Source organism: Danaus plexippus, chromosome 14, assembly GCF_018135715.1.
Source record: "Danaus plexippus chromosome 14, MEX_DaPlex, whole genome shotgun sequence".
In the NCBI taxonomy this organism is placed as follows: domain Eukaryota; kingdom Metazoa; phylum Arthropoda; class Insecta; order Lepidoptera; family Nymphalidae; genus Danaus; species Danaus plexippus.
In genome coordinates this window covers 6948837-7069831 of record NC_083546.1, presented here as the reverse complement: position 1 = coordinate 7069831, position 120995 = coordinate 6948837, and the positions used below count along the sequence as shown (strand labels likewise).

Here is a 120995-nt window from a genome sequence, read left to right as displayed (position 1 = left end):
TACATTAGTACAAGTTTCGTTAAAATCCCTTTAGCATTTTTCACTTGATAGACCAAAAAACATCCATATATGCATATACATACGTATCTATACATCCTGACAATGTTTCGCACTTACAATTTCAGAAGGATCGACATTAATTTGTATTCTGTAGAGCTCTTGAGTCACTCTTTGTATAAATATATTGAAATATGTTTACAGCGATTACTTCTAGAAGAATATAGAGATGTTTCTTGTAATATAATAATATAGTTTTCACATAAAAGTTGTTCTGTAACTATCATGATTCCATTTCATATTTTTTCATACCAGGAACAAGTTGCCCGCGTTTACGAGTATTGGTTACGACGAAACTTCGTCACTCAAGAACAATGTGTTCGTTACTTGTGGCGTTTTGTATTTCTATGTATGTAACTGTATGTTCATGTTCCCTTTGTCTTCACAACAAAAGGAATACTCAGATTTAATATACGTGGCAAGCTTTTTGAAGTTAATTTGAAGTTGTTACTAAGTGGTAAAATGCCATTAGTAAGCCTCTCTACCAGCTCGGATTTATTTTCGAACCGATTTTTATTTTCACAGTGAAATCTTTTGTAATTATTAAAAATAAAATATATTTTTTACATTTTATATATTTGCAATTAAGCACATACTTTTTATATTTAAATGATTATTCAGATAAGATAAATATATAGTACATACATATATATTCTTGGATATAGTTAGAATCCTATAAATGCAAGAAAAAATACTTTTTTTGGTCTCTTTTATTGTTTTTTCTTTGAAAATTATACGTTACATAATTTCACTTATATTATAACATTAAAATTAAATTGAACAGGGAAATTGTTTATATAAAACTGAAAGACTACAGACCAAGTCATTATTCCTCAACCCCTTTATCCTCTCTATCTTCAGAGACATTACCCTTATCTATGTCTCATAAAAAGCCCATTAACAGATTGTCAGAGATTACCGGTAGCCACATAATACCTGGCTCACTAACAAACGTAATATCCAAAGAAAGCAATAATAATAATTAAAGAGTAACTCAAGATTTTTATTTGTTTATTTGTTCCAAAAAAAAGACACGAAAAACGTTCGTATTTTGTTGCTATCTGCTTTTCGTTGTCTCTCTCATATATTTTGACGAACCCACAGATTGAATAGTAGCATATTTTTTAGTAGAAATCTATATTTTCAGTAGCAAAGTTTTATGAAAATTATGCGAAAAGAATATGACTGAATGGTATGACACCTGTGCCTATTTGTAAATTTTCTCATATTGATAATGTCATGTTTAATGTGTGCTATTGCTAATATTTATAATACAAACTCCACAAAATTCAATAACACATATTACGAAGGCTCTTTGAAAAAAATAGTCAACCATAAATATTCTATACTAGACGTTATTTATAGAAAAGAAAGTCGTGTTAGCTACACTATTTATAACTCAAGAAGGGCTGCACAAATTTAGCTGAAAATTTGTGTGGAGGAAACTTAAAACCAAGAAATGGATATAGGATACTTTTTATCCCGTTCCGTTATTCCCGAAAAAGAAAAAAATATATTTTAATAAAATCCAAAATAGCATATTTACTGAATCTAAGACGGAACAGAGTTAACCTGGACAGCTGTACATTTTTAATTCTGAAATTGAAGGGAACGAAGTCGCAGGCAAAAACTAATTTTGTTTATAGAAGAGACAAAACGAAAAATTATCAGCCCTTTATAGGTAATAAAAAATATCTACATCACTAAACCGTAAAATCAGAAATGAGAGAAAGGCATTTGAAACCGATTTTCGACATTTTCCTCTCTCAAGCGACAATTTACTTCATCACAAAGCTTAACGTGTATCATACTGGATGTGAAAATGCTCGCGTTAAAATTTAAAATAATTTTATTATGCCTTTGATACAGACACAAAGAAAACAGCTCTTATTTGAGTATTCAATTTAAAATTCACTTTGTCTTCAAGATAAGACATCTGCAACCTTCTCATATATACACAGCGCCACATAACGGCTTGTTACTTGTTGAAAAATTGTTTAATATTTACATTATAAATTGTGTTTGTGTGCGTTTCATTTGTCTTATGTGGATGCGAGTTTTTGTATCTTCATCACGCAAGAAATATGCTAATGATTGTGATACTTTATATGTATATCTAAGGGGTTGTATAGTATATAAAATACTTTTATCTTGTAAGTATGAAAAGTGAGAGGTCCAAATTAAACAGCAAATTAGAAGGGAAGCCGTAAGTGAACCCTTGTTGCAAATGGAGGACAATTTTCACTAAATTCATAAGGGCAATAATTAGGTAATATATTTCGTCAACCAATTTCCACAGAGCCATAAAGTTGATACTTTGATGTCCCCGGGATTCCTATCTCGAGAACGTTAATCTCAATTGTATGCAGTTAGATATATCATAAAAGTGAGACACATTGGCATAAACACATTAACTTATAATGGAATCGTGCAAAGGAAATTATATAAGAAATACAATGTCAAACGAACCGAGACTAACTAAACATTTTAATCTTATGTTGTTCGAATTGTAACTATCAACCCGTTTATAATCATTTTCAACTACATACTCCCGAGGTTTCTGTTACTTTGCAGCAACCGTGATCACTGGCAGACGAGATGAGAATGTCTCGAAACGGGACGTCGGGAGCATGTTGTTAAAGTAATCATAAAGGCGTATTAATTCCGAAAAATATTAATTTTATTTCAATGAATACTAGATAAAGTCTTAGATCTTACTATCAACCCTATATTGAGTAAGTATAATATACATACATAAGTTAAATCTTGTTCAGATTTCAAATAAATTTTCAATAATCAATGTATTGTGCAAATTTTAACCTGATCTAGTTCCGCTTGCCAGAATAAGAAACCTAATTAATATTAAATTTATAACAGCAAGAAGTAAAGCGAATATAACAGAATACGGCCGACAAATTTTACGTTTCTTCAACACAAAACTACGTCACGAGCAAGAGCTAATTACTGCTTAAAATATTAAGCCTACATTACTCATTTACGTCTACATTTCCTTTGCTGGATTTAATTAAAAGTCATTTGCAAGAAATTTGAATCTAGAAGCCTAATTCAAAAGTAAAGGTCACGCGTTTGCTGAACGTTTAAAAGGGAAAACTGCAGCCAATATTTAACATATTTTTTATATAATTTCGTACTTATATTTAGTGATAAGTAGATGACGATATGTTGTGACGATATGTCATGAGACAGTTTATGTACATTCGTTAAAAAATATATATATAAAAATATTTTTCTAATACATATATTAACAAAAGTAAACAAAGAAATAGGAAAGTTTAAGCGATTCATAATGATGTATAACAACAGCCGCTTTTGAGCATTGTCGGAGTGATGAATTAAATATGACGTTAGGTTTCTAATTATTTGAATATGTAATTTTTTACCAAGTATATAAATGATGTATAAATTTAACGAAATATAAAACGGGGTTTAAAAAATATGTTTCGAAATCGAAATATTCTCTGTCACTGAAAACACATTTTTTTTTATATAAAATTTGTATTTTGAGCTGTGTAGGTAATTAAACTGAAATTTTTGTTAACTTTCAAAACAGAGTTATTATACAAATCTATACCTAATCGCGCTGTCGGGTAGTATCGAGATAACGAGATCTAAGACTTTCGCGAGTATTTTTCTAGCCTGCTCACGATCACGGCTGCTGCAAAGTAACTGAAACGTTGGAAGTGAGTAGATTTTAAAAATAATAAAATACGCAAAGTAATCCGAAAATATTAGATTAATTTAGTATCGAGACGATAATAAAATGCTCAAAGGAGCCTAACACCTCTTACAAAAGTCGACAGAGCCCTCTGTTTTCTTAGCTGTCCTTTTCTTTAATGGCATAAGGTTAATCATTTATCCTTTCACTAACAATGCAAATGATCCTACTTCCAATGTATTTGCTTCTTTCAGTTGTGAAATCGCTTAACTGAAGAGACATCTAGTGTTTTATTAAAGCAGTACGTATTGGTTTTGTATCATAAGGATTCAGAGTATACAATTGAGAAGTCTTTCCAGACAAGCCATAGATGTCGCTTTCAGAAGTTATCTATAATAATAAGTGTTTAACCTTTTGCAAGGAAAAGTATATTTAACGAAAATAATAATGCTTTATAGTCAATTATTAAAACGCAATTTAATGGTAAAGTAATATAGAATCTAAATGAAACTAATATTTTTCGAATTACTACCGTGATCACGGTTACTGCTGGTAACCGAAACGTCGGGAGTATGTTGTTTTTTAAAATAATAAAATTACCAAAGTAATCAAGATAAACATAAACATAGGATCTATTCTATAAAAGTGTTAGAGTTGTATATAAAACAATATCATATAATTCAAAGTAAGCTGCGCCTACAATTTGGGTCGGGGGCACATCAGTGGTTTAGCTATTTCTAGCCAATGCTATGGAACGTCAACCAGCCGCATATGCGACACAATTAGTATGCGTTATAAAATATAACAAATTATTGAATCCAACAGAAGATGCTCACAAGTTCCACTTCATCTGTATAAAAATATAACAGCGTTTTATAAGACTTAATGTGAAGGTTATTAAGGTTTAGGTCGTTTATCAATGAGAGAATGATTGTGAAATTGAAATTTATATTCGTTATACTGGAATGTTTGATTTATGTTAACGGAGAGAGAATTATAGGTAAGTTTTGTGTGATTGAACATAGAAATAAATATTTATTTAGCATAATATTTTTTGTTTTTAATGTTTGGGGACTCAATTTATTGTTAATTTAGGAGCCATTTGTGATGACGGGAATTTTTTAAACCATGCAACATTCGATGTCGCTGTTGAAGCGGCATCGAGAAATGAAAAGAATGCATTCGTTTCTTCCGTAGTGAAAACTTCACCTGGTGATATAAATGAAGCTGAATTAGCTATGTGCTCGCTCTTGGAGGTTGACATCAAAACACTTTTATTATTTATTTCTTGTCGTATACATGGTCATTTATAATGGCGTAATTTTTCGTATTCTAGCAAAATATTCTGGGTGTTTTTGGACCACAGACACGAAATACTTTAGAGCATGTGCAATCGCTGGCCGATTATTTTGAAATTCCACAAATAATTACTGAGCCGATAGAAATTCTAAACAGAAATTGGTCCGCTGTGAGCTTGTACCCTCATCATAACACTTATTCCCAGGTAGAGCGTAGACTGTTATAATGAATGTATGTGAAATGAAAGACATTTTTACTAACATAACCTTACATAATTAAAAGGTTTTTGCTGACATTATCACGATGAAGGGTTGGACGGAGTTTACAATCATTTACGAAGGCGCTGAACTTTTACCTTTTTTGAATAACATTGTTTCTATAGAAGATTTAGGATCAGGTGAAGAAGTTAGCATAAAATTTATACAACTTCCAGGCGACGCTGATTATAGGTATATTTATTATTTATAATAATCATAAATATATATATTTTAATTCGATTGTAACCAAAATATTTGATTTCAGATCTCAACTTAAAAACATTAAAGTATCTGGATCATTAAACTACGTGGTTATCTGTCAACTAAAGAATCTATTAAATCTTTTAGAGCAAGCGCAACAAGTTGGCATAATGTCCGATGAACATAGCTATCTCATAATGAATCCAGACTTTCAAACTATTAACATCAGTCCATTTAAGCATGGCGGTTCAAATGTAACAGGTGATTAATTTCAATCAAATTATGAAAAGGTTAAAAAATATTTTTTTAATTGACTTATTCTCGAACTTTATTTTCAGGTATTAGGTTTTTCGATCCCGAACTAAAGGAAATTCAGGAGTTAATAATATCAATAAACGGTAAGGTGAAGGAACTATCGGATAATCAATTGACAGATGCAATTAAAGAAAATGGGCTTACATTAAATTTAGCCCTCATGTACGATTCGGTGATGCTCTACACGTCGGCTATCAAAGCAATGAGCTTAGAGTACGGCGGCAATGTTACCTGTGATTCCGATGAAACGTGGAATTTGGGTTCCACTGTCATTAATTACGTGAGAACAGTAAGTTATTCAAATAATCATATATGGTCGCGGAAAGTCGTAAGTCCCATCAGCTTAACAGGAAAACTTGCTTGTGCGTAATATCTCGGAATTTTGGGTTTAAACCTATTCGTGTTATTGGATTTTTAATTTATATTATTGATTTTAATTTTTATTTTGGTTATTTTTTGGCAGTAATAAAGACGTTTACTTTATTCGATGTTATTTCAAAAGCTATTTATTTTAGAATGAAATCGACGGTTTGACGGGGCTCATAAAATTCAATGAAGAAGGCTTCCGCACCGATATAGAAGTGGAAGTCTTTGAAGTTATGGCTCATGGCCTTGAAAAGGTGTGGATATATCTACTTTTACAAGAACTGAGTATTTATAGTGAATATTTAGAAATATGTTGCTTTCAGGTAGGGACTTGGAATTCAGAAGACGGATACACGTTGTCAAGAAAAGTCATACCAGTCGCGGAAGAGGAAGGAACTGATTCAATGAAAGGAAAGCATTTTATTGTTATCACCGCTTTGGTATGCAAGAAACCTATAATGTAAAGATTATATTGAGGAAGATTTCATATGTATCACACTATCTTTCTTGCAGAGTGCTCCTTATGGGATGCTAAAGGAGTCATCTAAAAAGCTGGAGGGAAATGACCGTTATGAAGGTTTTGGAATAGAAATCATCGAAGAACTAGCGAAAATGAATGAATTCAACTATACATTTGATATCCAAACCGACGGGGTGTACGGATCGTATGATGCTAAAATAGGCAAATGGACTGGAATGATGGAAAAGATAATGGATGGCGTAAATAACATTTCTACACATTACTCTCACAAACTATTTACAGAACGTAACATTGTAATAAAGCAATTGATTTCTGAAGAATATTTTCACCAAAATATAATTTCGTAACGAATTTAGAAGTCATTTTTTATCTTGTACAATGCCTGTTTACATTACAGAGAGCTGATTTTGCCATCACCGATTTAACGATAACAGCTGCGAGACAAAAGGTGGTGGATTTTACAAGTCCATTCATGAATTTGGGCATTACCATATTATTCAAAAAGCCTTCAAAGCAACCGCCTGATTTGTTTTCATTTATTTCACCATTTTCATATGCTGTAAGAAATAATTTATTTTGTCGTCAGTTAGCACGTACGTAAATATTTAAAGACAGTTTAATGTTATGTTTGTCTAATCTATTTCTTTAGGTATGGGGATATTTGACTGGCGCGTACGTAGGCGTTTCGGCCCTGCTTTTCCTACTAGGTAGATTTGCACCAGAAGAATGGCAAAACCCGTACCCTTGTATAGAAGAGCCGGAGACTTTGGACAATCAGTGGACATTGGCTAACTCGTTCTGGTTCACGTTGGGTAGTGTACTTACCCAGGGATCTGAAATAGCACCCATGTAATTCCTTTCACTATATCTTCACGCACCACTGAACTGATAGAATATAAACGTATTATTCTTTTTAAACCTATCGTCTATTTTTCATGTCTGGTATTTATTTACCATAAAAACATCGATCAACGTCTATCTGGCGGGATTAAATTGAAAATTCACTTTAATAAATCTGTATATCGTCTGGTGTAAGAAATAGCGTCTAAGTTTCGTGTCTCACAAAACATGTCTGATATTCATTGTTTCAATATATTAGTCTACGTTTAAACATCTTTGGTCATTGAAAAAGATTGTTTCGAAAACAATTATTTTATAGTTAGAAGTATGACCGAACAGTAAAATTTACAATATTATAGCAATATTTGGGAGTGTTTCCATTGTTGTGAAAGCAATTTTTTTTTGTACCTACAAAATGAAATAAAATAATAAAATTTATAAGTAATATATATCAAAGGAATATTTGGCCGTATTTTAAATTATTACAATTCATGAAATTCAAAATGTCGGCCATTTGCTGATCAATCTCTCTTAACTAAGAATTTATTTGGAAACACCACATTAATAATATTGCTAAACCTCGTAAAGTAAGTTAATTATATATAAAGTATTTAAGATTGACATTTAAAGGAAAAGATCGGTCGTTACTTACCAGTACTTAAGCAGGTTAAAAGTTAATATCTTTGTTTATTTTTAGAGCTTTATCGACGAGAATGGCTGGGAGCTTGTGGTGGTTCTTCACGCTGATCATGGTATCATCTTATACAGCCAACTTGGCTGCGTTCCTGACGGTTGAATCGAAATTTTACGCCATTAAAAGTGTAGCCGATTTGTCCAACAACCCCTACGACATTAAGTACGGTGCGAAAAAAGGAGGAGCTACATACGGTTTTTTTAAGGTGACAATTATTTCACTGTATTTATACTCAAACAAAATGTATAATACGTACGTTTTCATCATAGTATTTTATAAATTGCTACGTCGTTTAAAATATTTATATAAATTTATTTCACTACTACAGGAATCCGACAACATACTGTATCATAAGATGTATCAATACATGGATGAACATCCAGATCTGATGACCCAGACTAACGAAATTGGACTCGAAAGGTGATTGTTGACAATTAAGAGAAGAGAATTAAAAACTAATGAATTAAAAAGGCTTCATGTGTTTAGTATGAATACTCTTAAGAGTTATTTTGTTAGTACGCCATATTTAGGCTTTCGCAGCATGGCGTTTAAAATTATAAAGCATTTACAAGTTCAGTTAATGAGATCTAAGACTGTACCCAGTATTATTCATTTACATGAAACTAATATATTTTCGGATATACTACGCGGATTATGTACTTTTAAAATAATGAAATCCACGTAGTATATCCGAAAATATATTAGTTTCATTTAAGTTCAGTTAAACTTAATGAGGTTTATCCGGATTAATAAAATTAAATAAACTTAAAGTTTTATTGTGCTTGACAACAAAATTTTATGTGTAATAGTTATTACCTGTAATTATTTGGTCTGGACAAAGATAACCTATATGATGTATACAATATAAAAATGCTCATAAATATCTAAATATGATATTATTAAATGACATATATACAATGAATTCAATTCCAGGGTGAAAAACGAGAATTACGCCTTTTTAATGGAGTCCACGTCTATAGAGTACATGGTCGAGAGGAATTGCGATGTCGCTCGAGTAGGCGGCATGTTAGACAGCAAAGGATACGGAATAGCTATGAAGAAAAGTAAGTAAAAGATAACATTCCCGTATAATTAACTCAATATTTATATATATGTGTATATTTTACTGTACATATATGTCACTGAACACTTTTTTGTATATGCTTTGGGTGGTTATGCAAAGTGGAAAACTGAATGTAGATTTCAACACATTTATTTGCATTGTTTTAACACACTTTATGCATTTCTCACTGAGTGCAACTTTGATGTTCACGCGGACGGAGCCACAGGCAAAAACTAGTGTCATATAAATTATGTTAATGTTTGAAAATTAAATTCGCAGATTCTCCGTACAGACAGCCAATGAGCGAATCGATATTGCAATTACAGGAACAAGGTAAAATAACTAGAATGAAAGACAAATGGTGGAAGGAAAAGAGAGGCGGCGGAGCTTGTGCGGTAATTGGTTCATAATTCATCGTAATGAATAAGATTGTACAACTTGATCTTTGATATTAAACATGAAAACCAAAGGCATGTTACTTTTATATTGAATGTTTGAGTGACGCGGGCGGAACGCTGTACTGGCGACACAGGTCAGCATCCACGGAGATGATCTCGGCAACCGAATGTCAGATCGATTGGAATTTTGTTTTCGACAATTCAGTTATCTGGTGTGTTTTTTATCAAAAGAAAAATTAGATCGGACCAATAATTTTAACTTTAGGTGCGGGAAATGGAACCCATATCCAAAAATACTCTGAGGTCGTCTCACTCAACTTGTATCGTGAACTTTCTTATCGAGCTAAGATAGTATAAAAAAGGAGTTGTAGCTTACTTAAATAGTATTATTAAATGATTGTTTATCAAACTTCTAAACTCAATCGACATATGTACATAATAAAAATTAATAATATAGTATATAGAATGTAACTTTTGAACTGTTCATAAAAAATACCGCATATGTTAACATTTTAAAGACAACTTCATTGAAATTATATCCAAAATAACGATACTCTTTTATGAGTTAGAAAAATTAGTTTGATTTTGAGAGGCATTGAGTGAAACTTAAAATGAGAGTGCTTAATGAAACCATGAAAGAAAAAAAATAAACAATAAAAGTTACATGCCATGAGATCTACTTATACTTTCTTACTTACTTACTCTACTGATACTTACTTACTTAATCTATTGATATTTACTTCCTTACTCTATTGATACTTTGGAGAGTGTTCATTTAAATGAAAGCAATCTTTTTCGGATCTGCCCACCTGCCCGTGATCACGGTTGCTGAAAAGTAACCGAAACGTCGGGAGTATGTAGTTTTTAAAATAATAAAATACGCGTAGTTTATCCGAAAAACATTAGTTTAATTTAAAGTTACATGTCTATTATTTAGCAAAGAAGAATACGTAATAAGCGTATTCAGGAAAACTTCATGTTTTTTTAGTCTTCATAACGTGTATATATTTTTCAGTGAAATACTGATGGGATTGTACCTTTTCTTATCTTTGTTAAGTTAGTCTGTATGTAGTAAAATATATTTAGTTAACAAATTAATACATAATATATTTTTGGTGATGTATTTTTCTGCGTTGCAATTCCAAAAACATATAACTTTTATTTCATTTAAAGAGTTTCGTGCGCTGCGATTCTTTCTCAAATATTTGAAATTCTATTTAAAAGCAGCTTTTGTTATTTGCATATATACCATAACGTAATAATTTTGAATAATTTAATTAAATAATAGAGTTTTTTTTAGAATCTTATTAATACTCGTAAATAAACAAACAAATTAATGCATACAACCAAGTGAAATACAGTGTACCTCTATCCAAAACAAGTTTATTTTAAAGCCTTTATATAAACATTTGAGTTGCTTATATAATAATGGAAAAATATTATATTCCAGTATCATTAAGATGTAACATTGTGTAGGATGACGATGCAAGCAGTGGCGACGCGCAACCTTTGGTTCTGGCGAACGTGGGCGGAGTGTTCATAGTCCTCGCTGTGGGATCCGGCTTAGCGATCGTCTGCGCTTTCTTTGAAATGATTGTAAATGTGTGGTTTATATCAAGAAAGGCGAAGGTACGAGAATATTATGTTCCGATAATATAAAAGATTTTATTTCACACAAAATTCCCGTATTTTCATCCTATATTTATAACTTAAAGTGACTTGCATGTTGTCTCATTCCTAATCCGAATCTTTGATACCAGCAATGTTTATCTGGTTGGTAAATCTACTGAGATTTTTATACTGATAGAAAGCTATAAATAAATAATCACCTGATATATAATCATAAACCCCATCATATTAAAAAATCTCTTTTTTACTTGTCCACAGTCACTATTTTTACTAATTAATCTTTTTACTATAATAAAATTAACAATTAAATATTTATTTTTCAATCATTATTTCAAAGTAAACTAATTTAATTTATAAAACTCATCTTTACAATATTTTCGGACATGATTGTTCCAGATCACTGCAAGTATAGATGTTACAAAAAATTTACAAAAAGATAATTGATAAATAAAAATCATATACGTATTTTATAATCGTTAAATTTTTCAGGTGCCATTCTTGGAAGAGTTGAAGGCCGAATTGATGTTCGTGTTCAGCTTTAGCGGAGACGTCAAGCCGGTGCGACACCGTGAATCTTCTGATACGTCAACAGATTCAAAAAAAGAAAATAAAGAAGACGACGAAGAATCTCAAGAAGAAGAAAACGATGTGACGAACCGAATACCGACGCCTTCGCAAAGATCAAGTCATTCGCGACACGTGTCGCACAGTAGACGTCAGAGCAACGCCTCGTATATGGCCAAAGTACGAAAATCTAGCAAGCCGTAATAATCACAACATCATTTTTATATTTTAATGTAGATAGTTAATAATAAATATATGTTGTGACGTAAATTATAATGGCAAAAAAGTATACTCGTACATTAAGGATGTCAACGCTAACAAGTGTCATGGGTCACAAGAATAAGTTACTACTTATTATTTTACACGGCAATTTATTCAGCTAATGGAAAGCTATGAAAGATGCTTGTAACAAAGGTCGGTGTCCGTTTTGTAAAGGACGTTGAAATAATGGACACATATTTCATTCGAGGCGATGCAGATTTATATTTATAAAAGTCTCGGGTTGTCCAATTAAAATTATTATTTTTTTTTTTCCTGCAAAGCCCTTTAAACTACAAAAACCTTCTTACAGTTTTTGTTTTCAATACTTAACACTATTAAATAAGACAAAAAGTAAAAGGTTCAGTCATGAGTCTGTTAATTATGACTGAGTGAGATTTTACTTAACGAAAACTATTTTTTTTTTATTCAGTTTGAAATTTTCGATTTAAGGTTAAGTTTAAAAACTTTCACAAATTGAAGAAATGAGATTGACATTTATTTCAGTTTAGTTTTTCAGTTTTACTTCTTCATCTTATTTTTCTTTATAACGGTGATAATTGTTATAAAATACAGTTTTAATTCTTAGGATTACTGTTTTTAAATCAGACCCGGAAGAAAAATTTTTTTAGCAATATAAAAAGTTTCGCTTTATTTATTTTCAGTTATAGTACATAAATATGAATAATTTACAATACTTCTCTTAACAAACCATGAAGTTATTTTCTCACCTAAATCATAATATATCAAATCTGTTTCTAAAAATATCTCTCTTCTCCAACGTATAAAAGCTATTAGTGATAGTAGGGCAAGTAGTTTCTTCCTGAGTGTAGGAATTTTTCATTATTTTGAGGACCTAAGGTATATTTTTCCATTACAGTTATTATCTTTGTAAAAATTTATTATAGTTTTACTACAGCAATAAATATATTTGATAACATTAGAAGAATTATAGTCACTAGACGTATGGTGTGGAATATTTTTTTGGGTAAATAAAATTTCATTTTCATTTCATAGATTTGCACTTACTAACAATAACAGATATTTAAATAATTTAAAGGTATAGTAAAAAATACAATATTTGTTTTGTATAAAATGTTTCAACTAAGTTTCAAGTATATTCCCGTCGTCTAGCAAAAGCCACACTCAAACCACCGGATGAGTGCCTTGATCCGTGCGAGTGATGGGTATGATGAGTGTCAGTGGACCTTCCAGATTTGATAGAGTGAAGGGATTTGATCTCATCTTTCGCTTCCAATTCCGCGAGTGCTTCGAAGCTGCCATCGCTTTCTTTTGTCGGACGTTTCACTGGTTTTATATCCCCGTTAAAAGTAAGAGCAAATTTAAGCTCCTCTATTAATTCATATTTAAATGTTGTCTGCAACAAATATAGAACATCTTTAAAACTAGACTAGATTTAGGCTGTTGTAGAATAAGCGCCGCAAAAAAAGAAAGAAAAACTTTCTATTGATTTTATTTTATTTTGTTTCTGATAACGTAACTAAACTTATATTTTTATGAAAATATAATCTTAGAATGTGCTAACTTACATTATATTTAACTGAGCGCTTGAAAACTCCCCACATCATGTCCAGGGTTGATACAAAAACGCCAATCAATGAGCCCACGCCGAGTACTACGAACGCTCCCAACATATTTTTCATACCCAATTGCTTAGGATCTTCGTCCGTCTTTGTCTGTAAAATTTTCATTAGTTCGTATAAATTTCTTCTATGGGCCTGCTGACTTTGTTTAAAAATATTATTTTTAAAAAATTACGTATCTATTTCCTTTTTCATCATAAAATAGATCCAATTATTCGGTCGTAAAAACTTTGAAGTATGAGGAATTGAAACTATTTTCATTGGAATACAAGTTTTTGAAACGTAGACAAATGTTAAAAATATTACTTGTCATACAGCAGTGGTATATAAACTATAAATGAGAAAAATATCTTTTACGTTAGCAGGTTTTAAAAATGTGTAGATACGTAGCTATTTTTTAGACCAATAAACTTTGAGATTACAATAAAATAATTGATATTTAGGATAGGAATGTTCCTTTAAAGGCACTAAACATTAAAGTAAATACATTATTACCCAAAAGCGTAATATAAATAACGGTTACCCCACACTTTCCCCCGTCGTGTTTTTGTTTCCACCAAATGTCTTTTAGCTTTTGTATTTCACCTCTCTCCTTAAGCTGAAGTAATGCATCGTCAATGTGCTTTTTGTATTTCGAACCTACATAAAATACGCTTCATTTTATTTTTGAAATACAATTTGTTGTGAAAATACAAAGTTTTTTTTTATATTAAAGATAAGAAATTTATTTTGTTTCGTTTATATAATTATTTGGACAATTTCAGTTGATGATATTTTATTACCTTTTTTCATTCCAATGCCATAACTTTTTGAATCAAGAAGTCCTCCGACTTGGAGTAAATCACAATGCCTCTCTTTGTAATACTCTATGGATGTAGATTCCATAAAAAATGCATACGTCGAGTTTTCAGCCCTGCATACAAACGATGTGATGGAAAATAAGCTTGGGAAAACAAAGTAATATGTTTCTAAAGATATTTTTTGTTGTGAAAAATGTCACGAATTAGTTAAAAAGTGAATTTATATGTTATAAAAAACATTTAATTCAATAAATAAAAAAATGTATACTTTACTTTTCAATGCATTTTTAATTATTCGTCACACAAAGATAGATCTTAAATGAAATTAATCGAGATACTAACAGTTCCACTCCAATATTATTATCTGTGACGAGCCAATTTTTAGCTTGCATTTTTGCATACATATCTTGATACATCGGATTTGATGAGGTCTAAAAAAAATTTTAAATGTAAATTTAAATGCTTTAATTATTCTAAAAAGTATGTGTAAGTAATAGTAAGTTCACCTGAAAGAATGAAACTAATATATTTCGGATATACTACGCGTATTTTATTATTTTAAAACTACATAATCCCGATGTTTCGGTTACTTTTCAGCAACCGTAATCACGGGTAGACGACATGTGAAATAATAAAATCCGCGTAGTATATCCGAAATATATTAGTTTCATTTAAATTAATAAAACTCGCGAAAGTCTTAGATGTCATTCACCTGAAAGAATTGTTTTGTAGATCCTTTGCTTTTACATCCGTATGATATTGATTTGTGGGCATGTAATTCCTCAACTGTAGTGAAAGGAAGAACATTCTTCTCCACAGTGAGGAAGGCTACCAAGGTTCCCACGTAAGAAGCTACCATTACCATCGTAAAAAACCACCACACACTTGTTATTATTCGAGGTGCTAGAGCACTAAAATAAAAAGAAAAAACATTTAATTACTCAAAACATTTACGTATCGAAAAATTTTTCTTTCTAAAAACACAAGTATAGTTCATAACGATACTATCTTCCCGACTTTACTTGCTTGTAGCTAGATTTTAATGGACAGTCGTATATTTTTCTGTCGGTTTTTTTTATAATTTTCGAAAATCTATAATATGTTAAAAAGTTTTGCTGTAATAACTTACATGGGTGCGATTTCTGTGCCTTGTTGCATAACCGATCCAATGATAAGCCACACCGAGTTAGAAAAACTGAACTGGTTGCTCAATTCCTCTGGTTGTTCTATACACGGTACCGGGTTCTGCCACTCCTTGTGAGAAATGCGGCCCACGAATATCATGATAACTCCAAGCCCAGCCTGAACCAGCATCATATAGTACCAGACCTATAGATTTAACCAAAGATCATTGAATTATTCAACAAATATTTTATACACCTGGTTACCGAATAATGTGATTTATGAAAGAAACAATTTCATTACTAGTTCAGTAATATGCTAGTTACATCTGGGTCATATACCTCTTTAGAAAATACAGCCATAAAGGAAAACATTTCGGGCGGTTGTTTACTTGGTTCTTTATAAAGTATACCAATGCCGAGAGTCATAAAAGGGGTTGAGAAGTCAATTTCGTTTTGTCTCTCCGCTGTGATTGTAAAATCACAAATCGCGAAATCGGCTTTCTGAAAGATGTTTAATGTTAAAAGGAAAATTTAAAACGCTGAAAAAATGATTTGATATCGCTTCGCAAATTGAAATCGAGATTCAATAAAGAAATTTAATAAACTCACCTCTTCTCTAAGTTTCGGTACCATCCCTGTCCACTTATGTGTAACAGAATCTATGGTCCCGTAGTCAGATTCAATTTCAAATTCATAGTTGAAACCCAACATTTCAGAGAGTTTTTCTATTAAATCTATTGTGAAACCTTCGTATCTGTCATTACCCTCCAATCGTTTATCTGAGTTCTTAATGTAACCGTAAGGAGCTGTCTAAAATTGTAAAATAAGAAAATTTAATCTAAACAAATTAACTCCTGATCTGTACAGTAATTTGTATGGTTATTTTATTGCGGTTATTTTTTAGCTCTCACCGTAGATATAAGAACTTTGAATGTTTTATTTCTCATTATCGTTTCCTCGACTATTTCAGCTGCCGGCACAAACGGTCTGTCGAGAATAAGCCCCTCACTACTCCAATTACCAATCTATTGAATAAACAAAATTATTTTTTTATTGTGGAGCTAACCTAATATACATTTATTTCTCAAAAAGGGAGTATTAAAACAACAAATAGATCCTTATTTTATGAACACTTGGTTGTTATATAAAAGCTTTTTTCAGTACGATTAATTATTAGGAACAGTATATTGGAGATTCGCTGTTACTTACTGTTTGATTTCCAGCCGGCGTTAGCTCTAATATGTCCATAATAACATCGTTCCTTTGTCCGAATCCATCAAATATTAAAGTTCTCGTGACACCTTCTATTTTATTCTAAAACAATTTTAAACAATGTTACCTAAGATTTTCGTGTATATATATATATATATATATATATATATATATATATATATATGAGACTAAGTTTTTCGGTTATTACTACTCATTTCTTATTATTTTACAATTAAACAATCCCGACGTTAGTGTTTTTAAATATTAATAAACGTAAATAAAAACACACAGTAGTATCCGAAAAACTTAGTTTCATTTTAATTAAATACACATAAAATAACTTATTCTTTTAGAAGCATACATAGTTAGCTGATGATGTGTAATTACAAGTTTATAGAATTATTCATTGATTAGAAAAAAATAAGAATAAACGTACCGTCTTCATAAAGTTGATCAAGGTGGACCCAAACTGCCAAGACTCGTAGTTTTCGCAGCTGAGACTTTGCGATTCAAGTCTCGGAAATAAGTTGTTCTGGTTGAGTTTCGACAAGGCGTCAGAGATCACAAGGATCGCATCACGGATGAGAATAGATTTAGCCTTAAGTTCATATGGTTCGACATTAAAACCTGACTCCGTGTTGTAATTCGTCACGTAATCCCATAGAAACTCATTTTTTGACAAAGCAATGAGTCTAAAACCTGCGTGATAAAAATATTTAAAGGTCTATAAATAATATTAATATAAAAGTAAAATTATTATTAAAATTTATTGTAAAAGCAAGTACAGATTATCAAATTGAGTGTGAATGTAATTCATTAAAAAGCTACCGACAGGCCAGAATACAAACTCAAGAGCTAATCTTCTCCAAGCGTTTTACAATGCTTAGAAAAAATATAGAAGCCGTCCCCTTTATATGTCAAAAAAGTGTCATATGTTTTTCACTATCAGAAAATCTTGGATTATTAAAAATAACACAATGGATGGATGGCCCTTATTATCATAATTACTATCTTTTTGATATATTTATACTTATTTTATGTGTACTTATTTGTATGATAAATTTTTATTTCTTTATGATTCTACCACGACTACCACTAATCTTGTTGACATTTTAAATTTCTGACAATGAGATTGTTCGAAGATATCGCCTACAGTCTATATGAACATTATCATATTAAAAGTGAACTAAATCACAAAATATAAATATTCTCACCAGTCATATTGACTCCGCCATATCGGTAACGGTCTAAATTGATAGTGAATAAATCCGGGGACACAAATATGTATGAATGTTCGTCTGCCATTAGACCAACTTGTTGGGCTTGCTGCAGAATTTGTTCCAAGTTTGCTGATGGACAGTCCACAACAAAGTTAACTTGACCGCTTTTTCTACAACTTATTAAAGTGTCTCTGAAAGGCAGAAACAATGTTAACGCTCCCAACTTTAAAACTAATTATACATACTACGTTCACGTACCTATAATCTGTGCCATTTAGTTCTCTGATAGTAACAGTAAATTTGTCAGTAGGATAACCCATTTTCATTAAACTATGCACTTTAGTCAGACTGTGGCCTTTGACGTAAAGAATAGTAAAGTTTCGCCAATTCTTCATTAAAATCAAATTTTCCAGAGCCTAAAATTATAAACAATGATGACGAAAAAATTATTTTACTCATTCAAGTGTCAATGTAACTTACGAGTAAATGCTCTTTACAGCAAAAACAATGAGTATGAATGAGCTTCTTAAGATTTAAATTAAAATGATGTATCCTCATTATATGAGACAAACATCTTGACTCTGCATAACACTGTATTTATTTACATACCATGTTGAAAGCAACGGGGCTCGGAAACAAATTCACTAGGGACCAGGTTCTCGCGAAATAGTCATTATCTTCCAAAACAATGAGAGGTATCTCCAGAATATCGCAAAGAGATTGAACTAGTTCTGTCGCTTTTCCTCCAAGACCTTCAATAATGGCAAATATGCCTTCCTGTAAATACAGTGTTATTTAGGCTTAAAAACTAATTCTATTTGTAATATACAAATATTTGTCAACTGATCCATTACTCAGCATCGTGAAGCTTCAAGTCTATCAATCAAGAGTTGAGCAATAATTTGAATTGGCGATGGTATAATTAATGTTGTGTCATCTGTGTCATGACCCGTAAAAATACTGACGGAGTTAGCTGTAAGATAGATCAGATCTTCTCACAAGGACACAAGTGCCATTTTGGTCTTGTAATGCTATTTAGGGCAGGAGTTATCAAATATTTTTGATTGATTGTTATCTGAATACCTATATTTTTGTGATCATTTAAAATTCATCTTTGAAACTTTTCTTAATTAATATGTTTGAGTATTGTAGCAGTAATCATTATTGAATATGTCTCTAACAATTTTATTTGTCATAATTTTTTGATCGTATATCAAAAGAAAAATTATTGTTAGAATAAAATAAAATTCATTATACAACACTCACTTCGACAAGGGAACAGATATGATTAGATATTTCAATCATCTCTCCCCTTTTAGACACAGTGCGTATTGATGTGGTAAAGTTGGACATTTTAGCGCTCACAGTGAGCGCCATTTGTAGATCCTCGTCATCGCTGTAAAATAAACCCCCTGAAATTTTGTAAAATTTATAACTCTTCATCTCTATTGTTTCTTAGAAGGTAAAAATAAAAATATAATATTTTTGGCCACGTAGGTGAATTCTGTTATATGATTTCCCGCTATTTACATTTTTCTTATTAATTACTTTGTTGTACTTCAATGCTATTATAGACTATTGTTAAAAAAAATAATTTTATTGATTAACACCCATTTGATTACGATTATTGTAAGCAGATTTAATTAAGCATATAAACGTAATAATACACTAAATATTGCTGACATTATGTCTATTTATTAAAGTTCCGATTCCCAACAAAACAACATAACCTACCAATAACCGGCTGTTGTGTTGCGACACATTTTATCACCACCGTCACTAAGACGAAAACTCTCAAAAACATTTCACTCTTTAAAAATAAGAATTATAAACACTATATAAAATTGAAGCACATGTTGGTTCAGTTAATTGCGTTCGAGCGCAATAAACGTTCAATGCTTAACCTGACTATGGGTAATGTGTTTAGATTTCAGAGAGCGACAGACGGCGTCTGAAATAATCTCCCGACTATATTTAGGTACAGTTTTCATGCAAACGACATACTTTACTAAAATACCGTCGGCGCGATGTGGACATATTTGATTTTGAATAAAAATTTTTTTGTCATAATCTATAGGGATAGTGTGAAAATTGAGGATTCTGTTTTACAGATAATTTTTTGATAAATAATGTATTGAATACGTTGTTGCAGTTTTTTTAATAGATTTTAATCGACTCCCAATAATAGTCAGAGACATTTTTATACAAACGACGGATACGTTAATGATAACAAAATTATGGAATAGTATTTTTTTCAAACAAGAAAATATAATTTTATTGTAATTTTATAAATCAATTTAAAAATAACTTTTAAAGTGTATATTATTTTGCTTTTCAACAAATATTTGTGTAAAAAGTATTGTTATATTTGGTCATTGACACACAATAATGTATTTTACTCTATACGTTAAAAAAAAGTATGATCCGCACTATTGCGCTTAAAAAAGGACTTTTGAATTAAAATTTTCAATTATTTTTATAACCATTAAAAAGCGAATCAAATATAAATTCTTTAAAAATAGCTCTTGTATAAGGATCGCTTTCTGTAAAGTTAGTTCAATAGAAAGTAACAATATCGAAATTAGATGAAGTACAGTCCAGCCAGATAATAAGGAAAACAGATATTTAAAACCGTGACAATACTTATAATACTAGGTTATTACGTCATAATATGTAGATGGTATTCTGGTTTTGGCTAACTATTTGTATGCATAGGAGTTCCCAAACATTCACTTTTGTTACGTGCTTACAATAAAGGCAAGTACACACTACGGAGTTCACAAAATATTATTTGATAGACATCCCTTAAAGAAAGGATGTATTCTTATTCTCAGTTTATAAATTTGAATCAAGAATATTTTTAATATATTGAATTACAATGCAACCTAAAATCAAAACTAAGTAATGGCAATAGAACATATATAAAAGTAATAAGTTAACCGATACCAACAATTCACAGATTGTCTTGGCTCTGTAAGGCCATACAGTAAAGTGAGTTGTGACTTTATAGACGCCCTAAATAGCACAATAGCCAGATCGACTCAAGTCTATAAAATGTTTACGACCAAGATTTCGAAAGTTTGTGAACAGCAAGTGTAATGGTGTGGTCATTGGCATGTTTTTTATACATATTAAAAACTCATTTTGCAATAACATTTCTACTGGTTATATCTCACTCGATGCGGCCAAATGTTTTAAATGTAATTGTTAGTAAATACACATTCATTATTCATAACATTTTCAGAACATCAATTATGAGAAAATAAATGCAGTCTTAATTTACATGCGAAGAACATTTAAGCTCTATCAAGTAATCGGCGAAATAGAAGCTTCTTGAGAGCACTGAAAAGTGTAATTGTCTATTAGCACGACTGACTAACAGACATTACAGTTAGCATTAAGGTCAAGACACTGGTTACACTGGAATCGTATAATTTTATTTCACAATCTTCCTTAGTACGACACTGTTAAGAGAAAATAGCAATCCCAATGCAACTTACCCAATAACATCATAAAAGATCATATAATTCGTCCGTAATAACATTCTTTGTATATGTGTACACGTGTACCTACACACGTGTGTAGGTGTTTATGTGTATTTGTACACATATGTGTGTGTGTGTGTACTTATGAAATTACTTTTATAATTAAAAGAATCAAACCCCTCTGTTAACAAATAAACATGAGTAATGGAATCCAAGAAATAAAATTAAGGAATAAGAAAATATTGAGGGTAGCTTAGAAAGACGGATATAGAAACAGTCGTGTCTAGCTTGACCGTGATTCATTAAATTGAACTTGTAAAACTCGATGTAAAGCACTAATAAAATACATATACCTAACATTTAAGGTATAAATATCAAGTAATTATATAACTTAGACATTAAAATATAAACTAAACATATCAACAGTACACTTTAGGATATCGGATTAACCTTCAATATAACATTATATTTCTTAATAGTTCCGCATTACATATTCCACATTAATTTATTTATGTGTAAATAAGCAAATAATAAGTACAAACAATTAATAACCTTTAATACTGTATTTACTTATTTAATTCATTTATTGAAGCTAACTGAACTTCTTTTAAAAATATGTAACATTTAAAAAGAATTTACATGTTTTTGTTAATTTACATTGATCATTGTTTAAGTCGTTGTGTTGACATAAATTAAATTTAACTATATCATACACCATGTTGTACAACCATCGTATATTTTCCAAGATACTAATGTTAATGTGAGCGTTTTCTTGTAGAAGTGTAGAACAAAAGATGTGACGTCATTGTACACTAGATGTAACTCGCTGTCACTAAGCTTGGACTAATTCACTTTATAGTCAAATAGAATATTTTCCTTGAAATATTCAATAGCATAAGAAATGAATCGATAGAATTATAAATTATGTTATATGTCAAAAAAGGAATTTTTTTTTTTAAAGATTTCACACCTTAAAATAACGTAACGATTTCTCTTAAAACGTTTTAAGTAAAATAACAAAATACTTAAAATCAATCTTATCTCTTGTATTTAGAGTATATTTTATTTTACGTTACAAAACACTTCTGATATATTAATCTTATTATAAGCTGATTCAAAACTATTTCGAAATATCAACATTCTGCTAATAATAAAATGAATATAATATCCTTATTTCCTGAAATCCCGATGTCTTATAAATTATACTGAATTTAAAATATCCTCAATTAAATTCCTTGGGAAATAAAGGAACTGTGTGGGAGGTTGTTGCAATACCGTCTTTATAAAAGATCTTAAGAAACTTATCTCATTAGGGATATTATAGGAACTGCCCACGCGAAAAATGTAAGGAGTATCGGGATGAAAAATAAGTGAACAGGTACAATATATTTTAAAGAAAATACTTAGTGCCGAGTAAATGTATTACGTAAATAAATTATTGAAAAAAAAAACCTATATTTTTGTTAACTGAGATTTTAAATATTACTTCCAGTCGAATAAAAAATTGAGACAATTTTAAGGTACAAACTATTCTGATATGCAAGTTTATTCACGTTTAACACGCTAGATTTAAACAATCAGCCGTATAACTATTCAATCGTATCATTTATTATAGAAAATAATCGAATTCGTATGAATTGGTTGACATCAAATTTATTAAATAGAAATATGAGCGCAGATAAACTCAACTCTCCTACATTTGACTGTAAAATAGATATAGGTCCAAATACGTCAAGCGCTGTTTATTTACTGATGTATAAAATCGTCGATTTCGTATGTGATGTTATCGAACATCTGCTTCAGTTATGGAAAGAAATAAAAGAGCTTAATATACGTAAAGTAATATCAAATATTGAGCAATAAAAGTATATTTTAGTTCATACAAATTCTATTTATGCGAGTAGGTAATAAATTAAATCACACAATATTTTAAATGACACAAATAGTTACAAAAAGTATTTACCTTTGTGATTAGCTGAGGACTGTATTAATGGGTTATTGGTTTAAGTCTGTCAGCATCAACATGGATATTTTAGAACAATCCTGTTTACCTATAATATTATAAACATAGTCTTTTGAACATAAATGAATAGCTTTAATGTTTTTTCAAAGAATTTTTAATATAACTCTGCTTTATACTGGAATGGAGTTATTAAGCCAATATTTGATTGCCAACCTCTGGACGAAGCTACAAGAAATTTTATATTATTTTTAATATATTAGTTCATAGATTTTCCCTGCTTTCATTTTGTTTTATTTGATTTTAACTCTTATCTGAGGGTTATTATTTATAAATACAAACATAATTCGGTTCATCAAGTAACTCAACATATTAAAGTGTTAACTAGATGGTAATGTAAAAAAAAATCTTTACACTACCATGACATTCGTGTATTTAGGTCAAAAAATTAGTAACTAATAAACTCAGATGTTAAAACGACTATAATTTTTAAAAACAAAATATTTTACTTTAAATAAAAATGGGTATAGTTCGAATTGAGAATGTCATTCCCGATTGACAATTCTGAATTCTCATTTAAGAAATGACCCATAAACACGGTTCAAGGACATCGAATGTAAAGTTCTGCCAAATAATTGTAAGCACTCAGATGTATGCAGACGTTTGTTCTCGTGGAATAGATGCTGGCAGACTGAGGCAAAATTTGCCATCTATCTTAAACAAACAATGTCTCGTCTAAATGTGACGCACCATTTTTTATATCTTCGAGGTAAACACCTTTACTTGAATGGATTAAGATGCTTCAGAATACAAAGTGTTTCATTACAAAAATTTTGTCTTATTACTTTTATAAATTTTATTGTTTGAATCTAATTGAAGTGGATTTCTTCAAACGTCTTGTACTCCGGCTGTGGGTAGGTTAAAAGTAATATAATATTTTATTATAATTAAAATAATTATGTAATTTTTTTTTCACTTCTATGGTTATTTAGCTAGAAAAATAAGCTCATTGACATTGTATGTCACTTATTTTGCACGCTAATCTGAAGATTTTTAACATATTAGATCAAGGAAAGCCATTGATAATTATTCAGAAATGTCGATTCCAAATAACACATCATTTTAGAGTTATTGATAAGTTTTTTTTTTTAATTTTAATTATGGTTAGGCGGTCAATGCATTTCTACGATTACGGAAAATGCTTCTTTTAAATTTCTCGGTAGTGAGATAGATAATATAGGTCGTACTCCATATTTAGAAGGAATAATAGATAGCTTTTTGAACGATCTTAACAAGGTCGAGAACCAACCGATTAGTAACGTTAAAAAAGCTTGGATCTACGATAGTTATCTAATATCATGTTTGAACTGGCCTTTCCTCGTCTATGATTTTAGTAAGACCCTTCTGTCAAAACTAGATGCAAGCGTCGTAAAGGCTTTGAAGTTTTGGCTCGGGCTCGCGCTATCGGCTGATTAGTCAGCGTTATTTAGGGATCGAAATAATTTTGGGATGAATCTAGAAAGGCCATCGGAGCTCTATAAACACCTAAGAGTTTCCAAGAGACATATCCTGTGGAAATCTCAGGATGACGTTATGACATCACTCCCAAAAGACAATGATGCCCTAGAAATAAAATCGAGACTTCAATTCCACAAACAGTTTATGATAGGGCACAAAGTAATAGAGTAGGCTTAGGATCAAGTAGAAAGACCAAAGATACGGATATATTAATGACCTTTATTCGGCAAGACGAGAATTCTAAATATAAGAACCATGCAATGAGCTTAGAAATGCAGAATGAGTGGCTACACATAGGAGTTTTTTGCATCCCATTAGCACTAAAATGGCACACTTTAATTCATGATTGGTTGCCAGCACTGCTAAAATTTTACCTCAATGCGTTCCAGATGACTCTCCCAGATCAGAGTAATTTAGTAAGTAGCAAAGGTACCGAAAAAAACTTCCTACATCTGCGGGGAGGCAGTTGGAACTGCTAAGCAATTGCTGTTGGGATGCAGTTTTGTAAGAGAAGGCACTAGGGCTACAAAATCAAACGTCAAGCCTTACTCTATTGTTAAAGCGGCTTTGGATTGGACTTTAATGATTGATACGTATGAGAAGTAATATAAGATCCTAGAGGATATCTGTGCGTCGGACTCCAGACCTGACATATTTTTATATTTGCGAATTTTAAAGCGCGTTGTACTAATAGAGCTCACGGTTCCTTGGGAAACCAATAACCCCAAAGACCATGCCATCAAAGTCAACAAGTATTACGAACTCACTAAGAATATGTTCGTTGTAAATTTTTACGCGGTAGAAGTAGGAGCGAGAGGTATAAAAGCCAAATCTCTCTACAACCTGCTAAAAGACTTAGGCCTGCCAAGAACTAACATCAGTTCATTCTTGGAACGTGCGTCGAAGGCAGCCCTAGCAGGCTCGTTTCATATTCGGTTAGGTCGAGAGAGGAGCTTGGACAGTGGAGGTGAGATTTTAACGCGCGTTAGATAGGGGCCCCTTAAACCTACACCTGGGTCACAAGTCTCAGGCACTGTTGAAGCTCCTCTCCCTGCAACGCGATGGACCCGGCGCCCGCACGGTGAATCCATGGAATGCTGAGAGGTTTCGTCTCGTCTCTAAATCTTATGATCGGTCAATTTATTTAAAAAACAGGTTTTATTTTAATAAGAGTCTCCAATATAATAGAGAAATTAAAAAAAAAACTGTCATTTTGATTGTGTCTGCATAAGTTTTAAGATATGTAGCTGTCATCTAATTACACTTAAATTATTTTTAACAAATATTTTCGGATTATTACGGGTTTTTTAAATGAATTTTAACTACATACTCCCCATGTTTCAGTTATTTTGCAGCAACCACCAACCAGATATATTTTTGACCAAAATATTACAGTTCACCTTTAAGTTTCACTAAAAGCCTTTTTTATGGTTTTATCTGCGCTAGTTACTGTAATATAAATTCAAAACTTATTTGTCCTTAATAAGGAATCTATGTTGAAATTACACACTGTAGTATAAAATTATTAAAAAAATTATCATACTGTATTCACTAAATCAGTTAAATTATCATATAAGCATATATATTGTAGTAACTCAATAAACATTTAAAATCTATCGCGGGGTCCATGATTTAGTTTGCTAGACGCGTCAAGTACTTTAAATAGCTATTAAATTTACGAGTTTTGTGGATACCAAATAATATATTTTACGACAATATCTATTGAAATGTAATAAAATTATTGATATGCGAGCAAAATTCGTAATAATATGTAAATTCTTTACTAAATAAAGTTATTATTATCTATTACAGTCAGATATGAATTGCATATAAATATTATTTTGGTATCGAATTTTTAACTTGAATTTGCTATACAAATCCAGACATACAAAATGACAGACAGATTCAGAAACATGTTCATTTTTCATCATAACCTATTAGCTGGGATAATATTCGCTCTTTTCATATCAACCGTCACGTTCGTTACTAACAAGACGTGCGATTTCCACAATGAAATCGAAAAGTCTCCCGATGTTGAATTATTCAAGAAAATTGAAAGTGAAGTGATAGTGAAACAGTTTGCGGACGATGCCGATGTGTCGAGACTCGAGACAGCCCGCGTATTATAATAAAATATTGAATTTCAGCTTAAACTCAAGATATAAAGAATAATCCGAAAGAAATCTCTTAAAACACACAAAAAAGCGTATGGATTTAAGTGATCTTGCTCTGGTTTGATTAAAGATAATTTTTTTTCATATAAATTGCTCTATTCGTGACGTTGCTGACTCGCTGCCATTTCTAATCTGACTAATATACCAATATGAAGTCTCTGTTTTTTAAATTAAGAAAAGTATTCTTAAAAATGCATTTATTATTTTAAAAAAATTCAGTGTTACAATCTAATATTTTTATTTTTGATACTGAAGTACATTTTATATAAAATTACAAAAATCATGCACACCGTATGCCGAAGATCACACAAATATCATTTCTTGATTTAGGGGCAATACAATTCTGGCACCATCATTAACCAAAATTAACCTGCCAGCGAAGGGAGAGTGAATGCCCTTTGGTCCTTTTATTCACACAATGACAGGTAATTGGCGTATCAGAGGCATCGCTGCTGTATCAATAGACGCAATTGCCTTTTGAAATCCACCCGGAAAATTAACCAGGGACAGGTTATTAAACGAAAATTGAACACGCAACCTCTCTGTGTATTCAAATTCTCAATTTTTTACTTTGAAATAACCTTTTAGATTATTATTAAGCGTTAACGTATACCTTAATCGAAGTGGACATTAATGAATTTCAAATGTAATATGAATGTGACGCGTGTAAATTTATGCCGTTCATCTTGCCTACAAACTGTCAGAACGTAAAACATTTAGCTCGCCAATTTGATGATTCAGTTAAAAGCTGAAATACCGTATAAATTTTTCATAATATTCATATAAAAACAATAATATGACTGACTACTAGATAATTTCATCTTACCTGGTCACTGTAACTGGGAAATCTCCTGGGAAAACTGCGTAAATTTAACTAAAAGTTAAATTACATAAAATTATCCCACAAAATGGTTAATATTTGTGATAATCTTAGTCACAAAGATTAGTTTCGTCTAACTTCACATAGTTGAGCCTAATTTACTACATTTGAAAAGACAAAGGAAAGTAAAACAAAATGTATAGGGGGGTAATTTTAAATAAATTATTTTAAAAATACAAAAAAATTGAATTAAATTATTATAAATCATTATGTTTATTCTTATAAATCAATCATTTTAAGTAAAACGTAGTATAAAAGCTGTTTTTTTCGTAACTTTTGTAATATTAGTGTGTATATGTGCGTCTGCATACACGCTTATATAAGTAATAGCATACTAATTATAAGAATATAGGCCGCCGAGGCAAATAGGAGTGTTTTAGGTGTATGTGTGTTTGTGTAGTATCGTAGCTCTTAAACGAATCGAACGATTCCGTTGTTGTTTTTTTTCATTTCAAAGCCAATTACCTTGCGGCGGTTGTTAGCTATCCTTAGTTATTACAGGACAACCAGTGGAATAGTATCAGGTCTTTCCCAAAACGATGTAAGGCATTCTAGGCTTCGTGCCAATAGAATAATTAATTGCCAATAATTGCGTTAATTTTTTTTTATAATCGAATAAAATTTTGTTTATAACGTATCATTTAAATTTTAATCAATAAAAATTCCAACATGTACCAGACATACAATCCGTTGAGAGAGAAAAACGAATAACTCGCTATTATAGACCGATGTGAATCCACGTGATAAATCATTTGCTCCGTTATGCATGACAATGTTGGTTGCATGAGAAGTTTCTATTATTTTTTGATATATCTTGTATATATATTAAAGCAGATAGATTAAAAACATACGTACGTGGCAACATTAATAAGCCACACATGAGATGTGGCTTGAGAATTTCATTATGTAAATTTCGGGCAAAACTTCATTTATTAAAAGTTTTATTTGTGTGTAAATTTTTTTTGGACGTGTCAGCATTCGTCTTTGTGAAATATTATTTGAAAATTATTTTGAACGAGAAAAATTTTTACAAATAAAATTGTGGTATTTTTTTTTTTACTTAATTTTTGATATAGAAGTGATTTGATTAGAAAAAAATTACATTTAAACATAATTTTAATTGAATTTAGCACTTGAATGAAAACAAGTAATTTATTGAACTTATATAGGTATAAATAAATAAAAAATAATTACGTTCAACATTATTCTATTAGATAAAAAAAAACACGATGTGCCTTACATCGTGGATTATTGACTTGATTCTTCTTTTTTAAGTTACTTTACATATTCACCAAGGCTCTTTTATATCTTATATTCATCAAATTATTAAAGGTTCTTTTTATTTTAATTTCTCTACATGTACTAAGTTCCAATAACTCAACACCAACCGTCTTTACGCAAAGATTATAAACTGGACGACATGGAATTTCCCGAGAATTTATCAATAAAAAGTATACTCAAGTTGACCGGTTTTTTTTATAGCATTCAATCTCGCACCGAGATATTGTTCAAGGAGACAGATATATTATCGATTACAAATCAATATAACATCAAAATGAAAATTATATTTATTGACAATATCGAGTTGTCAAAAAATATATATTCTTAACGCCAAAAGCGCATTTTCGATGTAAATTCTTTTGCAATGCTATGTTAAATCTATTATTTACATATAAAAAATCTTTAGTCACATCTATGAATGAACTCTCTATTAGGATAGTACTCAATATAGTAATTTAAATAATGTTATGATTGTGAATGCTTTTACGTTTATTATCCTTTTATATAGGGATAATTATGTTATGATAAAAAAACAATATTAAGGTCATACTTCAATTAGAATACATATAAAAAGAATTAAAACAATACAATGGAAGACTTGAGTGGGAATACGATAGACTAACTCATTAAGGTACAGATTCAAGGGCTGCTTGGGTTGACGAATTTTTAAAACTATAGTTTACGTAATGAGATCTAAGATTTTCGCGAGTATTCATTTAAATGAAACTAGTATTATTCGGATTTACTACGCGGATTTTATTATTTAAAAACTACATAATCCCGACGTTTCGGTTACTTTGCAGCAACCGTGATCACGGGCAGACGAGGTGTGCGTGATCACGGTTGCTGCAAAGTAACCGAAACGTCGGGATTATGTAGTTTTTAAATAATAAAATCCGCGTAGTAAATCCGAATAATACTAGTTCCATCTATAGTTTTCGTTTTGATTGTAATTCTGTCGTTTTATTTCTTGCAACCTTAGATTCATATTAGTAAGTAAAACTATGTACTTATAATATGTTAATGTATTTCTCACACAGCAGCTAAACAGATAACAGTGCGAGGAGCACATTATATACTCGGTATATGCTCGCGGTATGAGTCAGGAAGCTATTTATATTTAGATTAGAACAACGCATTGTTTAGTTAACAATGTTCAAAGAGGCTCACTGTTGTTATACTGAAACATGTAAGCCCAACTTTATTTGTATTGTAAAAGGAAAAAATATAAATAATAATAAGAAGGAAAATGAAACAAAGGGAATTTTCAAAATTACTTTTGAAGTGATTTAATTTATTAGGCACATAAATATATTGTGCAATTATTTATGTATGATATTTTAAAGATTATGCAATCAAGGAAATCTGTTTTCTGTGTAGAATTCAATAAGGAAGAAATCATGGTACAAAAGTATTCAAATATCCTGAGGTAATTTAAAAAATATTAACTTATTATATACCAGAAACACCAATAATCTATTTTATCAATTTATAGCTTTATTAGTTAGGGATTAGGGTTCAGAGTTGAAAAAATACATTTAAATATTCCTATTTTATAACAGTAACTGCAAATAATATTGATTCAAAATATAGAGTAAGTTTTTTGAGTTCACAACTCGCTCATCAAATCTCCCTCACGGGTTCGCTTTCTGGTGAGCTGAATAAAAATCACTTGTGACATTTATTATAAAATTTATGATATCAAATAATAGACTTTCCCTTCTTGATTTCGTATTAAATCGCTTAGAGGGTTTATTTTTCCCCCTCTAAGGTACACCGAGGAAAATTTACTTGCAAAAGTGTTATGATTTCAATGAACCTATAAATGACTTCCAAATATTTACACTTACATTTTAAATATATGTTTGACCTGTTTTCATTAAATAGTTCATTGTTATAGAAACATATATATATATATATATATATATATATATATATATATATATATATATGATGATATTATATTTTAACTTTATAACCTGAAACCACAGTAATAAGTTGTTCTTGTACAAGGTTTTGTTGACCAAATATAAAATAATTTAAATTCTTAATAAAGAGAATAACTTAAAAACCTTTGGCCTATATATATATACTTATTCTTCATGGCTTCTAACAATGAAAATCACAGCACGTTCTACAATAAGCAATACTGAGATCAGGAGCTATTTTATATTTACACAGCAAATTTAAAAATAAAGAAAGTACTAACAATACGCCTTACATTCTTCACAAACCATAAATAGTCTAAACAAGGCTTCAAACGGGAAAAATATTTGACGCAAAGTATTAATTAACGCTATTAAGTGCTATCAATATTTACGTCAACATAATTAAAATTCATATGCACGTCGCTGCAATTAAGATAATGAAATGCGATACCGCTTCAGGTTGCTCTCGAAATATTCGGTTATAAACAATTTGGGGAAAATATTTTTGAATCAGAACGATGTAGAACAGTTTATATTTTATATACATTAAACCTTCTATTCGTTGTTATAAAAATGTTTAAATTCTATGCCCTCAAAGCAAACGGCAACTCACTTTCTAAATAGAATAAAAGAAATAAAAAAAGTATATTATCAGTTTACGACAAAGATTAAAAATTTACGTATGAAAATCGTATAAAGATCTCCTTAAACCAATTACACACTACGATTTATTGGATAACCCCAGCAATTTTAGACTGCACTTTTCACAATACCATAAAACAGCAGTGTTTAATCCGTAGGTGAAAATGGAGGCGTAAAATCGGATTATTGAGAACGAAAATGGGACCTAGTTGTTTTATTTCCTAGTATTGTATTGATTTGTAATTCTTGTTAGCATATCGCCTACTGTCTCCATGTCTGGTGTAATCAATAAGCTCTCCACGCTGAGGAACATATTATGCAAGCTCGCGAGTAATTTAATATTTATCTCGGCTTCTATTAGTCTGGATGTATTTGATTTTAAAATCACATTTTATATACGCTGCTACAAATGTGATAAGAGCCATTTACGAATGAAATGTTTCGAGATTATTAAGTTTTCGTTAACATATATGAATGCGAGATGTACTCAGATGATATTCTTAATTAAAACTTCAAATTAAAATTTAATTAAAAAAATATGCTTTATTTGCAATAAATTAAATCTATTATGAATTTAACATGTTAGTATTACATGTTATTCTTATTAATTACGAAACTTATACTATTAAAAAAAAAAGAAAAATAAACCCCTTCCAAAACTAGGCTAACAACGTCATAAAAATTATTTCAAACATGTTTAAAAGACGACAAACCATATATGTATAACTAATCTATCACTTACACTCCGTTCATCTGTCACACGCTGTACCTCATGAATAGTGATAATGAGACAATTAAAATTTATACAGTGGAAGTATTTTTATTTCCATTATTAAAAACAACGTAGAATTAGAATAAAGAATACATTCACGAACTCTCAGATAAAAATTAAAAAGAAGTTTTATTCTTATATACTGTTTTCAGTCAGTTTATTCAAAATAATTGTTATTGTACTTAAAAATATGTAAACTATATAGTTTCATAACAGCAGTAGCTTTTATAGTAACAGGCATTCTATATGCTGGAAGAACCATTAGTATTTGATAGTTAGACTAGGCTAGGATTACCCCGGCCTCTAGGTACGATGTTCCTATGCCTGCTAATCTCCAAAACGGTTAGGATAAGCCAAAGTTTATATTTTACAAGTTATATCTTTCAGCTCACAGAAGTTATTTATAATATATCATTCACAAGTCTTAATTCAAAATATATACAAATAATTTTGTACACAATTTTTAACAGCTATTCAGACTTCGTTGGACGTTTGATTGTGAACATTTTTCTGTATATATTTCGTTTCATTAAAGTATTTTTGAAAACCTGATTTTAGTTCATATTTAGATAGACATAGTGTATATATTATTTAGTTAATATTATAGTATAAGTCAGAATAATGTGAAAGTTTGAAAGAATAATACTTTGTATTTGGTTTTGAATCTATAAAATCTAGTTAAAATAAAGTCATAGAGGTTAGTGTACATCTTTGTCTATATATAAAGCTTGTACGTTATATTTAATTGACGGATTTCAAACACGTTTTCTTTCTATATAATTTGTTTAGACGCTTGTCAGTTAAATCATAACTGCAGTGAAAACACATTTCTGTATTTTTCAACATGCCAATCAAGTATGTTTGATTATTTCATATAGTATCTAATGGTATTATTAAGTCTTATGTATATTTTTAAACATCACCTGAACAAAACACTATAAATAATTTAATTGAGAAGTAAAATCTACATATTTTTTTTCATTTATTTTATTCGCAATTTTTTATTACTATGTTTATAAATGTGACCGTTATTCACTTTTACGAGTAGCATCATATTAGTGATTTTTTTACCTTACTAAAATAATAAATAGCCAAATTTAAGAGGCAAACAGTCTTCATTAAATATTTCAGAATTATTTCTGTTTTTCGATAGCTTTACATAAATTTAAATATAATTTTAAGACTCAATTATTATGTGTAACAGCGCTCAGGGTGTGGGTCAAGGATTTAGAGAATTTGTGGCCACCGTTGACAGATACATATATCCTTCAAATGAAGCCTCTCCAGGTTTGAAGAAATGACAAATTATATTCCTTCAAGATTTAAGGATTTGAAATCTAGTAAAAAAAAAATTCTATCATTTTTTTTAATGACTCAGACGCGAATTAATGGCAAGTGGCAGTCAGGGGATGTCTGAAAGTGTTCACCGAATTTCCAGCCTTACAAACTGTATCCTATATTTATGGGGTTATGGGAACGGATTAAAATGTTTAGGGGATAAGTGCTTCCGTCAGCCTGTCTTGTTACACGAAATATAGCTGCAATGCTTTCCGCTGACGCAAGAGGAAAACACGGCAGAGGTCATATAAAAGCTGGCAATATTAAGCCTCCACCTGAAAATTTGTTTTGACTGAATCTAGAATAGAATGCAAATTCATCACAGTGTAGTTAACGGAATCCAGACACCATGAAATTGCAACCCACTGGCTTACATAAAACATTTTCCCGTTTACAAACTCGAATAGTAAAAAGTACAGCGATCGTCCAATTAAAATTCAACTTCAAAGTTTATCTAACTTTTGCTTACAGCTTTCTTATTTTCATAACAAAATAGTTCAATGAAATAAGAACAAATTATTATGCACCAACAAACTTTTTAACGTGAAAACGTAACGTTGAAGATGTTATAGTGATGGATCTTCAATGAAAAAGATGCAGATATTTTATGTTGTAATAAAAATTGTATTCGTTATATAAATTTACTAGTACTTATGTGGATGGGTTTCTTTGTATGACCAATGTGGGCGAATACCAAGAACTCACTTTGGATGGTCATCCAGGGTCAGTTGCTGTAATAAATTTACCTTTTGTGATGGAAAGAGCACCCTTATTCCAACTTTTCTGCACTAGTCCTTCTTTGTTCCATTAAGATTTCTCTCCCTGAGGGTAACTCAGGAGATTTCATATCAATACGAGTATATAAGGGTGAGTTTGTATTTTTCTCCACTAATTTGATAAACACGTTATATTGGTGATATTTTATACTTAAAAAGTGATGCTAATCAAGTATACTGTCTTATTAAAGTACTAATATAATTATAATTTAAAAAATCCACTTACAAAAATTTATGCTTAGTTATAAACAACTCTTAACTACGTATGTCGCAGACTTTTTAACATATTTAAAAGAAAAAACAGACAAGTTTACGCATCCCTTTTAAAATGTTAAGTATATTCTCATGTAGTTTATTTTTATTTTAAACATAGTGACATAACACGGAACAAAAACAAACGTTCTCGGTTCTACGACTTTGAAGTGAAACTCGTTGGCAGAAACGTTGGCATAAAGTCTTTTGAGCTTCTGGATATCGTTAAAAAATAACTTTAACGAAACAAATACCAGACTGCGACCATCGCCGGTTGATATTAATGATTATACCGGCCTTTTTAAATTCGTTGATATCAAATCGTTTATTTATAATCTTCTATCTATACAATCTTGAACCCTAAACTTCAAATGGCGAACAAAAAATACGAATCACGATTTTCAAATTCAAATTATACATTCCGTGATTAAAAAGCAAGATTTTTTTGGCTGTAAAAAATTCTATTTCCCAAAAGCATTCATTAAAAAATAATAATCGCAAAATAACCAACAGATTGTAAGGGTTGTAAGTATAAAATGATTGGCGCGGCTAAAGCAGATGTACGCTATCAGTTATCAGACTGAGGCAGTATCTGCCCGCCACCGGCATGGTTCGAACGTGCCGCATCGCGCTAGCAAACGAAAGGATCACCTAACTTATCGGTAAGTTTAACTCACTTCATTCAATTTTATAATAATTTTGGTAGAACCTTTTATTTGTTCTCATATTCGATAAACAAAATTTATAACCACAACAATAAAATTATACGAAATTATTTATAAATTCAAGTAGTTTTTTTTTCTCTTTTCTAGTATAGACAGTGTTAATTCAAAAGTGCGTTATATCTGTCAGCACATTTAATTTAAGCTAAGGTTCTGCAAATAAATGTTGTTTATAATAGATTGGATACAAATATGTTTAGATAAGGATGGAAGTGATGAAAGTTCTGAAACATAGGAACATTGACTAGCCTATCACCATTATTCAAATAACACTTCCTTGTTTTTTTTTTTAACAAATAAATCTTCAGAAGTTTTATATTATTCGGATTATTTGAATAAAGTTTGTGTTTCAAAAGTTAAGGAATTAACTCGATTAGCGCACTTAATCATAATTAAGGGCTTAGACTTTTAACGGCCGGAACTTTTATGGTTAAACTTTTACATAACGCGAAATTATATGAAAATAATTAACAGACTGAACCGGATGATTCTTTTTAATTCCTGGACTAGTTAAAGCCTGTATTAACTTCAGTACTGGCCCTATTAGTGTTTTATTTCATATACTTTAACGTACAACTGAATCATTCTATGTTTTTTTTTATCCAAAACAATTATATGTAGATCCTTAGTATTAATTTTCAAATGAGAAAAAATTCCAAGTACGTGTTATACATTTATACTTTGCCAAATTACTATTCCAATCTGGGCGATTGTATTGACATCTGTATGATTAGCACATGAGATCCATGGTCACTATAAACGAAGCCTCTCCCTTTTCACATTTCTTAACCTACGTCAATACTTTAATAAAAAGAGATTTTTAAACGAAAAGCTGTCAACGATCTTGGGATAAGTGTAATGTATTAATATTGTCGCTTTGTTTGGGATGACCTTAAACTGAACAAAATTATACTGACATTTATAGATTCTGACCAAAGAGAAGGAACAACTAATTAATTTTTATTTACGAAATCGCTACATCGCCTTTGTCACTGTTGCACTTAAGCCAATTGGAGGTGTGTGATATCCGATACAGCTTTAAATGCTTGTATAACATTTTATCCTTACAAAATGAGTATCCTTAAAACGGCGATTACTTATGCCATATTACGTTTTTATGTCAATAAGTAACTTGATTACATAAAATTACTCGTAAGTTTTAATTTACGCGACCCAAATGAAGGGATCGCCAACATTTTTGACCATATACAGTCGGAGATATAATGGCTATGCTAAGCAGAAATCAAATTTATTCATTACATGACATTTGCATTTTTAAAGTTCTTGAGTTATCTTATGATAACTGATGTATGTTTGTTTGTAAATTTAATCTTATTGTTGAAGAGTTTTTTTAGTAAATAAACATATATTAAAATGAAAATAAAATACGATTTATATATACATACTTTCAGCTCAAACTGTTATGTTACATTTTTGTGCTTTTGTAATACAAATACTCGATCCTTTTCTTCGGGTATGTTAAAAAAATATTCCAATATTCAGACAAATAAATAAAAAAAATGGTTTTAAGTCATAACGCGTTTAAATTAAAATAAAATCAGTCGAAGATTTCCAACAATAATTTCGTCTTCTTTTTGGTTAGTGACGTTTCCTTATAGATTTAAAAATGTCATGTGCCGATATTATATTGAACTATGTAAAGAGAGATTTGCGAATGAACAAGGTTGCGACTAGAGACTAAGAACTTTGATACTGCTGAGATCGTTCACCGAGAGGTGAAATAATTTACTTAATATTTTCGATTGCAAGTGACACTTTTTATTACATCAGATTTGTATACTAAATTTACAAAAAATATAAATATCATCCAATATGAAATATTTCTTTCCGAGAGCATCCGGGAGTTTTATATGTACATGAAATGCAAACATACACACCAGGAGACGAAGCATAAATTAGCTTTAATTTCTTTAAAAATTTTATACACAAAGGAAGCAATAGCTATAACTCAGTTTAGTTACATGGAAGTTTTTAAATACTGTAGCTGTTACAACCATGAAATCCAACAAGGTTTCAATCAACATTATGGACACATAACTTTGGTGTCCGTTAGGAGTGATATCAAATAATAAGTTTTAAAATATTAGATTATTAAATGAAGCGAAACCAAAAATACTGTCTAAGTATGTCAGAACACATCTGTGAAAAATTATCCATGTAAAATTTTTCCTTGTTTAGTATATACATAGATAGAATTAAAATATGGAAGACCTTGAAAGTTCTTGTTTAAAAATTAAAAATTATCATCGAATTATATACAGTATTTGTACCTTAAATCTAGTATTTATTGTCGTTACTAAAATGGTAATTTTGTATAAAGGTATCAATTTATCTTCTAAAAATAAAATGCTCCATACTGGATATGAAGTCACAAGTCTTCATTCATAACACAAATATGTGTAATTTTTGATTTTTTTTTTAAATTAAAAATGCTGAAATTTACTTTAATTTGAATCTAGACTGCGTTGCGGTTATTGTATTTCGATATGTGCAGCAGAAAAATAAGATTTTTAAAAACCTTTTAAAATATAATTGGAGCCTTTAAAAGATCGTTTTTTCAATTAATGCCGTGGAACCTTAAACAGAGATAAAGATTGTCCATTATACACAAACTATAATCAGATTCCAAAAAAAAAGGAAAAGACAAAGATATACATTTTGAGCCAATTTCTTCGCTTTAATTTATAATTAAATAGTCGAAGTGTTGTTAAACAAAAAATTTAAAGCATGAACCTTTTTATCTTATAGTATATATATATGGCAGAGGCACTGTCAGACATATAAATAAAAAAATATATATATCTTCAGTTTAAGTATACGATGGAATTGAAATTAAGATAAAAAAAAACATAAGTTTTGATAGCGGCAGAACCAATCCTATAAACGGCATATTACAGACCGTTTCTCTAAGCATTCTATGCATAATTTATAATCTGAAAATAGAACCACAGATTAAAAATAACATCTTTCACAGATAACACAAAGCGCTTATTCTAAAATAACATCGATTTTAAAATAAATTCTTTTTTTTGTGTATTTACTATTTATATGAGTTTTTTACTATTATCCACATATTTATATAAGAATAATTGATTTAAAATATATATGTATATATTTTTTTATGCAACACTGAATTTAATATATATCAATTACACTTAAGATTGCCTTAGAGCGATTGCGTATAGCGTAGAGCACCTTTGTTTAATAATGAGCAAACAAATATTTCTATGTTTTTTATTTGCTGTAAAGTGAAAGTGAGTTATCGCTTAGAACCAAATATCGTTTCAGGTATCAAAATATAACATATTATTTGAATCATTGGGCACGTAGAACCAATTTAATTTAAGCGTCACTTGACGCGAGTAGCCGACGCGACGCATACCGAAACCCACTTGGCCAACGTCGACAGTTTGATTTAAATTTTAATCAAACGACTAAAAAGTCGTAACGACATTCTGATGTTCAATGAAAAACTATCTTTCATTATTTATTTTAAAATTAATATGTATAACAGATATAAAATATTTAGATGATCTCAGCTGAAAAAACGCTTACGAATGAATATTGATTACACTATACGTATTTTTTTATTGTATTTATCTACTCTTTTTTTACAAACGTAAATAAAACACGAAACACAAAACCCGTATAAAACAAATGTACTCCACTTTAGCGGTTCTAACACCTAGACATAATGAATAAATTAAAATGATTAATATTGTTTAAAATATCGCAGTGGTATATTGTAAGGAGATGTTAAATTGTACACTTATTTATATTCTGTCACTCGACTCTCGGCCGCAACGCTATGTACTGGATATCACTTGCGAATATTAAAATTGTACGGCCTGATACATATAACAACTTTCTCAATTAACTTTTAAGGGGCGAGTCTAACGAGAAGTTATGCTTTACCCGCGACTCCGTCTGAGTTAACTTTGGAGTTATTTATAGAGAAGAATAATAAAAAAATATAAGGTAATGAAATAACAATATATCGTCTGTGTCACTTGATTTTATACAAAATGCAATTTTTATACCGTATTCGCACAGAACTTCTAGTAAAGCAACCAGATTAATTATATCTTATGTATTATTCTGGTGGTCTAAACTTTATTATAGTAGAAGTTAATTAAAATAAATTTGGTAGTTTATGTTGGAAAGCGTAACAAACCAACAAACAGCCATCCTTCCACACAAAGTATGAACACATACATAACATTGAGTCGTAAGTTTTAATGAGTTAGGTTGATACAATTACTTTTATTACGAGAAAAGTTAAATCAATATTTTGTACACTCATTCGCTTAGAATATAATGAATGGTATATTTGTGTAATATTCGATTGTAAAAACAATAGACGCTCGAGATTTTTATAAGACACATGAAGAAGAAAAGAAAATGTTTTATTCCTTAAACCATAAATATCAATAATTCGTCCATTCCTCAAACGATACCTCAAACTTTTAAAAACAAAACATTATCGACAAATAAACTTAGTACAGTAATTTCGCTGATTAATTAAACAGCCGTAAAATGCTAATAATAAACAAGTATCGAACTTTTACATATATTATTTAATTAAAAAAGTACACCTGTGTTACGATAAAAATCTTTCGTATTATTTTATCTTGATTTTAATTAACTCTCACGTAGATATTTAACAGCGAAACGGGTCATTAAGTGTAAATACTGTAATTGAAAATCAGACAGTCCGCTGTCATTATATTCATTACATAAACATATCATATAATTAAACGATCGTGACATTAAAGCTTTATAAAAAAAAATAGTTTATTTTTTAATAATAGCAAAGCATTTATCACATAAAGGCAAACATATATATAAATTTAATGGATACTAAATTTAAAATTCTATTGACATGCCGACAAAGTTACCATTCATAAACTAAACTTGGATAAGGTCGCACACATGGTGCAAAGCGTAAAACTGATCACTCCGTACAAAACAAATTGAAGTTAATATTTATCTTTATGAGATCATATTCATTCCGAAGTATTTCTTCATTAAAGCTAAGCACTTTGTTTGTTCCTGGTCGACTGAATGGAAAACATTCCATGGTAAGTATAATGTGGTGGTATACGGCAGAAATTTCTAGCTACGACTTCAAACACTAATATCAGTTTAAAAATATATATAAAGTGTGAAATAGAGTACAATAATATTAATAATACTCATCAATATAAAAATGAGTTTAGGATTGAATCGATATATATATATAGCCTTTTTTTAATTTAGAGAAACATTTTTTTTTTAAATACATTAACAGTCCATCTCTCAAAACCATTTTGCAAAGCTTAATTCTATCGTTTTAAAGATGGAACTTAGAATTTCAATTGAAAATTGCTTCAAACGATATTACTTTATAATTAAATCTCGCTTAAATCTACACAAATTTTGTTTATCTTCGACGTACTTTAAGAATAAGAAAAACCATTATTTTTTAATAAAAAAAAATTTTTTGATACATATTTTTGTGATGATGTACAAAAATATGTAATTATTTTTTTTTTGTTTTCTCGAACCACCGACATACATAACCAAAGATTGTTACCAAATTATGTACAATAACTCAACCAGAGTTTTATCTCTACAGAACATTACTAACAATAAATATATGTATATAAAAATAATTCAAGAACAATTTTTTTCAAATTTGTATCAAAAAAACCGTCAGTCTGTCAATTCACTTTATTGAAATTCCATTAAACGAAATAACTTTTAGCTTTTGTATGCATTTTTCGGCACGACTTTTTACGTTAATAACATGTCTATAACATTTTTTGTTTGAACATGAATAGTTTGGATTTGAACGCGATGACATAACGGTCAGTGACTATAAAGACCTGCCTGCATATCGTAAATTAATGCTGACTACAACACAATGCATACAGCCTAAGGGATTACACTCGAAGCCTACATGTTGATTTTATTGTCCAACCTACATCAATTTATAAAAGCAATAACGTTTTATCGTACAACAACACCGGTTCACACTGAAGTCAGTTTTAATATATGTGTTGATGATTAATTTCAAATCAAATCATTTCTTTTCTTTCAGCATTTTTGACATGTTACTTCATTTGTTACTTATGGACAAGTATATTTTTTAATTGAGTATACACATCTGAAATAAGATTTAATTTGAGTTCTTGTTTAATATTGAAAAATATATATTAATTTTGTGGTGTCCAAATTAAATATATTGAAATCATAAAATCTAAGATGTAGAGTCCTACAAACATTTAAAGACAATAAATATTTTTTGGTAAGAACAATACATTCTTATATTTAATATCTAAAACAACTTATGTTAAACACATTAAAATACTAGTAATAAAATCGGACCATAAATTCAATACAGTGTTAAGATCGAAGTTACTAAATTACCCCAAGTGAGAGCTCACATACTCGTAGTTTACTTGAACTCTTTATGTTTCGTGGTTATATTTATAAACTGACGGTTTTTCGGTTTGAAATTCATGAAATTAAAACATTAATAGAATCTATTATCGATAAATTGATATATTTTTCAGAATTTATTATTCTTTATTTCTCTCGTTTTGAAATTTAAACTTTTATTTCATTGTATTATTTTTTTAGCTATTTATCGCATGTCGCATTACAGCCGATCGCAGAGAAAAGCAGGCAAGGAAAACTTTTAGGTGTTTCATAAAATATTCGGTGTATTTTTTCTATTTAAAACTTTGTCGGTTGCATGCCAAGTGTATGCTAAGTATGAAAATTATTTACCATATAAACATAGCTCTAGTACATCTTAAAGTTTGCCAATTTTATCCTATAACAACTAAAGTTCCGAACTTTTTTTACTTATTAGCATTATAAATAAAGAAATATTAGGTTGTATGTAAGTTTTTAGGACCGAAAAATTGGATACGAAAGAATCTATTAATTAGGGTACGTGAAAAATCTCTAACATTCCTTGGACAAGGACAAGTGGAACCGAATTATGTCGCGTGGCTCTGACAGACATTGCTGTCCACAATGATAAATCAGGCAGCTGTAACGAAACTAGGAATTTCGGGACTTTGTATGCCGTTGTACATTTTATTCGCTTCGTACTTAACGTTTAATTTTATTGAGTATTCTATTAGATTTTTGAACGGTTAGTGATATTAAATACATGTTGGTTTAGACACGAATAAACTAATATTTGCCCATGAAGTTAAAGATATATATATAAATTTATATGTATGTGTGCATAAAAAAATACATTATTTCTAAACTGAATTTTTAAATTATTAATTCGGACCTCGTTTTAACCACAATGCACTCGGGTATAATTTGATTCCTAACAAGACATTATTTAGATATTTCTTATAAAAAAATATATTTTTTTATATACATATTGTATACGTGTGTTTGAATGTATGCGTTTGTAAGTAAATGTGTCTGTGAGTCCATTACTTTAAGGCGTATGAGTTTTTTTTTTCCTTTTCATAATATCATCCCTAATAGGCTGGGTTGGTTACGTAGAAATGTGATATAGAATTAAAAAAAAAACTTAGAAGTATCGCAGTCCTAGAAAATTGGTTTAATTACATTCTCAACAGATTTCATTTTATACAAATACGAACTAAACGAATTCTTCAGTGTTTGAATATCTAAAACCTTTTAACATAAAATCGTTTTTCTTGTAAAGGCTGTTTAAACTTATCAAGAACATGGGAGATAAATAGCTGTTACACAATCTGGTAACAAAATAATACGATGGTGCTCTAATAAGAAATTATGACACAAAATCCTTATTTAACATTCATATATTTTATAATGCATTTATAACAGACTCACGCCAAATAAAACTGCCTGTTCAGGCTTTTACACAATAATTGTAACTTTACAAATACCTAAAAAAATTACATTATATCGTATTTACGTACAAAGAAATAGTTTAAAAAATATTCCACCATAAAACCTTTTTTATGTAAACTTCAAAGCTTCCTTTCAGGTTTTGCGGGCACTATTTACTTAGAAATCATTAAAATTGAATGGCTAAGGCAAAGGCTCGCTTGTATTTTGAAATTTCATAAGCTAATTTATCTGTTTATTATATATATATATATTACAAATTCCAATGAAGAAGAACTTAAACTACGTACGAAACGTCGAGAACACGACTGCTCCTTACATTTATATATTCAAAGTGAAGTTTTATTGTTTTATAAATAAATTCATTACTCTCCAAGTCTACAGATAAGGCTTCATAAATTTTTACATCGCCAAATTTTTTCGTCTAAGCTTTTTATTATATTATTTGATAATAAAATCCCTGCTCACTTTAAATAAAACAAATTCTGACTGTTCTTATTATAGAAAATATATATATTCATCCAAAATAAATTTATGTAAATGAAACTAATATTTTTCGGATTATCAACGCGTCTTCTATTATTTTTTAAACTACATACTCCCGATGTTTGTGATCACTGGCAGACGAGATGTGAATATCTGTCAGTTGGTCTTGTCAGTCTTATTTATCACCTACCGCCTTCGATTTCTTAATTTTCTGACGTACCGCTCTGGATGCCGGCAGAATGCGCTTACGGTGTCACGAGGTCCTGCGGTGTGGTCACGGACATGGGATTTTCTATTTTTAACGAGGGGGTCCCAGGTGTTGGATAGATTCCAGCCATCTTCTCTATTGAAATTGAGATATTTTAGAATATCAATAGCTAGCGGATTAACCTCGGTATGTACCTGCCTTCACGAGCGAGGATTTGTGGTTTATCAAACCGAATGTAGTGGCCTGGTTTGTCCAATGTGTGTTCATACACTGCCGACTTCGACGCGCGCCTATTTAATTTTAATGTCTGGGATATGTTCCTTCACTCTTATCCTTTGTCTGTCCAATGAATGACAAGCCACAATCAGTATCTCATAAATTTTATGTCTACGGATGCTATTTAAGAAAATCGATGAAAAGAAAAATCTGAATAGTATCAAGTTTCTTTGTTGGTATAAAATAAACGTATTGTCATGAAATATGCAGACAGAAGGACTTACAAGTCAAAAATGTTCGTTTCCCAACTACTTTATTTATGTTTGGCATTAAATAAACGGGCCTCCATACAAATTATTTGGAACAACACATTGTGTACATATCAAATCGTTTTCAGAATGCAGAAGCACACAAATCACAAGCAATCACTGGTTCAAAGCATTGTCATGAAATTCGTTTGTGGTTTTCCGTAATTCAGTTGGTACAATTTGTGAAAGGCCTACATTCAGGACTGGATCGCAATACAGTGATTTGATTAATTCAATCGCTCCCGTTATACATAAAATTTTCAGATTCAGCCGTTTAACGCTTTTAAATTTTTAACGAAATAATTTCGTAGGTATATATATTTTTTTATTCTAACACATATTTATTAGGTAACTAGCATTTTTGTTGGTTCCTAATTATATTTTTTGTTTCATGTATTATACGGATACTTTTTTAAATAAAGAGCAAATTGAACAATTTCACCCTCGAACATGAACGAAATATAATTTTCTCATAACATTTTCGTACCGTTCAAGAAAATCATCTTCAAATTACATTATTTCTAAACACTGAAAAAATATATTACCTCGCCTAACAAAAACTGTACCTCACCGGAATATATCTTCTAAAATAAACAATTAATTTTACTTTTTCCGGCCTTTAATGATTAAATTTATAAAAAAAAAATATTAATTTACTGTTTCTTACGTTTAGTAAAACAGCTTTAATTACAGGCCATGGATGGTAAGGACCAAAAAGTATTAGGTTTTGAACTGAAATATTGCGAATGCAAAGAAAAAGGATAACAAATTAATTTATTATGATAATACAAACTTTAAAAGTACCCTCTAGGTGCAAAAACAAGTCAAAAACCTCCTTTTTTTTAATAGAAAAAAATGAAATTACAATTAAGTTTTATTTTGATTACAAAACAGCGGACTTCCTGATGACAATAACAATCAAACAATCGGTTTGTTTAACCCGCACTGTATTAAACAACTTCATATAATGCTTTCCAATTTATTTCAATTGCAATCGTTATTAGAAATACATAATTGCAAATAAACTGCCAACAATATATATCATTCTTAACGTACGAAAAAGTACTTTAAAGTCAATACGTTATAGCTGTAATTGGTTTGTAGTTTCCAATAAAACACATAAATTGTCTGACCCTCTACAACTTTGACTCGGTATATAAAAAACAGATAAATGATACAACCTTTTAAGTAACGATATATGTATCTTGATAGTGTAAAAATTAATAATAGTATTTTAATTGTACCTATATAAGTCCAGTTTGTATCAAATAAAATATCCGAATAAGGTTATTATGTAAAAAAATATATTTTAATTTCATATTAGTGTTACTATTTATAATCTGAAGCCGTCAGTAATATTTATTGACATTCAGATGTGGCTTTATTGAACTCGTGCGACGTTAAAATAATCGAAATCCTATCTTCTGTTTCAGGATTTAAGGTTCATTTTTGGTACAAAACTTATAAAAAACTATTATTCTAACGTCTGTGCTTTTTTTAACCCAACTGGAAAACTCATTACGACTCATTTTACTGATTTATAATAATTTGAATATTTGTTTTTCATTCGATAAGTATTCAGTTTATTAGATTTTTTTATCCGATCCAAATGAAAGTTTAAGGTCTCTTATTGTGTAATTTTAACTTTTCCTAAACATTTTCTCTTTTTTTATCACCAAGTAAAGAGATACACACGATTAGGTATGAGTATTTTTTTAAAAGCTTTTTAATCTTGAATTCTCATACAACAGACAATAAATTATATATTAATGAACACCAAAAAGGTTTTAGATTTTTTTTCTGTTGCCAGGCTAAATATTACGATGTTAATATTAAATTCCTTAATGTGGGAAACAGTGGTAATTTGAAAAGTAACCTTCTAATGTTCTGTTTTAAAATAATAAGTTCAGTGATATTATATAGAATAGTGTAGGTACATACATATACATATATCTATGTATGTCAGTGTTAATCTCAAACACGTAAACAAAAATTAAATTCAAATAATTTTTGTTTATTAGTAACCTATACATGATTTCATCTACGTTTCCTGAACCTTATAGAAACAGAGACTATTTCCTGCGCTCTATACCGATCAATACGTTTTCGCTGAGTAAAAATCTGTAACTCATTAAACCTTCTGACTGATAAAATATACTGTTGATACCATAATCTTATATACTCGATTTATATCCCGGCTTTCCTCATGATTTAAGAGTTTAATATTTAGCACCTTAAATTTAAAAATTATCGATTGTGAAACATATTACCAAGAAATACGTTACATACATTTTATATAAACAACTAACACACATACAAACAGATACAAACTTATATATTTATAATTTTTTACTATCACTCGTATTTATAAAAGTACCTAGTCGGATAAAAAGCAGAAATTGTCCAATTTCCTAAGCTGAATTACAGCTACTTCCTGGTAACTACTTTATTAACATAATACAATATTGGAATTGTAATAATAGTACATTTTTTCTTATCTACATCACATAATTTGAATATGGAAATAAATCGCAAATGTCACTGCATGGAACGGCTCGGTCTGTCCGAATAACAAATAGTGTTAGCGTTGCGGACGAATTACTCCCTATTTCATTAACATCTCTTCCTGAGCACATGATTAATGATTATTATATACAAGCTCAGGATGTTACGTCATATTTGGCAACATTCATCTCTGGAAACTTCATAGGTCTAAGTGTCCTTAAGAGTTGAAGCGATAAGTTCTTACGCAATTGTTTTGAGCTCGTTGTTAAAAGTACTCGAGACGAATCTTGAGACTTGCCCTAGTTGACTGACATGTGGAAGGATTGTATCTTATTAATAACATTTCATTTTACACAGGACCGAGAAATATAAGCGTCCAGATTACATTGGACAGACTAAGGTCTTGAAAAAAATTACTAACATTCTGTTAAATACCGAATCAGAAATAATATTACTATGTCAGTTGGTTTGTAATATTAAATAGAACTGTCATGATATATTCCCCATTAGCCCTAACCCACTTATATTTTAATTTGTGTTTGTTTGTCACCGAAAACTACTAAACCGATTCGGTTGAAATTTTTTGTGCAGGTAGGTTTAAGGAAAATCAAAACGTAAACTACTTCTTTCTTTGTCACGTGTTCTAAATCTACGTGTGTTTTTTCATAATAATCTAAATGAAATATTTTCTAATATAAATATTAATTCCATGTATACATTATAAGTCTTTCGTGAATAAAATTGCGGCTTTTGTCTTAATCTAAAACACGATTATTATGTCACGGCGTGTTACAAACACCTAAATCGTATTTTGATACAATTATTCATAATCACGGCCACATAATCCACAGCATTACACGGTGTATAAATTGCTTCTGTTTTTGGGTGAATGTTGTGGAATACATCTTCTTTAGCCTTTGAAATATTTCGCCCGTCCTTAAAGTATCTTCAAATTATAAAGAAATGGAATAAAATTGTCCAGTCATACCAATTGAACGTATTAATCCAGACTGTTAATTAATATTTATGAAAAAATCTCTGAAACACTTACTGCGGAAGGAATTTATTAGTTTAGGCCATCTTTGAGTTCTGCCTTCATTAGCATATGTGATATCAATTTTGTTTGGGCGTTGCCTTTTTTACGTGGAAACATCACAGACAACAAAACATATTATTGATATTAATTTTACTATCTTCAAGTTCACCCTAAGCTTCTGGAATTTAAAGTTAAGGGTCCAAGAGTGTAGTTGATTTTGAAATTTTTATAACATTTTGTATTAAAAAATATTTAAAAACCTAACTTAACAGATTTGGCAGTCTTTGGGAGTCCTATTTGCAAAATTTTTGGTTTTGTCTCAGACGTTAACGACATAATCCGTGTTAGACATAAATAGAATTATAGTCACACTGTCAGAAACTTCTAAGTGAAACTGCTGAGACATACTGTGCACGGCTTCCTGCTCATTAAGGTCACAACTAGAAACTTAATTGGCCTATAATAAATTTCAATTATGAATTTTTACTAAAATAAATTGATAGAAAAAAATTCAAAAGGCACTAAAATCCTTAGGTGCTTCCTAAAAAAAATGTGCCCCAATAAAAAACTTCCAAAAAAAGCAAAGTCAAATAATAAGGTTCTACATAACTATTTGAAATAAGTTATCGCTGCTTAAAGAGTTGTCAGGGCTACCTTAAAAGTAATCAAAGTCGTGACCTAAAACGAACAATTATTCTGAAATATTCAGTCACTTGAATTAATTTTTTCGCTCCAAAAGGCAGTGTTTCGTTCAGAGCTGACACTATCTTTATAATTGTAAACTTAAATTTTATTCACGTGGTCATTCTCATTTGCTCTGATCTTAATTGTTGAACTTGACCTATAAAAAGTCCGACTGTCCGACGTGATATAGTCTCAAGCACTTTTCTTGAGGATCATCACAATCCAGACTCATGGCTCACGTACATAACTAATCTGATATTTTCGGGCGAGACGCGAAGGTATTTAAGTTGGCCGAAGTTATTCCAATTTACTAGAGCAATGATAGGTTGCGTACTGTATAGCTATTACAATACTTTTCACATTTCCGTATCAAAACCATCATAACCGAAAACAGAGAAAATATCTGATATATATAAACAATATGTCGTTTAAAGTTTAATCGATATTATTACTTGAGCTTATAAAACAGCGGATATATTTTATGACACTAGGAAAGACCTCCACTATTTAAGTTTTAATGTGCTTTATCCATAGCTCACCGAAAACTGTCCGAGACTCAATATTCAATACCAAATATTAGAGCTTTTACGCATGATCAATCATGATCAATTCTCTGCATATACATTACAGGGATGGTGTAGCCAAATTCAAACTATTGAAGTGAAGGCATTAATAGATATAATTCAAAAAATTACACTTAAAAAATTATACATTAATGACAAGATAAAAACGATATATAAATTAATAAAAATGTTAAATTTATGTCTGTTTACACACGTTCTCTTGATATGACTTTCACACTTATCCAATGTCCTTACTTTACTTTACTCCCTGTTAAACAACTTGAAATAACATTACCCACTTGAGTTCCTTTTCTAAGCTAACCAATAAGCGATTAAAACGTGACAACTGAGGTAAGTGTGTGAAATTAATTCGAGTGCTGTCCTTGGTTCTGGTTATTTACAAAATTCAATAATAAAAATATAACAACTTATCCATTCAGACAATGTTATTCTAAAAATTCGTGTGATAAATTGGATAGATTTATTTAACTATGTATATCGAAACCAATCTCTTGGTCTAGCTACTCCTAATCGTAAGTGTATTTAATAAGAAATGCCTCAATAAATAAATTATATTGACTTCACACACAAACTCAAATACACGCACACATGTACAGTGCACACCCACAACCAAAGTAAAATTAAAAAAATCAGCAAGTCGCTTTAATCATCTTTTTCCTTTGTTATCACATATATTTTAACCGGTGACCCATTACAGAGATCTGTCAATGAAAATAATAGTTTTTTATGATTAAAATATTCTTGTACAACATAAATACTATGTAATTTCTGAATTATAATAAACAAAACATATGTATGAAACTTAAGCAGCTAAATAATCATTATAAACACTCACTAAGAGTGAAAAATATGTTGCTAACTTTGAACTCTTAAAACTACCTAGGACATATAAAATCCCGAGACACAGCCGTCTTATCAAACATGGCGAGAGTTCAAATGTCCAGACATAATATTAATAAACATTAAGCAATTGCCATGTTTACTAAAATTTGGTAATGCAGGGATTATCTGAATGGAAAAAATAAAAATTTAACTTGATCCCCGGCGAGGCGACAAACGAATCAACGCATGTAACTAATTGCAGAACAAATTACCAGTCAAATAGATCGTCTGAAAACTTCAGCGAGAACTTTCATTCAACAGCTGTATTTATGTTCGACAAGTGTCAAATAGTATTGTTAAAATATGCTACTTAGTAAACAATTTATCCAGCTCGCCGTCCGACCTTTCTGTCTTTGTATAAAAAAAAAACTTATTCAAAACTTAATAAATACAGGACAGATTATAATTAAGATAAATCTTGCTAATGTATTCGTCTTATTTAAAGTAATCGTTTTAAAGTTCAAAAACCGTATCAAATGTGATGCTCGGCGTCGACAACTGGCTTGTATTTGTTAAATTTGCACTTACAATACAGTCTTAATGGTGTAATTTAATTAAATGTAAATAACCAACTCACACCTCATTAATTACAATTTAATTTTATGAAAGACATTAAGTGAAACTAAAAGCGAAATAAAATTTGATATTAAACGTTAATTCTGTGGAGAATAAACGAAAAACATTATAATATTAATAAAAGCTACTTCTTACTTAGATATAAATATTTAAAATAACATTTCCATATAAAGATTTATATATATATTTAATTATTTAAGTGAGCGATAAAGTAACAACAATTCTCGGTCGGCCGATGTTATTTCCAAAGCGCTATTATCGCTAGATGTGATCATCACATATGTACGTGTGAACTGTAAGCAAAACTAAGAAAATGGGATAGTAATAAAAGTTTTTACTTGAAATAAAATTCCCAATTTTTTTTTTTATATCTCATTGTAGTTACAATATATACATATATATATGTAGGTTACTGTTTTTAAAATATATAGTTTCTTCAATATTTTCTGTTCATCTTATCTTATGTTGAAAATTACTCCGTATCTTTCAGAGTTCATCTAGATTTAGATGAAAATATATTTTTTTAATATAAATTTCTACATACCAATGTTTTACACTACGAGGCAAGGACTGCTTTAATCTCGCACAATCTTTTCTTACGAGCCTTATGGTTACCAATACTGATTTTACTCACGACATTACTCGTGTGTTTATAGTTTCATATGCAGCCTTCCTATTTTAAAGTATTATAGTATAATTAGTAACCTATAAATTATCACTCAACAAAACAAGCTACTTGATTATATTTCATACAAAAATAAAGAAGTTTTAAAGCTTTTAACAATATACACAATTATACAATTTGTAAGATTCGTATAATTTTCATAGACATAGAATAAAAAAGCGTAGATATGGTGAAAAAATAAACCCTCTTCATGGATACTTACTTCTACTTTTTTATAGGGCATATAGACTTAAGCCATGGTTTTATTATTTAACAATTTATCTATTATTGCAATTTATCTATTATTATAAAATATATATTCCTAATTTTATTTTCGCACCTAATTTAGTATTTCCTATTACAGATACGTGACATGTGATTAACAAAGTGATCATTCTTCTGTTTAAAAATGCGATCGTCAGACGAGAGCAACAATGACGTTACGTCGGTGTGACAGTCTGCCAACCAAGCTGCGAGTGGCGCCAATCGGAAGCCCGGAAGTATCCAAACCATTGACAGAGAAAATACCTGACTCAATCACAGACCCCAATCTCAACAATACCCTCGGACGAGACGAAGTCATCGCCACTTGGAAATCCCTTCATACCGACGTCAAGAAAATAAAGAATGGCCTACCTACAAAAAAAAATACCGTAAACCATAGGGTTGACAAAGGAGAATCCGTTAAGAACCATTTGTATCCTGCGTCAACCCGTAACAATGGGGTTGCTCAAAAGAACCCTAACCCTAGAAAGCATATTCAGGCTGGACCGCAGGAAGTTGATCGTAGCTCATCATTCCCACTGGAATGTGGCCAGCGGTTCAAAGACAAAAGAACTCATTCAGCGAAACGTAGAACACTACTGGAACGTCTTCTATCTTGGCGTACTCCTGACTGCGAGTGTGACAATCGATGTCCAACCAAATTGAGACCACAAGCGCCCGAAGAGTTGTTATGTACATGTGGAGTAGCAAATAAAGATAATCAGATCAAAACAACTGACCGAGAACGCTCAAAAAGTGTAGGATATGAAGCGACACGTGAAGTGACACAATTCCGCCGGTTAGTGGTTTGTTAATAGTTTTGTGATGAAATGTAAAGGTATGTTTCTTTAATGAGTGGTGTACCAGGTGTGCTAGTGCTGGGGCTACGGTTGGTGTGGAGACAGCTTCAGCGCTCCGTGCTCGCGCAGCGCTAACGTTAGCAAGACGTTATTATCCCGAGGGAGGCTGGGGATGGACCATTACGGTTGTGGGCACGATTGTACAGATTTTATCGCACGGCTTACAACTCGGCGGTGGCACGGGTGCAATGGCATGCGCAGCGTCTGTTAAATACAGAGTCCAACCGCTTTATGCTTACGGTCAGTATAAAACACAATATTATTAACATACAAGTAACTTTGTTGTAGTTATCGCAAAACTTATTATGTGTTTTTAATATAAATAATATGAGATGTATTAGATATTTTTCTAAGTCATTCACCCAAATAAACCTGTATTTGAAATAAAACCTTACCTAGACGGTTAAGAAAAATCAAGTAAAATAAATACGAAACTCAATCCCCACAGAAAATACTTTCAAAATTATTTATAGTATATGGAGGTAGTTTCAATATTGATTCGCGTTTCAATGGAACCTTTGTATCACAATTTGGCATTATGTAGGAATAAAGTTACCAACTGTAATAGAAGTGGAACTCCATAGAGTGAACACGGGACATTATGTTTGTGAGATGCTTTTTAAAAACTCCCTTCACTGAAGTTTTTATATACAGAAAACATGTACATGTCTAAGGATTACGTCCATTTTTAATCTGTAGCATTGTATGACATATGTCATACAATTTACTTAATACATATTATTATGCAAATTTCTTTTATTATAAAAATATAAGAGAAATAATTGATTCGTAACAATAAAACGAATATTGAGTATATGTTTATAGAAAATATATATATCATGAGGTTACAAATGACCATTAAAGCATCCTCAAATGATAGATACAAGAAGGTACTCGGAAAGTATTTACGGCAATTAAACAAGATGAGTCTGAAACTGTAACCACGTAAATTAGGTGTACTTAGTCTGCACTTAGGATAAAATTAAGGATTTAAAAATTACAGACCACTAAGTAGCATTACAGGTTAATTAAAAAACGATATATTAATTCTTGTTATTAAAAAAATATGTTCACAATAATGAAAAGACTTTGTTTTTTATTTCGAAACATGAAAGCATAAATGGGCTAAGTAGATTACGACTTAGTTAATGATAAAATTTTATAAAAGGTATTAATAATATTACGCTTTAATGTGTTTCTTCTTTTAATGCATATTTTTTTTAGACAACTTTCTTTGTGTGGTAAATAAGATAGATTGGTTTAGTCGTATGTGAAGAAATCTATTATTATTAGCTGTAAGACAAAAATACCATAACATCGTCAAAGAATTCATTAGAAAATGAAGGAGTGTAAAGTGAACATTTAAAAATTCAGTATTATTATAAAAAATAACTGCTTTAAGATTACAAGATCAAATACTAAAAATTTGTATCTAATATCACTTCACGAAACAAGACATAGTCTTAAAAATCTATATATAATAGAACAATGTTATTTAAATGATACGAATATTTTTTCGGATATACTACGCGTGCTTTATTTTTGTTATTATCACATCTGATCACATCTCGTCTGCCCGTGATCACGCTTGCTGAAAAGTAACCGAAACGTCGGGAGTATGTAGTGTTGTACAAAAATAAAGCAAAAAATATTAATTTCATTTAAATGAATAAAACTAGCAAGTCTTAGATCTCACCATATAGAACAATTTTAGTTTAAATTAAAATAATTTCCAAGCAATGCTTTGAACTTTTAAACCTAATAAATATTAGTAAATAATGTTTTGTTGTTGATGGCACAATAAATTTATATTAAAATAGCATTGACTAACACTCGTATTTGATTGAAAAATTTTTTTAAAGTTCAATCTCCTTAGAACCCAAAATTAATATCAATTGTTAGGGACAGTATTTGATACACGAGAGACCTTCATCGTGACAGATAAAGACGTTCTGTAATTCAAATTAATGGCATACGTTTGCAAATCGACTTTCTTGAGCAAACAATGACAATTTGGGAATTCAGATCGTCACTCTGTAAATAGCGACTTCCACACGCTTGAGTGATAAAATTAATAAAATTTATAGACAACTTGAAAAAATTTTGAAATATAAAAGACCAAATCAAATTAATGATGTGCGTCACAGTGAACGAGTTATTGACAGTGCAATATAAATTTGGGTTTTGTTAATAAAAGAAAACTAAGTATTAACCGTTGACATCGGCAGAATATTCCACGATTCCAGCGCGAATGAAGCCATAGTTTTAAAAAAACTTTGATAGCCAAGGAGGAAAGGATGTTATATTTTAAATGCTATACAAGAAAGAGCGCGAGATATTAAATAAAAAAAGACTTAAATGATTCACTCATAACAGGCGAGTTTTTTAAAACTTTAAAACTATCATATACATATGTGAGATTTCTAAAAGTAATTAACATTATGTGACATAACGTGGTTCGGTCGTAGAATTTCATTTCACATAATATTCTTACTTTTAATGAACAAGGAATAATTTCTGAAAAATAAAGTAAGTCTTGAAATGAACGAAGTCATTTTTACTTTACTTTGCTCTTTTTAAATTTAGTCGATCAATTTTAATAAAAATGACAATAAGTTATAGTAATAATAGATAAGTAAATAAATGTATTTTGCACATAATAATAGTCAAATATATAATGTTCAAAATCAGCAAGTTCTTGCAAAGGCTTTTGATTTTAAGTAATCATGACATCAATTCCTGTGTTCGTTTTTCTATGTGAGAAATTAAAGTACGTGAACATTATATATATGATGCAATAAATAAAATTATGTTTATTTTTATTTTTATTTATATATGAAAAAGTCTTCCTCGTGTATCAAGATTTACAAAATTTTAACAAAGAATTTCACAAAAGCTATTGTTTTCAATATTTTAAAACATACTCCCAACATTATTTTGTTCGCTCTTAAAATATAAGTTACGAGTATTTAAAAATTCCACATCATTATTTAATTTTCATTTCTAAAACTACACATTATAAATGGTTTTGTGTAGAAACGTTAATAAAATATGAATATTTCAATATAAGAATTGCTTTAATTCCTCAAATAAATTAGTCGTGTAATATAATTCCTTACTCTTAATTTACTTCCAGGGTTTGCTCACAACCGTTCTAGATAAAAATATATATGTTAACGGAAATGTATGTAATCCGTCATTGTATACAGTTCCTAGGAAACGTATGTGATTCCTAAAATCACACCGAAATGTGTGAAATAAATTATACTATTCTTACACATTACACATTTCCAAGGAAATCTATACGTTCGGATAAACTACGCGGATTTTATTATTTAAAAAAACTACATAATCCCGACGTGTGAGACACATCTCGTCTGCCCGTGATCACGGTTGCTGAAAAGTAACCGAAACGTCGGGTTTATGTAGTTTTTTTAAATAATAAAATCCGCGTAGTATATCCGAAAAATATTAGTTTCATTTAAATTAATAAAAAAATCTATACGTTTCCTATATATAAAAATTACAAATTCTCTGTTGGCCAGTTATCTAACTTCAAGACACTAAGCGTTACACACGTTGGCTTCACTCCAAAACCTCTATTAACACACTTAAAACTACATCAAGAACGAACGCTCACTCTGATAGTATAAGATAAGATAAGTTATTGATCGATAATCAATAATAAATTTACAATTTAACGTTTTATAAAAATAAATTCATTTTAAATGGCATCAATCAGAATCATCAGTAGTTTCTGAACGCAATCATACCCTTTTATATTATTTGTTTTCGTAAAAGCCTTTATTGTCAGAATCAATTATATTTATAGCTTAATAAATTTATTACTTCGAACAAATATAATGTAAATTATTTAACGAAAGTACGAAAAGGTCTATTAATTTCGATTATATTTTTTAATATACGTTAATTTAAATTGTTAATTTTTCAATGAATTTAATTTAAAACATTCCTTTTTGTTATGTAATATCAATAAGTTATATTTATTCCACTGAAAGAATATTCAAGAGATACGGTCTATGCGATTCTCAGCAAGCTCTACTAGCAAAAGTTACGGTTAAAATTTATACCCGAACTTCACACACGCTATTCGCTGGTTATGCAATAACCCTAAGATAGATTCCATGACCAAAATGCATTTTGTCGTGAGGAAGAATTGTGAACCTTGGTAATGTTGATAAGTTTTTGAACACATGTTACGAAGATTAAAGAACAGATAGGATTTATTGGTTACATTTTAAAATATCACAAATACTCTAATCTTATAAATTTATTGACACTTGCAACGTTTTGAATATTCGTTTAGTCTAAGGTTATATTTCACTTATTTTTTTAAAAACATTCAGTTATTAAACAGCCAAACGTGTATTGGAGTTAGCTAAAATATAATATGTAAGTAGTATTATACACATATATTTGTGATATTAGTAAATAAAGAATTATAAAACAGTCTTGTACTTAAGATTGATTGTCAAATTCAAATGTACAGTAATTACGACGACGCTTTAAATTACGACGACGCTTGTAATTATGACATTTAAATCATTATATATATATATATACATAATATATAATACTAGCTGTTGCCCGCGGCTCCGTACACGTTTTGGTAGCTTTTCGCATAACCATATATCTTAAAATTGACCATAAATCTTAGAATTGACCATAACTTCTTTTTCCCTTAACCGATTTTGACGAAATAAAGTTTTGAATATGCACCTAATTATATGTAATCCAACTGTGAAAACCGCGTTCAAATCCGTTGCGTAGTTTTGAAGTTATAAAGTAACAGACAGACAAAAATTCCAAAAATTGTTTTTTTTTTGGTTTCCATGACTCTTCTTTAATTGCTTCTTATCAGTTTTTTGGAAAAATATTTAATGTACAGACATTCGATTTTTACTGTCTTTTATATATATTGAAAGGTTAAATCGATCGATACAATATTATAACTATTAACGTGAATAGTTTTGAAAAAATATTATTCTAAGTCTTTGAAAAGTCATTACCCACGTAGCCTAAACTAAAGCAAAGACGGTTTGTCAATTATTACCAACCCGTTTAATATTTCGTGCATATTATTAGTTGACAACAATAAAGAATCCTCAACAATAAGATTATCAACTATAATGATACCAAATTGTGTAGTAATCTCATAAAACTAACAGGCATTGACTCGAACACATACTTCTCATACATAAACATCCTGCGATCTAACAAATGGTTTTTTCAGTTACATTTGCGTGTGTTTAATGAAATTTATTAAGAAAAATAAAGTATGGAACGTAAAAACATAGTGTCTCTTCTGACTGAGACAATCTTAATAATATAATTTTGAATTTTTTCATATATTATAATCATTAAAAAAATATATGTATTTGAACTTGGATGACAAGATAAACTAGTGAAAAAAAATCCGATTCTCATAATTTTATTTATTTGTTCGAGAAGTAAAAACGTTATTTAATTATAATATTTTATACTCATTTCGTCAAATAATTTATATTGCCACGTGTTGACAACAAGTAATATGCTGTACCATATCTGCTGAGAAGGACCTGTAAATAATATCTATTTAGATGAATTAGAGACAAGTCTAAACTTTATTAATGATAAGGTTATCTTAAATGTAATGACATTAAATTTATTTAAATTTTTTCTACAAAATATAATACGTTCAATAATTTTCGGACTATACTACGTGTATTTTATTTTGAAAAAAACAACATACTCCCGACGTTTCGGTTACTTTGAAGCAACCGTGATCACGGGCAGACGAGATGTGAATGTCTGTTAGTTGGTCTTGTTATTTATCATCTACCGCCAACGATTTCTTAATTTTCTGGCGTCCAGAGCGGGACGCCACCGCGGCGGTACGGTAAGGTCGAGAGTATGTAATTTTTCAAAATAATAAAATACGCGAAGTATAATCCGTAAAAAATTTGTTTTATTTAAATGAACACTCGCGAAAGTCTTAGCTCTCACTATATTACGTTCATTTGCAGAAAATTTTTACACTAAATAATTAGTTTTACTTTATAATGTTTAATAAAACAACACGAGAGACGATTTCTAATAATAACATTATCTTACTTGACACAATTAAAGTATTAGATTAAATAAAAACATGTACCTACAAACATCAACTGTCAATTCTTGCATCGAAACGTATGTGTTAGTGATGTGATGTTCCTCAGAATTTTGATATTAAAATGTACTACTTACTTTCAATTTCGTTCATTCCATTACCTCGAGGAAGCTTTTTATTTTGTTTTTTAAAACGTGGTTACAATTTACATATATTTTTTTATAATTTTACACAATGAAAAAAGGAATACATATATTGAGGCAAGCATATATTGAGGAAAAAAGGAATACATATATTGAGGCATGCATATATTGAGGCAATTGAAGAATCAAAATAAAAATTTATTACGTCTATAGTTACAAATATTCCCTTTTTTTGACTCTCACCCAGAAACATTGAACGGGAAATTTTACCAAAAACTTTAACCCATACAAAATACAGTTACAACTTTTATTTTAACAGACCGTTATCGACTGGAATTTCTGTATCAAAAACATCTAAGATTGTATCCGTTTAAGGTTCTTTAATAGGAAGCTTTTAAATAACATAATAACAATTTAATACGTGTTAAAAAAAAAGTTATAACTTAAATTATTCTGCCTTTTTGTAGCGCAAAATCCTAAAGCCTCTCTTTCGGTTCTTCGAAATCCACTTTATGAGAGCTTATTTTAAAATGTCTCATCATTAAAATCTAAATTTACACACGTGTTTTTTGTACCAAAAACAAATTAGAAAACTTTTCTTCCAAAACTACAAAACAATTATTTTATAAATGCAACATTACGACGTTCAACGTTCACTGGCATTTGTTAAAGAGACGCTTGCTGAGAAAGGGAGTTGTGTGAGTCAGGCACCGAGGAGTAGAGATCTCACAAAAAGTCTTATATGAAAAAATCTTACTGAGCTTTCCATTATAATGACAAGAACCGAGAAAAATGATAATTATTGCACTGCTGAAGTTCCAGTGACTTTTTTAACGATCGAAGTTACAGATTTTGTTTGATTATGTCATAATCATAGCAATGTTCATTTTATATTTCTTTTTTCTTGAAATGTTAATGTATTTTAACTACTACGAGGGAACTTTAACATGAAACGAGGCCTTTTTTATATGCAAGTTTTTCTTAAGAGTGGATCATTTGTAGATCATCTTCAGCGATTTAGATATAAAAAATAAACACTAATATACATAGCCTTGAAAAGATTATCTGTACACATTTCAGAGCATGTTTCGTATTTTGAAATTAGTTTTTAATTATTTTAATCTATGATTAAAATCATTTAATATAAAAAATGTTTTACGTTCTTATATACGGATATAAAGTTTTTATGTGCTATTTCTTAAAAAATTCATTAACACAACCTTTTTCCACCTTTCATGAAGGTACATCTAACTTAAGATCCAAGCTTTACAGCCACACGATAAAAGGATTACTTTTCAATCATGTCAGTTTGACAACTTTCATTACGCTAATATTATCAAAGTATGTACGTATTGAGATTTCTATAATTCAACTAGTTTTTGTCCGCGACTTCGTCCGCGTTAATATCAGAATTAGTTATATATCTATAACTGACCGGGCGATCTCTATTCGTCTCTAGAGGCCATTAAAAAAACAGATATTGGAATTTATTAAGATCTTTTTCTTTTTCGATCGAATACAACTAAATATCCTGTGCCCGTCGTCTGGTTCTAAGCTATCTCGCCACCAATGTCAACTATATCCCAGCAGCCGTTCTTGAGATATAAAAAGTGTAACTAACACAACTCTCTTTTATACATATATATATTTATGTATAGATATATCTTAATCAATATTTAAATAAAGTGATTTCAAAGAGCCTAAGCTGAAATGCTTAGATAAAATCCTTAAATCATAATAAATGACGATTCATAAAATCTATAGCATATTAATGTACAATAAATATGACTTAATACAAGAGAAGGTAAGAAAAATATTCACACACTCGAACAAGCACGAACTCTAACAAACGCTATTATTTATAATAAATGTATGTCATCATAAACCTTGGTCACGTCACACTGATGTCCTTCGTGAGTATACGATGATCATGATGTATTCAAGAAGGGAGATAAATCTGATATGTCTATACCTATAGCGTATGGACGCGGTGCTAACCCTACACAATGCCTATTGTAGACCTCTGTAACCCTCGCGCGAACACCCTATCACATTACGTATGCTATATGTAAGAAAATCTTAGTATTTTTCACAAGAAAATCTAAAAGAATTTTCTTGAAACTTGATAGTGGTGCAGCTGAAGCCGATAAAATCCAATACGCCACATTCGTGAGAGCAAGTGGAAAATATGTAGGTTAGTTAGCATTAACTTGTATAATATACGTACGTAATATTGTAATTAATATTAAAAATCATTACAAAAAATATTTGACAATAAATAACGATTACCGGAACTCGTTTTTGTTAAATTCGTAACAAACCTAAGGTTACTAAACTACATACTAAAATGAGTTTTTAAATGAAAAGGTTGAGACGGAAGCCGGGACGTTGATAAGCATTTTTGCATATCAGAGTCGAGAAAGTGTGTTACAGTACTTTTATAAATTAAATCTATTTATTACTTACGAACAAATTTACTAGAATGTTTCAACAATTAACTTTGTTGGTTAAACAGCATGATTCTTAAATAAAATTAATACACGATTATAAAAATAAGCACTTTTATCGTCCTGGCCGTTGGATATTCATAAGAATAGTATGCACCAAAACTTTCCCTGCAAAAACATTGTAATTTAAGATAATACTGTATCAATCTGACCATCGAGCGCTTCAAGCTTCATTATTCAAGCGCTGAAAATCTCGTATCGCGACAATATTTCGTAATTCAACACGTGATATTTCTAAGTTTTTGTATGTCTACCAAGTTTGTTAGTCTAAACCTAAGTGTTCGTCTATATTTTCATATTGACAGCTTTTTATTAAACACTTTTGTCAGTTTGTTCCAGCTAATCTCCTGAATACTAATCTACTCCACATAGTGATTAACTTAGGCTGCTATTTATTTGTTATCTGAACGGCTGTCCTGAGATAGGTCCATTGTCACTAAGTCAGGTGCTCACGAGCGATCGAGTGATCCCTTATAAGGATAATAACATTTATCACGGGCTTAAATACAAGCAAAACAGAAGGCAGCAGCTAGTAAATAATATAAGCATATTTAGTTTGTTATTACTAAGATTTTTTTTATTTTGTCGTTGTATTATATAATGAAGTATATTACGAAATTACAAACGAATAAGATTTTATTCTATTATTTTAGTTTTCTAGATATATATATGTGTAGTTAATACATACTTTGTTGATTTAATTAAATTGCAAATTCATTTCTAATTCCTTTTTACCTTTAAAAAACAAATTGCATTAATTATTGCAATTAGACCGTAATCAATCTGCATATTGCTCAAAACGTATCTAACTATGACTATTTGCATATCGAATTTACAAGTTAATTTGCCACAACAAATTCTATTAAACATATCTGACAGATATGTCAGGGTACAGAATAAAAATAGCACTTTAAAAAAAATATCTGTCAAAATTTATTTACATATAGCGTAATCTGTTTAATATTTAAATGTATAGAAATTTTGCTATAAGTTCTTGCCTGTATATATTGAAAATTATATCACGAATGTAAATCACAAGCCCGATGTTCAATGTGCAATTGTATTAAAAACGTGACTTATAAGAATATCCACTGTTACACTGGTAACGCTCACGGAATTTGTCATGTCTGTAGCCAGCCTAAGGGACGAATTGGGTTAGCGCGAACACATTCACGAATTCATGCCTTGTTTAGGTAAATTGTGACCTCCACAACGTTTGATACAATTTATTATATAGAGTTAGTATGACAGTGAAAATGAGCAGAGATTTTGTATACGTCACTAACACTCAACGTAATCATAGATTTGATTAAGTTGAAATTTTCAGCCGATGAATGTTGGTTGTAATATATATATATGTGTGTGTGTGTTTGTGTGTGTGTGTGTGTATGTAATTTTGACATATTCGTTTTATTAACCACTTAAAAAGGATTCTAAAAAATAAATATCGCCTTCCCTGTGGAAGTATATTCGGGAAAAAATCAAAAAAAGAAACAAATGGGTATAAAATTGATTTGCTTGGTCAACGACCTTTATTAATGCGAGCCCTTTACCGTTCAAGGGATTTAATAAAGCGAACAAGATTTAATATATCATTTTGCAAATTGTTTTTATTTTTAATTTAAATTCATCGCCTTTTTCAATAAAACATATTAAAATTGTATAAAGCCACATTCTCTTCCATTAATATAAAAAAAAATATATATTTTTCAATAAATTATTTTAAGAAATGTTATCGATTAATATGAATTATAATTGACTGAAATTTTATTAGTGATCATAAAAATGAACAAAAAAAATGGTCTTAATAATTAAAACATTAAAAAAAAATAAGAAGTGGAAAAGACGTTTAATGAATAAAAATAAAATAATAATAAGTCCTATTTCAACAATTATATAAGTATACATTTTTAACAAAACAACAATAATACTATAAACATAATAATATTAATACATAAACCTTTTATAATAAATGATCAATTGCATTCAAATTAATTAATTTATAAAGTTATAAATATATTAGAAAATCTTCGTAAATGCTCAACAATTAATTTTCACATAAAAGACTTATGACAATCAAAATTAACGTAAAACTGAACTGCGTACAGCAGACACAGCTAAGTGTACTCAGTACGCAATATCTTTATATAGAAATAAATTATATGCAATGAACCGAAAAATAACTGAACCAATGTGACTATTTAACTGCGGTTCTATGTACAATTTGAAGTTTTTATTATAGTGTATCAAAGTTAAAAATTATTTCTTTTACTGACCTTCCACGTTCCCAAAGTCTCTAATACTATTTATAGTATTTTGAAAATCGTAAATTAAGCGAACCGTAAGTCGGTTCATAGTTTATCCAGCATTATTCACTTACTTAGCCTCCTAATATATCTGATCCCTTTTGAATCTTACGTCTGAGAAGTTCTCATGTTCAACTAACAAAAAATAAAGATTTAAGGTAAAGTATCTTTGCTGTTCCACTTGTGTTTATATGCTTTGAAACAATAGATGAGATAGTTTTAAGAGTAAGTATATTTTTATTCATATTTATTATATTAAAAAGAAAATATTTCTATTTAAATGTTTGTCCATAGATTAAAAAGCGATAAATAAATCGAAAAGCGGTCGTATTAATTTTTCATATACATAATTGTACTTAAAATACTATATCATTGTCTTCTTATTATTTAAAATTAAAAAAAAACATTGTGGATTCATCTTCATAGTTGATGTTTCTTAATAGTTTGATTAGTTTCAACTAAAGTAGATACTACAGATAAAATAGTACTTATAAAATAGTTTTTTTAGAAAAAAAAAGGCTGATATTAAAGAAATATAACAATATAACTTTTAAGTGAGAACCTTATTGTTGCCTTATGCCTTAGTCATAAAACCTAGAAAATTTTATGGTAAACAAGGAGTTCTGTCAGGACGAAAGCACGAAAGATTAACCTTCAAGAAACAGCAAAAGAAAAATATTCAAGTTACCCTTTAAAATACGCTATCAACAAATAAATAGATTATCAAAATCAGTTCAGCCATTCAAAAAAACACCATGTTGAATTGTGAAAGTATAAAAAAAATATATGTCAAGGTAATTTTTTAAAGAAAGTAGAGTTTATAAGGTAGATAATCATTTTGCTTCAACACGTTACACTTAAAAGTCTGAATTAATGTACATTTATCTCTAATTATTTAGTTTTCAATGACGATAAAAAAAAGTATAAAGCCTGATTTAATGTTTTCAATCGAACGAATCATAAAATAATGCAAAATATGAAGTTAATGAAAATTAAGTAATTTCCACTTTAACTATATTTTAATATGAATTCACAACTAACAAAAACTTTCATGAATTCATAACTAACAAAAACAAATGCTTTAAATTTTTTTTTAATTTTTTTTAACATTTTTTCGTTACAAACCATATCCTAATAGATTCAAGTTCGACAGAATTAAAAAATAAATAATGAGTTTTATTTTGATAATTAAATTGTATTGAACCTTTTTTTTTATTAGTTACTATAATGACAGTATTTGATTCAGATCACAACGACCGCCCAAAAGGCAGTTTATATACTATAATATAATATTATAATATAATGTATGCGATGATTGAAAATATTAGATGCTACGTGTCTGTAAAACTCACTCACTCACGCTGAATCACAACTTAAATATCTATCTATCCTTTCCTACCCTCTACATCGGATTTGGACAAGACTTATCTTGTTTTAAATGTCTAAAATAACGAATGATATTTCATGGACATACTCATAAATATAAAAAAATATTCTAATTAACTCAAAAGCAACATCAGACCATATAAATTTAAGTTCTTATTTGTGTCCTTGAAATATTAACTACACTTATCATACCCTACACTTATCATATCTGTTAACTGTTAAGTGTTAACTACACTTATCATATCTGTTATTGGATTTAAATATAAATTTATTTGCAAGGAAGCTATTTTAAAAATCTGTACATCTTGTTCTACTTCCCTTGGGTGATAAATGGTTAGTAGAGAATGCATCTTCACGTTAAGCTCGCGTGTTATGCATCATTTGTTTTAGACGTGTGGTTAAGTTAAACTAGATGGCAGCACTAAACCTCTATAGCACGATCTCAAGACTAAGATTGTCTATGTTTCTGTATGTACGATTACTTTGGTAAATTAATTAATGACGAACGCAATACAAATTATACACACCAATTTGTTGGTGTTTAAATAATATAAATAATTCCTTATGTACTTTAATATAAAACCTTTTTTAATCATTTTAATATTTCTGAAGAGTATATATTTTAATCCAAATATCTGTATACAATATATTTGCATCTACGTGTTTCTAATCCGTTATCTGTGTTCTGAAATTAGTTATTAATTATTTCAAGCCTTCGTTGAAAAGTTTTAATTAAAAAAATATATCTATATTCCAATGTACATATATAAAATAAAGAATTGTTTTGTACAACAATGAATGGACAAACGCGAAACGTTGTGATATGATTTCTTAAAATGAAAAACATTTGTCACTCTTCCAAAAGCATTTTGTTTTGTCGTATAACAAACAATCTTCGTCTGAATTAAATAATGTCAAAAATTTTCAGACAAACTTGATTACTTATAAATTTATACACAGAATTATCAAATATTCATACATATGTATGTAAGTTTTTAAAAGGATTTTAAAGTTGACACCTATTTTACATTGTCAGAATGAAGTTTTTTTTTTACAAAATTAGTGAGGTGTTAATGTAATACTATACAAACACACACACACACACAAACACACACACGTATATGTAACCGCTGTGTTTCTATATATATGTGTGTGTGTGATCAAAACTTTTCTGTGTGTAATTTTAAAGCAAAACCTAAAGTTATTAAATTGTATATCACTGCCTTTATTAGTCATACATACGTAGACTCTCGTATTTCGTAGATAGAAACGAAAAACTACCTATAAAATTACCTACGATTTAGCGCAATACTAATAGTGGTCTTAAATTATCAACGAATAACTCTCGAATTGTTAAACGAAACCCTGCTAAAACTAAATCCTTTGATGACCTTCGTAAAGTTCGTTTACAAGCGCCTTATTATAAATTACACCTCAGCTTTAAACAAATATAATATACTAGGAATATCGAAAATTATTAAAAAACACTCGGACAGAAGAATACTTTGTTTTTTTTTCTATAAAGCAAAGACACACGCGAAAACCGATTACAGTAATGTTGTATACGGACGCATTTTTCGAATACTCACTGCCATCGAATTTTTAATTAAATACATTCGATTGTAACCTCATTTGAATTTTTTTTCATCATGCCGTGTTTGTTTGATCAAATTAAAAAAAAAATGCGTTTGTTAATTTTTATCAATATCTTTTATAACATTCGCTGATATCGGATTGTCATTTCTTTTTGTATATCAGAGGCATCTTTTAAAAATTAAAAAATATAATATGCAAGTGTATGGAGACGTTTTATAGATTCAAACGAAACGAACGACGAATTTTATATGAAAAAATATCGATAGAATTGTATTCTAAATTGATTTAGTAAATTCGATATTCGATACTATTTGGTTGTGTGTATTCAGTGTGAACAGCACTTAAATCGATTTATCATATAGATGAAATAAAATCAGATTATTTGAGATGTAATGTCTGTGCAGACGACGCTTAACGTGATGTTCAGAAATTCATTATCCCTTAAGGTAAAGTTCAGGAATTTTTTGTTATATATAAAATTTACTGAAAATTATCTTTAATATGCCAACAAACTTTAAAATTTAAGGCCCAATTATTATAACTTATCACGGAAAATTTATTATTGCTTTTATAATTAAGATATTATTAGATCTGTGGTAGACTTATATTCCTTTATATAACCTTATTATGCTTAACACATAGTTCTTTAATGCTTAAATCAATTATAGTTACAATTAAATTGTTTTTTTTTTTTGGTTAAGACAGTTAATAATATATTTTTTTATATTTACATATCTTCATTCCTATAGGATGAATGATTTTCGTCTAAATGTTTGATATTTTAGCACTGCATGAGCTTGTAAGCTAAACTGTCTTTTCCCATATTTCTTTCGGGTACTATTCCAGTATAATAAATATCATCTTGGTGGTGATAAAAATTCAATCGAGTACTTATTTCATTCGTTACAACAGTAATAACTGTTGAAACTCTCAATGATATCTATTAAACTCCGCTCAAAATGTTGTAAAACTTTAAAAAGATGAAATTTTTACGTTGTATTTGAATTTACATTGACTTATAGACAGAAGTGTCTTCTACATGAATAAACGAATATTTAACACCTAAGTATTGAAAATAAATGTACACTGTGTTTTTATACTCAAACATGAGAACTTCTCAGACGTAAAACACTAAGGGATCAGACATATTAGGAGGCTAAGTAAGTAAATAATGCTGGATAAACTATGAACGAACTTATAGTCTGCTTCATAGTAAACCACGAATTTGAGACATTGTTTAGTCATGCCAAACATCTCTTAATACCACAGTGATTAAAAATATATTTACAGCCGTGAGTAAATTTATTTTAGTATCTAAATATAAGGAGTAATTAATAAGAATATTAAAAAACATTACACATAATAAAGACCAATGTAAAAGTGTAAGAACAGCGCCATCTGTGTTATTTTAATTGTATCACGTTAGTTTGCAACTACTCAAAAATGTGTATTTCATGATAATATAAGTTGTAAAGAGATCTACGAGATGGCGCTGCACGTTGTTTTTGATATGCTTAATGCAAATTTCATCTAATTCTTATGTACATTTGTATGTCACCGGATGATTTTTTTTGTATTCATTTGGGTGGCGCGCCGATAGTTTCGATTCACAAATCAGCCCTGCAGATGGCGCTGCAGTTGGCATCTACATTATTTATAATGAAGAGGCTACAACGTAAGTTACTATAATGTATTGTTGTAACGCTTTTTACATTTCTCTCTAAACGCAGCTCTAAAATCTAATACCTTATAAATTTAATCCTGAAATAAATAATAAAAAAGTTTATTGTACTTGTAATTGATATTGAAATAATAATCTATCCAAACGAATTAAAAGTAATAAGTAGTTTTTGTTTTTGTAGTAGGTGTGTCATAAGAGTTCTAATTTCAAAAATATCCGAATATGAAGATCCGTAAAAACAAATGATGTAACACAGAATTACTAAGAAATATTATGTTTCTTTATTGAGGAAGCGGAAATCAAGATGAGATACTGCGAAAGTATCTTGAATTTTATCGAAAATGTGACTAATGTAATATGAGAGTAGGAAATTAATTATCTACAAAATTGTTAAACAATCACGAATGATAAGGTATATATATTAAAAAAGACTTGTTAAACAAAATTAAAAAAAAAAACTTGTACAATAAAATGTGTTTATTCCTAGGTATATTAAAAATATCAACCATTAATTCCTTAAAATGTTTGTTTGAACCGGGTAATTATGGGAATTATAACTTCGAGTCCCAAATTTACTTTTGTGTCTCATAATGCATTTACTAAGAAAGTCTATTTGTTATATTAAACTAAACTAAAACAATTGGAAGCAGGGCAATATAAGAGAAACATTTGGCAAAAACAGAAAAGAAAATATTCCTTTATATTCATACCTGAGTCTTGACACTTACCATTACGTTTACAAGGAACTTGATATGAGACTAAACCTCTCAGCATTCAATGGATTCACCGTGCGGGTGCCGAGTCAATCGTTGCAGGGAGAGGAGCTACAACAGTGCCTGGGACTTGCGACCCAGGTGTAGGTTTCAGGGCCCATCTAACGCGCGTTAAACGCTGACCTCCACTGTCCAAGCTCCTCTCTCTAACTAACAAAGTTTTTTGTACAATCCTGAATTAATAGGATAATTATTAGAATAAACACAACAAACGATATAAATGTAGTTTCACTTAACTTCGACCAAAGTTAAGTAATTTCATTCAAAAGAATCTCTCTCTATCTTATTTATGTTGCAGATTACATGATATCTACTAAGTTATAATATAATCAAGATAATTTAAATTTACTCTTAAATTAATCTCCATATACAGTCACAACAATCAATGTATAAAAATATTGAAGTATACCGGAGATAGCAGATCAGATACTCAAGAGAAATATCTCATTTTTAACCTTTATATCTCATAAGTAAAATAAATGATTGTCGTTTTTTAGGTAGATCATATTTAAGAAATCGTGTAGTAATTTTACAGAACTGTGGTTTAAACAGATAGATTATATATAACGAAACTGTATTTTCGATTTGAGACGTGTTTATTTTTTTTATTCTACGACGTTTTAATAATGTATTTGGGATATCGTTCCAGATATTAAAAATTTAAGCAAAATATATAACAATGTTGTACTTTAATGGATTTTAGATTCATTGTTAATATGGTGGTTAGTTGCTTTATTTAACATATTAAACTACAAGATAAAACAACATAATAAATCCACAACAAGTTATCGGGGATGCCATTAATCAGAAAATGATACGACGGAACATCACTAACAACTACAAGTAACGCCATCTGTCAGATATAATGTGAACTGATAACGACCGACTACCAGGAGTTGAGGTTTAAGTAATCTAAGAAAAACATTCACTCCCAATACTTGAAATACATTGGGATACTAATCTTATTGTTTCCATTTTAGCAGGAACTTTCTAGAACATGCGAATCGACATGAATTATATATTTTTATATATTAAGACGACATTTGATAAATACCTAAACTGGGTAATGTTGAAACCAATAAGTATAAAGGAATAAAAAATGTTTTTATTCAAATCAAAACAGAATACGTATTTATAATCTGTCAAATTATTTATCAATTTATTTTTGTTTTTAATATAATCTGTCCTTTTCGTTCCGTCAGCGGATAACGAGCTTGATATTTGGCGCCTTTTTTTTGCATAACATTTTGTTCGCTACTTTAACACACGCTTGCAAATTGACGGTTTTTCGTCAGTTTCTAAGCCGCTTATTTGACAATTTGTTTCAGTAAATATATTTTGATGACGCCCATCTTTGTTTATGTTTTGAAGTCGTTGTCATAGAAATGTATTTGGGAAATAAGTTTTTCTTTAAAGTGTAAATAGTAGTGGCAAATATTGTGTATATAAAGATATTTTATTGGCTAGTAATTTTCAAAACATTGTAGCTTTTAAAAAAAATCTTATTATTGGATTATAAATTAATCGTATCAGCTATAATCCCATCAACATTAAAATGGCGTGGTGTGCTTTTGTTTTGTTTTTCCGTATGTTAAGTACAAACCAACAGAACAAAGGAAAAGGTTCTAAACATTTCGTTCATAAATAAAATCATCTTCAACATTCGTATTTCAGGAAAATAAATTAATTAATTCTTATGAATAATAATCCAGCTATAAATGAATTGAAATTTGAATGAAACCCGAAATAATATAAATCTATGTTTTACTTGAGAGACGTAATAATTTATAAGAAATATAGAAAAAATTTAAAACTTAAAAAAAATCCATCAAATTAACTAATCAATATTTATTCATAACATTGAAAATATGAAGTATATATATAATCTTTAGGAATTTGAAAGTAAGACGAGTGTCAACCCAAAAAAGTACTCAAAAAATATCATAAGCCATGCAGATTAAATATATCGTCACAGATCATAGTTACGTGTTATTAAAACGTAGCTTTCATCCGTGAAAAAACAAAATTTCTAGTATTATCAAAAAAACTTATGAATAACATAAAAAAACGAAATCTCACACTTTTTTTAATTTTCCACGTCCAGAAACACACTCACACATAAGTGGAATACAATAGTCGTTTTGTTACCAAAAAAAAAATGTCAACAAAAATCTGCAAAAGCCACTGTCACTCTCTACATTGTATGTGTAATAAAATTTTTATATCAAAACACGTTTCGTGAGTGCATCTAATAAATCGGACTTACATAAAATCATTTAAATGCCAAGAATACTGAAATAAAAATCGGGGCTGCATTAAATTTTATAAAACAAAGGACAATAATCTTATCGCGGGAACGTTGCATTACGACAATTTTAAAGGCTCGCAACATTTACACTATATAAATATACGTATCCTGTTTTTTTGTCAGAGTGTAATCTTTTATTCTTAATACGAATGACACTGTCTAGATTAAAACTGGACGAATCGAATATAAAATATGTGTTACTGATATTTGAGTTGACAAAAATAAAAATATTTTTTAGTTACAACATCAGTATAAAGTTAACATTTTAATTTTTATACTGCTAATTAAATATAATTAAAAAAAAAAAACACAACATAGTAGAAATACGCAGATATGAATGTTGCCAGATTTAATCTTCACGTCATACTTAATAAATCTACTATCATATTCAGTATTTTTTTTTTAAACTGTCAACTATAAATAAACAAACAATGTCCGTTTTTGTTACATTATATTATCGCGTTTCGTTAACAATAATTCACTTGATGTCACTCATTGATAAACGCACAAATTATTTTAAGATGTCGCCGTTTTCTTGTGTTGCGTGTCAAGGTTGTTTATTGTGTCCGAGGCCAATAAAATGACTGACATACGTTAAAATATTTTAAAAAGAACAATGTTCGAGTAATTGCGTCTAGAGATAAAGAACACGAAGTTTGCTTGAATGTTAACATTAAAAAACTCAAAGGTTAGATGAATAAAATATAATTATTATTAAAAAATATATATCATTTTAATACAATAGTCGTTGAAATTTATACGATATTTAAGAAAAATATCTGTGATGTGTTGAGATTAGATTTATTTTTAAATCTAAAACATGTCTCTCCATGTCTTCGTTAGAGCTTGAAAATCATATCATTTAATGTAAACTATTCAAATATAAAATTCAAAGAAGAACCACAAACACGAATTATTATTGTAAAGTAAAGGAGATATGAGGTCGAAAGTAACAGTGACTTGAAATTTATTCCAACTTACAAATTGAGTTTGCTCGAGCTCCTTTTGAATTTTTCTATATTTTGCACACTTTATTGAGATGGAAACTGTGTTCGCAGGAAATATTTAAACGCTACAATTGAGCGTTCTATTAAATTCAAATTACATCAAAAAGTAGTTAAGTCTTTATAGACGAAAGGGTATAAAAATATAATAAGAATAAATTTAGTTTAAATTTGTTGTCATAATATTTGTAACTATCTACCAAGGTATGTAAGTTGTCTTATTTTCTTATTTTATTTTATTTGTTAATTAATTTTAATAACTAGCTTTGGCGAGGACTTTGCTTGGTTAAGATCATATTTATGACCAATACTATAGGTGGTGCATAATGTAATCTGTTTCCTACTGAATTAATGCAAGTTGAATCGGCGGATAAATTTCTTATTATTATTTTTTTATTACATTTAAAATAGGTAATTAAGAATTTGCTAAACGATCATCGCTTTTTGCTAAGAATTAATGCTTTAATCCATCTGGAACAATACGTAACCTCGAGTTTTCCTTCAAAGTCCTCTATCATCTTGTTAAAATCTCAATAAAATTCGTCCAATCGACCCAAATATTAAACAAATATAGAAACAGGCCAACAGAAAAAAGTTTTAATGTAATTTTTATCGTATTAATTACCATAGAAAAAAAAAATGCAAAAAAAATATACATTCAAATTTTATTTATATAACACGAGAGGAAGTAAAATATTTTTGTTATTCCTGTACAATACATACAATATATATATATATATATATATATATATATATATATATATATATATATATACTTTATTAGGTATTAACAAAAGTATTGCAAGTTTCAGAACGAATTACTTTACTATCCATATTTATAGACACTATCTGTGTAAAACTTATTTTAAAAACCACTTACTTAAAAATTTATGTGATCTTGTAATACAAGAATTTAAAGTTATTTCGTTTTTAAATTACAAGAATAACAAATAAAATTTCGATATTACGCATCTGGTATTATCCGAAATTTTAAATATTTGTGTTAATTATTCAATCAGTTGCCAAAACGGAAACGCCTACGCCGAATCCATTGTTCTTACTTTGTGTCAATTGATGAAAGTGACGCAAGTCACAAATGTCACTGTGTGACTGTCGCCATTTGTGATTGAAATGTCACTATTGATATGTAATTCTGCTCTCTCGATTTATAATAAAAAATACTATCCTTATTATATATTAATTATAATAAAAATGTGCGTGTTCGTGTTTATGGTGCGAGTTATTTGAATTGTATAAGAGATTTGTTATGTTTGAAACAATAGTTTTGAATGTATCTATATAAGCTAGATTTTTGTAGTATGAATGCGAAAAGTTTTTGTTACTTTTCAGATAAAGGAAGTCGCTCTGACGTCATCAAAACACATGTAACATTGCTCTGTTTACTATACAGATTTACGATTGATGAGTTCACAGACCTTTAGATTAGCTATCCTCTCATTTCAAGGATATAACAAGATACATAATACTTATTTCTTATTCGATAAAGTTCAAAATCCAGTAGCAAATAGTTGGTTTTCGTCATAATGTAATAGCTAGTTTGTATAACACGGTGAAAACGAGAACGCAGTTAGCTTCGGGTTAATGTTGTTGACAATTTTGACAACTGTATACAAACTAGCGAATTCATGAATGGACATTACGTTTCTTAAGTGGAGTTCCGTAATGGACTCTAGTTTGTCCATTTTGTTCGAGAATTTTTATATTTTTTTTTTGTTATGCATAAATAAATAAGTTTATATTAGGACAATTTAAATAAATTACTTTCACTATTGCTATAATTGTCTTCGGATAGCAACTGATTTGATAAAAAATGTTATAATCTTGAAAATATCATTGTATGAATAGGTTTTTTAAAAAAAAAGTGTTTTTTCTTATTAAGTATACAAATGTATACAACTTTTAAACTATTAAGACTGCAAGTAAGCAATGTTAAAATAAAACAAACATGATTAAATACAACTTCAAATAAAGTTAAAACCTTACAAACACTTGAGCAGTCCACACGTATACAGTCAAGATTTCGTTTAAAAAAAGCGTTAGCCTGTGAAATATAACACCTCAAACTATTTTCAACTAGTCACGATAATTACACGATACAAATAAGATTCCGTTCGCATATAAGGAGACTAATGGGGGTATGAACCATTCCACTTCGTACAGTAAATCGGTAAGGCATTAATATTAATTAGAGGATTACCAAAACCGGTTAGAAATCTCTACAAAGCTTCTATTAATAATAAATAAAGGTGTATTATCTGAACTGAAATGTAAATATATCAGAAGATAAGCCGTAAGTGACGTTACTGGAATTGAATAATTAATTAATGCATTGGGATCATATTTTATGAACGTTGGCTGTTTACCAAACACCAAACTGGTTAGCGTAATAGTTGCGAGTACTAGCGGAGAAAATAATATAGATTAATTTTTTTAAACTATTTTGCATTTACGAGTGATATGTGATTTCTGTGAGAATTAATAAAGGTTATCCAAATGTTAATATCAAATCCAAATAATATGTTTACGATATCGTAAATATAATGTTTCTTAAAAAACAAAATACATCGTTTTAACTATCACTGCTGGGTTTATAGCATTCAACCCGTACTAGGAAAATAGAATGTAAGATTGTTGTTAACTTGTGTTTTATGTATACGTATTACGCGTGCGGTATGTCAGATATGCGCGTTCTGTCACAGCTGTCAAAAGACAACAGAAGTCAGAACTTCCAAAGACGTAATTACTAACATACAAGCCGCCGAGCCGTATTGGTATTTCTAAATGCTTCAGCAATAGCTAGGAACCCATTGGCGTTTTAGAATTGGAATAACCGATAAATATCTCCATTTTGGTGAGCAGGTAGCAAAAAATGGTATAACATACATTTATATTCGGCTAATACGTCACGGATAATATGAAATTATGTCTAACGTTATAAGAAATATAAATGTATAATGTAATAAAAGTTTTGTCAAAATATCACACATTTCAGAAGATAGTTCATAAATTCGTTTTTATAACTCTAAGTCAGAGAATTATAGAAGTTTTTATATATTAGAACAGAGTTTCTTTATTTTGTACATAGTTTTGATATTAGATACAATAAACACGAGTGAATTTTTGTTACCTCTGTATTTGGATTGTGCCCAAGATGTGATCGTAAAACAGTGTTGCCATCATTCTTGCATAATTTTCGCATTACTTATTCTTTTCTCGCGCCCATAAATCAATCGGTTGATTGAAATGTCTTTTGTTTGGTTGCATTTTAATGTTTTTTTTATAAATAGTTAGGCGCATTCACCTGATGACGTGGACGTTACCGTTAATGGATATCACAATATAAGGGCCGTTCCTCACTATACGATATTGTCATTTAAAAGTAAAAAAGAAGTGAATTATAATTAAAATGAACATATTGAAATAAATATTTTTTTCAGAAAATACATCTAAGATCAACTTTAAGTAATTCAAAAATAGGAAATTTTAGATTAGATTATCTTATGAAAAATAAGTAACATGACAAAAATTATTCTCTATACAATATTTGACAAATAAGTTATATGACAAATGATATCACAATCGACTTGACAGATACGGTTAGGATATAAACTTAAATACTTTTTATTTACTTAATAAAATTTATTACTTTTAAATTGCGTTCTATTTTTAAAGTGTATAAAAGTAAGAGAAGTTTTTAAGTTATAAAATATCAATCGAATGGATGCTTTTGTTGAAAACTATACTCACTACGGAATACTAGATTACAAATACAAAGTCTTAATAAGAAAAGTTGCTGGAACAAGATTATGAGCGTTTTCTTAGCTCCGCTTCAACTATGCTGAAGTTACCTGCACCATTCAACAACTATAGTCTAAGACGAAATTGGGTCAATCCAAGTTGATTAAATAAGGAATTCATACAAGAGAGAAACATTTTTAGAAAATTCAAAAAAAAAAGTGCGTTGGCCGGGAATCGAACCCGGATCAACTGCTTGGAAGGCAACTATGCTGACCATTACACCACCAACGCTCATGTCCATCGAAGCGAAATAATAAAAAATCAAATATACAATTAATAAATAAAAACTTAAGAATTTAATTAAAAACTTCCAAGAATTTATCGCATATCTAACCTCTTCATTATAAAATATAAAAAATCACTTAAATTACAGATTATATTTAATCGTAACCGCTGCAAAAAAAAAAAAAAGTAAAAAACATCAATAACAAAACCAGAATGAGAACAGAAGTTTGTAAATAAAAAGGACTGTTCAAATATATAAACTCTTTAGAAGTATCGGTGATGAAAGATAATGTCTTAATGGCTTTTGGATGAGTGGACATTGTAAAACGGATGTCCATAAGCATCAATCAGCTGTCATAAAACATGGATCATAGCTCAGTGCTGGTTGGAGTCTCGATAACGGAACTTTGTCAGTTAGATCCAAAATAATGATATTATTAATTTTATCAATGCTTTTATCACTTGAGCTGTACGAGCTTTCCTACATATTTAAATTGTGTCTACTATCTAGAGACTTGATGTCTGTGATTTCGACTAAGCCGCAAGTAGGTGGTCATAAAAACTTCTTAATTCTTTGGTCTATGTTCGTCTTCTTGTTCTAACTGATCTCACGAACTACTTGATATATTTTTACTTGGGTTATAGACATATGTACATTAAGATTGGTTTACGATAATCTTTGTTATAACAAAATTACATACTTGTAAATATATATACCTTATAAGTGAAGAGTTAGTGTATTTTTGATATGATTTGACGTTAATTCTGTCTATCTATCATATCGAAAGAAAGGTATGAGTTTTTGCTATAGACACTATAAGACAATGTAAGGTTAAGTTAACTCATAAAAAAATAATATGATAAATATACAAAAATATAATTGAGTAGCGTTATATTATTCGTGAAATTTGAAATCCTTGTTTGCAACAAATTTGGGACGGGGATTGTAAAAATGTCAATCCATATTAATCTACATCGTAAAGTATTTAACTGTGTATGGTTAAAAATATTACTAACTGTTGATGTCTTATCCTTAGTCGAAGTACGCATTGTCACACTTTATACGGAGAGTTAACAGTTTTTCATTCATAAATCTTCCTACATTACAGAATTAACGTAGTTTATTGAATGAAAAACGGGAAACGCTTACTATGTAGTGTGATAAAGCAAACTTGTACTATGCAATAAAAAATGTCGAGAAGGAACTAAATCGTATTATGACCCTATTATGAAGTTTGTACGGACAAATTCGCGGGTCAAAACTAGTTAAGTGACGTTGTTATTTAATAATATTAACAATGGCGTTAATAAATTTAATATAATTCATATCAGGCCTTGACATGAATCTTTTCTGATGGATAATCTAGCTTGTGTCGCCTAAATAAGGAAAGCGTTGGAATCAGATATAAATCGCATTTGATTTAAGAGTTATACACATAATTTTTCTTAAATAAAATTAATACTACAAAGAAAACACTGTCTGAGAGTTCTTCGAATGCTATTAGAGTAACCAAATAAAGTATACTTGTCTTTTAACATTACATTAACATTAATTTTAATTAAGTTGTCAAGAAAAATGATTATGACCATAAGTATAAAAAAATATATAATCTGTGAGATCAAAATATACTCTGTGCTGTCAACGAACAAATAACTCATCTTTATGGAATTCTGTTTACGGATGCGAACAAGATTTAGAAGTGAAAATAAATTGTTACAAGTCTCTCGCCTTTTAACGCGTTTATTCTTCGTTAAATTTAATCAATCTTGACACGGATCGCACCTTCACGCACGTTTTCATACTGTCTTATTTTACGAGCGACGTGTACTATCAAACTGACAGTTACATACTGACGGCGCAGACATTTGATGCATTATAAACGGTTAAATTACAATGCGTATTACATTTTTTACTACTCATAAGGTTCGGAGTGAATTAATCTTCCTTGAGTTTTAAAAATAACAAGAGAGTTTGAATAGACTTAAGTAACTTTACCAGGACTAACGATATAATTCATCAGCTAACGCACACGACAGCAACAATTTGTATGAGCGAATACTTAAAACTATCCGTTTTCAGTTTGAAACAGAAAACACGTGTTAAGGGTAGAGATCTTCGAGATATCGGGTGTCAATTAAAGTGCTATAGTGGCGTGAGCTTCTTTTTGCGGCGCTCCAAACGATTATCATACTTTTATTTGTAAAAGGTTTTTTTGACAGTTACTAAAACCGGAAATCGTATTAATGTTAAAGTACATTGGATGTACGTATGTTTGATTGTTAATGTTAAGCGGCAAGCATTAAACAAATGTTATTATTTATCACTTACAAGTAACATTAAAATACATTAGATTAAAGGGTTCAAATAAAATGATATTAAAATTATTGTATGCAGTTATGACAAAAAAAATCCTAGTGAGGCCGCGTGAAACGACTAGTTTAAAAATTAATACATATTTATGTCGAGTTTTAATGCAAAGAGATTAAGAACTGTCAAACCTTAAACGCCTGAAGGGTTTTGAATTGCTTCAAAATAATTTCATATATAAATAAATTTTACGATTGTGATATGAGACTCGCTGATGATTTTGATCGATTGCACAAGCAAACCTTTGTTATGAGATTTAGAATTTTCACAGAATATTTTCTTTACGGAATAAAAAACAAATGTACATTAGACTCGCCTTAGGGGACAGACGAACATGTTTACTTACGGTAAGATAACACTACCTTCTTTTATCTTTAGCGTATCTTGTTTTGTATTATATACTGTGGTTTTATGTAAAATATGTCAAAGATGATACAAATATACAAATACACCTTTTAATTAAGATATAACCTAAATGAAAGATCCAAAATCCTTTACGTGTTATTTATCTTTTGTCTTTGATATACTTGATAAACTAGCTGTTTCCCTGGTAGACTGCATTGTAAACACGACATAAATCTAAGCGTTGCCTTTGCAGGAAAAAATAGCTGCCTTCCAATAATTCATTTTCATGCAGCTTCAACAAATTACCAAAGTTGCGTTGCAGAATAACAGAAACAGTCCCTCCACTTGACTTATTGAGGCCTTGTTTACTGTGATATCGTAGGTAAATGAAAAACAGGAAAATATAACCTGTATCCTAACTACGAGTTTACGTTGTCAAACTCAATACATACAGTATGCAGTTTATTATATATGGTGTTTTCATATGGTACTGTAAACTATCTGTGTTTAGTATCGATCAAACGTGTCGTAAGGATGCTGAAGATGGGTTTCTTTACTGAACTGTGTTGAGATATTTTGTTTATCACTGAAATATCAATAAATCAAGTCTTGTTGTATTTATCTTGTATATTTTTTCCACAGCTTTGTTAGTTATATAAACGTATTAATTTTATGGAATAAATATTTTCAATACAGATATAAGACGTACAAATCGTTAATTTAAAGGACATTGTCGAGTCGGATTAAGGAGATACCAAAATTATTGTTTGACTTTCATTAAAAAACTCATTAAGTTTAAAATTTATTCCATACTGAACTTGAGGATATATAAAACATTATACAGACCATTGAAATAAATTGCTATATTTAAATAGCAGGAAAAACGTATATTCTAATACATTAATATTGTATTATATTTACCGACCGTGACATACAATTTACTATTTTATACACAATGTATGGTAATGATATATATATACATATATTTAGGTATTAGGTATAAAGTCTGTGTTGCAGTTGAAGTAAACATTGTGTGTTTAACAATATTTCCAGTTCAAACATTAAATGCAACTAATGTTACACAGGAAGAGTCTCTAGTTGTTATCAGCAGACTGGCTGCGTTTGGTGGAGAAGCCAGGACTTGAAGTGCGGAACAACAACATTATCAGTTACACTGTGAATTCAAACTCAATTAAAACCTTGGCTTCGCTGATATTTTTCTCATGGATAGTCTGGGAATATATATTACTTAAATATATTAAGTCTAAAGTTTTGTATATATTTTTTTATTCTTAGACATTTATAAAAAATTATATCTGTCATAATTTAATTCGAAAATGATTACGAGAAAAGAGCTGAGCATATTTAAGTCCACATAAACATATTATTTCCTTAAGAAAAAGATTAGATTAGATTCTGTGTCGTATTTTTTTTTGCCTTACAAATTAACAAACATCCGACACGTCGCTGATCATTTAAAATTTTCAAAGTTGCCAAAACTTAAGAATTTCCCACGCGTTTTTCCTCAAAAACAAGGAAACCGTGTGTCTCAGCTATCAAATTAAAGTGTTTTTCTTTGAGACATAGTGTCCGCTAAACTGATATACAGATGTTGAACTTTAAAAACATTCATCACTAATCACATTGCTATGGACTATTCAAACTTTTCATCTAATTTACGGTTCAGTTACCATGGCAACTGAGTCAAAACACTTAAAGTCAAATATACTGCGCTACATTTACTATAAATTACACACAGTAAACTTATTAAAGTACTTATTTATTTAATATAATTACACAATAAAGATTTTTCTAATGAAATAAATTTACTACAAAGGTAAAGGTTTCTTAAGGAAAAAGCTCTTTTATAGGGTGCAAGTACATATATACTTATATGCATATATATTATATATATAATTTTGTAATTAATAATTACCTTAATTTTATACTACGGTGAATAACTTAGCAAAGCTGTGATTATCATCAAAGTTACAAATTTAAATAAAAAAAAAACTTCTGTCTATTGTCTCTAGAAAGGTTGTAGTCATCAGCTATCGTTCCGATACACGAAATAGTGTGAAAATGTCTAGTTCAGTACAATGGCTTTGTTTTGATACCCTTTATCATTCGGGCCATACATCAATTCAATGTCACGCCAATGCCTCCGTCATGTATGCCATTCGTCATTCGCCGTTCGCCATGAATTGATCGGTAACTTGTCAAAACGTTAAACACTTTTTAATAGAACATTGTCAAGAGTTATGACATAATTTGCTATATTTGGACATAACTCAAATATTACAAAATACCTCTGAATAATGACGCTGGGTCTGATAATTTTATTTTCTTTTTTTTTCTATCATTAATCAAAAGTTTATACAATAAACTGTCAAAAAAGTTTTGCGTTATAATTTTTTTACTATTTCATGTAAAATTTACTTAACACGTTCTGTACAGGCATCACAGGTTTACGTCACACTAAATACTGAGCGTTAAAAGTTCTTCGTTCAATATACTATTAGCGTAGGTTATTGAATGAGGAACGGGAGACGCTTCGTGTGTAGTGTTGCAAAACTTTGGGTAAGCATATAGTTCTATCAAACCCGTACTAAGGTTATAAACCAAGTTCAAGGTTCACTATTTTCATCGTACAAATATTGAGAAGGTGGAATTTTACGCAGCTAAGAAAACAAACCTCGAACAGTAACATAAACATCTAATTTTATACTCCTAGTACTATTCCGTATATCTAATAATCATTATATGTTTGCAATAAACATTTAATTATTTACAAATTACTTGCATAATGTATGATTAAAGCTTCTTTTAATAAAATTAAAAATAATTGTCAATCAACAAAATAGTTGTAATAATTTTGAATTTGCTCGTAAAATTTTAATTTCAGACCTCTCAGACTAACCCAGCTTTATTACTATAGGCGAAACGAAATAACAGTAAAATTAATATTAACGTTATTATAGAATAGTTAAAATTAACTATACTTATCTAATGTTATTCATAAAATACCTACATTACTATCATTCCCCGCTATAAAAGATAATTTAGTATAAACAAAGCATATTTATGATTTTCTGTGTACACAAAACGTTAAACGTTACACGAATAAGGTAAAGCGTGATATAAAAGCAAAAAAAAAAAACCGTACACATTTAAGCAAATGCGCCTTTAATTTATAATTGCCAATAAACGTCCAAGGGCCCTTCAATTCCTTGGCTCTCGACGTAAATAATACAAAAAGAATTGACAGCTCAACGTAATAAACTCAATATATATGAAATCGGAACGTCTTCCCTCGATTTATAACGTGTTTACAATTAATCTTGTTAATTTTATTAATGTGTTAGTGAGTTTATTTTAATTAGAAAGTCAAAAAAAAAATGCCAAGTGATTTATAATTGCGTTATGACCGAGGGTTGGTGAAAAGAAGTATAGTAATGGAATTGTAATATTTATTACTTCTACAGCTAAAATCCTAATGTATACTTTAAGAAAAAAGCAAAGAAATATTTAATAAGTTTATTTTTGATTGTCCTTGTATTATCCATATATAAACTTACTCCGGATATGTGTGGAGCACAAAAAAAAATGCAATCTGTCATTGAGTAATTCGTTCAAAGTCAAATAAAAAAACTGTCAACTGTCATTTTTAAATTTTACACTTTATTAAAAAAATCATTGCAGGGAGAGTACGTTTGATTTTAAACATTTTAGTTCCACTCTAAGAATACTATGAAAGGTTAAATAACGTTTAAATAACTTTAATATATACTTACTTATCACAAGCAGTTATTTACCTGCTCACGTGTATACAGCCATTCAATTAGCCGGATATATACGACCTCTTTATTGAACGCTTTACAAGATTGTATTGAAATACGGTTATTAAAAACGGAGATGCTTTTAAAATATTAAGTGGGTACATAAAAATATATAAATCACTTTAGATTTTCGACACCGAAGATTACAATTTTATAAAAATTTAAAGAATTGCACTAAGTACACAATATATATATGTAGGTATATCAAAATAAAAATTAATTTGTGACCTTTAAAACATTATTCCTTATACTATTACTATAAATTATACATAAAAGATATGACTTTGTACTTACTAGATCTGGCGTTGTACATACAACCTTATTTCGAGATATTTCACACCTAAGTTATATCAGCGACAGTATATCTCAGAACTTAGTTCATTAAGCTGCCGGGGCTGTAAAAGTAACTTCTCTTATCACTTCATAAAAATGTTAATTGCTAAATCCACTTTTCGGCTAAGATTCACCCCACGCCATTACTTTATACGATTCTGAATTTCATCGATGTAAAATTACTATTCTGGCATCGGTTCTAAATTAACATTTAGTTTTACGATCGGTTTAACATTAAATTATTTAAAATGATTATTATATGATAGGATGGTAAAAGAATATTACCGAATTTTAATGGTTCAGATCTCGTAAAACCACAATCGTGCTTATTAAATCTCCTATGAATATTGTACTGTCTCAATTATACGTCTAGAATATCTTTAGTCTGTAGTATATTAGTGGAAATGTTGAAAGCATTGAACGCGGACCCAACTACCGATTCGTTTCTAGAATATTTGTTGCGTCCACAGAAATTTAGCTCTCGAATGGGATTGGGTAAATAGACGCGAAATGTGAGCAAACTTTTAAGAAACCTTCCCTATTTCCAAGTAACTTTGTTGAACTATAACGTTTCCGTATAAATTAGCTCTTTATTGCTTTCGAATAGGATAATTTCTGTTGGAATTTAACTTACGATGTCATGTCCATTGGAAAATAATTTTAACGACCGCTTGAGGTTGCAGCTGTTATGGTTTTCTAGTAATAAGAATAATTAAAACGCTTTTCTTTAAAAACATTTGTATTTTTTTTAATTTGAACTGAATATGCTTGACTGTCTTTCCACCCGTTGGAAGGTGGCAACGAAGTCCCAGGCGGTGAACGCACGATCTCAATAACAGCATATTTACTGTACTGTTAATATAAGGAATTGTAACTATTGCGTGCCTTATACATGCATATTTTGTGAAAATGCTTTGGTAACTTCTTGAAAAAATATCAAAATTGATAGATAGATTCTCCATGGTAAGCGTCAGAGACTAAAACGTTACGATTTAATCTAGTACACTATATGACAGATATCAAATGTCACACGTTGAAGATACTGTATTTCTCGTCACGAAAAATCTTTATATTTCGTCTCTATCAACTTTTTTTTTAAAACATTCAAATAAATTATGTCATTCGTTACAAATTATTTCTTGAATAAATCGTTTGTTGCACTTAAAACTAAATCATCCCAACTTAATTGTTAAATACGTAAACATAGAATAAAAATTATATTTTCTACGTAATATTATTTATATTAGTACCATATATGTTATTACGTTTATACTTGTGTGAGCTTAATGAACACACACACAGACACACACGCACACATATATAATATATATTAACACAAATATAAATTTAGCGTACTCGTAACCTATAAATTAACCTTCAACACAACATTAATTACAACTTGTACTAATATCTGTTTCATTTAGTAAGTCAGCTCATAAATATTTCATAGCTATTTATGTACACACTTGAAATATCTTTGATATATACTATCATAAGCGATACAACCCATACTGGTGGACAAAAGACGAAATAATTCAAAATACCCACAACTTAGAATGTTTACGATACACGAGACAGAAACAATCTGAACACTTGTAAGAGCGCTTCCACATCGATGGACGTTCCATCCGCGTGTTTATTTGATCGTCGTTTTATTGGAAACAAAGGTTTAAGACTTGCGTTTATTTAAAAAAAAAAATCGCCAATGTGAAGCGTCTAAGCATATATTTCGATTAATTTCAAATGTTACGTCTGATGAATGTACTCTATAAATGTTATTAATAAATGTAAGGTTCAATTTTATTTCGGTATCGAGTCTCGGTGTATTGTATATTTGTTTGTGGTAAATAAATTAAAGAGACAATAAATGTCGATTTATCTTATTAGACATTAGTACAATACTTTTAGCGACATTGCTTAAAGGTCGATAGACATGTATTTACTATATACACTTTTAATATTATTAATTTAATGTTTAAAATTTCTGTCTGTGCATAGACTTATATTCTCGATATTTAATGTTAATTTAAAATGCTTTTAGAGAATTGATTAAATTGACTTCTTGCCTAAACACTAGTAATCTTATTACTACCATTAGTTTGTTCGTCAAACTCATTACCGAAAGTTTTAACGTTTTTTTTTTCTAAAATCGATTACCACATAGGAATATTACTGACTAAAAATTCTAACTATAGCGCAGTGTTTGCGTATTCATTTAAGTACTAAGGCTGGTAGCCTAAATTAATTTTATTTCTTCTCCGATATGATATATTCCTATTATTCTGAGCCAGGTTAAACATTTGTGAGAAAACTCATATTTTAATATTACTTATTCGACGCATATTATTAGTTTTGATAGTAAGTTCTTGCCTTACTAATGGATGAAGTTTTTTTTTTTTTAATTTTTATTCTGTTACAACCAATCAGTAAGCAGATCATCGTAAAATTTTACATCACTTTATTACCTACAATGTAACTGAAACATTTTTAAAAGCTAGAAAGTCTATTAGTGCCTGAATTTTATTGGAATTATGTTACGTGATTATTCTAAAAAAAATAGTATGATAAATATACAATAGCAAGAATATACTAAATCCGTGTTTAAGACTACGTACTATTACTTAATGCAAGTGCAGTATTTATTTTAGAAGTAGCTTTTTTAAATAATTTTGTAAGTATCGTTATTAAATTTGTGATGTATTATTTTTTACTATAATTAAATTGATGAAAATTTAATATATTTTTATAATTTATTTTGTATATCTCAATCTCAGCTGTTTGGACAAAACCATTTATAATTGTTTATTTGTTAAAAGTTCTGTGTATACTTCACATTATTTAGACAAACAGACATACATTTCTGTCGTATTTGAATACACAGATTTATGTCCCGTTATAATTTCATTCTAAACATTATTCAGTCTTAAACTCATTGCCTAATCCAAGATTAATTTGATGTCCGCTTCTATTTGACGTCCTGTCACAGTTTATATAAAACTAGTTTATGCCCGAGACTCCGTCCGTGAAAATCAAAGTTGCTTACAGAGAGAAGTTATAAAGTGTGTTAAAGATATACATGTAACTTAAAGTGCATCCTTTTCATTTTAAATAAGAAGGATACAGACAACAGCGCCAACTGCGGGGCTGGTTTGTGAATCTAAACCATGTGAGGCGTCACCCAAATGCATACAAAAAATATAATTCAAATCGGTCCAATTTAGAGGTTCAGTGAGATACACGTACACACGTACAATAGAATTATATATATATATATATATATGTATAAAGATGAATATTAAATATTCCGTTTTAGCTTCACATTCGATTGATAGAAGTTTTACCTTCGAGTGTTATAAAAATATACGTCTTTGTGCCGCCACGGTCCTTGAAGCAAAACCTGCGAGAGTTGTTAAAGAAATAAAAAGACTTCGAAAGATAATATGTTTATTTGAAATAAATATTTTCTTACAATTACATATATTATTATTATCTTTTCAGAACGTAATTCGAGATATAAGTATTCGTGTTGAAGGAAAGTGTTCATAAAGAATATATAACAAAAAAAAATCTCCTAAAAAAGCCACGGTATAAAACATAAGTCCAAAATGATTTCATTCACTAAATTATATATTTTTTATTAGTATTATTTTTAAATATATTTATTTAAAAAATCCCCAACGTTAATACGTTTTACATGTAACAAGATAATCTGTCTCATGTATCGTGTTTCTCAGCCCGTGGCATGTTTTTAAAAAGTTATACCCCATTGTCAAATATACGCGTCTCACAATGATGTGATGTATTGCCTTCTAGACATTAAATTGGTTCGCAGCGCCGCTGATTGAATTAAAACTCTATTTAATTTCCACACCCTGTACATTAAATATCTGGAAGCGTTGTGATTATATATTTTACTTATGAATTATAAACATCAATAATGTTTTTGTTATGCGTATTATATTTTTCAAAATAGTCTGTTTTTATGCTGATAGGCTTTGATAGGCTCCAATTCTGTGTAATTTCTTCACGTGTCGCTTCTGGCTTTGTCTACGATTTTCAGAATCTTCTTCTCTTTAAAAAATTTCAACTCTGATAGATAATTCAATTCAAATCATTTTAAACGTTAACTAATTAAATTATTATCATTATATACAGTACGTTTTGATAATGTGATTACTTCTTAAAGTTTATTTAATGTATACGTAAGTCATTATAATTACAGTTGCAACTTTTAATCTAATTTTTTTATTATAAGTTTTAGAAGAAACTACTTTTATTTATCAGTAAAGAAATAGACATTATTTATACAACGAACACAATTAATCATTTCAAATATTGTATTGCTCATAATCTATAACATTCTTAAAACTGTTATACAAGATATACAATTCATATCAAGTTATGTTTCTATATAAAAAAATGTTTAGACAAATCCATCTTTTTTATAGTTACATATCGTATAAAATAAGATCGAGTATCGACTGTATCAATATGAATTGCGAAACTTCAAACATACGTAATTGTAGCGGACACGTAGCCCGGTAAGTGAAGTAATCCAGCCAATTGAAAGAGTTCGATATCAATACTAAATATGTTATAAAATGTGCATTATATTTAGGGGAGGATTATACAGCGTTCACACCGGTCTAATGTGGAGCATTTTAGCAGCGATGCCTCCAACAAAAAATCAGTGTAACTTCAACCAGTGTTGGCAGCGGACGCGCGCTTGCTGGCAAAGCGGACATCGATAAAGTTGATTCTTGTTACTCGTTAAACAAGCTTTCATTGTGGCTATATAGTGGATAGTGTTGGTGTAAGTTAACATATGTCAGCTGTTAGGTCTATGAGCTAGACTAGCGAGTCTAGATTCGAATTAAAGCTAGTTAGTTAGGCGAATAACTTTTTATATCAACACATATGTTTTATGAGTCACGATTATTAGAATATAATAAATATTATACACTTCTAAGCCAGCTTCAATACATATATTATTTGTTTATATTATAACGTAACGTTTATTTTTTCCAAAAATTATGTCTTTAATATGTTAATAATATTAGCTTTTAAACGCTCCAAAAGTTATTTCTCTATTAAAAAATTTTAACATAAATTCTTAACTTTACGGAAGCAAAATTTTTTTTTTTTCGTATAAAATATGTGATGTCCAAAAAAATATATTTTAACAGTTTCCGCTAAAACAACTTACTATTACGTTATAAAGTTTCTGTGGTGTTTTTTTTCTATTTGTCAATAAATCTCACAGTTAGTGGGTCAAACAAGCTGAACCCATCACCAAGTCACGATCTCAAAACAACTATTAAATACTCTAATGGCATATAAGTTCTGAGGTAACAGCAATTATTACTAAATCTAGCCCGCGGCATGGTTCAAAATATAAATATTTTTCTGTCCCATAAGAATACTGTCTGCATGTAAAATGATTATAAAGTTAGGTATAGTTCGGAATATTTAAAAACACTTCCTGAACCAAAAAAAAATTATACTTCGATGATCTTTATATAAAATTACAAAAATGAGACGAGTAGTTACCAATTAAGAAAAAAAATTGCTGTAATAATATAAGTAAAGTCACTATCATAAGGTTTGAATTATATATATATCAATTCCATTATTTTTTTAAATTTAACCGTTATAAATGAAAAAAAAAACTATTAAAATAGGTATAAATAAGAAAAACAATTTAAATATCACATAAATAAAATTAGAGTGTTAAAGTTTTTTTAATGGCAACATAAATATGTAACAAAGTCATTAAAATTTGCGAATTATTCTATATTTTTATACTAAAGTTATTAATAATTAAAACATTCCAAAGTAAAATATTGCATAAAAAAACTTTTTAAATAAATTAATTTAAATTCATTTTTATTTACTAGAGATGTATAAAACCTTCTTCCAGAAATAAATAGGCATACTTAAAAAAATAAATATAAACTTTTGACGTTAATTCAACGTCAACAAGATTAAGGCAATAGCAGACTATTCTTTTCTTATGTCATAGGCTTAAACTCTTATTTCTTTCATTCGACTCGGATTGCGGACAGAATAAGGAAATAAAAATACATTAATTAATTCTACAATGAGAATAAGGCGTTAAATATATTAAAATAGATGATAAATTTATCTATAAATTTAAATGTGTAAAGAATACTTTTAGGCTTTCGCAAGGAATATTTTTCGTAAGCAAGGACGTAGAAAACTACAAGAGTGGTAGTTCAAACTTACGTGTATCTGTGCTTATTTAAATATCAGTTCAGAAATTCTAAATTGGTAAAATTTTTATTGTCCACTGCTCATATATTTTTTATGACGCTATTTATTTAAAAATAAAAAATGTTTTAGCCTCAACATGATTCTTAACTTTCAAAATGATAATTAAAATTAAGGCGCTGAAATTATGTAATTATAAAAATAAATATCAATTCCATGTTTAAAAATCATTTCAACTGTTCATCATCATCATCATCATCATCATCACAGGAATAGGAAAAACGATCCAATTGAATAAAATGTCATCCTTTGGCTTCTACTTCACTCATTTAATCCAATTTGATATTACTTTTATTAACAATATTTTAAGATATAACAACAATAAAAAAAAAATTACACTCCCGAAATTCTTTTACAACGGCCACAAAACAATAAATTAATATCTCTTTATATTTTAATGTGTTATTTACGATGGCAATAAAAATCCCTCACTGCGTTTCGGTGTTGCCCCACTAACTTCCAACTTTAAATTTTGCAAACAGCGCTTATAAGTTTTACGTTGGTTCTTAAAATTCTTTACACGAGGAAATAAAATAAAATCTTGAATAGGCTTTGATTGTTATTATTCAGCGTCCTCTGGGTTCATGCCAAACTTTCGTATAACTTTGATTCGATATGACGTCTGCTATTTCACTCCTAAATCATATATGACAATAAAGCGTAAGTAATTTAATATATTTGACAGGACAATATTAGGTTAAAAGTTTGTAAAATATGGCGTCTCCATTATATAGATTTCCGACATAAAACTTGCCATGGCTATTCTACAGTGCTACCCGAGTTTAAAATGCTACATGCATCGTTTCCTTTATTAAAAAATCTAAACAAAACATTTTAAATTATACGATAATTATAAAACAAATGTGTTATTGTACGAGACATCATTCGTTAATTAAGATTTTATTTACCTTATAATCTATTTATTGTTGGCTCGATTTCAAACATGGGTGTATCAAATTTTATGACATTTATGAATGCAATAGTCGTATTATTTGAAAAAACTATTATAAATTGTATCCTTAATAACGGAGCAATACAATTAATATAATACCAACATTAAAATAAAATGTTCATATCATGAATTTGTAAATCGACGTATACTAATACCAACATAAGAACCATTGAAAATTGACTAATCGATTATATTATATCGAGATTTTAACATACTTTTGACTTCCAATGTATATATTAATTATAATTACATTCAAGTTATTACACAGCACAGTGGGACACCATACAGGTTGAACATGAGAAATATTTAAAAAAGAAATATTATCTGTGTCCGCTTTCGTTTGTTAAAATTGATTTCGTGAAGTTTCGGAATAACTTCAACCTAATGGTTTCGGATTCTGCTCCATTGCGCGTCAAGTCATTGTTCACACAGATTTATTCAAGATGACATTTTAATCTTAATTATACATTATTATATATTATTATAGACTTATTAATCTCGGTATAATTTAAACTTTTATTAGATATATTTTTCACACGTATAAATATGTATATATATATATATATATGTGTGTATGTGTGTGTGTGTGTGTGTGTGTGTGTGTGTGTGTGTGTGTGTGTGTGGGTGGGTCTGTATATAGTTAGTATTCTACAAAATATCGTGCAGGATAATGCAATGAAAACAGTGGCGTAAGTGCGTTAAGATTGATGTATTTTGGTATCTGCCACCGACCGCCAACAACGCTCGGCTTAATAAGACCCCAATAAAATGTTATTTGCTTAAATGATTACATTTTTTACTTATTCTTTTTAAGCTAAAGTATCCGTTTTGTAAAATTAAGACTCCGTTTATTTTAAACGAATCCCTTCTTAATAAAGATTCGAATCAAAACGAGCCTACATTAACAGATATGAAACAGTCTAATTAGAAAAAAATTTAAAGCTAAATGGGTACCCTCCGCCGCCTCTTTAATCCAGATTCTATAGATTAATTGACTTTTTTCCAGTCCATTATCGTTCCATGAGAGATTATTAAACGCAGACAATTATTATTGAAGCCGTTTAATAAAGACTCAATTACTTTCCATGAAACTAAAATTTAAAAAAAAACATTCTGATTTATAACTTTTGGATGTACTTAAAATGTAAGATTCTATCATCTTGTTAATGTTCTAACATACTTATGTTTTCACACGGCTGCGTTGGAACTAATACTAGGTTTTTTTGCGGATATCTTTATCATGTATAACAGAATAAATGACTGTTAGTAGTTAAGGGATGAAATAGACTTTTCCTAGTTTCGCTAGTGACAATAACAAGAAGGTGTATACCATTGCTTTATATTAAAATAACAAACTAATAAATCTCTTGTTCAGTTGTTTTTAAGTGAAAATAAATAAATAGTCATTGATTATCAAGATTATCGCGTGTTTTCATTTAAATGAATCTAATGTTTTCGGATTACATAACGCGTTTTTCCTGACATTTCGGTTCCGCAAGACACTTTCATCTCGTCTGTCCGTGATCACGGTTGCTGTGAAGGAATTGAAACGTCGGGATTATATAGTTACAGGATCATAAAAAACGTTTAGAATCCAAAAGCTTAGATTCATTTGAATTTATAAATGTGAAAAATAAAACTACAAAATCTCCGCCCTAAATGGCACTTAGACAATTTACTTTTCTTTATATAAACTTCTCACGTTCCGAATACTTTTTTTTAATATATAATATATGTAAAACTATGCACTTATATTGTTTTGTAAGAGCTCATTTGGAAATAAATATTTTTAGCTTATTCGGAAATATACATTGGTACAACAAAATTTTATTAAATAAAAATACTTTACACGTAAACTGGCATGTAATGATTATACTGGCAAGCTCGAGACGTTTAATCGAGTGTTCTGATAATAATTAATAGGGCAAAACCGACTTACATAATTTCGGAACAGTCTATAGGTATTTTTATATTGCTGGACCGATAATAATCGATCTAAACTATGTTTTATATCACGAAAACTGACTTTCAAATAAAAAAACATATCGAAATCAATCGATCTGTTCGGGAGCTACGATGCCACAGACAGATATAAACAAACACATTCTACGAAATCAAAGCTCTAGCACGCTTCATATTCCGTCAGTGACAAACAATTAAATCAATCGACCGACTTAAATCTTCATAAAATTAATAAATTCCTTTAAAATAATTACAAAAAATATAAATAAGTGTATATATGTAATGTATTCTCTCCTAGCTCCATAACTTATCAAACATTGATTGATTCATCAACGTCTCCCCTGGATCTGAGAGCTGATAGGATTGCTTTGTTGGAAAAACTTTCATCTCTTACAATACTTTTACACCCGAGTGTAATAAATTATACACGTTTTATTTATTTATATATCATATCTATGAAGCTTAGAATTCAAAGATATTTGGAGCTAAGAAAATATAATTATATTGAATTGAAATTTATTACTCACTATAAAGGCTTATAGTTTTCAATCATATGTACGTATAGCCTTCGATTAATTATTTTAAATGAAACTAATATATTTTCGGATATACTACGCGGATTTACACACATAACATGTACATGTAGTTTTACAATAAAATAATATAAGTTTAAATGAATAAAACAAAAGTCTTAGATCTCATTATTCGATTAATAATTTTGAATAATATAAATATTTAATAATAAATATTCGATTAAATTAAAAAGGAACACCTCTAATATCATCATTTATAATCATCAAATACAGGAGTAACATATATATACTATATAAATATATACTCATATATAAATACATGAGTTTAAAAGTTCATACAATCACGTGAAAAACCCAGTGCTGAAGCATATACTTAAGACCTTACTTCAAACTGTCCAACACGGGTATGAAACGCGTCAGTTCCTGTCACTTATTATAATAGTATAGAAATAGCGACCCTAATAGCAATATACTAAGCGTTGATTGAATTATATATTCCAGTACGCGTTTATAATATTATATTAATTTTATTAATACCTACATATTGAATCGATTTTATAATCTATGTAATTTGGCATCTTACCAGCAATGGCAACACTCACAGTGTTCCCATTATTAAATTTATTCTCAGGCTTCACCAGTTTGTAATCCAAATAATATTGTTAATGAATTGTATGTGTTTGGATGTTGTTTTATAACGACGAATGTCACGTAGATTAAATTATTCCTAAATTATTCATATCTAGTAACAGATAAATATGAAATTCGCGAGCGAAGTCGACGGTAGGATCTAGTTTCATTATACTTTTATTATTATGCAGTAAATGCAATTTGAATGTAAATAACCGTCCTTTCAACTCGGTCCGTTGTCGTTACTCGTAAACTAAATCAGGCACACAAACACACACACACACACACACACACAAACGTAATGTTTATTTATTGAAGGATTTGGTTTCATTTCGCATTGTAAATTGTACTTCGATATAACGAGGCCTTATGTGGATTGTTTGAAAAATACCGGCAATTAGATACGTATAATATATTTTTTTATTATTAGAGATTGAGAATTCATATAAATAATTTTCTAGAAAATCACCTATCTATTATTAAAAATTTCGTACATTAAAATGTCATTTAATTTAAAGTCATTCAACTTACAAGAACGACTTAAATTAATAGTTATCTATTATGGAAACGCTTTGAACACATTTCAAAGATGCCGGGAGACAAAAAAGTGCTTCCCTCCCAGATATATTACGGGGAAGCGCTTTAAAAAGAATTATGGGATGCGTAAAAGTGACTTTTATGACTGCCATACTGACATATTAATTAATTTGACAGCGGTTTTATATGTAGTTCTTAATGACATAGGAATATGTAACAAGCAGTAAATAATATTAATTGTGTATCACGCTACACGAAATTAAGATGTTTATTTGATTAACAAACCCGTTGACACATTTAGAATACGGATACAGATTGCCGAATTTGTATACTAAATTGTAATCAATTTGACGAATACAGAATTACATGTATTCGACGGTGATTAGTGAGTTTAATTTTAGTGTGAAAAATTTATATAATTTTAAAATTGCTCCATTGAAAAATTTATTTTATGAAATATATATAAAGAGATCGAAAATTGATTTATTTGTTCGAAAACAAAAAGCATTAAAATTTTTTCTTCCACCTCCCTTGATGTCACGGAATATTGAATTACATCTGATTACCGATGTAATTAAAAATATAAAATATATGGCAACGAAACATTACACTGAGATGGCTTAATAAGGTACTGGAAACGAAGAAAACCATAAAAAAAATATGATGGAAGCATTCAGTAGTCATAAAAAGTACTAAACTGCGTGCACCTCATAACTGAATATCGTTTAAAGGCCACAAATTTCACAACAACCTTATAACGAAACATTCGGAACGCGGGATGTCATTTAATCAGCGAAACATAATTCAATTAAAACGTATTACAGCGAAACATTCAAAGCCTCTGACCGATTCTCAACTACGTCACGTTAAAAAACCCTTATCATACCGGCGAGCCTCCAAATTACTATGCAGTTAAATTAATTCAGAAATAATTTAAATGCAATCTGACGTCATAGAATTACAACCGCACACACAACGGATATATTTTGATATTGAAATATCAACAACTTATTATCTATTTAATTAAAGGAATACTGTATTTAAATTTTATCATTATTTAGTTTAGACTGAGAAAAATTTTAAGAAATAACAAAACTAGAACTCAAATCAAATGTACTGTTGCAAATGACACTCCGATAAATATTTGAATTATTTTCCTTTACGATGTTTACTTGTTTGACAAAAAGAAGCTGCAACGATTAAGTGATTAAATAAAAAAGATCTTTTTTTAAATATATACATACGTGTTAACATCAAGTATTTTATTAACAGGTTCAACTAAGAGTTAACGGTGATTATATAATTATCATGGCGCTAAACTAGTTGTACTTAACGTAATTAAACTCTATCAAAAAATTATATATGTCGTTCGAAAATGCATAGTTAATTGCTTATAATAAAATCAAGTATAAGACATTAGTTTATAAGTAAACAATGCTAGCATATTCTAATTAAATCTCAACTATTATCATTGTTGATTTGGTGTTGAAAAAAAATCATCTCATCTTTCCAAAGTTAATTGCCTCTAACGAAGGTTAATTCGGGATTCCCCGATCTCGTGACACCTTCATTAAAAATAAATTTCACCCCAATGATGACTGTGGACGATAATTTTTTTGCAATTTCGGAACCTTATATTTATTCAGCGGTTTTTTTTTTATATCGCTGACACTTAACGCTTCGACGATCATCGGTGACAAATTACTTTGGGGAGTAGAACAAAAAAAAAATTTTGCGTATTAATCAGAAAGTTGCAACAGGAAATACGTCCCCTCCTGTGTGTATACATTATGAATATCAAATTGTAAATAGAGGAAATTCTGCCCGAATTACCGTTCGCTATCAGCTATCTGCCTACCATTTCCGAACCATTTGAGTTCCATATCTCGACGCTATTACAAAGACCATTATCCTTAAGCCGCTTTCCAAAATATCTTCTCGAGTTATGGACATATGTAAGGCCTACATTTGAGAAGATTACCCTCGCCGTGAATCAAGTTTTTTTACTTCAGGATAATTTGCCGGATTTTAATTGTTACCTCTCCAACTTAAAACAATATTGCATTATAATGGCTCCCTTTAGCCTGGTATGAAAAGTAAATCGTAAAAACTTCAACACAATCAAACGAATGTTTATGTCAACATGAATGGACCGAGTATTTAAAATTCACCGTCTAAATTCCTTAAAAGACGGGTTTTATGTTAAGTTGATTATTATATCAATATAAATAAAGTATGACGATAAATTTTATAAGACAATCCAACTAACGAGAACTCAGCATTTCGCGTTCGGAGCTGTGACGCAAGTCTCAAAGGATTTATTCTGATATACGTTTCTATCTCGATTCTTACGAGACTTTATTACATTCAGACTCATAGATATGTCAAATCAACGTCGATTCAGACTCTTTATATAGATAGTTCTCTTGATATCCAATCGATGCCCGTATTACAGAAAAGGGGAGACGAGATTTAGACGATCTGGAGCATATAGTTTATCGTGTCCATGTGTGAGTGCGTGCGCGTTGTTCAGTGATAAAATGAGTATGCGGACATGATCGAGCGAGTGCGTGCGGTGCGGTGATGGTCACAGCGCACGATGCGCGGGCGCTTTAATGGAAGAGTCATGGTCATCAGGCGGCGCGCCGCTTCTACGTACACGTTCGTTACCCCTGGTGTTAGAGGCGAGCGGTCCACCTGCGCGGCAAACCAAGCTAGATCCGCGACAACTGCTCACCCTCACCAGACATTATTACCCCGAGGGGGGCTGGGGCTGGGGGGTCGCGGCCGCAGCGACCATCGCCCAGCTCTTGGCCCATGGATTGCACCAAGCCGCCGCTGTATTGGCCGTCGAGATTGTAAGACGATTCGGTCCCGAGGTTCGGATGCAAGCAGGTAAATATACAAAAATAGTTATTGTTGATGTAAATTTAATAGTTAGGATTAATGTCTATAATAAACCGAATTTTAACCGTAAAAAAAAATTAAAAATATATTTCAAGTGTTCTGAATTATCATCATAGTTTAAATTCTTAAAAAAATCTGTCGATTCCGATGGAATCCATTAACAAATCCCAAGTGTAAATACAATAAGTTCATTGCGCTCGAGCCACAAATACGTCGAAGAGTTCATAGTTTACTTTAAAATTTATAGATACTTAGATAATCCCTATTCAAGAATCGATCAACATCTTCAACAGTATGTACTTTATATTTTTGTCTTCAACAAAATCTTTGCCATTATTTGCTTTACAATACTTTATGTAAATACAATTTGTGTGAGTGGAACAGACATTTGACTCGAAGCAGAACGTTTCACCTTAGATAATAAATAAATTTCTTCATGAGTTCTTTTCGAATGTATTGAAATTTTACTTTTGATACGTAATCCTTTACGAGACACCAGGAACGGAATTCAAAAGTATACATAAAATATTTATTATCCAAGCTTGTTTATCTCTCGTGTTAAATTGTGTATGAATGTTGTTGCTGTTGAAGTTTTACTTTCCTACAATACTTCGTTTCCGAACAACATAATTTATTTGTTATGATAAAAATACAGTTCCTTAAAAATAACATATAGGGTATTAAAAAAAAAACTACACACTGTCGGAGTGTCAGATAATAGGACAATTATAACTATAGATGTTGGTGGATTGGTACAGTGACTACAGAATATAGCTATCACCATAAATAAATTCACACGCAGAAATTCCTTTTTACGAGCCAAATCGCAATTCAAAGCGTCTTCTGACGCAGAATTCCACCAAATGGTTTTCACTAACACTCGCCTCGTAAAACTAACAGTCAATAAATATAACATTATGTGTCCTAAGTGTCGTCAAGAATCGATTATAGTATTCAATGGAGCCGTTATCTTTATATCTAGTGGAATAGCTCCTCGCAACATATCACACTAATAGCCCGCAAGATATAGAATATGACCAACGACTGTCAGCTCGCAGTACCGAGTCATAATATTATTTGATGTAATTTAAAATCTTGCGATTCCAAGCAGTGGTATGACACTTATATAGCTCGGTTCTGACAAATCACATACCTTGGATAGAAAATAGTTAAATTAAAAAAGTTATGCGTGTGAGGATTTTGTTTAACTTAAAATATTTATTTATAATTATATTAATATGTCCGACGTTTAATTTACATAAGAAAAGTAGCAGTTTCCTCTAGCATATGAACAAAGTTTTTAATATCACAATTATGTTTAACTTTAAAAAATCTTTTGTCAAAACTTGTTCGAACATAAAAAATACTTTCATCTGTAACATGTAAAAAGTTTTTAATGTCCCCTTTTTTTAACATTAAAAAAAAAAACTTAAATCTAAAAATAAATTCGAAGCGAAAAAGAAATCCAAGTCACAATTGGGTCTATTTTCTGATATAAGAATTCGGTTCGATTTAAAACATAACCGTTTTCCTAACTGAACGACATATGATAGATGATTATGACGCTTGTTTTCTGATATTCGCAAAAACCGCTAGACTGGCAAAAAGGCCGTGACCGTCCTTACTCCTTACAGCCAAATGCCAATCATCCACAATCGTTTATTAAAATCGACGGCGTGGTACTGATACGTGCGTTACTCCGACGGGCATTTATCATTCCGCCAGCATTTAATATGTTTTGCGACGGTGACAGCTCCTATAATAATTCCAGCGTTATAATCCGACAGGGCTGTTACGGTGTTAACGAAATTTTCCATCGTAAATTTTATATGTCTCAATTTAAATGTATAATTTTCCATAGAGTTGCCCCTGTGTGTGGGAAGATGGGAAATTTAGTTAGTTATATCGTTACCATCTTATGTTAAAAGAATTTTAACACAGAATAGTTAAACATTAAATATTAAACATTCTAACCGTTTTCTTAATGTCTTTCGTTTTAGTCAGTGTATGTGTATTTTTTTCAGTGTATCAAAGGAACATAAGAAAATTACCTTTATACCTTATTGTTTTATTAAGCCCATAACGGCCAGTCATGAAATTAAGTATACCTTCTGGTAACCACAGATCTACAAAAAAATAATATCTCCATCAGTAAAGCTTTGTTTGGCAACCCTATAATTTGTAAATTTTCATCATAATACGATTTTTGAATGAAATGATTTGTGATGTAATTTAGAGTTATTCCGTTGGTCATATTAATGTTTGTTCTCAACGTATTATGTCACTTTTATGTCTTGTTCCTTTGAAAATATCTCTCATAAAACGTTTATTATACATTGAGGTATACATAAAAATGTCATATTATACTTTGCAGCGGAACCGTAGTATGTGGTCCATAAATCTCTATGGTAATATTAACCTAATTCACTATGATACTTAATTTAATGGCAACACCGAAATCAAAACAATAATCAGTCGATTATATCAAGCTATATACAGGATGCTCTAAGATGTTTTGATATATATCCAACATGGTGTAAATAAAATTCTTAAAAGAACCAATCAATAATGTAACTCGGATATGTTAAGTCGCGAGTTATCCGTGTGCCAAGTGTGATTTATTCTTAACTAAATTAACAACCAAAGTGACAGTGTTATATTTTTTTAAATTTATAAATTAGTGATGTAAATTAATGATACAGATTAAGTAAATCCAATATGTATGTATATATAAATCTCTTTATACGAACACGATAACTTGGTAGTGTTCGTTTATCAAACGCGTACTAAGTTTCCTAATAACGTAGTGATATAAATTCTAAAACGATAGACTTAAGGTACAAAATAAATATAATAAGATTAATTTAAATTTAAAGAATCAACTTAAATTCCTCTTTTGTCACAATATTTATAAATTAAGAATATATTTTAATGAACAACTAATAAAATATTAAGAAAATTATTCCCAAATATATTGAATCAATGATAATAAATTTGGACGAATGATTATATCACAGGGCTGTGAACGCGTTCGGAATAAAATATTGTAACAGATTGAAATATTCTTTTCGTCATTATTTATTTTTCAAAGAGGTTTTATATAAACAAAAAATCATATCAAAAGTCTCATACATAGCTACAGATTTAAATGTCTTATGTATTGTAATAAATATAATTTAATATTAATATAAGTTTCTTAACAGGACGAAGACTTCCATTATACAGAATTGATCACCGACATAATTTTATAGCAAAACTTTGAATTTAGAAAAAGTTTTAAATAAAAATAGAAAGTTGATGGTAAAATATTAAATATATCTGTAAAACGTCAACGCCGCGTGTTCCGTGTCGTAAAAATAAAGCTTGTTAAATTTGTCGTGTTCTGTAACTCTTTGAAGTAACAAGACCAGTGTTTAACGTCACAGGAAACAAATATAAAATTTCATTGTACTTAAAAAACTCTTTATATATAAAAGAAAGTCGCGTTAGTTACACTGTTTATAACTCAAGAACGGCTGTATGGGTTTGCCTGAAAATTGTTGTAGAGATAGCTTAGAGCAAGGGAAAGGACATAGGACACTTTTCATCTGATTGAAAAAAAAAAGATTATCAAATTCAAAATCTTACAATCTGTTGTCTTTAAGGAGGAGTAGAGTTCGCCCGGTCAGATATACATTTCTAATTCTGAAACTAACGCAGACGAAGTCATGGGCAAAACCTAGTAACAATAGAACCTAATGAGCGGAATGTTTTAGTTATATAAACGCTGTGATAAAAAATGTGTTCATACTTTTTAAGTTACGTGTTCATACCCACTGCTAAGTTCCAAAAACTGTTACGCAAAACACTCAGATATCATGAAACTACGAAATAAAATACATCGTTGAATAATAAAAGTAAACAAATAGTTAAAAGACGATGATCTCAGCACAAGTTTATTTCAATAGAATAGAATAGTGGAGAAACAAGTGAAGAGTTTTCAAGACCTATCGAATATATTGTTATTTGTTACTAACCGCTACATAGAGTTTCGTTTTTTTATATAAAAAAAAAACCTTACATTATATAAAAGTAAGTAAGTTCAAAGAAAATGAAACCGTAACTCTAAATTGAATTAATTACGTATGACTAAAGTTAATGTGGTTCTACAAGTTACTGTATAGTGACCCATAAAATTAATTTAGTTTATGTAATTTTGAGACAACACAAACATTTCGTCCATCCCACTGGATCCGTTAATTCATCTCCATCTAGCTATTGTATCGTCTGGCACAATTAGATGCAGAACATGAGCACTAAAATGGACAAACAAGCTGGACGAGCCATCAATCCGTGCTGATTAAACATTGTCTAGCCGACTCATTCCTCAGATGTGTGCTCTGTGCTTAAAATGTTGACGAACCCTAAACTCCGTTCGAACTTTTTCAATAGCGACATTCGTCAGACTTTTCTAAATTTAATATTTTGTATCCTTTAAGACAATGTCCTTGACGCTGCTCTATGATTAGCACTTTCAAACTTGCTAGACAATATGTTTTCATTTTCTATAAAACGAACAGTATAATATTGTATTATAGCTAGTATCGACTGTTATGCAGAAAGGAAAATAAATTTTATACACCATTGTCAATTTGGTGGTTGTTTTTTTTGTAACTGTAGCCTTTCGAGCAACCCTGTCTGCTATTACTTAACGTAACCTAATATTGTTAGGGCTAAGGTGTACCTACTTTTTTGCTTTTCTTGTGGATATATGTGGGGAATACGGAGCTACAATTTATGGTATTGGAAAAGTTTAATTAATTTACTATCACTACCTATCATCTCTACAAAAAATATAATTTAATAATGTTTACAACCTCAACCATATCCTACGAAAGTTAAACGAAAAAAAAACTGAATAAATCCAGTCAAGTAATGCAATAATTTAAAATTAAAAAAAAACGATTACAGTTTAAAGATCACTGGCAATAAATTAAAAACTATGACTAGTGTATAATAAAAATTATAAAAAAAATATTTACTCTCCCACAAGCCTTAACTAAAATAATCTCATAAAATATCTTAAGAATATTACAGTAAGCTGCTAGATGAGAAGATATGCTCTGGAAGATTCATCTTGCTTTACGCGAACCGGGAAAGCTTCGTCAAGTTATAGGGGACTGAAAATCCTATTAAAATATGACCGACGCATATGACATCAATACATATTAATGAAGCCGTATTTAAAACTCACTGTGTTACGATCTCGTTAAAGGTTTTTTATAAACATAAATGCACTTCGGATACTTTTTAAATTTTTAAATGCTAAGGATATATTATTTTAATATATTATTATAAATTAAAATTATGTTGTTTAGTTTAATTTTTCCTGTTATCGATATTCGACTGTCATTATTTTTGTATCGAATCATTGTGACAAGTCAAAATGCAATAAAATGATTTCCAATATTTTATATAAAACATATTTCTAAAACAAAATAACAATATGTTAGCATAAAATAATTAATATAAATCAGAATCATAAATAAATACCTAAAGATAGTAAAAAATAGTACCGCGTGAGTTTAAGATAATGTTATTAACAGAGATCTGAAAGTAATGCAAAATTAAGCGAGCTTTCTTTGCTTGGAATATACGTTGTTGAGGTACATAGTAAAGTTTGCTCTGTTGATGGTCCTATCTGCAACGCGACCCGGCACCCGCTCGGTGAATCCATTGAATGCTAAGAGGTTTCGTCTCAACAAGAGCCAGAGTTATGTCCTGTAAAAAAATTCACTACGTGTATTAAAATACATCATGACTAATTCCCGTACGGACTTACCACTTACCACTTTAAGGTATACGTGTCTGTTATAAAAAACTAGCATGATATAAATATAACAATTTATAAATAAAACGCGACTGTAAATAATTTTTTACCATAGACAATACACTAACAAAACAATAGATCCCAGATAAACTTGTCTCTTATAAAACCAGAGAAGAATGATCGCTTTCCACTTTAGGATATTGGTTTTAAAAGCATCGAAAAATAAATTCAACGACCTCAAAGTTTTTCTAATGTAAGAGACGCTGCTCATTCAAAGATTAATTAGACAACTTGAAAGATTGCCAGCTGTCTGAAATTGTATCAATTCTGATTTAACTATCACTTGGATATTAATTATAAGAATTAATCTGTAACAATGTTTTATGGACGCTTAATTAATGATAATAAACAGAAAAATATTTTTAAAATAATGCATTTCACATTTGAAATGATATTATTAAGGATTAAAAGTATATTTTTATATTAAAGTCGGTCTTGTAATAAGATCAACGTTATCTTGTTTACGAACAGGTTGAAGATATTACGACGGCAGTGATACAATTCCGCGATTTAAGATAAACATGAAATTTACGAAAGTTCACTTAAAATGGTCCAGATTACGATAAAATAAAAGTAGGTACGCGATGTAAAACTACATACGCAACACGCATCTCTGTTACAAACGCGGTTTGGATGTTTCGATGTTAGCGTAAAACGGTTTAGGCAAAATATCTTAAGGGTTCAGTTTAGACTTTTCCTTTCATTCTATGTATGAAACTAAAGTCTGTAGATTATCATACAAGTCTTGTCATCACAACGGTGTCATAGTAGACGGCTACTCGTTTGTCCTTTCGTATTTATATATATGTCACATCCTACTTTTACGGACTTCCGCATATTAAAAGAATTCAAAAATGCTATCACTACGTAGGTATGATTACCTGATTTACTCATAAAAGATCTAGTAACTGATGCCTTGTATACCAATATAATTGATTAACATTTAATTTCACGCATATAAAGTTATTAAGGAATCCAATTTTGAAGAGGGTTGCTGTAAATTGATAACAAAGTATTGAAGTGTTAATAAAAGGTGCTATCTCATCTCACTTAGCGAGAGACGAATAACGTCTGATACCTTAATAATTAATAGATGAAACTGAAATTCATCTTGGCGGAGGTCATTGAATTTCAATTGTCATTACAATTGAGACTAACTTTAAATTTAAATTCAAATAGGCCTAGACATATTTCCTAAAAAAATATGTACGATTAATGTTGTATATTTTATACCTACATATATACATACATAATAACTTGTGTTCCAGCGGCAGTTTGACAGCAGAGAGTTTAATTTTTTTTAGTTTTAATTATTACTATACTAATATATAAGTTTTCAATTTTTTTTTTAAATTCAATTATCGTAAATAAAGCCTTATTATTATAATTATTATATATAAGTAGTTTGAAAAAAATGTTATAACATCTACCCATAGGAACTACTTGCGACTGTTATGTTTATGGGTATCTGCCATCATATGGAACGCTTGACAAACATATTGTATCTTTTAATTAGATTTAGCTTATTATCTTAATCATAAGACTATTAAAGCTGATTCGAATTTAACTATACCCAGACGTCAAGGTATGCACATTCGTGAAGCAAGTAAAATACAAATAACATTAATTTTCTTTTGTAAATCTTAATGAATAGAAGGATAATTCTTTATTTTTTGATGTAACATATATTTATGTTTATTTCCAGGCTGCCTGGGCGCCATTTCTGCGGGAGTAGCTCTCGCGCTGTCACCAGTGACAGTGGCGTTATGCGTTCGGAAATCTACAAGAGTGACGGCGGTGGTTGGGGGCCTGGTTGCTGCACTCGGATGTCTCTTCACCTCATTCGCTACGCAGTTTCATCAGTTATTCTTCAGTTACGGTACTGTTTAGATTATTGAAACTATATTAATATTCAGCTAGGAAGACTAATAATTTTTAAAGCAGTTTAAAAAAGAGTCACTAAAGCTTACGTTTGAATATGGGAACGAAATTAGGAAAGAGATTTTAACATCCTTATACTTATACGCAACAAAAAAAAATTCTTCATATAATAATAAATTTAATAAAATACTCAAATTTCATTAAAAGACGTATACAGTTTCCTAACCTACCTTCATCCTACTAATATAATTCTACCCGCGTTTTATAGACAGAGACAAAAATTAAAGATTGGTAAAGACTACTCGCAACAACAAGAGATATTTAACACAATTTATAATTTAATATGATTTACTTCCTTTAAAGTTTTGTAATAAAATCAAAAAATATCGATATTAGTGTTTCCAAACATATTTCGACCCTTCTTCCATAATGAGTAATTAATTATTTACAAAATTTAGATTTTATAAGTACATAATAACTTTTTATCAAAACTGAAATATAATATTATAATATGAAATCAACAGAAACTGATTCCGTAGCACATGTAAGTTTCTAAAACGGATTTTCTCGTAAATATCCAGTTAAAATGTTTGCTGTATTCTTGTTAATATAAACAATTGGATGCAAAATCGATTTTCTCAATAACCGACAGCTGAATGTATTTAGTCGGCTGCATATCCGACATACGATTAAGAACTTCAAAGGCGGCCGTAATCGACGTTGCAACCGAATAATCGGAATCCAATACCACACACTCGAGGCCACAATATAAACAGTTCACATGCCCATAACTTTAAATCTTTATTGTTCTTAATATATTTAATTATTGCTGTTAACAACCACAAAAACAATACACCGAGTAGAAAATAATACACCACTTATATTGATATGTCTTTTTAATACGGTCCCTTTTAAATATTTCGGAAAAGTACGTTTCGTAATCTATATACAAACGTTATGGAAGGTCGTTAGTACTTACAACGTGATATTTCAACAAGATTTTATACACAGATAAAGTATTGGTTGACTTAAGCTATATATAATACAAGAGAAAGTAATTTTTTACTGCTATCTACGCGAAATACCTACTTGTTATATTGGTTATAAAGGTGGCCTACATTTATATGTACATTTATCCAGAAATGAAGTTTATTGTACAATACATAATATACAGACATTTAGGTTGGACGCCAATACAGAAAATAAACCTGTAAAAAGGGAAGCAATGAATACATACATAAATAAACTATCGAATATCGCCGTGGAAATGATGTTGCATTGGCTCTAAGCGATAACGTGATAACGGCCAGTGACCAAAGACAACGTATTTGCATTTAAATTGAGACACTTTGCCGGTTAAATCCAAGTTCCTTACCGATATTCTATGATCCAACCTATATTATTGAACTTCGTAAGAAACTATGGCGTCTCATTGCTCTTTAAATTTATATTCAAAATAAAGATCACACTAAAATGTGGATGGAATTGATTTAAAATATATTAAAATAAATCAACCAATCACAACCACAACCAAAGATTTAAAATTGTGCTTCAATTAAATTAATCAAAATAAATGTTTTGATATTCTGTTACGGTAAAATAATATATATTTTTAATAAATTGTACCTACTCTACGAACGAGACGTAACTCTTTGCGGATTTTGTAGTGTTGAAGTGATTTTGGATGAGTCAATTCAAGCGATAACTTATTTAAATTTAGCTCAGATCAAATAAAATATACATGAGGGATATCGAAGCTGAGCAGAAACATCGCTAAATAAACATTTTCAAGTCCCGACCGTAAACCAAATGTTTCAATTTAAAAAATAAATCCAATCGTAAAAGTCCGCAGTCTCTAAAATTATAAGGAACATTTTATACGGTATCTTAAAAGATTCACATATTGATACAATTCCAGAGCGTACATTGGAGGGAATTAGGAAAAGGTAATAATATGCAGCTTGCACTATTTCATATTTCGAATATTATTCGTTTCTTTCAATGGGTAATTGATAATTATCTATTTTGTTAATCATTGCCCAATGCTTTACCAAGTCAATTCTAACAACGCGCACCCACGACATATTTTTGTAGACACGTGAATTCTATATTTAAATCTTTTATTATCTGACATCTTGTACTCTTTATGTCAACGTGTATCGCTAACCCTATTTATGGTGGAAGACCTACGTCATATCCCATTGACAATGTACGCCTTTCATAACTGTGACGACACAATATGAAGTGAGAATTCAGTATTCAAGAATAAATACATATTTTTAATATTACGTAAAAAAAAATTAATTGTTATTTTATTGTTCATGTTCGTCTTAGTACATTTAATTAATTTATTTCTTGTTTCGATCTTTTTATTGTACAGTTCCAATAAATGTATTACGTCAAACGTTTAGGAACTGTTATTATGTGGCGAGTGTAGTAGGTATGTTGTTTTAATTTTATCAGTAGGTATTAAAACTTTCTGCGTAGTGTAAGACCGCATGAAAAAAGATCCAAATCAGTCAAGCCGTTCACTAGTTCCGCCACTACCTACATTGCTTTTGTTATATAAATTTCTTCGACTTTGGGAGCCACTTTTCGTTATACATAGTATATTTTAAACGCTTCCTTCACTGATCGCTATAATTCTTTATCTGGTAAACGAAGATGTCCGGAACGTTTCCCTCGATGTATTTCACTGCATCCACTCGCTTCGCGTGAATGTATTGAAGGCAGGTTTATGGCAACTCGCTTGTTACAATTCAATATATAGCGGTTTTAAATTCATTTTGATTTTAACAAAATTTAATAAAATCTTCCGAATGTGACTTTTGTTTATTTTTGTCATGTAATAATTTTAAAAGAAATCAATATAAGCGGTTTGTTTATTTGTTCTATTGATTTATCGACTTCATAAATATAAATTTCGTCAGTAAAAATAAACATGATTTGTTTATGAGAATATTTTAATAGCCGGGCAAAGAAGTAATGTTATTTTTTTATTATCACTGATGATAACATAACGGTAACGTTCTTTAAAATACAATTCTTCATAAATACGATTTTTTTTAACGTTTCTTAGAAATATTAAGTTGCTCTTTGTTATGCGGATGATTGCTTGAGACTAGGAATTCGTTAAGGAGTTTTTGTTCCCTTGTCTCACAACTACAACAATAATTTAAATACGTTCACGTCTCTGAATGACGTTTAGGAATTTGCTCTACCGTATGCAAAACATTATTTTATTTAAATTTAATTAAAAAGATAATCTTTTTCTTTTCTTGGACAATAAAAAACTTCTATTTTATAAAACAAGATTAGATTGAAAATCTTATAGTGTCTGCTTTCATACACATTGAAATCAGACTTTTCAGTCCCATGAAAAATTCAGCATATTAATTAAAGTGCACTTTTAGAATACTCTGGGATAGATCAAATGATAATTTTTACTTATGTTTGCATGTTACGTATGTATATTAGCATCCTTACTAGGGACAAAATGATAAATTAAGAAGCTCAATCATGGTATAAAGTGCTATTACGCTTTAAAGGCTTTTTGCTAGCTTTATCATAATTAAGTCTCGGTTGGAATTTAATGTACATACAAGATTAATTTTTCCTTCCTCTGCGCTAAAGGTCGGGATTTGAAGGATTTTTCAGAGAAGCAATGTCAGTTTGAATAGGAAAACTAACTATTTATTGTTATTGAAATTAATAACAATAGTTTATAGGAAATGTTTACATAAGTACTTACAAACAGTAATGTACATAATCCAAATTTAGAAGCCTTTTGAAAACTATTTTAGTTTAACATTTTTAATTTCGTTACTTCGATTTCAGGGACAGTAGTAGGAGTAGGGGTCGGTTTGACAAGGGATTGCTCAACGCTGATGGTGGCGCAGTACTTCAAGAGGCGACGGGAGCTGGTAGAGATATTCATCGTCAGCGGAAGTGGTCTTGGTATAGCTGTCATGTCCACATTTATAAAAGGGGCCGTCAGGTAAGTACAATTTATTCGAAGTAGGTCTAACCAAACAGAAATATCGTGCGCACAAATCATTTTATCACTTCAGTATTACGATACATTAAAAAATACTGGGAAGTAATCTTTATGTGTTCAGTTAATGCGTCTTAATTTATATTTACAGTTATATTGTAAGATATCGATCTGCAATGAGAATTAGGAATTCTTGTCTCATGCACTTGTTTGCTTCCAGAGCTATTGGCTGGCGTCTAGGACTTCAGGCAGTGACGGGAGTGGTATTCGTGACATTTATTCTGGGGACGTTTTATCGTTCTGCTTCTCTGTACCATCCCCAAAGACGGGCGATACTACATCTCAAGAACCAAAACAAAATCAAGCGGAAAATGAAGGACAGGAATAAGGCTGACGACAGGCAGCCTTTCTTTGACTTCTCCACTCTAAAGTCTAAAACCGTTAGGATCCTGCTCATGTCCACTGGGATATCGGCGTTTGGCATCAATACGCCGATATTTTATTTAGCCTATCACGCTGAAGAAGAAGGTAAGTTACAGTTTTTAGCACGACTGTCGTCTTTTTTGAGAAGAGTAAGCTAGTTAGCAATAAGTTTTATTAAAAAGAGTTACGATTAGTTATGATATCAACAAAGATCCTCCTATTTTTGAAGTCGGTTAAAAGTTGAGTATTATAGAGATTTAGTATATACATACGTATATGTACATACATACTATATTGTTTAGATAGCTCAAAACCTAACGGGCATCAGGAGCCCTGTGGAAAAAGTCTTATAAATTCTGATACAAAACAGCTAACTGGGTATCAGAATTTATCAGTTAAAAAAATATTTATAAGATTGAAAAAAATTTCTGATACAGATTTCTATAAGAATCTATCAGTTATGAGAATTTATGAGACCGTTTCCACAGGGAGTGGCTAGCAAATTATAAACATAATTTAAGTTCCATTGAAATGTACAAAAACCGTTAACGTCCTTCAGGTCTCGGTGATACAGCAGAATTGTTGCAAGCGTATTTAGGTTTAGCGTGGGCGGTAGGATGTGCTGCGTTCGGATTGTTGGTGCGTCAGAACAGCGCGGAGTGCCGTATTGCTCGTCAGTATCTTACCCAAGCGGCAGTGTTCGGATGCGCCCTCGCCACTATGGCCTTAACTGCGGTGGAGGGGTCTTACAGAGGATACGTTATGTTCGCGTGGGTTTATGGTTCGTATTATACAATATTATTATCATAATGTAATGTTTCTTTATAGGATTTGTAATACTGACGAGAACGAAGGCAATTCGTATTGTATGCATAATAAAACATTTAATCATTCTAAATATGAAAATATAAAAAAAAATTACAGGTATTTTCTGCGGAGGTTACCACTATTCACTCAAGATGTACACCTACGAGCGCGTGAGGTCTCGCAATTTCGCTCGCACGTGGGGTTTCGTACAGTGCTCGCAGGCTGTACCTATTGCGATCGGTGTACCTCTATCAGGTAACTAGAATTTGCTGATTTATACGCATATATAAAATACTATATAAATATTTTAATAATTACATTTTCATTTGGCTTCAGTATTAGTATTGTTATTATTACGCAAAATCACGAATTGCATTAGAAAGTACGTACTATCAAAATTCATTACGTGCTGCAACTAAAAGAAATAATAAAGTCAAATAAAGAAGCCAGATGTTTATGAGCCGTAAGAATGATTTAATTAACAATCTTAGGTTACATCAACGACGGTTGCGGCGGCAAGGCTGGTTACTACTTCAGTTCGACTTGCTCCATCATTGGTTCACTCTCATTGTTCTGCATCGATTTGCATCGTCGCAGCGTTGCGCATAAACACACCAAGTAAGTTATAATCTAGTTAAATCTCATAGCTTTGTCACATATCTTAATATATTTCCGATTATTTTTATATTCATTCCAATATCTAATGATTATTGTTCAAATCTTTCTTTAAACAAAGCTATTTGTTAATTGTATATGTGAATTAATTTATTAGATATCATCATTTTGTTTGGTAGGTGCATTTATGTAGTTCGTAAAAGATGTGGGTAGGTCTATGAAAAGCACGGCGAATTTTCCGATTCCTCTAAAAATATGTTTTACTAAACACCATAACGGAAAAATTTTATTTTCTTTGGAATTCGCGACAATTCACTTCTTTTTCACGCTTAAAATCCTAGCAAAGCGACAAAAACCAACATTATAAGATCTTTTTTAAAGTTGTGGATATGAAGCCGACAAGGCTAACATTAAAATACCAGGATGCAGACAATTTTGATGAAAATTTTTATTTGATCTGAATATGAAATATCATTATTTCCTTTTATCGATAGCAAAAACAGTCCGTGATATATATTACATACACTAGTAATGATAAGTTACATTGAAGTTAACAACACTGGCACATTTTATTAAAAATTGCAGAGAAAATGGCGGCAAGTCGTGTGAATCGACATGCCCGCCACGAGGCCGACCGCGGTCCGAGCAACGCATCGCCGGCGCCACCGCATTAAGTAAGAACCAAAACTAGTATCGATTACACTTACAGAGTTACAACCATAAATGTTGTATAATCCAGTCGCTTGTACGTTATATATTTATCGCAAATGAAAAATCAGTTATAACTATCATAGACTATAGTATGACAGTAACTGAGATGACCACCGATAATTTTCCTTTTTTGTAAACTATGGCTGCATTCGCAATGACATCGTGGAATATTTTGCCCATATCAACGTTTTTATTTGTTGGATAAATTATATTTTGATTAAATTACGTATCTATACTCGCTTGTACGTGTCACAGATAATAAATATTAATCATTTGTACATTTTATCTAAATTTTAAAACACTAGGTGCTGAACTAGTGACGCCGGGGAGCCGTCGAGATATTCTGCTGGATATCGGGCCTGGTAGTTTAGGATCCCCTCCCCCCAACCTTCCCCCTGAATTGACCTGCATCAGCGAGGAAGGCGGGCTAGACTTAGACCTAGACCTAGATATACCCGAACACCTGCTAGAAGATCTAGACTGCGGGGGAGATTGTATTACTAGTTGTAATAAGGTATTTAATTTTGTTATCTATACTCGTTTTTAAAGGTATTTACTGTGCAGTTTAGTTATGGCGATGATAATAATTACCTCCATATGAAGAACTGAAACGTAAACCAATTAATTTCACTTTATATAAATAGAAAGCACTTGGTTTTTATTTTTAGGTTTCGTTCATGACATTCCTTCTAGCAATTTCAACAAAGCAACTCGGCGAGAACGTTTTGAACGAAAACTCCTTTTCATGAGCTTGACCAGTAAGGTAACAACTAATAATTATCCGATTCCGCAGGTCGAAAACTATTTAATGTTAAGCGAATACGAAAACAATTTGATAGCGGAACTGCCCAATTTGAACGAGCGTCGTGGTCGGCGTTGGTCGATCGTAGTCTCGAACACCAACTCGCCGCAACCGGAAAATCAATCCCCCGAACACAGGCGGAACTCGATCAAGTTTAAGAAGAAGTGCCATACTAATAACAGATTGATAACAGTGATAAACGAAGCGTCGCTGTAGTGAAATGACAATAATAGTTCACCAATGATGTAACCTCATAATTTATTTGTAGATTAGACCGTGTATTCCTATTTTATTAAATTATTATTATATATAGAGTTTCTTTTTAATAAAACGATTCATTTAACATATATTTTATTGATACAGTTGATAAAAATACAATCATAGTCTCTGTGGAGTCACGATGTCTTCCAAGAATTGGGCGAAACATCTCATTGCTTGTAGTATTGCCGCCAAAAGTATCGACAGTGACAGACTCACCAATTTCTGACTTTCTGATTTAACAAGTTCCCTATTAGCTACAGGAACTAAACTCTGGTTGGACACACTCAGTATACTGGAATCGTCGTCTATATCATATATGTTTGTACCGACCAATTCACATTTATTATCACAAACATCACCTTCGAACAGATTTATCACAATGTACTCCGAATCTAACAAACTCTCCCTATTATCGTTAACATTGTAAGAACAGCTAGGAATCTCATTCCATACATTATTTAGGCACTTTATTTCGTTATCGTTATCATTATTTATAGGAATATCACTTTTATATACACACTTCAACGAATTATCGCCGGATGACATACCGCTGTCATTGTCAACGGTTGACGCGGGCGATAGATCTAGATTGTCTATGGTCTTAATTTGTAATTTTTGCTTATCGAAGCTCCCGTAGTTTTTGGCGTTGCCCGTGCCTTTTACAGGCACGGCCGCGGGTCAGGACACTTTACCATATTTTAATGTGTTCTTTATAACTATGTCAGATATAAGCTCCTGATTTATTAACACAGTTTCATCGTCGACTGACGCGTTGTTCAGCGAACAACCGTCATCTAACAATAGCTCGGATCTCAAACCCTGGAAGCAGAAAGAGATGTATTAAATTCATATCATATAAAAAGCCATTTGGAAAAAAAAAGCCTAAAATTCGACGTATTTCAAGTAAGAGGTATTTTTTATGAAACTAACAGTAACTTTTTTTTAATTAAAGTCAATATTTGTGTATTATGTATCTCTTTGTATAGTGAGATAGAACAAAACAAGTAGATATTGCTTGGTAAATACAATGATCTTTTAGTTATAATTCATAACTATTAACATCGATTAAGCGAGATCTTTATAATTACTTCATAAATTTCACCGAATCAGTTATATATTTCATCTAAGAAATTAAATTTTTAATATTTAATTGAAATCTATCCGATACTTTTACTGTTTGCACAATTTAATGTACGTATTTTATTTATATTGTTATTTAAGACAGCCAGCCCTATTAATCATACCGCCAAACATTTCTCATACTTAATTTCCGAACGCATATTTTTTATAAAGATTAATTAGACAACGTTCTGCTTTCAAATTAAAAATAATAAGTATAATGAATGGCGGATTACATGAAATAATTGTTTTTAAGTATATTTTATATACTCACCTCTGAAAAATACTTGTATTCCTTTTCAAACGACAATATATATATACAGAATATGGTCGTCAGTGTGTAAAAACATACAGATGTCATAACTTTACATACCCGGCTTCCGACACCATCTGTCAAATAATTTAATACAGATAACATTAAAATTAACATCATATTAAAGATTATATTTCAGGATTTTTTATTTAGAACTTTTTTTTCGGTACAATACTCTTTTTGTATAATTGTATATAAAAATAAGACATTTCAAAATATACAATGTATACAGAAATGTCTTGTACGTAGGATAAAAATATTTGTATTGCAATTAATTCTTAGTCCACTGTGATTATGCAGTGTCTGATACAATGGCATCTAAGATTCTTTTTTGCAAGTACTCATTTATGACCGAAACGTCAGTTTTAACATGGAATTTCAATTACATATTTATAACATATTTAATTTATGTTCACGATAACTTAATTATAATATTGTCTTAAATTTTTTAACAGAAGTTTTTAACCTACAATAATCTATCAGTACATTGTATTTTAATATTGAGCTATTTATTATCGAGATGAATTATCTAGTTCGTACGAAATGAGTTTCTCTGCGTATATCAGCCTTGGTGCTAAGTAGGCCGTGTTAAGACTTGCTACGGACGCGTTCGTTGTACAATGACATTCACGTATTTAGACATTTATGTATAGAGAAATATTTTATATAAACAAAATATTATATAATACTATTTATTTAATATACTTTGTGTGTACGAATGTGTGTGCGTGAATGACGCACAAAGCATATACATATATATTGTTTCTTAATAGCTATATATATACCTACTTAATTTGGTTAACAGCATAATGTAATTATGTGCATGAGATGATCCAGGAAGTTGTATACAAATTAAATGCTAAATAGAGCATAAAAATCATTTGCATACGTTTTGTTTCAAGGAAAAAGGCACAAGATTCATCGTTAAGTGATTGTAAAATATATTTTTTGTATATTTTAAAAACCTATTATAATTTTAAGAAAAAACCTGACACATATTTTTTTTTTTTGGGTAATGTATATACATACATTTGGAAGAAATATATTCTTATTAATAATTCATAATATTTTAAAATTAATACAATAATTGCTTTATTAATATCTTTAAGCCAAAAAAATTATTTCCATTTTAATGATTAAAGTAAAAAGCACATTTAGAAATGCTTATAAGTGAAGTAAGGTGCTTTAACGTAACTGTCGTTTTAACAACGCTCTCCATAAATACTTTACTGTAGATTAACTATTAACAATCCAGTCTCCTTCCACTATCCTATCACCCATTTCCATTTTGAAGAAATCTAAACTTCAACTACATAAAATGACTTCAGAGCTTTAAAGCTAAAACTTTCGGGTTAATTAAGTTGTTTTTTTTTCCACGACTGACGAAAAAATTACAATATTTATGATTGAACTATTCCGCGCTTGAAGCATAGCACTTCAATTCAAACCCGTAAGCCGAAAAGGATGAGTCTTAAGGCAAATTCCTGATACGCTGCCATCTTAAAAACATTCTCTCTCAATGTTTCTATGAAGCAGTCTTTATATTGCCTCTTCTATTTATAAATTTAAATGACAGCAGTTGTCGAGCTTCTCGAAATCCGTAGACGCGAGTAAGTACTCTAACAATCACTTGATCAACAAACTCTATAAATAAACATTGTTTTTGTAATGAGATCTAAGATTTTCGCGAGTTTTATTCATTTAAATGAAACTAGTATTTTTCGGATAAACTACGCGTGATTAATTTTTGTAAAAAACTACATACTCCCGACGTTTCGGTTACTTTCCAGCAACCGTGATCACGGGGGAAACGTCGGGAGTATGTAGTTTTTTACAAAAATAAATCACGCGTACTTTATCCGAAAAATACTAGTTTCATTGTTTTTGTAATTCCCCGGTGAAACTAACGTATTCGTGGATGAAAATTATAAACACGGCTAAGCATAACCAATCACATCGGTTATAGTCGTTTTACTTTTGATTCACGATATATTGGAAGGATATTTTAAAAATTCGCTTTTCGCAACATCCTCTACCGTCTATAATTAATCGTTTAATTTGATTGCATCCTAATTTTTTATTTTTTCTAAGAATCAAAACATTTCCTACAAAATACTCTATTTCTGTTCCTGCATCACGGAAAATATCTAATAATTTTCTATCATTCCATCGAAAAATCGACTCTCTATATCTATTCAAGAGTTCTTGAAACTATTCTGTTTCTATTCTATTAAAATCTGACTTCGGATCCAATAACACCATAACGTCAACGAAATATATAATGTAGTTTAGACAAAAAGGTTTCAACCAAACTCTTTCTTTTAGAATTTTAATAGAAGATCTAATAAACATCCTCTCAATGATTTGATACGTTAAATTTTACCGGATAATTTTATTGCTCATCTGTATTCCTAGCAAATGAGTTATCAGAATCCATTTAATAGTAGAAAGCTTTCTTCCAAAGACAATACTAGCTATTCCTGTGTAATCTCTGTGCCTACTCAACAACGGACATGTCTTTTAGTTTCGATGTGTCTTTAGCTGTTAGCTGTTGGCTTTTACAGCGTCACCCGGAGGGGTGGGCGGCCCGATGGGATTAAGACGTTTAATTCGGACCCGAAGGGCCCGACGGTGGATATGCCGGTCCTAAGAAGGCCTCTAAGACGCCGGACCTTGGTTTAGGACGTCGTTGAAGTAGAGGCTGGCTACTTAGGAGTCGGGTGATTTCGGACATGTCCAGTATTTCCCACACTAACTACGAGTTTCCACCATAAAAAAAATACACACAGTTTTCAGTTTTTAATTTTTCTAAACTTTCTCTACGACAGAGATGCGGTAAGATTCCATACTGACACATCCATCGAACCGCGAGATAATTATTGGCTCCAATAATAAATCCATTACAATATATAAATGTCTGTTCGCGTTGCTGACATCACATTACACAATATTTTTTTCCATCGACATATATTTTAATGATTATAGTTAAGAATGATAAAAAATATTTAATTTTATTATTTTTCGCGAGTCATAGTTTAGAGGTTGCGGCCATTTTGGAACTCTCAGCCTGGTTTAATTTAATAAAATTGTCGACATACCTTCATTTAAATTTATATATATATATAGTGTTTATTTGTATGTTAATTTCCAATTACAAACTTATTTTATCACTTTCTGGTCAAAAAACTCGGCAAGAAGATAATTAATCAGAGGAGTTTTATTTATTTTATAACTAATTTTTATAATTAAAAAAGAAATTGCAGCTTAGAATACTGACATTAGTTTTTTACGATCTAGAGAACAGAGTATAAACATGTGTAAATTATGGTAAAATCTGGTAAAATACATCTAGTTATGCCCGCATATCTTACCTTCAGGTAAAAACGATGTAAGTGTTCCGGACACAGCCATAACAGTTAATATTGGAAAGCTCGCATTAGCCAGACATCGCCTCAATACAGTCAGACGCTTATCATAGAAGAGAGTAGAAACATACGTCGTTACGATGCACTAAAACAAAAACCATTGCCTTGCAACCATTAAAAATACTATAATTATAAAAAAAAAAAGTTACTAATTTAAAAAAAAAACTTTTAAGACGCTATTTCTATATAATTTTAATGTTTACAAAACTTTGTATTAAACAAATTCCGTTCAAATGACATAAAGTTTTGTTGAGTTAACTTTCACGGTATAATTTAACAGTCACAATCGACTTTCTAGATCTCATTTAACCGTATTTCGTGGACGCTGAATAAATGAACTTTCATTAGGTTTAAATAATTTTCGGTCGGATATCATCGGATCGTGATCGAATCCGCGGATATCCGACGATTATGACGAAATATATATACATACTAACCTGCACCCAAATGTACAAAGTTCCAAAGCCACATATAAATATACTCAACGCCCTCAGACATTGTTCATCCACCTAAAATTGGAAAAAAATATTCCTATAAAATATATGTCAATAATAAAGCTAATGCATAAACAGCCATAACATCAAAACCACAGAAATCAAAGCTGGCCGAGTGAAAGGAAATCGGACCAACTTTATGTAACTTACGAAATAATATCTTCATACAAAACCACCGGCAACACTACGTTAAGTAACATTTTTAAAATAGTAAGAATTAATTTATCAGCAATTATGTAAGTAAGATAAAATATTTCATTTTTCTTATGCTGTTGTACACATAACTGGTGTGTAACTACATTCTGGTCGTTTTTATTTACGGAACGCTTATCACGAGTTCCCGTCGCCACACTCCGTACAGTTCGTTAAGAGTGCGTTTATTCGTATATGGTCACACATTATACAAATGTAGGTCATTATATGAGAAACGGGAAACGCTTCGTATGTGAGAATGTGACAATGCAAATTTTGAAATGATAGCCAACGAGAGGAGATAAAAAATGTAAACAATTCTTTTTATCCAAAGCTATACTTTTTTTATTAATAACAAAGGAAAAGGTAGTTATATAATATCGTACGATTCTAATTATTGATTGAATAAGGTACTTGGAAAAGTTATATGTAACCGTCTAACTGTCTCTCTGTGATTTTTATATCTTATATATTTCCTAAACACTTTTATAGACAGTGATAGTTAATTGAAAGATGTAAGAGATGTATTTATTTATTAACATTATAGTTACATGAAAAATATTTTTAATAGGAAACATTGCGACTCATTGCAAAACAGTTTATTTTGAAAGTTTATCTTGTCTCGATGGATGCACGATATAAATCTTACACAACTAGTTTAATAATTAACAGACTGTAATTATCGTGTTATTGTAAGAAAAATTAAATATATAATTGAATTTTATAGATACGCTCACAGAAATAATAATTTAAAATTGTCAAATAACATAAATTTTTAAACCCATTAGATTTGGGAAGACAAGAATATAAAACATGAAGGTCTATTTTTATAAATTGTTTACAAAAAGGATTTTATGTAAAATTTCTACAAAATCGGCACAAAAATATTTTAAAAATTTTGACAGGTCTCTGAGTTTCAATCTTTATTGATTTTACAAATGCATAATTTAAAATAAATAAATTAATAAAATTTAAATAGCTATTTTGTCACTTCACAGTAACCTGCCTAAAAGACATAACATGTGAAGTGAGTCACACATATTAAGCTAATGTCACATCCTTTCACATTAACCTAAATTGGGTCAAACGCTTAAATGTCATCATATTATGATCCGAGTAATATTAGATTACCTGATGGTAATAATTACCATATTCCTTACCTTATATAGGAACAGAAAGTAATATATGAGGAAGCCCAAAGACATTAATGTAGCTGAGAATGAAGCTATCCTATTGGCAAAGGAAGTCACATTTGGATTTGTTGTTAACGAACCTAATATATTTATCTGCTGGTATCTGTCATAAATGATTTTTCCAGCTGAAAAAATAATTTGTTAGCACGAGAATTGTATTATATGAAATTAGTATATAGTTTGTTAAAGGAATATGTTTTTATTGAAGTGAAATTAAATTATGAATATTAGTTAGTATGTTATATATATAATAGATGGTGTATTGACTTAGTAAATGAACGAATTGATTTGATATATAGTAAAAAATTAAGTTTATTTAATTTTCTAAACATAAATTTTATATGAATTAAATATTTAAAAAATATACCACTTTTAAATACTCAAAGTAATAGGAAGTAGAACCATACATTAATTTAAAATTGAGTAACTTTTATTTTAGTATATACTATATAATTCAAACTTATGTTATTAAAATTAACTAATAAATTAAGTCTTAGATATCATTATCTTAATTATCCAGTTGAAATTAAAAGAAAAACTCACCTAATGCTCCACTGGCAATGTACATTAAGGCTAGACCAGTGTCGTAAAAATCAGTTTCGTTTATCAGTTGAGTATATAATCTGAAAAAAATAATAGTTGTAAAGTGAAAGGCATTAGTCAACAGTTTAATGTACTGATTTATATATTTTTTAAATGTACATATTCGACTCTTTAAAAACACATTTAATTACAAAAGAGATATTAAAATTTTCAAATAGGTAAATAATAATATTAATTAAAACTTAAAATATATACCTCTATTGATCAAATAAAAAAAAAAAACAAAGCAATTTGCGATTTCAAATCAGATAAACTTACGATAAAATATAAGTGGAAGATAACACAATAAGCGCACATCGAAAAATTAACATATTAAGCACAAACAAAACTTAATTTTAACAAAATCCAATTACAGTAAACTGTCTATACACAACACAACCAACGAGAAGTCAATAAAGAAAAGCTGTCAGTGTCATGTGTTTACGGTAAAATGCCAAGTAAACAGTGTTTCGAAATTCATACCATTAATCATCTTTGGAAATACATGTTTCCTTAAGAATATTAAATTAATTTTATATTAGAAATGAATAACAGATAGAAAATTCAAAATTGCATATTTTTGGCACATCATATTTTTTTTACGAATTTTTTTTATTCTTTAACTTTATAGTAGTTGGAAGAGTCTAGCTCTTAATGAAATGCTAAAAATTAAGGATAGCCCTAGTTTAGTCTAGTCCTGACGAGACGAGACCATTCCATGTTTTTGTTATAAACCACAAATAGAATTGAAAATTCTGTTTCTGCAAATTTTCTTAAGTAAAATATTTATAGTTTACTTTTTGTTTTTCCAAACGATTACAGTTGAAGA

The 120995-nt window shown here is 30.0% G+C and overlaps 4 protein-coding genes and 1 non-coding gene across 7 annotated transcripts; 2 read left to right on the top strand and 3 right to left on the bottom strand.

Annotated features, from left to right (window-relative positions):
• Positions 1–4502: 4502 nt before the first annotated feature.
• LOC116769850 (glutamate receptor ionotropic, kainate 2) lies at positions 4503–14774 on the top strand. The gene is made up of 17 exons (XM_061522526.1): positions 4503–4733; positions 4829–4989; positions 5070–5237; positions 5315–5481; positions 5555–5751; positions 5829–6094; positions 6321–6425; positions 6495–6611; positions 6685–6891; positions 7050–7211; positions 7302–7501; positions 8190–8391; positions 8515–8606; positions 9120–9250; positions 9529–9644; positions 11124–11276; positions 11766–14774. Exons 1-17 carry the CDS (start codon positions 4661–4663, stop codon positions 12042–12044), a joined length of 2796 nt encoding a protein of 931 aa, XP_061378510.1. The 5' UTR covers positions 4503–4660; the 3' UTR covers positions 12045–14774.
• Positions 13102–19997, bottom strand: LOC116769658 (glutamate receptor ionotropic, kainate 2-like). 3 transcript variants are annotated; one of them, XM_061522528.1, is made up of 17 exons: positions 19793–19996; positions 19325–19470; positions 18668–18835; positions 18317–18474; positions 18053–18249; positions 17275–17537; positions 16836–16940; positions 16538–16651; positions 16236–16436; positions 15966–16127; positions 15632–15831; positions 15215–15413; positions 14845–14933; positions 14485–14615; positions 14226–14341; positions 13649–13795; positions 13102–13476 (listed from the first exon to the last, which is right to left on the bottom strand). In XM_061522528.1, exons 1-17 carry the CDS (start codon positions 19860–19862, stop codon positions 13210–13212), a joined length of 2733 nt encoding a protein of 910 aa, XP_061378512.1. In that variant the 5' UTR covers positions 19863–19996; the 3' UTR covers positions 13102–13209. The 3 variants fall into 3 exon arrangements, with proteins under 3 accessions (XP_061378512.1, XP_061378513.1, XP_061378514.1); XM_061522529.1 differs by having other exon boundaries at positions 19325–19454; positions 19793–19974; XM_061522530.1 differs by lacking the exon at positions 13102–13476 and having other exon boundaries at positions 13654–13795; positions 14198–14341; positions 19793–19997.
• A 15637-nt stretch (positions 19998–35634) lies between these two features.
• Positions 35635–112895, top strand: LOC116769586 (monocarboxylate transporter 10-like). The gene is made up of 12 exons (XM_032660726.2): positions 35635–35726; positions 52172–52870; positions 52939–53171; positions 105060–105233; positions 109073–109232; positions 109450–109757; positions 110212–110433; positions 110577–110714; positions 110951–111077; positions 111660–111748; positions 112091–112299; positions 112579–112895. The coding sequence occupies exons 2-12, from the start codon at positions 52242–52244 to the stop codon at positions 112801–112803; spliced, it is 2514 nt and encodes an 837-aa protein (XP_032516617.2). The 5' UTR covers positions 35635–35726; positions 52172–52241; the 3' UTR covers positions 112804–112895.
• Trnag-ucc (transfer RNA glycine (anticodon UCC)) lies at positions 76723–76794 on the bottom strand. Its single transcript has one exon. It is a non-coding gene; the product is annotated as a tRNA-Gly (tRNA).
• Positions 112896–112925: 30 nt separating the features above from the next.
• On the bottom strand, positions 112926–120604 carry LOC116769654 (uncharacterized). The gene is made up of 7 exons (XM_032660800.2): positions 120446–120604; positions 120128–120207; positions 119552–119709; positions 118143–118214; positions 117652–117790; positions 114242–114357; positions 112926–113667 (listed from the first exon to the last, which is right to left on the bottom strand). The coding sequence occupies exons 1-7, from the start codon at positions 120496–120498 to the stop codon at positions 113527–113529; spliced, it is 759 nt and encodes a 252-aa protein (XP_032516691.2). The 5' UTR covers positions 120499–120604; the 3' UTR covers positions 112926–113526.
• Between the last annotated feature and the right edge of the window lie 391 nt (positions 120605–120995).

Coding starts and splice junctions, on each gene's coding strand:
- LOC116769658 (XM_061522528.1), bottom strand. CDS start 19,862: ATGTTTTTGAGAGTTTTCGTCTTAGTGACGGTGGTGATAAAATGTGTC. Junction 17,538..18,052: donor TGGCGGAGTCAATATGACTG/GTGAGAATATTT, acceptor TTTATCACGCAG/GTTTTAGACTCATTGCTTTG. Junction 16,652..16,835: donor CGCCGGCTGGAAATCAAACA/GTAAGTAACAGC, acceptor TTTATTCAATAG/ATTGGTAATTGGAGTAGTGA.
- LOC116769654 (XM_032660800.2), bottom strand. CDS start 120,498: ATGTTAATTTTTCGATGTGCGCTTATTGTGTTATCTTCCACTTATATT. Junction 118,215..119,551: donor ACTTTCTGTTCCTATATAAG/GTAAGGAATATG, acceptor TTCCAATTTTAG/GTGGATGAACAATGTCTGAG. Junction 113,668..114,241: donor AATACAAGTATTTTTCAGAG/GTGAGTATATAA, acceptor TTCTGCTTCCAG/GGTTTGAGATCCGAGCTATT.
- LOC116769850 (XM_061522526.1), top strand. CDS start 4,661: ATGATTGTGAAATTGAAATTTATATTCGTTATACTGGAATGTTTGATT. Junction 6,612..6,684: donor TTATTGTTATCACCGCTTTG/GTATGCAAGAAA, acceptor TCTTTCTTGCAG/AGTGCTCCTTATGGGATGCT. Junction 11,277..11,765: donor TTATATCAAGAAAGGCGAAG/GTACGAGAATAT, acceptor TAAATTTTTCAG/GTGCCATTCTTGGAAGAGTT.
- LOC116769586 (XM_032660726.2), top strand. CDS start 52,242: ATGACGTTACGTCGGTGTGACAGTCTGCCAACCAAGCTGCGAGTGGCG. Junction 109,758..110,211: donor CTATCACGCTGAAGAAGAAG/GTAAGTTACAGT, acceptor AACGTCCTTCAG/GTCTCGGTGATACAGCAGAA. Junction 110,715..110,950: donor GATCGGTGTACCTCTATCAG/GTAACTAGAATT, acceptor TAACAATCTTAG/GTTACATCAACGACGGTTGC.